This window comes from Gorilla gorilla, chromosome 5, assembly GCF_029281585.2.
Source record: "Gorilla gorilla gorilla isolate KB3781 chromosome 5, NHGRI_mGorGor1-v2.1_pri, whole genome shotgun sequence".
Taxonomy (NCBI): Eukaryota; Metazoa; Chordata; class Mammalia; order Primates; family Hominidae; genus Gorilla; species Gorilla gorilla.
The window spans coordinates 46543412-46685870 of record NC_073229.2 but is presented as its reverse complement, the minus strand read 5'-3'; the positions used below and the strand labels follow the sequence as shown (position 1 = coordinate 46685870).

At 43.2% G+C, this 142459-nt stretch overlaps 2 protein-coding genes, 3 long non-coding RNA genes, 10 other non-coding genes and 2 pseudogenes across 31 annotated transcripts; 8 read left to right on the top strand and 9 right to left on the bottom strand.

Annotated features, from left to right (window-relative positions):
* The first annotated feature begins 18382 nt into the window (after positions 1-18382).
* ZNF311 (zinc finger protein 311) lies at positions 18383-29781 on the top strand. 16 transcript variants are annotated; one of them, XM_055389851.2, is made up of 8 exons: positions 18383-18464; positions 18777-19027; positions 19878-19997; positions 20349-20430; positions 23906-23997; positions 24308-24458; positions 25082-25186; positions 27335-29781. In XM_055389851.2, exons 3-8 carry the CDS (start codon positions 19989-19991, stop codon positions 28918-28920), a joined length of 2025 nt encoding a protein of 674 aa, XP_055245826.1. In that variant the 5' UTR covers positions 18383-18464; positions 18777-19027; positions 19878-19988; the 3' UTR covers positions 28921-29781. The 16 variants fall into 16 exon arrangements, with proteins under 16 accessions (XP_055245826.1, XP_055245816.1, XP_055245820.1 ...); XM_055389841.2 differs by having other exon boundaries at positions 18389-18464; positions 19878-20072; positions 24332-24458; XM_019028725.4 differs by having other exon boundaries at positions 18403-18464; positions 24332-24458.
* A 5052-nt stretch (positions 29782-34833) lies between these two features.
* On the bottom strand, positions 34834-34915 carry TRNAL-AAG (transfer RNA leucine (anticodon AAG)). The gene has a single exon. It is a non-coding gene; the product is annotated as a tRNA-Leu (tRNA).
* A 107-nt stretch (positions 34916-35022) lies between these two features.
* LOC134758725 (uncharacterized) lies at positions 35023-38044 on the bottom strand. Its single transcript, XR_010134233.1, has 5 exons — positions 38008-38044; positions 37660-37850; positions 37364-37557; positions 36991-37193; positions 35023-35605 (listed from the first exon to the last, which is right to left on the bottom strand). It is a non-coding gene; the product is annotated as an uncharacterized lncRNA (long non-coding RNA).
* Positions 38045-41605: 3561 nt separating this feature from the next.
* TRNAE-CUC (transfer RNA glutamic acid (anticodon CUC)) lies at positions 41606-41677 on the bottom strand. The gene has a single exon. It is a non-coding gene; the product is annotated as a tRNA-Glu (tRNA).
* Positions 41678-42128: 451 nt separating this feature from the next.
* TRNAF-GAA (transfer RNA phenylalanine (anticodon GAA)) lies at positions 42129-42201 on the top strand. The gene has a single exon. It is a non-coding gene; the product is annotated as a tRNA-Phe (tRNA).
* A 353-nt stretch (positions 42202-42554) lies between these two features.
* Positions 42555-46441, bottom strand: LOC129534112 (uncharacterized). 2 transcript variants are annotated; one of them, XR_010134096.1, is made up of 3 exons: positions 46045-46441; positions 43568-43686; positions 42555-43417 (listed from the first exon to the last, which is right to left on the bottom strand). It is a non-coding gene; the product is annotated as an uncharacterized lncRNA (long non-coding RNA). The 2 variants fall into 2 exon arrangements; XR_008680538.2 differs by having other exon boundaries at positions 42555-42960; positions 43440-43686; positions 46045-46426.
* A 2305-nt stretch (positions 46442-48746) lies between these two features.
* Positions 48747-71003, top strand: LOC101152762 (keratin, type I cytoskeletal 18-like; annotated as a pseudogene).
* On the top strand, positions 70024-70096 carry TRNAM-CAU (transfer RNA methionine (anticodon CAU)). The gene has a single exon. It is a non-coding gene; the product is annotated as a tRNA-Met (tRNA).
* Positions 71004-72304: 1301 nt separating the features above from the next.
* Positions 72305-72377, bottom strand: TRNAK-UUU (transfer RNA lysine (anticodon UUU)). The gene has a single exon. It is a non-coding gene; the product is annotated as a tRNA-Lys (tRNA).
* A 6412-nt stretch (positions 72378-78789) lies between these two features.
* On the bottom strand, positions 78790-78862 carry TRNAM-CAU (transfer RNA methionine (anticodon CAU)). The gene has a single exon. It is a non-coding gene; the product is annotated as a tRNA-Met (tRNA).
* Positions 78863-78898: 36 nt separating this feature from the next.
* LOC101151311 (uncharacterized) lies at positions 78899-79800 on the bottom strand. The gene is made up of 3 exons (XR_002006365.2): positions 79725-79800; positions 79411-79556; positions 78899-79215 (listed from the first exon to the last, which is right to left on the bottom strand). It is a non-coding gene; the product is annotated as an uncharacterized lncRNA (long non-coding RNA).
* Positions 79734-79815, top strand: TRNAL-AAG (transfer RNA leucine (anticodon AAG)). The gene has a single exon. It is a non-coding gene; the product is annotated as a tRNA-Leu (tRNA).
* A 1956-nt stretch (positions 79816-81771) lies between these two features.
* Positions 81772-81843, top strand: TRNAQ-CUG (transfer RNA glutamine (anticodon CUG)). The gene has a single exon. It is a non-coding gene; the product is annotated as a tRNA-Gln (tRNA).
* A 442-nt stretch (positions 81844-82285) lies between these two features.
* Positions 82286-82390, bottom strand: TRNAL-CAA (transfer RNA leucine (anticodon CAA)). Its single transcript has 2 exons — positions 82353-82390; positions 82286-82330 (listed from the first exon to the last, which is right to left on the bottom strand). It is a non-coding gene; the product is annotated as a tRNA-Leu (tRNA).
* A 16720-nt stretch (positions 82391-99110) lies between these two features.
* TRIM27 (tripartite motif containing 27) lies at positions 99111-120467 on the top strand. The gene is made up of 8 exons (XM_019029828.3): positions 99111-100233; positions 101457-101552; positions 103209-103439; positions 111738-111760; positions 114360-114475; positions 114607-114639; positions 116182-116208; positions 118797-120467. The coding sequence occupies exons 1-8, from the start codon at positions 99814-99816 to the stop codon at positions 119390-119392; spliced, it is 1542 nt and encodes a 513-aa protein (XP_018885373.1). The 5' UTR covers positions 99111-99813; the 3' UTR covers positions 119393-120467.
* On the bottom strand, positions 107722-107821 carry LOC115935114 (uncharacterized; annotated as a pseudogene).
* A 6694-nt stretch (positions 120468-127161) lies between the features above and the next one.
* On the top strand, positions 127162-127267 carry TRNAL-CAA (transfer RNA leucine (anticodon CAA)). Its single transcript has 2 exons — positions 127162-127199; positions 127223-127267. It is a non-coding gene; the product is annotated as a tRNA-Leu (tRNA).
* The last annotated feature ends 15192 nt before the right edge of the window (positions 127268-142459 follow it).

The window sequence follows — 142459 nt, the reverse complement described above, 5'->3', positions numbered from 1 at the left end:
TGTCCTTGACTTGGGAGCTACAGAATGTCTTCTGTTGGCTGTGATGGCCTATGATCGTTATGCTGCTGTCTGTCAACCTCTTCACTACACCTTAATAATGCACCCTCAGCTTTGCCACTGCCTGGTTGAGTGGTCTTGCCAGTGCCTTAATTGTTTGCTCCTTGACTTTGAAGTTGCCAAGATATGGGCACCGGGAAGTGGATAATTTTTTCTGTGAGATGCCAGCATTGATCAAGATGGCTTGTGTCTATTCAAAAGTAATTGAGATTGTTGTCTTTGCTTTCGGAGTGGTATTTCTTTTCGTACCTCTATCACTAATTCTTATCTCATATGGAGTTATCACTCAAGCTGTAATGAGGATCAAGTCAGCAACAAGGTTGCAAAAGATCCTTAATACATGTGGCTCCCACCTCACAGTAGTAATTCTGTTTTATGGAACAATCATTTATATATACATGAAGCCACAGAATACCATATCCCAAGATGAAAGGAAGTTCTTCACTCTTTTACACAATCATCACACCCAGCCTTAACCTTCCCATCTACACTTTAAGAAACAAAGATGTAAAGAGTGTACTGAAGAGAATAATGTGGATGAAAAAATGTTCAGCAGAATCATGAATTAGATGGAAAAAAGTAGAATGTAGAGCACTAAAGAAATATTGGCATTTATCAAGAGAAGTGAAATCAATTCATTTATCCAAAGCACATTCACGCTCAAAGCTTGGTGCTCTTAAATGACAAAAGAAAATTTAGCAAGCTTATGTTTTTACTTTGCTTTACTTTGTTTTCACTTTGTTTTACTGGTAAATACATTCAAAATCTGGAAATCCTTGTGCTAGAGAATAAACGACTCCACTTCTCTGCAAATCAGCCATTTCAGAGATTGAAAATCCTCTCTGCAAGTGAAAGATTCCCCACATCTACAGTGCCCTTGCTATGTCATTTCAAAGACAGAGTAAGCCACAGCCTACATGAAGTAATTGAGTAGGAAGATGGGAGTAATAGGGCTTATGATGTCTCTACAATCCTTAAACCCTGTGGCTTCTAAATTTCCAGAGCAAGAACATCATACCTTTATTTCAAGGTTTTGATTCCTCTTTTACTTTTATTTTAGGTTTGGGGGTACATGTGAAGGTTACATAAACACGTGTCATGGGGGGTTATTATACATCTTATTGCATCACCCAGATGTTAAGCCCAGTACCTAATAGTTATCTTTTCTTTGCAGATGACTCTAAAATTGTCAGTTGTACATACCTTGGTAAACATAAAAAAATATGAGAGAGGACAGTGAAATCAGGATAAGGAAAGCATGAAGACACTGTAAACTTCATGGTGTCATAAGGACTATGGAAGAAAGACAAAAGTATAGAATGATAAAATTGTGGCCACTAAAAAAGAGTATCAATTTTCCTTTGTTAAAAATGAGTGATCCTAAATCTTGCTAGGCATTTATCACTTAAAAACCTTCTATTCAACCTTCATACCCTGCTGAAATCTTGTCTCAACTGAAAAGTATTTATAAATCTCGTCAGTCTGTGGTCTATAGTCCTTGAAAACCCTGACCATATAAGTATATGGCATTATCCCATTTTTATTTAGTTGTTTGTATGTGTGTTTGAAGAAGATGCATTGGTAAGCTTTTCAACAATATAGACCTTCTTATTCATGTGATTTTGCTGTGTCGAATCAGTTTCTGACATGAATTACATAGCCAATAAATGTCTGTAGAATGAATATGTCAATGTTTTTTATTAAATCTCCGTGAAAATGTTACCAAATCTGCAGAATATCACAAATTCTCATTGGGTGATGAATATTAGAGCAATATCTTCAGTTTATGTTAACACTGAAGATATATAAATCTAACACCTAAAATGTAATATATTTAAACATCTATGAGTTAGCAAAGGAAAAGATACAATTTTTCTTTCACATACACATTATAGAATACATACATAATATTATAGAATCTTTACAACATCCCCTAGAGGTATATATAAGTATATAATGGAAACTAGAAAATAAGAGAAATAAAAGAAATTGCTCATTATCTCATATCCCAGAAATGACTAAATTTTTAAATTAATTTTCTTTTAAAGTACTGTCATCTATGTTAAAATTTGGTTTAATAGTTTGTCTTCTTTCTCTCAATATATGCCTTCATATCAGGGATGATATCACCCCCACAGGGGCAAAATTGATTCAAGGGGAGGTAGTAAAAATCTTTGGTATTACAATGGTTGGTGGTCCTCCAAAGAGCCTCTGTACATAAGCAGTTACACAATATAACTGTGGCACTAAAATTTTGTTAGAAATGAAATAACTATAATGAAAAAGTTTGAGAAAACACTTAATTTGGTGCTTTTTCCTATTTGAAAAGATGATTAAAAGAAAGACTCCCTTAGGCCAAACTGACTGACAAGGATATGCACATCCAATACACAGAATTAGTAAACTTCTAGATTGGCAATTGAAAACTGTATTCAATAATGGTCTTCAGTTTCAGGTTAAAATGCTGGAAATTCCGTTATATTGGGGATTTTTTTTTAAGTTTGATGAAAAAATCATGCCCCAAAGAGTTTTTTTATGATAAAATTCTTGAGTTTATAGGATAGTATATAAAAAAAGAAACAACTTGCTGAAAAGTTGAAACTAGAATTGTGCCCCAAAGAATAGGAAACCAATAACTAACAGAAATTCTTGAGTTTGCCAGATAGCAGATAAGAAAATAAATAACTTGCTGAAACGCTGAAATTCCCTCCATTTGTGAGATAACAAGAGTGTCCAAAATTATTTGGAACCAACATGACCAAATGGAGTTTGCACAGAACAAGCTTGTTAATGTCACAGCCCGAATTTCCACTGCATGTTTCATACGAACTCCCTTTGCATTTGCACATGGGACCTATGAAGAGGAATGGAGATAACTGTGCATTTGAGGACTTTCTAGACCTCCCTTTTCCTTCCACCAACCACCTGCTAATCCCAGAATCCACCCGCAAACCTTTTCTAATAAAATTACTATCTTAAAGCCAGCACAGGGAGATACAGTTGAGCTAGATTCCTGTCTCCTTACTGGTCAACCTGTAATAAAGAGCTTTTCTTTTCTTAGAAATCCAGTGTCATAGTATTAGCTTCTAGCACATCCAGCAGTGAGCCCCTTTTGCCTGGTAACAATTACATAGTATAGTATCAAGAATTTGTGACTGGGCATGGTGGCTCACGCCTGTAATCCCAACACTTTGGGAGCCTGAGGTGGGAGGATCACAAGGTCAGGAGTTCAAGACCAGCCTGGCCAATATGGTGAAACCCCATCTCTACTTAAAATACAAAAAGTAAGCTGGGCGCGGTGGTGGGCACCTGTAGTCCCAGCTACTCCAGAGGCTCAGGCAGGAGAATGGCTTGAACCCAGGAGGTGGAGGTTGCAGTGAGCCGAGATTGCACCACTACACTCCAGCCTGGGCAACAGAGCAAGACTCCATCTCAAAAAAAAAAAAAAAAAAAAAAATTTGGGGAAACAATATCTCATTTATTTCTGGTTGTATTAGTTATCTGCTGCTACATGAACTTTTTTTAAAAGAAACAAACAGAACTTCTAGACATGATCAGTATAGGTTGAAAATCCCTTATCCATAATTCTGAATCTAAAATGGTCAGAAATGCAAAGGCATAAGAACGATACATTGGACTTTGGGGACTCGGGGAAAAGGGTGGGGGCTGGTGAGGGATAAAACACTACACACTGGGTACAGTGTACACTGCTCAAATGATGGGTGCACCAAAATCTCAGAAATCGCCACTAAAGAACCACCTGTCCCTCCAAAACCCTACTGAAATAAAAAAATTAAAAATTAAAATAAACAAAAATAAAATGGTCAGAAAACTAAAAGCTTTCCTTTTTTTCTTTGAGACAGGGTCTCACTATGTTACCCAAGCTGGTCTCAAACTCCTGGCCTCAAGCAATTCTCTCAAGTAGCGTATTTCTGGTGAGAGCTACCATACCCAGGTAGAAAACTAAAAGTTTTCATAACTCTGTTGGCAACAAAACCTGACCTGAACTGAGGTAGGACTATTTCTATCTATTCTTTACTTTCAGTTTTATTAGACAAGAGAGACTGTATGTTAAAAGAATAGAGTTCCTTTTAAGAAAAAATAATATGAGCTATTTGTCATTTGTCAGAAATGGCAGATATTTTTTAAAGAGGACACTCACTGTTATCACTAATTTATAAAACCATAGTTTCTTTCGAGTTGAAGATTCAAGAGCAATTAGAACATGTCTGTTTTAAAATATGGTAGTCACTAGGTGTAGCATCAAAAGAAAAACTATCAAAGAATAATAAAACTTTAAACTATTCTTTTCAACTTAAGTGGATGTGTATTTTAAACTATTTTTATCTAAGATATTAAGTTAACATTTAAAGTTGGCCACATGAAAAGATAGGTCACATTTTATGTTCTTGTGAGTCAACTGAAATACTGAAGAAAAAAAAAAAAAGTTTGTTTCCTTGCTAGTCATTGTACCTTGCTGGCTAGAAATGTTCCATGGAATGTGTGAGAGTTTGGTTCCAAAATGGCTGCATAGAAGGAAGCTGGCTTTACTTTTCCTACACAGAAAACCTAAAACAAATACACGGTGCTGAAATTATCACCAGCAATATCCCAGAACTCAAATATGAGGATGGAACAGTGCCTGTGGCAACAGAGAAGTAAAAAACTTCAAGCAGACGCTGTAAGAATCAGACTTCCAAATCCGTGACATCCCTCTCCCAAATCTACCTAGCACCAAGCATGTGGAAAACTTCCCCCACCTCACCCTCAGTTTCTACACTGGAAAAAGTGAGATTGAAGTGGATAACCAGTTTCCCCACCATCTTGGGTTCCCTGACAAGAGATCTATCCCTAAGTACCTAAAGGGAGAAATATTCCCAAAGACAACCAGAGGAAAAGTGGGGAGGTGGGACTTCCTTCCCCAACCCTAGAAACACTCTTCTTTAACTCAGCCAAAGGAGACGCCAAATCAGTGAAGCTGATCAGCAGCGCCACACCATAGGAGGTATGTTCCACAGGTTCCCTGAGCACGAAATTCTAGCCAGACTTCCCACCCTATTGGGATATCCCCCTGTAAGATCTTCTACATTTGGGTCCGGCAGTGCTCCAGTCATTTACTAGGGCCAAGGAAAACCTGGCTGCAGACTCCATGTGATATCAAAAAGAAGGCAAGACCAAGAGGGGGAAAAAAAAGTAGATGCTGTCATGCTTTCTGTACAGCCTGCCGAACCATGAGCTAAGTAAACCTCTTTTCTTTATAAATTACTCAGTCTCATGTGTTTCTGTATAGCAGTGTGAGAATAGACTAATATACATGACTTCCCCAAACATACAAAGCAAGGAACCAGTGACTTACTCTAGGCAAGACAGTGGTATGTGAGCTCTCTCACCAAGAATTCAAAATAGGAGTTTTAAAGAAACTCAGTGAACTCAAGGATAACACACAAAAGCAATTCAAAAATTTATCAGAAATTTAACAAAGAGATTAAAATAATTTTTAAAAATCAAACAAAAATCTTGGAACTGAGAAATACACTTGTCAAACTGAAAAATTTATTAGAGACTCCCGACAGCAGAACGGATCAGACAGTGGAAGGAATTAGTAAACTCAAAGACAGGCTATTTGAAAATACAGTTAGAGGAGAAAAAAGGGAAAAGAATACAAAGCAATGAAGATCACCTAAATAATATAGAAAAGTACCTCAAAAGGACAAGTCTAAGAATGATTGGTGCTCAAGAGGGAATTCAGCAAGAGCAAAAGTTAGAAAGCTTATCCAAAGAAATAACTCAAAACTTTCCAAACTTAAGAAATATATAAGTATCTAGGTACAAGATCAGAGAACATGAAACAGATTCAACCCAAATAAGACCACCCCAAGACATACAATAATCAAATTCTCAAAGGTCAAGGACAAAGAGGATTACAAAAGTTCGCTAGGCGCCACGGCTCATGCCTGTAATCCCAGCACTTTGGGAGGCCAAGGCAGGTGGATCACCTGAGGTCAGGAGTTCAAGATCAGCCTGGCCAACATGGTGAAACCCTGTCTCCACTAAAAATACAGTAATTAGTGGGGCATGGTAGTGGGTGCCTGTAATCCCAGCTGCTCAGGAGGCTGAGGCAGGAGAATCGCTTGAACCCGGGAGGCAGCGGTTGCAGTGAGTCGAGATCACGCCATTGCACTCCAGCCTGGGTGACAGTGCTAGACTCTGTCTCAAAATAATGTTAAGACATTTCAAAATATCTAAAAGATTGCTTGATATAGATATATTTAGATATAGCTAGAAAAAAATTTGAACGTTCCAAGCAAAAAGGACATTTGTTTATACATATATATACACACACACACAAATTATCCTTATCTTTGACCTTTATACGTTATATGTATCAAAATATTACATGTACCCTCAAAATACATACATTAAAAAAATAAGAAATAGAAAAAAAAAGTTCCATGAATTCTGAACACAAATGTGGCCCCCCATTGCTTGTTATTTGTCTATTCATCATCCCCCACTTGCAGTATTAAAATGTCAGTGTTTCCATTTAGGGATCCCCTTCTGCCTGAATAATCCCCAAATCTGATTCAAAAAATGAGTTAACAGTTTGCACACTCAAGAAAGCACCTGAGCCCAAGTCCACTACGGCCATGTTGTCACTGCCACAAGGTGGCGCTATTGAAAAATGGTCCACATTACTAGCACTCACCGTCCCCATTGTAATGAGAACAAACTTCGGATCTCTGCACAAGCCACAGTGGTCCTTCTAAGGAGGCAGACAGACCTCTCACCCTGCACCCACTTCTTCACAGCAGTTGCATCTCAGTGAGCCTTGAGTTCGTTCATGAGTGGCTGATCTTTGTTTTCACATCTTAAGTCTGAAAGCACCCATCTCCATCAGAGAGCCTGCCGCTCAGTTTAACTCCGGCCGAATCTGTTCGGGTGAGGTTTAAGGCCCTAATCGCTCTTCTCTCTTCCTCCTCGGGCATCCCCATCTCCGAAGCGTCGGTTTTTCTTTCGTCTATCTGCAACAAAGTGTTACTAATGACACTCCTCGCCCAGAAGACGGCGCTCCGGGTCTGCACACGCTGGTGCCTCCGGCGAGCCTGGACCCCAGGGCCACTTAAGAGTCTCGGCATTCGTTTTAGCTCTTAACAGCGGCCAACACGTCTTCCTCCTCTGCGACAGTGTGGGGAAGGGAGAACGAGGATAACCCAAGTTTGGCCAGAAAAAGCTCCCCCTCTACGTAACTTGTAAGGAGCCTCCCAGCAAGCAAGTGGCGTGTACCCGGGTCTCCGTTCCCCGGGACGCGGGATCCCGGGCGGGAGGGCCAGTCTATCCCGTTTGCCTCCACTCCTCTCGGCATACGTTGGGAGTCTTCCTTTCTGGTGTCTCCGACTTTACAGTAACTTAGAGGTGTCTCTGATGAGAATGCAGCCCTAGGTGTAGCTCTGACCACCTCAAGCACCATCCCGACCCTTCCTTGTACGTCTTCCCGCAACCTCCTGCGGAAAAGCAACCTGTCAGAAATTTGTGAGTTCTTGGCATGATTCTAGAATGAAGCTGCAGACCCTCAAGGAGTTAGTTCTAAAAAATGCTGTGTCCGGAGTTTGCTCCTTCTGATAGTCGGACGTGTTTGGAGTTTGTTCCTTCTGGTGGGTTCGTCGACTGGCTAGCTTCAGAAGTAAAACTGCAGATCTCTGCAATGAGTGTTACAGCTCTTAAGGCGGCATATCTGGACCTGTTTGTTTCTCCAGGTGGGTTCGTGGCCTGGCTGGCCTCAAGAGTGAAACTACAGACCCTCACAGTGTTACACCTAATAAAACAAAATGCAGACCCAAACAGCAAACGGCAAAAAACAAAGCCACCACAACGTGAAACAGGACAAAACAAATTACAACGGTCAACTCCGGCAGCCTGCTTTTATTCCCTTATCTGGCCCCACCCACATCCTGCTGATTGGTCCATTTTACAGAGAGCCGATTGGTCCGTTTTGACAGGGTGCTGATTGGTGCATTTACAATCCCTGAGCTAGACACAAAAGTTCTCGAAGTCCCCACTAGATTAGCTAGACACAGGCACTGATTGGTGCATTTACAAACCTTGAGCTAGGCAAAGAGTGCTGATTGGTGTATTTACAAACCTTGAGCTAGACACAGAGTGCTGACTGGTGTATTTACAATCCCTTAGATAGACATAAAGGTTCTGAACCCAAGTCCCCACCAGATTAGCTAGATACAGAGTGCTGATTGGTTTGTTTACAAACCTTGAGCTAGACACAGAGTGCTGATTGCTGTATTTACAATCCCTTAGCTAGACATAAAGGTTCTCCAAATCCCCACCAGATTAGCTAGATACAGAGTGCTAATTGGTATCTTTACAATCCCTTAGCTAGACATAAAAGTTCTCCAAGTCGCCACTAGACTCAGGAGTCCAGCTGGCTTCACCTGGTGGATCCTGCACCGGGGCCGCAGGCGGAGCTGCCCGCCCGTCCCGCGCGCCGTGCGCACACACTCGTCAGCCCTTGGGCGGTGGATGGGACGGGGAGCCGTGAAGCAGGGGGCGGCAATCGTCGGGGAGGCTCCGGCGGCGCAGGAGCCCACGGCGGGTTCTCGGGCATGGCAGGTTGCAGGTCCCAAGCCCTGCCCCGCGAGGAGGCGGCTGAAGCCCGCGAGCGCGGCGCGGGTGGGCCGGCAGCGGTGGGGGACCCAGCGCCCCCTCCGTAGCTGCTGGCCCGGGTGCTAAACCCCTCACTGCCCGGAGCGGTGGCGCCGGCCGGCCGCTCCGAGTGTGGGGCCCCCAGAACCCGCGCCCACCCGGAACTCGCGCTGGCCCGCAAGAGGGTTCCCGCCTCTTCCTCCACACCTCCCTGCAAACAGGGAGCCGGCCTCGCCAGCCCAGAGAGGGGTTCCCACAGTGCAGCGGCGGGCTGAAGGGCTCCTCGAGCGCGGCCAGAGTGGGCGCCGAGGCCGAGGAGGCGCGGAGAGCGAGCAAGGGCTGCCACCACGCTGTCACCTCTCGGCAAGGCGAGATTCCGCGCGGAGGAAAGAGGCGCGCTGTCCGGGGACGGGAGGCTGGCGGCAACCGCTACAGGGTCGTAACAAAGCAAGTCCCCAGGGGAACTGAGTGGAATTGCGTCCTTTAGCTCTCCAGAGCTCTCTAAGCTCCTTGAAGGGCCAGAGGCTGAGCCCACTCTGGGACATAATTAGTAAGCCTGACTCAGTGACATGGCCCTGCCAAAAGAAAATGTTCCCTGAAGGAATAACCTTCTCGCGCATTCTGGTGCCTAAGGAGGTGCAGCCTGAATGTGAGACTGAATTAGGACAGAACTGAAGGCCCCTTGAGCCACACTGGTATTGAGAGGGTATAAGGGACTGCAGGAAAAAGGGATGTCAGAGAGAAAGAATCCCATTTACAAAAGCGTTACCATGTAGGCAGCGTTTAGCTTTGAGTAATGAATGACTCAGTTCTATGGCTGGAAAAATACACAAAGAGGATTATTAGAAAAGTTTCTGATTATTTGGTTCATCAAAAGGACATTTCTGCCTACTTCCTAGTTATAGTATCAGTTTATGAAATTTGGGATCATAGAAGAAAGTAAAAATTCTATTAGAGAACAGACACAAGGGCTGACAGTTCTTTCTGACACCTCAGAAACTTATTCCAAAATCCTATTTGCAATCAGTTGGGTTACAGCCTCCTGAGATTCACCCTCCTGATTCTGGCCCTGAGCTAGGTTTGTCCAGAGATTAATAAGTTTGTGACCTTTCTGTCCTTCAGCCTTGGTTTAATTGGAATAGTAAGTGAGATGAGGAAATGACTAATAGAGCTCATCTTGAGTGTATGGTTTTTTAAAAAACCCATTCTTCCAGTGGGCTGGAAGGGGTAGTGGGAAACATTCAACAACATCTGCCCACACCAGGCCTGCCTCAACTTAATCCTTTCTCAACTACTCTTCCCAGGTAGAGTCATCATTAATCTGATTGGTCATGTTCTAGGACATCAACAAGGTCTTGATATCTGGTGGAAAGTTTAAGACTTTGTCTTGCTTTTCCCCTCCTCTGGGCCCAAAGAGCATGAGACAGCTAAGCTTGGATCTTCTCTGTAGACCCAGCCATGTTGCTTCCTGCTTTTTCTCAACTTATTTCCTCCATGTAGCTGGCCAGCAGTTGACACAAGCCTAAGACTTAGGACAAAGTTAAAGGCACCACTGGAGGTTAAATCTAGGCTACATGCTCCAACAGAGATCTGAAGTTCTGCAAGAGATTTGAACTTCTCCATGGGTGATTCTTTGATTATCTGAGCACTCACTTAGCTCTTTATAAATTAGTAGTTCCATTTAGTTTAACAAAGTTTTTGAGATCATGGGCTCAGGAACTAGATGACTTGGTTTCAAATCCTATCACCTACCTGCTATGTGACTTTTTCTGTGTCTCATATTCCTCATCTCTAAGATAGAAATAGTAATTTCTAAGTCATAAATTTGCTGCAAGGATGTGGTACAATGGGCCTTGCAATAAATTCTACAACATCACATAGTATGAACTAAGGAATGGGAATAAGATTTACTGGGGAAACTTAGAAAGCAAGAGTCAGGCACAAGAGGCATAGAGTTCTCAATCCTCTCATAATCCCATGGAGAGGTGAACCAGGGGCAAGAACAAGCCATTTGGCATGCAATAGGTTGGGGCTCTGGTCCTGACTCAATTATTCTATCTTGTCAAGGATAAACTTGCACACCACTTTTCAGTAAGACAACAAGCAGACTACTTGATTGCCGGGCAGTCTGGGTTTAGATGCTAGCAGAGCTGAGGAAGCATCTGAGGAAGACCAGATGCCCAACACCTGGAGACCATGCATCCTGTGGACAGTTGCAGCCCCTTCCTGTTAGAGAGTGTAAGCAGCTGGTCTCATGCAAAGCTATACGTAGGTGCAGCCCCTCTTTCCAAGAGGAACGGGAAACTCCAGTTGTAGCTAGCACATTTCCTGGGCAATCTAGAGTGAGATCCCAGGATCATTTCTGAATAGTTCTGCTTATTGCCCCATAGAATATTAAGTAAAATGTAGGACACAATATGTTTAGTACAGTATTAATAAGTGCTCAGTAAATATTAGCTATTATAGTTAGTCACATTTGGCTATCGCTCCTTTTGTTCAACTTCCTTAGGAACATGATATGAGTAGAGTGTCAGAAGTGATTGACAGGGATAAATTTAGTCATTTCTGGGTTCTTTAGCAGAAATAATAATCTAAAACCACCTCACACCTCACCCTAAACTCTTTTAACAGAGACTTATAATCACATCAACATCTACATTAGCCCACAGTTTTAAAACTCATGTGTATCTTTGTTTCCAAACCGCTTTCTAACTGGTCTCCCCAATTCCAGTTTCTCTACTATCTAGTTTGAATTTCACGGTTGTCAGTGTTTTCTTCCTGAAATATATTATCATATAATTAAAAAGTTTTGCTAATTATTATGTTGGCAAAGCTGGGGAAAAACAGGCTGCCATTTCTGTGTAATATAGAATAAGGTAGGACCAGTAGATCCCATGATCATGTGCCCTTTGTAACACATTCTTCACAGTAAAGTGAGTCCCTTGGTCTGAGATGTAAGACAAGGTTCCATGTCAGTACATCAGACATTGTGAGTCCTTGGGTAGTATTAGCAGGGGCATTGGAGACAGGGAAGGCAAAATTATACCTGGAATACATACAAATCCCTATAAGGATGAGTCTCTGCCCACTGCAAGGTATTAATAGAAAGGGTTCAAAGTGATCAATCTGCCACCAAATGGCTGCTTAATCTTCTCAAGAGATCATACCATGTTGAGGGTTCAATGTCAGTGCTAACTGTCCTTTTCTGTCTAATAAAATGAAAAGGATCCCAATCCTTACAGAACATAAAAAGAAAATATATGTGTTAGGCCGGGGTTTCCCACCCTCAACTTACCAGCTGTGACACTGTTGGCAAGTTTATTATCTTCTCCAGGCCTATCTAAAAATTGGGATAATGATAATACTTACCCCATTGGATTGTTTGAGAATTAAATGAGTTAGCACACATAAAGCATTTAAAACGACACCTGACCCAGAATAAGCGCCCTCTATTCAAATGTTTGCCAAATATATTTTTAAATGTTTAATATTAAAGGATGGCTTAAAGGAGGAGAGCAAATGGACGAGAGAAAAACAGCCGAGAAGTGGTCAAAAATAAGATGCCTCTGCTGGCGGGACCCTCTCTACCCACCTCCCCGCCCCGCCCCGCCCCACAGTTCCCGCAAAGGGGCTTCACCGCTCGGACTCCGACGCCGCCACGCAGACCTGCCCCGCGGCCTCAGCTTCCCGGCTGTGTGGCCGAAGTATAGCCCGAAGCCCTCCGGCCCCTTTCTCCCCAGGCGAGGTCGAAGGAATCACGACCCCATTCGCGGCTAGGAAACAAGAAACCGAACGCTTTTCCATTCCGCAGTCTCCATGGTAACGCGTGCTTCGCTCTTCTAGCACCCGCGGAAGACTCTTCTCTTTGGTCCAGCCCTGCAGACCCCGGGAAGCTGTGCTGTCTGAATCAGCTTGGCCAGTGTTGGACTGTTACCATTTGGGAGGAACAGATTAGCTTGAATATGAAATTTATCCTCTTCAGTATACAAAGAGAAAAACAAAGAAAATGAAAGCACGAGTCAATTAGAATTACTTGAATGTAAGCTCCACGAGGCAGAGATCTTTAACCGTTTTGTACATTCATGTTATTCCAAGCTCTTAGTACAGTTGCTTTTAGAAATATTTGTTGAAGAATGAATTGAAATGAGTCTGAACAAAATGGACGCAAAGCAGCTTTGACTGATCTATCACCATTTGACTGTTCTCAGTAGCTTTATTTTAAAAAGAACCATAAGTCACATACATTTAAATGTGCTATAACTTTTAGGATCATGAGGGCCAACAAGCATACGTTATAAGTAATGTATTCTGTATTTTCAAAAATATATTTCCAATATATGGTATTTTTCTATAATATATTTTTATCATGTTATGTTTCAATATAATGATTATGAGCAGAACCTTGAACAGAAAATTGTTCCATCTATGTAAGTAATAAGGTTAAACACAAAAGATATATTTAAAAGTTTGGGGAAGTAATAAGTACTTTTTTTACTAGATTTTATCTTTTAGAGCAGTTTTAGGTTCACAGCAAAATTGAGCTGAAAGTACAGAGATGTCCCATACTCCTTGCCTCCACACATGTGTAGCTCTCTCACTCTCAGCATCCCCAACCAGAGGGGTGAACCTACATTGACAATCACCTGGAGTCCGGACAAATGTATAGTGGCATGTATCCACCATTACATAATCATACGTAGTATTTTCACTGCCCTAAAAATCTCCTTTGTGCTCGGCCTGGTCATCCTTCTCCACTTCCAAACCCTGACAACCACTGAACTTTTTTTTCTTTGTTTAAGATGCTACATATATGATCTTTTTACTGTCTCCATAGTTTTGCCTTTTCCAGAATGTCATATAGTTGAAATCATACAGAATGTAGCCTTTTCAAATTGGCTTCTTTCACTTAATAATATGCATTTAAGTTTCCTCTATGTACCATAGTAAATACTTTTTAGATTGTTCTTTCCCATATTAGAATATAAACTTTCTACCAAAAATTACGGGAAATTACCCTTTTAGAAGGGAAAATTCCAAGAAACAATTATTTCAAAAAGATTGCCAATATTTTTTAAATGAAATATCAAAGACAAAAAAATACTTGCTAGCAAGTTCTGAGTTGAACTGAAAAACAGTCAGGTTAATTAAAAAGATTATTGGAAGGAAAATGGAAAGACCTGTCTATGGAAGTTAAAATGGATGAGCTAGAGCCACATTTTTCATGAAGGATAAATCTCAAAACTACATGTAAAGTTGAGTACAAATTACACAGTAACCCCTATAATGTATTCTTGCCAAAAATATTGAACCAAAATGAAATCAAGTATTTAGAGCTCAAAGGATATGTACAAACTGAAACTATTTGTACAAAATTTGTAAAACATGTAAATTACACTATATAATATTTGTGGCTACCCACATATGTACTAAAAATATGTGAACATGCATGGGAATAATAACATCAAAATCAAGATAGTAGTTAACCTGGGAAGGAAGGGGGAAGGAATTGGTGAGGAGTAGACATGGTGATTTAATTGTGTACATAATCTTTTATGTCTTAAGCTAGATGTTGAGTGTTCTTTATATTACTCTTTAGTATGCCTGAAATATTTGCTATTTTTTTAAAAGCCCCAGGAAATGAATTTTGTAATTTTGACAGATGGCGGAAGAGCCATAAAATTACTTAACATTATCAGGCTTTCATATCTCCATCAAGTGTCATGACCTTCAAGTTGAGAATGATAGGACAAACATTTACATAAGGAAGGTAGTAAAACAGTAACTACAAGTTTTCATGCCCAGCTTAAAGCAAACTAAAGTTCAGGAGGATTGGCCACAGGACCCCTGAAGCCCATTTTTGAGTAGTGCAACAAATGCCCAAGTCTGACAAATATCCAAATTTTCAAAAAGTAAGAAGGTGAACTGTGGAATTAACAGGGTGAAAAATTTGACATGGATCCCTGGTAAAATTCCAGTATTAATTATTTTAGGAGATATTTTATGAGCGATTGTGGTTAGCCTAGAGAAAATAATGTAAATAAATGTCTCTTAATCCAACTAGATTATTAAAGTATATGCTAACAGTCTACTGTGGAAGTATCTTTATAACAGCAAAGGGTATAGCAGTCTTTCATGAATGTATCGCACAAAAATATGTGAACTGGACATTATTACTGTTAAGTAGATTAATATTGGGAAGAAAGACTGTACCCAGTCAGCCTGGAAGGTAGATGACCACGCATAGCATCTCTCCTGTAGCTCCTTGCACAGTGCCTTTGCACAGTATTCACTAAAGTCCTTTGCAAAACTATAGACTTAGTATCCTTAGGGATCATTCTACTTAAAATGCCAATTTCCATTAGATGAGAATAAAAGTTTATAAAATTGGGGGATTGAAGAAATTATTTTTGTATAATGATTTTTATTCAGCAAGTAATATGGCCAGGCATTTTCATATACAATATATGTATATTAACCCTCTCACAGTGAATTTGTGCATAAGGGATTTGTTTTCACTATTTTACAGATGCAGCAATTAAGGCACAGAGAAATTAAGTAACTTGCTCACAGTATCATAGCTAACAAGTTGCAGAATCAGGAACAAGATCTTCTCAATATAAAGTTTCTGCACTTCCCATAATACCACTTTATTGCTACTGTGCCAAGTATTTTCTTACCTCCTTTGTCTTTGAATAAATAGAAGACCCAACTGGGCTGGAAAGGCTGCATTTATATCCAAAGTAGTCTAGGTATGAGATCCAAGAGTCTGAAATCATTAGATTCCCTTCTAATTTTATCCTCTTTTGTACAAACAAGTTTTTAATCTCTTGGGCCTCAATTTTCTCAAGTATAAAATGAAGAAAGTATACCTCATTACCATTATAGTATCTTCCAGGTTTGCAGTTATTCTCATCATGAAATTTGATGCCAGGCAATGTGTTAAGTGATTTCCACGTATTAACTAATTTATCCTTATAACAGCTCTGAAATTTAGGTATTTACACTGGACCCATTTTGCAGATAGACAAACTAGGGTGGGTCTAAGGTATGATACACACACATTGTGAGTGGGGTAGCCGGGATTTAATCTCATAATTAAGCAAATTTTATTTCATTTTGATACATTTTTAAAACAGCTAACCATGACTATTCACAAAGGTATGCAATCCTTGCCCCCGCTGAAAGCACCAGAACATCTTGGAAAAATGGCTGATTCCAGGTCTGAGGCAGGAAATGTATGACATGTGTCTGAAACATTTATCTTGCCATAAAGGAAAAAAGCAAAGACGCTTAGAGTTGGATGAAAAGGACACAGGAGATAAAATAAAGGGACTCCCACTGACCAAAGATGAAATAATTTGAACATTAAAAAGAATAACTACTGCAATTGATTGAGACTCATTGAATGTATTTTTTAAATCCATGTGTTCATACTGATATGCAAAAAGAGAAAACAAAATTTTGCATTAGTTATCAACTGATGCAGAACACTTGATGTTGTGCACAAAAAGAGAAAACAAAATTTTGCATTAGTTGCACAAAAAGATTTTACATTAGTGCACATTAGATGCACAAAAAGAGAAAACAAAATTTTGCATTAGTTATAAAACTTAGAACCAAACATCTGTTGCAGTTTCCTCCCTCAAAGCCATTCCCCAGCTTCTGAAGACCAGAAATCTGGGAGCAGCTTGGCTGGTGGTCCTGCGTATGTCATAAGGTTGCACCCAAGACATCAACCAGGGCTGCAGTCATCTGAAAGCTTGACTAAGGTAGAAAGATCCACTTCCAAACTCACTCATGTGTCTGCTGGCAGGAGGCTTCAGTTCCTCACCACCTGGGCCTCTCCTTACAACATGACATTTGGCTTTCCCAAGGGTGTGTGATCTAAGAAAGAAAAACAGACCAAAACAGAAGCCGTAGATTATTTTATAACCTAATATTAGAGATAATGTAGCATCGGCCAGGTGCGGTGGCTCATGGCTGTAATCCCAGCACTTTGGGAGGCCAAGGTGGGCAGATCACTTGAGGCCAGGAGTTTAAGACCAGTCAGCCAACATAGTGAAACTCTATCTCTACTAAAATATAAAAATTAGCTGGGCATGCTGATGCATGCCTATAGTCCCAGCTACTTGGGAAACCGAGGCAGGAGACTCACTTGAACCCGGAAGGTGGCGATTTCAGTGAGCCAAGATCGCGCCACTGCACTCCAGCCTGGGCAACAGAGCAAGACTCTGTCTCAAAAAACAAAACAAACAAACAAACAAACAAACAAAAAACATAGCATCACTTTTACCAGATCATTCAGTCACACAAACCAACCCTGGTACAATGTGGAAGGGGGCTACACAAGGATGTGAATGCTGGACAGTAGGGCCCAGCCAGCCATTTTATAGGATGGCTATCACATTTTGTAAGGTGGTTACCATTGATGGCACCTAAGGCACAACTGCTTTTTCTGAAAATTGGCAATTATGTTGAAAATTAAACAGTCTGTCTTTCCTGTACAAACTACATTTCAGGATAACCAAATAGCCCTAAATTGCTAAATTGATGAAGGAAAGTTTTTCTTTATAGAGGAGTTCTAACTAATAAATGTGAAAAAATTATTGAATTAGAAAAATTACAATTTTACAAACTCTAATGAAATGGGGTGGCTGAATCTATCAGATTAAAAGCCAGTGGGAAAGTTTACATGGAAGGATTCAGCTATCAAGTATTAAACCCACTGGTCAATCTTAGCATCAAAAACATTATATGCTTCCTGATCTGTGGCAAAAAGTACATAGCACCACCTAAGGATTCTTACCAACAAAGTTAAACCTAACTCTAATCAAACCTTTAGAGGTAACATCAAGTTTTACAGGAAGTATGAGGCTAGAGAAACTAATAAAATGGGGACACAAATAGACAAAGCCAGCATGTAGAACATTCAGGACAAATGTCCCAATTTGTTCAATTAGTTGACTATATGAGGGGCAGACGAAGAGGAGGATGGAAGGAGGAACTAGTTCAGATGTGAATTTTAAAAGAATTAAGACACATGCCCAAATTAAATACAGGGACTTTAGATCTTGAATGAAATAGAAAACAAATGTAAGAAGCATATGTATATATTTAGGGAAATATAATATGGACTTGGTATTAGATGATAACCAGGAATTATTTTGTTAAATGGGATAATGGTATTGTGATTCTGTAGGAAAATATCCTTTTTAAAATAAATGCATAATGAAGTTGAAAGTAAGATATTTGGGGTTTGCTTTAAAACGTTTCAGCAAGAAAAAATGGAGATGGATGAAACAAGTGTGGCAGAATTTTATGTATTTTTAAATGTAAATGATGGGTATATGTGGGTTAATTATACTCTTCTTTCGACTTCTGCATAGGCTTAAAATAGTCTTTACTTTTGAAAAAGACATTCAATTATTTGTCTTCTTAGTTAATATTTAAAAGTAACTTTTTCATATATTTGTCACAAAACTTCTGTCCATTCCTATCTAGAGGTTCCTCTACATGGGAAAAAAGGAGCAAAAGGGTAATATTTCTGCAACCCCTTTGCACCGGCCATAAACGCACGCAAACTCCTAGAAGGCTGAGCCGCGAGGAGGAGGGCGGAGAGTTTGAGGGAACGCCTAGACCAGAGAGTTGACGCCTTTCCTAGAAAATCACCGGAAATGATAATTGGCGGACTAGGAAGTGGAGCTTCTGTATATTTCTGTTTCTCATTTCTTGGGGAGAGTACCGGCGGGAAGGTCTGTGCCTTGGGCCGTCGTGGGTCGGAATTTGCAGCTGAGAGGAGAGGAGTCCGGTGCCGCCGTCGCCCCCCTCACCTAAATACCCGGGCCCTTGGGGTTGCAGGCAGGGGCGGGGTTTTGGGGCCAGATTTGAGGAGGGAGTCTGCTGCGGTTTCCTCCCTCGAAGCCATTCCCCAAAATGAGCTTTTCCCGCCCATTTGCCCTACCTCCTCCCAGGGGCCCGTGACCCATTTTTTTTTTTTTTTTTTTTTGAGACTGGAGTCTTGCTCTTGTCGCCTCCTGACCCATTCTTTTTATTCTTCTCTACAGCATCCATTCATATATTCATTCAGTCAGCTAATTTTTAATCCAGCACATACTATTGCAAGCGCTGTTTTAGGCGTTGAGAATACAACTGTGAACAAGACGACAAAAATTCCTGCCCTCATGGAGCCTAAAAGCCTAGATTTTAGCGAAGGTAGAACCACCGTAAACAATGTATATATTAATAAGTAACTTATGCACCATACTGGAAAATTATAAAGTGCTATAGAGGAAAAGAAGAATTCATGTAAAGCAAGGTAAGGCCCATCAGGATTGGAAGGAGGGGATAGGCTGCAATTTTAAATAAGGCACTCAGAGTAGACCTCCTTGGGAAGATGACATATAAGAAAACACTTGAAGGAGGCAAGATTATTAGCCATGGAGATCGCTTAAGGTGAAGGGAGCAGCCAATGGAAAGGCCCTAAGATGGAAGAGAAGGAAGGTCGGTATGGCTGAAGATTGAGGGAGTGGGAGAAGAGTAGAAGGTGTTGAGAATGACACATCCTGTAGACTTGTATGCCACTCTTAAGACTTCAGCTCTTATTTTGGGTGAGCAGGAGAGGAAGTTAGAAGTCACGGGCACATTCAGTAGGGCCTTGTATACCTCGGTAAGGACTTCAGGTTTTATTTTAAGTAAGGTTGAGCCACTGGAGAGTTTTCAGCAGAGCGATGAAATGATCCAACTCAAGTTGTAAACGGACTACTCAGACTGCCCTATTAAGAAAGGAGGAAGGCAAGGATTGAAGAAAGGAGACCAGTTAGAAGACTACCGCAGTAATGGAAAGGAGGGGAGATAGCAGGTGATGGTGGCTCAGACAAGGGTTGAGATTGTACAAGCCGTTGAGATTGTATTCTGGATATGTTCACATTTTCAGTTTGACTTCCTGCCTCAGGTTCTCAGTGACTCCCTATTTTTTCCTGTGGTCACATTCCTCTTTTCCCTTCGCCAAATATGCAGGGAAACAAGATGTGAGATCACAGTGGTTTAGTGTTGCTAATGAACCCCAAATCCAGGGCAGTGTTTGACACATTAAGCCAAACAGTAGCGGCACTGTGGGTCAAGAAGGGCCGTTTGGCTGGCACCACCAAAACATGTGTTCTCCAAAGGAGGCTGGCATCAACTGGAGCCACTTCACAGCTTGTTTGAGAACTGGATCTGACCAGTAGGAAGAAACCAGGACAGCAGTGGAAGACTGTTAAAGAAACCTGAGTAAAAAGATGCAGGAGGTAAGAAGAGGAGGGTCTGTGATACATCACAAGGAGGAAGAAGGAGAAGTGAGTCCAAGAAAGAAGGAAAGCAGTGTGAGTGGTGGTGTGTCTGACTCTAGATACTGTTGGAGGTGTCTCCTCCTAGATACTGTTTTTCCTGCTTGACCTGGTGATCATTAAAGCTTTGTAGTTGTAGATGCCATTTCTAGTTTTCATAAGGTATTAGGAACTGAGTCCATTATTTTCTCCCCTCTTTTGGTATTTCTGGGAGACAGTTTCTGTGGATAGACCTGTATGGTTGCTTGCATCTTCCTATGTATTTTTCTCACCTTCATAACTTTCCTGAATTCATTCTGTGTCTTGCAATAGGTTGTGCTGTTGGATGAGAGTTCAGGACCACCAAGCCAGCTGCTTTGGACCCCCCAGGATACCCAGCTCCCTCAGGAAAGCGGTGAGATACACAGGAGATTGTGGCAGGAGTCACGGCAGCTGAGAATGTAGTAAGGACACAGAGTGGGTGGAAAATGCCACACTGGGGCCCAAAAATCTGTTCATTAATGAGCATTTATAGAAAGTCTTATTTTGTTTCTATACTAGGCTTGGATCAATATCTAGAGGAACTAAATATTCAGTTTCTGTCAGTATCTTAAGTTTTGAAAAAAATCAATGTGTAAAAGATTCTACAAAGCAATTTATCAGAAAGAATCAATGCAGTCAGACATTTACTATTTGTATAACTTGAGATATATGGTAAATAGCATACATATTTGCACATATTTTACACTTATAAAACTTGTGGTATAATTCAGTAATTCCTACCCAAACATAATTTTGCCAACATGTAACATTTGAATATATACAATTTTACTTCTGCAGACCTTTCTGGAGCCCTGATACTTTTAAATGATGTATAGATATCTCCAAAATATAAAATAAAGCAGTGACAAAAGAAGAAGCAAAAGTTTTCCCATTGAAGCCTTGTGCTCTTTGGTGGCGTATGTGAGGAGGAAAAGTGGTTAAGATTTGTATAAAAGCTGATGGTAGGCCGGGTGCGGTGACTCATGCCTGTAATCCTAGCACTTTGGGAGGCCTAGGTGGGTGGATCACGTGAGGTCAGGAGTTCATGACCAGCCTGGCCGATATGGTGAAATCCCATCTCTACTAAAAATACAAAAATTAGCCAGGTGTGGTGTAATGCACCTGTAACCCCAGTTACTCAGGAGGCTGAGGCAGAAGAATCGCTTGAACCCAGGAGGTGGAGGTTGCAGTGAGCTGAGATCATGCCACTGCACTCCAGCCTGGGCAACAGAGTGAGACTCTGTCTAAAAAAAAAAAAAAAAAAAAAATTGCTGTTGGAGGCGCAACCTAGGAGATGGTATATAGCAATTCAGGAGTCATAAAATCAAACCCAGAAAGGCATAGACTTTTGGACAGAGGAGTAGGCACATTCAAAAGTAAGCTTTTTAGTATATGCTACCTGCAAAAAATAAAAATAAAATGTGTTTCTAGATATAGTGTTGAAACATCTAGAGGAGGAATCCTGAGATGTCTGCTGTACAAGGGATCATAAATGAGAATTAATAATATAGAACATAAATTTTTTATAGATTTAGAAATAAAAAATAATAGCTATTGCTAAACTCGGATGCACGAGTCTCCCAGTCTTCTTTTTCTCAAATGGTCTTGAAATCTGCTGTGGTGGATTTTCAGGGTCAGAAATTCTATAGCCACCTATCATATAATACAATACAAATGTATTAATCTTATCCCACAAGATATCTGTATACTGCTTTAACAAAAAGTTTTATGTTGTTTTTTCATGTAGCCTGTTTCCTAAATTCATTTTTAACTTAAGAGGAATAACCTTTCAATTTCTAAAGCTAAAGCTAAAAAATAAAGCTTATGAATCACTATGAGTGACAGACTTTCCCAGTTGTGAAGAAGATATGGTAAAAACCAGTAGGGAATGAGTTACATAGGGGTATGCTTTTGTCAGAGTTTCTCTAAGGGTACATTTAAGACATGTGCATTTGATTATATGTAAATTTTACCTCAAAAAAGAAGGTAAACAAATGTTGAACTTCCAGTTAATGATATACATGTTAAACTGTTTAGGGGTGAGGTGTACTGATGCTTTCAACTTACTTTGAAATGACTCAAAAAATAAGATACGTTAATGAACAGAGAGAGGAATAGATAAATGGATAAGTATGTGATAAAGCAAATATTGCAGAACGTGAATTGTGGAATGTAAGTGATTGGTATATGGATATTTACTATATAATTTTTTCAACTTTTCTATATACTTGAAAATATTCATAATAAAATAATGGTTGAAAACATCCAATTAAGAGCTTTAAGTATGTTAATGTTATAAGGAAAAGAACTGTTATGTAACATTAACAAGGCACAAACATGTGTCTGCTGTGAGTTGTGTGCCATCCAGATGAGTTCAGACTTTTTGAGACAGTTATAAAGGAACTCGGAGCTTTTAGAGTGAGACAGTGGAAAAACTGTATGGAACCACCACGATTGAGATGCAGCCTTGGTCTTGGTCAAAAGCTATAAGTAGCTGAAACTAAAGAAGAGTCTTCTTGGGCAATTTCAGTGAAAAGAAATCAGCTTGGTTCTAAATCGGTTTTTCGTAAAAATGGAATGATAGTCTTGGAGGTCTAAATCCAAAGGGTGATTCTAAAATCTTACCAATAGATTACTTTGACCCTGCTGGTGTCTTAAAAGCAGACAGCAATTATTCAGATTTGGACTTGGCGATGTGTTGATAAACTATCAAGAAAAATAAGGCACCTTAAACATTGAAGCTACAGAAAGATTGAGCTGGCCTGCAAGGAATAAAGTCAGGCTCTATTAATTAGTAATATGAACTACTTCTCAGCTGGGCGTGGTGGCTCACGCCTGTAATCCCAGCACTTTGGGAGGCCGAGGCGGGTGGATCATGATGTCAGGAGATCGAGACCATCCTGGCTAACATGGTGAAACCCCATCTCTACTAAAAATACAAAAAATTAGCCAGGCGTGGTGGTGGGCACCTGTAGTCCCAGCTACTTGGGAGGCTGAGGCAGGAGAATGGTGTGAACCCAGGAGGTAGAGCTTGCAGTGAGGCAAGATCACGCCACTGCACTCCAGCCTGGGAGACAGAGCGAGACCCTTAAGTCTGAAAAAAAAAAAAAGAAAAGAAACTACTTCTCACCCAATCATATGGATTATACCTGAACACTTGGACACTCTTTATAAAGTTTCTTTTGCATTTTAAAATGCTCTGTGTGCTATACTATATTGACATAGGGAGGATAACTCAGTACTAGGGAATTAGTAGGAAAAAGGTGCAAAATCGGGAAGAATGATTCTTCTCTAAGAGGAATAAGGAAAAAAATTTGTTACTAACTGGAGGTAGACCAGCCATTAAGTTACCTGAAAAAATAAGCTTTGGTCCTATCTCTGGATGCTTCTGTTCAACACATATGCACACACACACACACGTGCATGCACACACACACTCTTTTTCACCCTCCTTCTACCCCAAGTATTTTGGAAGAAATGACTTCAGTATTCAAATACAGGAAGAAGGTCTATTCAAAACCAGGGAGTAAGTGATTTGGGCCTTTTTACCAGATCTGTTTGGGGAGGGGGAAAGTTTATTCCAGGACAAAGACCACAGGAAAACAGTAGGTGAGACAGGAGAAGAGTGCATTTCCAAGAGCTGCCTTGGCTGCTGTGCCAGGGCCTGATGCCCAACACTGGAAGTTGAGACTAGAAAAATAATGAAGAGGAAGGATACTGTAAGGCAGTAGCCTAAAGCCCTAGGTTAGAGCTGCAGAAGCTTCTACATTTGAGGAAGAGAAGACGAATGCAGGAGATTTCATTAATACTGTGCTATATTGACTCTTGGCTTACTTATCTTCCCTCAGCTCTATTACCTGCTCCATATCCTGCCTTCACTAAAGATGGAAGCCAAGGAAACCTGCCGCAAGCAGATATCACACTAATGAGCCAGGCCCAAGTGAGCTGAGGCCCCTTTCCTCCTCCTTGAAAATACATCCAAAATATGGCCTTGTTTTCACTGCGTTCTCTGGCTGTGCAACTCCTAAATCAATGTTCTCGCTCTCATAAGGAACATTTTGTTGCATGATAAACCACTTGTGGGTTGTTTTCTCTTTCATTATTTTTTGCTATCAAAACCCCATGCTCCCTTTCATCTCATTTGTAAATACCCACCAAAAGGGAAGAGCCTTTCACTTCTATAAACCTCCTCCTTGCAAATTCCTTTCTTCTGCCTCTGTTTCCTGAGGAAACTATGGCGTTTTCTCCAGGATAGCAGGAGCATATTATTTCAGGAGTCAGTGACATTTGAGGATGTAGCTGTGAACTTCACTAACAGGGAGTGGCAGTGTCTGACCTACGCTCAAAGGCATCTCTATAAGGATGTGATGTTGGAAAATTATGGGAACATGGTATCACTTGGTAAGGACCTTCCCTACACTTAATGCTTTCTACCTTCTTTTTTTATTATTTAATTGATTTATTTATTGATGTATATAAGGTCTCATATTGAAAGAGTCCTTATTCTTTATCATCAAGATCTTGCCCAAAAATTAAGAGTTTTGAGTTGCCTCTATTACATAGCAAGATAATTTTTTGGCTAACCTAGTTGCTGTTTTCTGATTTGGAATGAGTTAAAAGGAGACGCTTAGCTTCTGTTTTCCCTGGGTTCTTGCTTCCTCAAGCCTCTCATTTTTTTATGGGGTGTTCTATATTCCGCTCCTAGTCAAGAACTGCCTTCCATGTGCCTGAAACTGATAGTCTTCCTATACCAGACTCCCACTCTCCTAAAGTAAAACAAAATAAAGTTAAAAAAACAGGAGAGCACACCCAAATGACTTTCCCAGAACTTCTCTTTCCTTCTGAGTGTGACTTTTCTGAGAAAGTCCCTAAACATGTTCTTTTACATGTTACTAGACCCCTGAAAAACCCTTTTCTCTATCTAAATTAACATTTCTTTGCTGTTTTCATATACAAACAGAAGGATCAGGGCTAAACATTAAGTTATAAGTTACTCTACACACTTATTTCTTCTCTGCAACCAGGATTTCCATTTCCTAAACCTCCTTTAATCTCTCATCTGGAGCGAGAAGTAGACCCCTGTGTGCAGGATCCACAGGACAGGGAGTCCCTAAGCTGCTCCTACCCAGGTGAGTAATAGAGAAACTTTCAGTTCCCTCTGATCTTCCATGTGGCATAATGGTTATAGAACATTCTCAGTGGTGGATCATCCAGCCGAAGGGCCCAGAAAGGAAACCCATTTAGGAAACTTAAGGAAAAGAAAATTGAAACAGTGACAAACTATTTGGGCAATTATTCTGTTATTATCTAACTGGTTCTTTGTAACCTATCTAATAGATTTTTGCAATTTGGCCCAAAAAAAAAGCTTAGAGGCTGGGCACAGTAGCTCATGCCTGTAATCCCAGCAATTTGGGAGGCCAAGATGGGCAGATCACCTGAGGTCAGGAGTTTGAGACCAGCCTGGCCAATATGGTGAAACCCCATCTCTACTAAAAATACAAAAATTAGCTGGGTGTGGTGGTGCATGCTGGGTGTGGTGGTGCATGCTGGGTGTAATCCCAGCTGCTTGGGAGGTCTGAGGCCGGAGAATCATATGAACCCAGGAGACAGAGGTTGCAGTGAGCTGAGATCACACCACTGCACTCCAACCCAGGGGACACAGTGAGACTCCACCTCAAAAAAAAAAAAATCTCAGAATATTTATTACCCTTCTGTGTATCAGTTACTGCAGTGCTCATAAATTGAGACAGGTGAGAGGCATTCTAGGCAGAAGGAATAACATGTGAGAAAGCATTGAGGAATAAAAGAATATGAACTATGAATTGTTCAGTGTGAGTAGAGCAGGGGACTTAGAATAGCTTTGGGGAGGTTCATAAGTAGTAGAAAGGGGCAAGATCATGATATGACGTCTGTTTTTTGGGAGTTTTCTTAAGGAATTTAAACTATAAAACTTGAACTTACAATAACAGCTAATATTGATTAAAGTACTTCAGTGTGGCATATGCTTTACATACATTAACTCATTTAGATAAAGCAACTGAGGCAAAGGAGAAGTGAAGTCATCCTCCCAAGTTCACACAGGTATTAAGAGTTATTAAGTGTCATACTAGGATTTGAACCCAGGCAGTCACACTCTAGAGCCAGGACTCTTGACCGTATGCTTTACTTTCTTCCTGTCTGGTTAACTATGGAGTGCCATTGAAGTATTTTAAGCTAAAAAGTGACATGATTAGACTTGATTTTCAGAGAGAATAATCTGGAAGCAGTGCAGAGGATGGATTAGAAGGGATTCAGGGTAAAGGATGTTTGAGGGATATAGCAATTAGTGAGTGAGAATGCACTGGCAGTGGAAATAAAGAGGAAGAGATAGAGTTCAGAGATAATATTAATAAGATGTATTTGGAGTCTTTGGTTGACAGCAATAGAAATTAACCCAAGCTAGCTTAAGCAGAAAAACATGAATTTATTTATTATTCAGGATGTATCATGGGACCTAAGGGCAGCTATGTGTCAGGCCCTAGAAGAGACTCAAAACCATCAGGTTTCCAACTGTATTCCCTGCTTCTTTGTGAGTCAGCTTCATTCTTCTTTCTAGGCAAATTGACCTTCTCTTCTTCTCGGACCAGATGGCAGAACATTCCCTCCTCTGTACCAAATACCATCCCACCACCGCTAGTTCTCAAATTTAAGTGCTAAAGACCGAGCTACTCTTAGAGCTGGCCTTACCTGCCATCAGATCACAATTCTAAAGTCCAGGATTAGAGAATCTGACCTGGTTTGGGTCAGGTATTGCGCAGATCTAATCTGCCCCAACCAGATGGGCTGAGTCACATAACAGAAATATGGCTCTCCAGGGCCCACCCTTGGGAGCAAAGCAGACAGTTCCTTGAAAAGGGACTGCATGAGCATTTCAGCACCTCCTCTGTAACTCTCTTCACAGGTAGAATTTGTAAAATGTTAGCTGGGTAAATACAAGGGAGACAGAGTTGAAGATTATTTTGTTTTGTGGCTTAGATAACTAGGTGTATAGAGTTTACACTCACTAAACTAGGAGACTATAGAGGAGGAGTGGGTTTTTAAGGATTTTTTATAAAGTGTGCTGAGTGTAAAATATCTCAATACTTTTCATTATTTCAGCCTGTTCTGACTTTTGGCCACAACGTTAGTAATTTTTCCAGCATGGAAAAGTTATTTACTCTTCAAACAGCTTAACATTGCTTCACCCCTGCCATCTCACTTATTTCCTTCCCTCTGACATTTGTATTTTCTTGTTTAAGTGTCAGCTGACAAGATGTGGCCTGAGAATGAAAAGGCAAGTTCACAACAAGAGATTTTTGAAAATGGAGAAGCCTACTGGATGAAATTTAACAGTCTCTTAAAAGTTGATTCCCGGGATCCTAAGGTTAGAGAAGTTTGTGTTCAGGATGTCAAATTAGAGAATCAATGGGAAACATCTATAAGGGAGAAACTGAGAGAAGAGAAAGAAGGCTCTGAGGAAGTGACCTGCAAAAAAGGAAAGAACCAGAAAGTGCTTAGTAAAAACTTGAATCCAAACTCAAAACATAGTCAATGTAATAAAGTTCTTATAGCACAGAAACTCCATGAATGTGCCAGGTGTGGCAAAAACTTCAATTGGTACTCAGATCTAATTCTCCATGAGCAAATTCATTCTGGTGAGAAACCCCATGTGTGTAATGAGTGTGGGAAAGCATTCAAGACCAGAAATCAGCTTTCTATGCACCAGATAATCCACACAGGGGAGAAACCTTTTAACTGCACCCAGTGTGGGAAGGCTTTCAACAGTAGATCAGCTCTTTGCCGACATAAAAAAACCCACGGTGGGGAGAAGCCTCACGAGTGCAGGGACTGTGGGAAGGCCTTCAAGACCAGGAACCGTCTCTGTATGCATCAGCTTATCCACACCGGGGAGAAGCCTTACGAATGTAACTGCTGTGGGAAGGCCTTCCAGTTTAAGCATTCCCTTACCATCCATGGCAGAATCCACACTGGGGAGAAGCCATATGAATGTGAGGAGTGCGGGAAGGCCTTCAGTGGGAGTTCAGACCTCACCAAACACATAAGAATCCACACTGGGGAACGACCTTATGAGTGCAGCAAGTGTGGAAGGGCCTTCAGTCGGAGCTCAGACCTAAGCAAACACAAACGAATCCATACTCGGGAGAAACACTATGGGTGTCCCCAGTGTGGAAAAGACTTCAGCATCAAGGCAGAACTCACCAAACACAGAAGGATCCACACTGAAGAGAAACGTTACAGGTGTGAGGAGTGTGGGAAAGCCTTTCGTCATAACTGTAAGCGCAGGGCTCATGAACGAGAGCACACAGGGGAGAAGCCCTATCAATGCAGGGATTGTGGGAAAACCTTCCAAGATCAGCACTGCCTTACCATCCATCAGAGAATCCACACTGGAGAGAAACCTTACAAATGTTTAGAGTGTGGGAAAGCTTTCAGTGGGAAATCAAACTTGACCAATCATCGAAGAATTCACACTGGAGAGAAGCCTCACAAATGTGAGGTATGTGGAATGGCCTTCCATCATAGTTCAGTCCTGAGGCAGCACAAAAGAATCCACACTGGTGAGAAGCCATACACCTGCAGTGAGTGTGGCACGTCCTTCCGTCAGGGCTCAGCTCTGATTGGACATAAGCGAGTTCATACTGGGGAGAAACCTTATGAATGTGAGGAATGTGGAAAAGCTTTTAGAGTGAGCTCAAATCTTACTGGACATAAGAAAAGAAAACATCAAATATGGAGAACCCATGAACTTGATGGGAGTAGGAAATCCCTCTCTCCAGTGACTGTTTCTCAGACCTCAGTAGTCAGTATTTTGACCAGTGCCTGAGTATAACGATTCTGGTGTTACTTTCTGTTTTTCCTACCTCTTAGGCTGGTTCTTCTGTCTCTTATATTAGTTATTCCTGATTTCCTGACCCTTAATTGTGAGATTCCCCAAAGACATTGTCGTTTACCTTCTTATTCAGTATTTTTTCAGTGAGCACATTTACTTCCAAGAGTTTATCAATCACTTCCTAATAATAATAAACACTTATTAGTGCTTGCTGTGTTCTAGGCACTGTTCTAAGGGATTTACACATTTAAACTTTTTAAATCCATACAACATCCCTATGAGATCAGGAATTTGAGGCACAGAAAGATTAACAAACTTGCCCAGGATCACGTAACTAGTAAATTCTGTGCTCAGGCTTTCCTAGGCAATTCCCATATGCGTGCACCACATCTTTCCGACATGAAGTTATACCTCAGTTCAGCAGAAAACAGTTTGTAATTTATAAACACAAATCATTTTTAGCAATTTTTTAAACATAAAGCTAGAATGGTACTTCTCCATATTGTATCAGGATTGCTAAGATTCAAAGTGAAAAGGGAGGCAGGGAGAGAACAGGTTTAGAAATCACAGATAAGAGTCAGGCACGGGGGTTCACGCCTGTAATCCCAGCACTTTGGGAGGCTGAGGAGGGAGGATCACGAGGTCAGGAGTTCGAGACCAGCATGGCCAATACGGTGAAACCCTGCCTCTACTAAAAATACAAAAATTAGCCAGGCATGGTGGTGCATGCCTGTAGTCCCAGCTACCCGGGAGGCGGAGGTTGCAGTGAGCCAAGATCGTGTCACTGCACTCCAGCCTGGGCAACAGAGCAAGACTCCATCTCAAAAAATAAATAAATAAATAAATAAATTACTAGTCTGACCTCCAGAAGTCTTTTGATGTTTCCTAAACACATAAAATGAATATTTTGAGAGCGTATTTGAATAAATTTTAGATTTTTACCTGGTGAAAAAGATATGTCTTGAAAATTTTGAAGGACTACTTTATGAACAGTGGGTTAATCTTGTTCTGCAACTATCCCAGAATAGAATTACGATCCACAAGTAGAAGCTACAGGACATCTGTACATTTAGGAGATACTCAACTGGAACAGATTCTGCCATAAGGTAATAAGTTTGGTAAGAATAATACTGAAGGAATTCGAAGGTCAGGTGCATAGTTGAATGATAAAACATGTTGCTTGAAACCCTAAGATATCTGTAGTTCTAATTCTGAAGAGTTACCAAACAAGAGTTAGTCTAAGTTATAATTTACATACAAAAATCACCAGGTAAAACTCACTTTTTAAATCGAATTACATTCCACGTGCAAACACAAAATTTTTACCAGAACACTGATATGACATTATTTTTACTTTACCTTCACAAAAGAAATGGAGAATGCCAATTTCATTTAAGTTTAAGAAAGATGATAAGATACTTCTTGGTAAGGATTGTAGCTTGACTACGTGTGTTTGGTATTGCTCCCCCTCAGAGCTACACTAATGCTACAGTAAAACCATTCATAATCAGGAAGAATGGCAGAAGAGACAACTACAAAATTTTGGAAACTGAAAAATGGATAAGTAATAATGACATTGAATTTGAGAAAGCCAAATTTTAGCCTGAAGGGGGCAAGTAAAGGACAAATCTGACCGGGCACAGTGGTTGACACATGTAATCCCAGCACTTTGGGTGGCCGAGATGGGCAGATCACTTGGGATCAGCAATTTGAGACCAGCCTGGCCAACATGGTGAAACCCTGTCTCTCTATTAAAAATACAAAAATTAGCTGGGCTTGGTGGTGCGTGCCTGTAGTCCCAGCTACCGGGGCGTGGGAGGGGGAAGTGGCAGTTAGCCGAGATCGCACCACTGCACTCCAGTCTGGGCAACAGAGTGAGACTCCTTTAAAAAAAAAAAAAAAATACAAATTTATTTTACATCATAATCTTCAAGCGACTCAAGAATTGGTGGCACCATGTACCCCTGGAAATGAGAATAAATAGACTAAAACGAGGAGAGTCTGTCAGAGGCTATTTAGGAAGCAAGCAGAGTCCTAGGTCCTCAAGCCCAAAGAAGACTGGAGGTTTATTTTCTGAAGAAGGTTAAACAAAGGATATGTGGGCTAGACACATGGAGGACAAAAATTCCACTTGAAAAAGGAGCATACTGAATGTCAACGCCTCCAGCCTACTTTCCTTATCTCCCAGAAAGATGAGGGTCTAGCTTTCACCTCCCAGACAAAAGACAAAGTTTTCAGTGAGAAATCCAACCAGAATAGACTTGAAGATACATCAGGAGTTTCTCAGCAAGTGGCCTAGCCAGATAACCTGTAGTGAACATCAGCAAGTCATAGTCGTGCCATCAGAGCTTCCCATAGGTTTTATAGTCCTCTTCTATTAAAAAAAATAAAATGTATTGGCCGGGCGCAGTGGCTCCCGCCTGTAATCCCAGCACTTTGGGAGGCTGAGGTGGGCAGATCATCTGAGGTCGGGAGTTCAAGACCAGCCTGACCAATATGGAGAAACCCGGTCTCTACTAAACATGCAAAAATTAGCCAGGCATGGTGGCGCTTGCCTGTAATCCCAGCTACTCAGAGTCTGAGGCAGGAGAATCGCTTGAACCCGGGAGGCAGAGGTTGCGGTGAGCCGAGATTGTGCCATTGCACTCCAGCCTGGGCAATAAGAGCGAAACTCCATCTCAAAAAAATAAATAAATAAAAAATAAAGTTTATTATAGAACATTTCAAACCCATGCAAGAGTAAAGGCAATAGAAAAATGAACTCCATGTACACATCATTCAGCTTCAACAATTATTACGTCAGGGTTAATCTTGTTTCATCTGTATCCCCACACATTCCCTCTGCTTAAGATTATTTTCAAGCAAATGACAGAAATTGTGTTTCATCCATAAGTATTTAATTGTCTATAGGAGATAATGACTGTTTAAAAAAACTAATAATATGGGCCGGGCACGGTGGCTCACACCTGTAATCCCAGCACTTTTGGGAGGCTGAGGTGGACGGATTGCCTGAGGTCAGGAGTTCAAGACCAGCCTGGCCAACATGGTGAAACCCCGCCTCTACTAAAAATACAAAAATTAGCCAGGCGTGGTGGCAGGCGCCTGTAATCCCAGCTACTCGGGAGGCTGAGGCAGGAGAATTGCTTGAACCCGGGAGGTAGAGGTTGCAGTGAGCCGAGATCTCGCCACTGCACTCCAGCCTGGGCAACAGAGCAAGACTCAGTCTCTAAATAAATAAATAAATAAATAAACTAACAAACTAATAATAGAGCCAGGGGCACGACGGCCTATGCTGTAGTCCCAGCTACTTAAGAGGCTGAAGTGGGAGGACTCCTTGAGCCCTAAAGTTTGAGGTTAGCCTGGGGAATATTGCAAGACCCCATCTCTAAAAAACAAACCAAAAATATAAGTAAACTAACACTAGTATAGTTATCACACCTAAACAAAATTATCTATTTGGCAACATCATCAAAGATTCATTCGCTGTTCAAATTTTTCTCTAATGCCACTTTTTCTTAACATTAAAAAAAAAAAAGCCAGGCACCATGGTTCACACCTGTAATCCCAGTACTTTGGGAGGCCAAGGCAAGAAGATCACCTGGGCTCAGGAGTTCAAGACCAGCCTGGGCAACATAGCAAGACCCTGTCTCTACAAAAAATTCAAAAATTAGCCAGGCATGGTGGTGCATGACTGTGGTCCCAGCTACTCGGGAGACGAGCTTGGGATGTCAAAGCTGTGGTGAGCCGTGATTGTGCCACCACACTCCAGCCTGGGCGACAGAGTGAGACACTGTCTCAGAAAAAAAAAAAAAAAAGTATTCAAATAAGGTCAATAAGGTCAATACATTGTGATTAGTTGGTATGTATCTTAAGTATTTTAATATATAAGTTCTCCCTATATCTCTTTTTTCTTGAAATTTATTTAATGATTAACTAGGTTGCTGGTGCTGTAGAGTTTCACAGTTTGGATTTTAATTATTGCACACCTTTGGTAGTATTTAACACGTTCCTGTGCCCCTGCATGTCCTAAAAATTAATAGTTAGATCTAAGGGCTTTATCAAATTCTATATTTAGATTTGATTTGGGTAAGACTACTTCATAGGTGTCAGCACAAGCCTTTTTTGTTTAACATGACTAAAGTAGTCTTCAGTAGCCTCCTTGCTTTCTGGTGAAAAGATTTTCCAGGTTCATCTAGTATATTTCCTTAGGAAGACTCTTCTTTCTAAAACTAATACAGGAAAAAATATAAGATCTGAATAGTCTGATACCAATTATTTAAATAGAACCTATAATATATATTCCCAGAAAGAAAACTCAAGGGTCAGATGTTTTCACCAGTTAATTCTACTAAACATGCAAGGGAAAATAATCCCAATGTTAAACTCATTTTATGAGGCCTGTATAACCTTAATACCAAACCATTAGGGAACGATGAGGAAAAACAAACAACACAAGGAAATTTTTTAAAAAAGAAAATTACAGGCTATTATCATTCATGAATGTAGTGAGAAAAATCTTGAGATAGTAACAAACAGAATCCAGGAATATACATTTTTTAAAAGATTACATGTCTTGAACAAGTTAAGATTATTCTAGCATGGAGAAGTTGGATTAGCATTCAAAAATCAATAAAGGTGGTCAGGCATGGTGGCTCACACCTGTAATCCCAGCACTTGGGGAGTCCCAGGTGGGAGGATCACTTAAGGTCAAGAGTTTGAGACCAGCCTGGCCAACATGGCAAAACGCCCCTCTCTACTAAAAATACAAAAATTAGCCGGACGTAGTGGCCCGCACCTGTAATCCCAGTTGGGAACAATTCTGTGACAGTCCTTCTTTCTAACATACAATTCATATTATTTTCTTTTTATTCTCTTAAATCTGGAACATCATTCAAAATCTACACATAGAAAGCTATCTCCTTTTTAGTAGAGTTTGCCCCATATTAGGGCAATAACTTATCTAATCCTTGTGAACCCCCATGAGAACCCCACTAAACTCTGAGTTCCGTGGGGCAAGGACGTTCTGTGCTGTTCCCTTCCATATCCTCTCCATACCCTCCCAAACTTTATGAAGCTGGAAAGAGGAAGAGAAGGAGATGAGGGAAGGCTTCCAAGGAGAAACAACTTCCAAGCTGAGGTCTAGAGAATGAGAGACAGACCAGAAGTATGCAGAGAGAACTGCTCCGAGGAGAGATAGGGCTCCCCCGGCAACCACAGAGATATGGGGTACTGAGAAGCCCACAGAGAAGGTACCTGACTGGGTGTGTCTGGCAGTTGTAAGGTAAGGCAAGGCACTGGCACTTTCCCTAGAGTTGTCTCTTCTCTATACCATATAACTATGGTTCCAAGTGTGAAGTGAGCACACTACAGAGAGGCTGGAGGAAGAACAGCAGCTGATTCCAAACATAAATTAATCCTTCAGGCTGCGTGTGGTGGCCCACGCCTGTAATCCCAGCACTGTGGGAGGCCGAGGAGGGAGGATCACTTGAGGCAAGGAGTTCGAGACCAGCCTGACCAACATGGCAAAACCCCGTCTCTACTAAAAATACAAAAATTAGCCAGGGCGTGGTGGCGCGCACCTGTAATCCCAGCCACTTGGGAGACTGAGGCAGGAGAATCGCTTGAACCGGGGAGGCGGAGGTTACAGTGAACCGAGATCGTGCCACCTCACTAAGTATGTGCCATTAAGGGTTTTTTTGCTTGTGTCACTCATTGCTGTATCTGAGGCGCCTGGAGTACACTGTCCTCTAAATACTGGGGGAACATTGTTCTGGGGACTGTTATCTCTGGCTCCGTGGTAAACAGAAGTCGAAGAGGAGAATGGGATTGATACGTAAGAACCATTCACGCTGAACATTTGGAAAGGGAATCTCCTAAAAACAGTCCCTAGTGAGAATGAAAAGTATTTGGCAGCGGTGGGATTCGAACCCACGCCCCCGAAGAGACTGGAGCCTTAATCCAGCGCCTTAGACCGCTCGGCCACGCTACCCTTGGCTACGAATGCGTTCTTCCGCATTTTCCCTAGTAGAGAATGTCGCCCCTTACGGCGTTTAAGGTGTGTCTTTTTTCCCATTAGGAAATGTCGCCCCCCAGGCGTTTAAGGTGTGCCTTCTCCCCATGACCTCTTCTCTGGAGCTCCCTCCAGCGCCATCAGAGAACTTCAGGCAGCTGTTCAGCCGCCACACACCCCGACCCCCGAACACGTTGCTTTCGCACTGTGAGGAGCAGTGAGGAAGGAAACCGGCGGATCCTAGACGCCCTTCCCTTGCGTCACGGATGTAAGGGGAAGCGGCCACGCGGACGGAGACCCCCAGGGGACGCTGTGGTTCGCAGGTTCGCCGTGGAAGGTGACGCCTGGCTGGAGCCCCGACGCCGCTGAGCGAGTTTCAAGTGGTTTTGGCCGACGGAACTCTACGAAAAAACGGGGCGCCGTGCGAAAGAGCGCAGTCCTTGCTGTTTATGAAGGTAAAAATTCAGAAGGTGACCCGCGGTCTCCGCAGAAATACCCGCCGGGCAAAAGGCACAAGACGGTTCAGTTTGAAACCTCAAGATTCGAATCATTTAAAAGTATAGTTGCTGCTATAGTATAATGCAATGCATTGACACAGTTGTTCGTTGCGTTTCTCTTAGTGCAGGCGACAGCGCGTCGGTCTCCTTGGCCCAAAATTTTGACTGAGTACTAAAATAAAAACGCATTGTGCAAAAAATTATGACAAGATCATAATAAAGAAAGTTAACTAGCGCTGGAGTTTCTTATTGTTTTGTCATTCATCTTCATTAAAATCACTGCTGACGGAAGTTTTTATCCAATATGCCAGTGGAAACTATGCTGTCTTAGAAATTCTTTTTTTTTTTTTTTTTGGAGATGGAGTTTCGCTCTTGGCTGGAGTCCAATATCGCGATCTCGGCTCACCGCAACCTCCGCCTCCCAGGTTCAAGCAATTCTCCCGCCTCAGCCTCCCGAGTAGCTGGGATCACAGGCATGCGCTACCAAGCCCGGCTAATTTTGTATTTTTAGTAGAGATGGGGGTTTCTCCATGTTGGTCAGGCTGGTCTGGAACTCCCGACCTCAGGTGATCCACCCGCCTCGGCCTCCCAAAGTGCTGGGATTACAGGCGTGAGCCACCGCGCCTCCCAAAGTGCTGGGATTACAGGCGTGAGCCACCGCGCCCGGCTGTCTTACAAATTCTTATACTTGAGTTGTTCATACGGAATTTACTGCATAGTGCCTGGTATTAATTTCCTGTGGTTACTGTAACAAATTATCAGAAACTGTCTAAAAACAACAGATATGTATTCTCTTACAACAGATATGTATTTCTGAAGGCCAGAAATCCACAATCAGTATGTGGGCCAAAATCAAGGTGTGGGCTGGGTCCAGCTCCCTCTAGAAACTTTAGAGTAAAATCCTATCCTGGCTTTTTCCAGCTTCTGGTGGTTGCTTGTTGACTTATACTGATTCAGTAAAAGTACCTCGTCAATACTAAAAGTTGCAATACTCTTAGCAATACATTATTTCCTAAGGAAATTACTTTAGGAAAATTACTAAGAAAAAAGATTTCCAAGAAAGCAAAAGCAACACAGTCACTCCCTTTTTTGAGACGAAGTCTCAGTCCGTCGCCCAGGCTAGAGTGCAATGGCGCCATCTCGGCTCACTGCAACCTCTGCCTCCCGGGTTCCGGGTTCAAGCGATTCTCCTGCCTCAGCCTTCCAAGTAGCTGGGACTACAGGCATCAGCCACCACGCCCAGCTAATTTTTGTATTTTTAGTAGAGACAGGGTTTCACCATATTGGCCAGGCTGGTCTCGAACTCCTGACCTTGTGATCCGCCTGCCTTGGCCTCCCAAAGTGCTGGGATTACAGGCGTGAGCCACGGCGCCCGGCCTGCACACCCGTCCCCCTGCTCTTTCTCCTGGTCTCACTTTCCTCTGTTCCTCCGTATTCCCCAAGGTAGGCGCGCCTCTTTTGTCACCTGCTGTGTCAATCTGGGCTCTTTGCCTGGTTCTCTCAGTCCCTCACAACAGCAATAGTCTCCTCTCCACTATCAAGGCTATATTCTCCTACCAGTTCTAGATCTCTGAGAGCAAGATGGCCGAACTTGAGGGAGACCACTTTTTGACAGCTTTAACCTTCAAGGACACAGAGCAAGGGTGCCCTCCTGCTAGGTGCTAATTGGTTCAATGCTTCATCAGCTGCAACTTGGTCCATCAAAGGCATCATTCCAGAGACTGATTTTCTCTCTGGTGTTTGCAATCCTGCACGGTAAACTAGGAGGGTGAAAACAAAATAGAAAAATGGCAGAAATTATTTGAAAGTGACGATATCAACCAGTGAACATCAGGAATCCATTAACCCGTTCAACAAGTATTGACTGAATGCCTACTCTGTGCCTGGGCACTGAGTATTCAGGACGAACGCTGACACCGGCGGTCCTCACCTTCACAGCTAGGAGGAAAGGCAAACTGATTAAGCAATTGCAAGTCATCATCGTGACTGAATTGGTGCTGGGTCACACAGCTCGGGATTGGAACTTAGTGTCGATCTGGAAAGGCCTGCTTGGAGAAATTCACGAATGCACTGAGGAATGGGGTGGGGGTAGGAGGTTGGAGCGAGACAAGACTGGCCAAAAGTCTGAAAAGAGAAAGACAATTTGGGTTGTAGGGGGGCCGCGGGCGGGATTGAACCCGCAACAGAACCACCCCCACAACCCTTCTCTCTCCATAGAATCCCTACCTCCCGGAGGGAAGACTGAGAATCCTGAAGGGGTCAGGAATGAGAAGGACAAAGGAGAAAGAAAAGAGTAGGAGGGCTTCTCCCACGGATCAATCGCGTAGGTGGTGGTGGTCCCTGACAGCTGCAGCTGCCTGATCACTGCTGGATCTGTGATTCTAAAATTCTGAGCAGTAAGGAGCCCAAGCGTGCACCTGAGGAAAGAGTAAGGGCACACAAAGTCAGAACAAAGTATGTATGTATTTGAGCCAGGGCCTCGCTCTGCCACGATCAGAGCTCATTGCGGCCTCGAACTTCTGGGCTCAAGAGATCCTCCGGCCTCAACCTCCGAGCAGCTGGAACTACACGTACACGTGACCGCGCCTAGTTTTTCTTTCTTTTCTTTCTCTTTCTTTTCCTTTCTCTCTCTCTCTCTTCCCCCCCCCCACCCCCCCCTTTTTGGTAGAAACGGGGGTCTCGCTTTTTTGTCCTGGCTGATCTCGAAATCCGAGGCTTCAAGCGACCCTCCCGCCTCCGCCAGAGGAAGAATGTAAACGGGACAGGAATGTGTCCCTGCTCCCCCGCCCTGGCGAGGCACTTGCTAGTATCCTCTATCCAACTGCTGGCTGAATGTGTTCTCTCTAGGAATCGAGGAGGACTGCCTTTCTCGCTGGTTCTATTTCAGTCCTGATCCCACAGCTTCAGTCCAACCGGTTTGCTTTGTTTGATAGGCTGGGCATGAGAGTGAGATTTGGAGCTATCCTCACAGATTCCTGGAAGTTGAACAGATCCCTGATGAGTCCTCTCTTTAGAACTCAACTGATTCCCCCAGGACCTACCAACTTGAGGAATTTTCTGGGAAGCACTTAGGTACCTGTACGGACTTGTCAACAACTGCCATACGTAAGAGACTCTAATTCCAGCTTTACTGTGCATGACCAGAAAGCTTGAAATTGAAATCTTGATGCCATCCCATAGTTAACCGAGATTTTCCAGGTTTATATATAGTTCAGAATTCAAAGTTCTGAAAATCTAAGAGCTTTCACAACTCTGCGCTTTTGCTTCTCCGGATCGCTTGTCCTGGAATGCTGGTTTCCATTTTGTTCCCTAATAAAAATCTTGTTCATTCTTCAAAGCCCACTTCAAATAGGGTCTTCCCCACCCCACCTCCAAATCTCCCTCTCTCTCTCTCACATACACACACCCCATTGTATTTTTCCACACTTCATTTTAGCAGGTGACTCTGTGCCCAGTAGAAAACTTACTCACTTGGCGGGGCGCGGTAGCTCACGCCTGTAATCCCAGCACTTTGGGAGGCCGAGGCGGGCGGAACACCAGGTCAGGAGATCGAGGCCATCCTGGCTAACACGGTGAAACCCCGTCTCTACTAAAAATACAAAAAATTAGCCGGGCGTGGTGGCGGGTGCCGGTAGGCCCAGCTACCTGGAGGCTGAAACAGGAGAATGGCGTGAACCCAGGATGCAGAGCTTGCAGTGAGCCGAGATGGCGCCACTGCACTCCAGCCTGGGCGACAGAGCGAGAGTCTCAAAAAAAAAAAAAAAAAAAAAAAAAAAGGAAAACTTACTCACAGTATCTGTCTCCTTCATTCCCCAAGTACGGTGAGAAGAATGATGATGATGATAATATTAATAACACGGATTTGGATAATTGGCTGACTGCTTTTGTGTATTACGTTATTGACTCATCGCAACTTTATATAGTAAATACTGTAATGCTTTTATTCCCATTTTACAGTTGAGAAAATTGGGATTTGGGGGGTGTTAAGAGGTGAGATTTCTGTCTTGGTCATTTTTCATTTTCCATAGTGACTAGTGTAGTACAAGCCTACTGGCTCTGAATATTTGCAGATTGATTCCTTGACCCTAGCTGTTGACTTTTTTTTTCTTTTTTTTTTAGTAGTCATTCACATTCTCTTTCCTCCTCTTGTCTTGATGCATATTTTGCTTTTGTTATATTTTTTCGACGTTCTCTCTGAGCTGACGAGTAAACGGTAGCAAGTCTGGTGAATAAACAGAACCTACCGTGCCAAAATTAGGGAATTTTTTTTCCTATGGACAATGAATAATAGCTCAGATGAGAAGGAAAGAAACTGGTAGCATTCGAAGAAGAGTTCCTTATCTCTAATCCAATTAGCTTTATGTGGAAAATGAAAGAAAAGAAAAGAAAAAAAGAGGCATTAATCAAGATAAGTTAACCCAGACAGTTCCTTTCACAGGGGTCCCAACCAGACTGTTTTCTGAAAGCAGAGGCATAAAAACTAATGAAGCAAGAGATTGTTGCTGCACGTAGAGGAGACAACGTGTGATAACATGAAAAGAGGGTGCTTTTCAAGAACTGATCACCAGCAGGCCTAGAGGGTTGAATTCCTATGAAACATTAGATTAAAAGGCTTCCGTATATACAGGAATTTTACAAACCATATTACTTTTATGTCTATGTCAAATTAAGATTTCTTAGTCAAATTGATCTTATGTATGTGTCAAAGTTTATTAATTCAAGGACAGAACTGACAAGATGACAAAAGAGTGTCCCATCTCAAGGAAGTTTTGGAAACTGTGAATATATGGAGCCAGGGAAGAGAAGAGAAAGTGCAATTAATTAGAAAAAGTCCTGCTTCATTTAACTGGATCATAAAAACATCACATCCTGGCTGGAAGCGGTGGCTTACGCCTGTAATCCCAGCACTTCGGGAGGCTGAGGCGGGTGCGTCACTTGAGGTCAGGAGTTCGAGACCAGCCTGGCCAAAATGGTGAAACCGCGTCTCTACTAAAAATACAAAAATTAACCTGGAGTGGTGGCACGTGCCTTTAATCCCAGCTACTCGGGAGGCCGAGACAGGAGAATTGCTTGAACCCGGGAAACGGAGGTTGCAGTGAGCTGAGATCGGGCCACTGCACTCCAGCCTGGGCGACAGAGAGAGACTCCACTTCAAAAAACAAACAAAAAATCACATACTCCATTTGTTGGTGAAATAAGATCAGGAGCACCATGATCTTTGTTTGGAAACTTGTAGAGAAGTCATACGTGCCCCAAACTCTTATCGGATATAAGAAAGAAATAATTAGCAATAGCTGCTCTTTAGACAGACCAAGAAACAAAGATTCATGCCCCGATATTGTCAGACAGGAACCAGTTAGCACAGAGTCACCAAACCTTGTCAGGAGAGAAACAAAAAGTCTGCTTTTTCTCCAGTAGCTATCGGTAAATTTACCAAATGTGCATTCAGAGATGATGCTGAATTCATTGCTTGCCTGTTTCTCAGTTTTGTGACAGCAGGTTTTAATTTCATGTTTATGACCTTCTCCTATCCTCTCTTAGGAAAAAAACATAATTTGTACCTTCATAGGGGAAAAAAGGTTGAAGCGCTGGAGAGATGAAGCAGTCCCGAAACTGCTTTGGCCCAGAATATTAAATTACTGTGTAGGTATTTCTAGGGCTATCCCCTAGCGCCCAGTTGGAGCAGCGTGAAACTTACAGAAAAATCCGAGGAAGATAGAGTAGGTGTCTAAACCACCGAGGCTCTAGCAGCTTCAGAAGCTTGAACACAGCGATCAAATCTCCCAGAAATGACTTCGCCATTTCTTCTCTGTCATCTTCATAACTGTCTTTTCAAAAGGTTATGCTAATCTCAACTAACTCCTGATGGATTGTCTCCGGAATTTCCCGCTTACTGAATCACCCAATTGAGTTAAAAATGTTAAAGCGCTTACTTAGAACAATGCCGGACACTCGGTCTACGCTAGATTAAGTATTCATTAATAAATGTTTTAAAATAATTGAAAATTACATTGCTTGTCATTTTGTACCTGGAATACTAAAACAGGAAAAGGGTTTCTATGCAGAAAATGCCTCATATGAAAATTGAAACTTAACTTATCCATAATTTGCTGTTTACTCAGAGATTTCGTTCCCGGCTGAAAGAATTTGGAGATTGAAACAGAAAAGCTGATTCCCTGACCGGGAATCGAACCCGGGCCGCGGTGATGAGAGCGCCGAATCCTAACCACTAGACCACCAGGGAAGCCAAAGTCAGTTTATTAAAACGTGTTTATGAAGCGAGAACTCAACACATACGCACACCGTTGACTTCTACTTTTCCGACGAGTTAGTGCAAGGTCATGCTCTCGTATTCACCGACCTCCTGTTTTGCACCAACCAATAAAATCTGGACGGCAGAGGGCGTGGCAATGCCATAAGAGTAATTTGGGAAGTTCGTAACTGGATGATGGAACGTGCTCTGTTTCGATGTGTGCATTCAACCGGGAATAAATTGTGGCATCAATTTGTAATTGTCTTCTTGCTTTTCTTTGCATAAAGTGGTGAGCCATTTGAAGAACAAAATAATTTTTTAATTTGTCTTTGGTTCCTTCGGAGTACCTGTCGTGGGTTTTTTTTTAAATAAATACCTAATAGTGAATTAAAAAAATAAGTAATAAATTCATTAAGATTTGTTTTTAAGTGGCGTGGGCGGAGCCGAAATAGCTCAGTTGGGAGAGCGTTAGACTGAAGATCTAAAGGTCCCTGGTTCGATCCCGGGTTTCGGCATGAGAGCGCTTGGTGTTTCTTTGTGCCCACGGCAATACAAATACTGAATTTTCCTTCTACAATACAGAAACACTCCTTAGAACCTAAAACGGGGGCACATTTTTTCTCAAATTCATAAAGGAAATCGCAAGAACACTGTGGGATACGTTTATTTCTGTAGCAGAACTCTAGGTATGGGTTTCAACATCTCACTAGATAAAAGAGGAAAAGGCAAACGTGCTGAAAGAAGTTTAATCTTGAGCAATACCAATTACATTTTATTTGCGACCTATGTTCCCTCAATAAATATTTATTAAGTGAATTGTTAGTGTTATGCGCAAGTCTAACCGAAGAGACAACCTGAACAGGCTAAGTGTGAGCAACAAGCTGTTTATTCACTCGGGTCCGAGCGGGCTGAGTCCGAAAAGGGAGTCCCACCACCGGAGGGTGGTGGGATTGCAGCTAGTTTTATAGGTTAGGAGTAAGCAGTGGAAAGATACAATAAGGGCCCGTTTATTGCGGGCAGGGGAAGAATGTCACAGGGTACATTATCATAAGGTGGGAGGGGTCACAGAGCACAGTGTCACGAAGTTGATTGATCAGTTAGGGTAGAGCATGTTACAATGGTAGAAGGTCGCAAGGTCGGCTAATCAGCTAAGACAGGAGCTGTTTTTCTTCTTTTGTGGTTTTCCTGTTGTCCCAGACTTTCTGGCTCCAGGAGACCTTCTGGATGTGTACGTGTGGGTCACAGGGGTCACAATGCCTTGATCATAGCACAGCCTGCTCCGAGGAAAAGGATAGAGAGAGGCACGGCCAGTGAACTGAAGGGAAGTTTCCTGGAAAAAGGAGCCCCCTAAGCTGTTGAAAAAGTGGCCACTTGCTAGAGGTGGGGAAAGGGAAGGGTGGCTGCTGAGCTGTGAAAGGGAGACAGCCAGCATATTCCCTCAGCCACCTTTTTCCTAACCTCCTAATTTGCTAGCTCTTGGCATATTCAACCCGTCTTCCTACTCGGAGGAATGGTCTCTCATTTCCAAGTCTACTTAATATTCCATCTGAGCTTTTGAACCCTCTACCCATTCCATTTTGCTCTATACTTGTGTCTTTCATCTCTCTCCTCCTTACGTGCCTCTCTTCAAATTACAGAATGTCTAAACCTCTATCTTTGGACAACAAAAATGGAACACATGACCTTATTATGCATTATCCTCAGACTCTTTCCTTCCACTCAACACCAAACCTGTTGAAAGAATAATGTTTACCTCATTATTTGCTCATCAGCGGAGGAGGTCTGCCTTCCAATCCCAGGAAACCATTACCATCAACTTTCCAACTTTCAAATGTCTTGGCTGTTTTTGGTCCTATACTTAATTTTGCACAGTATACCAACCTATAAACAATCCTTCCCTTATGAAGCAGTCCTCCTTGGGACTTTGGGATTTTGAAGCAGCCTCGTTGTCTGGGGTGACACCCTAGATTCATCGTCTCACAGCCACAGAGATCAAGGACCTGGACACACAAAGAGTGAGGTTAAGAGTGGAAATTTAATAGGCGAAAGAAAGAAAATATCTCTCTGCTACAGAGAGGGGTCCTGGAAAAATGGGTTGCCGAAATGCGGTGAAATGCAGGGGGTTTTACAGATGAGCTAGTGGGGAGATGGTGTCTGATCTACATAAGGCATGAAAAACCCAGATAGGGCCAGGTGTGCCAACTGCATAGGGTGTGAATCTCTGGCAGCCCTCAACCCAATCTGTTATTATGCAGGTGGGTTCTCTGCCTGAACTTCTCCATGTTGCCCATTTCTTTCTTACTGTACACATGCTAACAAAAAAGGGAAGGTGGAGCCTCACGGTGGACATGCCTTGCCCCCAGGGAGACCTTTTCTATCGGTGCAGCTGCCAGCCTTCCCCCATGCAAGTTTCCAGCTTCCTTATCCATGTCTGCAGCTCCATCTTGCAGGCTGCTCTTTGTTAGAAAAGGAATAATTTCTAGGGCTGCTTTTTGTTAGAAGAGAAGTTCTGCCGAGGACTCTTTTGCCCTATCTACCTAAGCAATTTCTTTGTATCTCCTGTATCAACTTGACTCTCCATTATTTTTCTCCATACTCTCTTGCTGTTCCCTTTCAGCTCCCTATCCCTCCAATTTTAATGACTTTGGTCTTTTTTTAAATTAAATGTTTAATTTTTAGGTAGTCGTAGATTCACATGCAGTTATAAGAAATAATATGGAGAGGTCCCATGTCCCCTTTACCTGCTTGCCCCCAATGGTAACATCTTGCAAAACTATAGTACAAAATCACAATCCAGATATTGATATTGATACTGATAAAGTCAAGATGCAAAACATTTCCATCACCACGAGGATTCCTTTTGACCCTTTTACAGCCACACCCACTTGCCTACTATTCCTGCCTCAACCTCTGGCAACTAGTAATCTGTTTTTCACTTTTATGATTTTGTCATTTCGAGAATGTTATGAAAATGGAATCATACATTATGTAACCTATTAGGATTGGCTTTTCGCACTCAGTGTAATTCTCTAGAGATTCATCTAGGTTGTTCGGCATCAATAGTTCATTCTTATTTCTCGCTCACTAGTATTCTGTGGTATGAATTTACCAGTTTGAACATTCACCTGCTGAAAGACATTTGAGTCATTTTCAGCTTTTGACTTTTACAAATAAAGCTACCATAAACATTTGTATACTGGTTTTAGTGTTAATATAAATCTTCGTTTAGCCAAGATAAATGTCCAGGAGTGCAGCTGCCGGGTGGTGTGGTACTTGCACATTTAACTTTTTAAGAAACTGCCAACCGTTTTCCAGAACAGCTACATTTCACATTCCCACCTACATGTACACAGCCTCATCAGCATTTGGTTGTTGCCACTATTTTTATTTTAGTCATTCTGATAGATGTATAGTGATATCTCATCTTGGTTGTAATTTGTATTTCCCTAGTGCTAAGGATGTTGAAAACATTTTTATGTGCTCGTTTGCCATCTGTATATCTTAAATGTCTCTTTAGGTGTTTTATCCAATCCGATAAGAATAGTTGTGTACAGGTTTTTATGTGGGAAGTTCCTGAAAAAGCTGGAAGTTCAAACCTTTTCCAAATCTCCGTCTTAGATTATGAAGTTGTCATGCCATGCAATTTGTTTTTTAAAAAAATTATTTAGTGATACTTCTGAAAGCAATGTAAGGAAGACTATTCAGGACCATCGGGATAGGCACAGGGACCATTGCAAGGAGGTTTTGCAGTGAGGGAAAGAGATCGGCCTCAGTTCTGAATATAGCATGGGCAAGTGGGAATTTATAGCCAAGGAGCAGTGTGTCCTGGTCAGTGGACAGGAAATTACCAAGAGAAAACCTCAGAGGTAAGGGGAATTCTGGCCAAACAAACCTAACAGGATTCTTGCTGAAGACAGGCCAAGGTAATCAGACATCAATCATCTGGGGGATGGTGGAGAATGAGGAGCCTGATCAGAAATGGAGGTTAAACATAGATGATATGGGGGTTCTTGCTAAACTGACTTGGCAGGGTTCTTTGCTAAAACTGGACGTTACAAGGAAGTGCACAGATGGGCCTAGCAGAAGATTCAGAAGCCTGACTAAAGTTTGGCCAAGCGAATAATCTTTGTTAAATTCTTATGCAACTGCATTTGCAAAGTGCAAAACAGACTACTGTCTTGTTATTTGGGGAAAGGAAGAGTGCAACATGGAGAAATTTCCAAGATAATAAGTCACTAACGAGTTTCTTCCGGCTCCCACTGACTGAATGAATCATCATTCCCTGAGGGGTAAAAAAAAAAAAAAAAAAGGAAGATCGAGCAAAGGGTAGCATATACCAGTCCCACCAGTGAACTCACGTGGTATGCAGAAATAATGCTGTTGATTTTTTAAAAGAAATCCCGAAAAGGGAAGTTAAAAGAGACCGGGTCTCTTCGGATGTCCCGGGCGGAACTGCAGGCGTTGCTCGCAGGCGCGGTCCCACCGTCGCCCAACACGGGGAGTTTGACCTGCTCCGTGTCCGGCCTGGGCCTGGTCCCCCCCTCCTTAGACAACCTGGTACTCCCGGGCTCCCCCGGGAGTCCCATGTTGGTGCCAGGCCCGGTGCGGACGCCCGCTCCACACAGCGCCGTAGCTCCGAACCCCCGAGCACCCACGATCCGCCGACCTCAGCCTCCCGGGGAGCTGGGATTACAGGCGCGCGCCACCGCGTCCGGCGCTTGGTTTGGTGGCACCGCGGTCTTGGAGGCTGCAACTGCCGACTGCGTGTGCTGGGAGGCGGGATCCGTGCAGCGGTTTCCTCGCCGCCCAGCCGGCTGCCGCTCCAGATTGCCAGAAGTGCCTGATAGAACTAGCTGAAGAGACCGCAGAAAGCCCTGGCAGAGAGATGAATGAGCATCCCTTACTATGTTGTCCTCGGAACCTTTACAAAAAGGTCAATTAAACAAACAGCTGTAAATTTAATAAGGGAAAGAGTGAAGGACTGTGTTGAGTGGGTTTCACAGACTTCAATATGTATATGAAATCACCTGGGAAGCTGGCTAAAATGAAGAGTTCTAACGCTGTAGGTGTAGGATGGGGTGTAGATATTCTGCATTTGTGAGAAACTCCCAGGTTAGGTCAGTGTTGCTGATCAGCAGCCCACGCTGCAAGTGACAAGGTTGTTGATGCTTTTGGACCTGAGGGTTCTACAAGTTCTTGTCACATCATTATAATATTAGAACATGAAAAGAAAAGAAAGAAAGAAAGAGAGAGAGAGAGAAAGAAAGAGAGAGAGAAAGAGAAAGGAAGAAAGAAAGAAAGGAAAGAAACAAAGAGAAAGAAAGAAAGGAAAGAAAGAAAACCACAGTTCCAGCCTCACAAGTGACTATAGACATTTTCTTTCTTGTTTTTTAGCTCTTGTCCTCACGCATACATAATTTTTTCCATGGTGGAAGCCATGACATTTGTACGATTTCATGTTGGGTGCATTTCCACCTTGTGTAAGTGGTAAATATGTACAGATAATTGTTCAATCACTCCTTCTGTCAGCCAACATTAACTGAGACCCTTTTCTGTGCCATATACAGTAGGTCTACCTGGGGAATCTGAGAGTACAAAATGCACTCCTCTAATGAGCTTATGGCCTGTTAAAGAATAGAAGACGGCCGGGCCTGGTGGCTCACGCCTGTAATCCCAGCACTTTGGGAGGCCGAGGCAGGCAGATCACGAGGTCAGGAGATGGAGACCATCCTGGCTAACATGGTGAAAACCTGTGTCTACTAAAAATACAAAAAATTAGCCGGGCGTGGTGGTGGGCACCTGTAGTCCCAGCTACTCGGGAGGCTGAAGCAGGAGAATGGTGGGAACCCGGGAAGCGGAGCTTCCAGTAAGCCGAGGTCGTGCCACTGCACTCCAGCCTGGGCGACGGAGTGAGACTCCGTCTCAAAAAAGTAAATAAATAAATAAATAAATAAATAAATAAATAAATAAATAAATTTTAAAAAAGAATAGAGACAAGTAAATCAGTGAGAGTGAAGATTTACTCCTAAGTTCTTCCATAGGTGTAAGGGCAGGGTACTGTGTACAGGATCACCAATACAGGCACCTAATCTGAACAAGAATGGTCTACTGGATGAGGTGCTACCTGAAATATGTCTTAAAGATAAGCTATAATTAGGCACATAAAGAAGGGCATGGAAAAATTTTTACCATCAAGTCCTGGCAGAAGCAAAGCTAAAAAGGTATGAATGCCTGGGAAAATTACTAGTTCCTAGTTCAAGTAGACCTGAGCAGAAAATCAAAGGTTCGTGGACCAAAGTAAAAAGATGAAGCAGTGGCTGAGGCCTGTAATCCCAGCACTTTGGGAGGCCAAGGCAGGAGGATTACCTGAGGTCAGGAGTTCAAGACCAGCCTTGGCAACTTGGTGAGACCCCCCCCCCCCCCCAACTGACACACACTAAAAATACAAAAAATTAGCCAGGTGTGGTGGCACACACCTATAATCCCAGCTACTTGAGAGGCTGAGGCATGAGAATCGCTTGAACCCTGGAGGCAGAGGTTGCAGTGAGCGGAGATTGTGCCACTGCACTTCAGCTTGGGTGACAGAGTGAGACTCCACCTGAAAAAAACAAAAAAAAAAGGATAAAGGTGAGGCTACAAAGGAAAAAATCGTTACTTTGTGTAGTATACAGTCTCCAAAAACTGACCTCAATGCAGCATATTTTTCAGTCGTTACACCCTTTTGTAGTCCATTCCCACAGTGAATCTTGGCTAACCTAACAAAATTATTTCATTGAGGTGATACTGTGCCAGTTCCAGGGCTAAGCCATGTGAAATCTTGCACCTTCTGACTTGGTTTTCTGGAATGCTAAATCTTGGGATGCTCCCTCTCAGAATCCAGTCACCATGCCATGAGAAACCCAAGCTACATGAAAAGGCCATGGCTAGGCACTGTGGGTCACAGTCTCAACTGACTGAGGTCCTAGCAACATCAACTGCCACTGCCAGTTATGTGAGTGAGCCATCTTGAACATCCCTAGCTCAATCAAGCCTTCAGAGGAATGGAGTCCTTACTGACATCATGTGGAGCAGAATCACCCAGGTAAGCCCAGTCTATTCACAGAATTGTAAGAAATAGTAAAATGGCTGGCATTTCAAGACATGTGTTAGTTTTCTATTGCTGTCATAACACATTACCACAAATGTAGTGGTTATAAAAAACATAAATTTATTATTTAGAGTTTTTTAAGACAGAAGTCTGGTATGGTCTCACTGTGCTAAAATCAAGGTATTGGCAGGCTGCATTCCTTTCTGTTGGCCCCAAGGGAGAATCTGTTTTCTGCTCATTCAGATTATTGGCAAAATTCAGTTGTTTGCAGTTGTTGGATCAAAGTCTCTGTTTTATTGCTGCCTGTAAGCTAATGGCCACTCCCAGCTTCTAAAGGCTGCTGTGTTGCTGGGCTCTTTAAAACCAGCAATGGTGGATGGCGTCCTCAGATCACACCTCCCTGAACTACTCTTCTGCTTCCTCTTTCCACTTTTAAGACTCTAATGATTAGGATCATCTCTCCATCACAAGTTCCTTAACCTTAATCACATCTCAAAGTCCCTTTGCCATGTAAGTTAACATATTTACAGTTTCCAAGGATTAGAAGGGGCATATTTTTGGGTGGAAATAGCATTATCCTGTCTATCACTCCATTTGGAATTGTCTCTTGTATATTGGTAGGAAGTAAGAACAAACTGTGAGCCGTATCTTGACAATACTAAATACTCTGAGCTTTCCCTAAAAGGCTATGGAGAGACAGAAAAGTGTTCTGAACAGAGTGGTCAGTATGACGGGTATTTTTGCAAGCTCTTTTTGCCAGTTCTGTGGAAGCAGAGCCACAGATAGCACACAGAGTGCCTTTGGGCAAATAATGCAACAGTAAGGCTGGGCGCAGTGGCTCAGGCCTCTAATCCCAGCAGTTTGGGAGGCCGAAGTCGGCGGATCACCCAAGGTCGGAAGTTCGAGACCAGCCTGGCCAACATGGTGAAACCCTGTCTCTACTAAAAATACATGGTGGCGCATGCCTGTAATCCCGGCTACTCGGGAGGCTGAGGCAGGAGAATGGCTTGAACCCAGGAGGCAGAGACAACAGTGAACCAAGATCCCACCACTGCACTCCAGCCTGGGCAACACAGTGAGACTCTGTCTCAAAAAAATAATAATAAAATAAAAAAAAAAATGCCACAGTAAGCCATTTTGGTGGATGAATTACAGAAAGACAACCCTCAGGGCTGATGAAGCATAGAAAAGGGAAAATGTCAAAAGTCCTCTCTCCAGGACTCTTGACTTAGCTCTCAGTGCTCAGGTCATATTTCAGCCCCCATTCACCTTCTCTGGAAATCTTTTTTTGTAGGGCACCAGTGGGACTCCCTGTATAGAGAAACAATGGGAGACAAGCAGGGCTAGAAGCAAATCAACCAAACTGGAGGCTGTTGCAGTAATCCAGGAAAGATACAGAAAGAGGAGAAGGAAGAGGAGGGAAAAAGTCTCATGTAAAACGGTGGTGGTAATCTTGTATTAGAATAAAGGAAACAGACTCAGAAGAACTGAAGACACGGAATTCATAAGATGTGGGAAGTACGGGGCCGGGCGCTGTGCCTCACGCCTGTATGTAATCCCAGCACTTTGGGAGGCCGAGGTGGGCAGGTCACAAGGTCGGGAGATTGAGACCATCCTGGCCTACATGCTGAAACCCCGTCCCTACTAAAAATACAAAAATTAGCTGAGCATGGTGCCTGGCACCTGTAGTCCCGGCTACTAGGGAGACTGAGATAGGAGAATAGCTTGAACCCGGGAGGCAGAGCTTGCAGTGAGCCAAGATCGGGCCACTGCACTCCAGCCTGGGCGACAGAGCGAGAGACTCCATCTCAAAAAAACAAAACAAAACAAAACAAACAAACAAAAACAACTCAGAGCTAGACAAAATTACACTCCCTTAGGCTGGGTGCAGTGGCTCACGCCTGTAATCCCAGCACTTTGGGAGGCCGAGGTGGGCGGATCACGAGGTCAGGAGATGGAGACCATCCTGGCTAATATGGTGAAACTCCGTCTCTACTAAAAATACAAAAAATTAGCCGGGCCTGGTGGCGGGCACCTGTAGTCCCAGCTACTCGGGAGGCTGAGGCAGGAGAATGGCGTGAACCCGGGAAGCGGAGCTTGCAGTGAGCCGAGATCGCGCCACTGCACTCCAGCCAGGGCAACAGAGCGAGAGACTCCGTCTAAAAAAAAAAAAAGTCATAAGATGTGGGAAGTAAAAGAGAGGAAAAGATTGAAAAGGATGCAGATGTGATGACGCCAGTCGCCTGCCATCAGAAGCAGCAAGTCTTCTCCAAGATGATACTTTTCTTCTGAAGACGTGAGATTTGAAGAAATAAGAAAACAAAAGAATAACGAACTTTGAGTCTGATGCCTTAACACAGTATTTCATTCAGATGAAGAAATGCTATTGCATGCTAGCCGGGCGCGGTGGCTCACGCCTGTAATCCCAGCACTTTGGGAGACCGAGGCGGGCGGATCACGAGGTCAGGAGATCAAGACCATCCTGGCTAACACGGTGAAACCTGGTCTCTACTAAAAGTACAAAAAATTAGCCGGGCGTGGTGGTGGGCGCCTGTAGTCCCAGCTACTTGGGAGGCTGAGGCAGGAGAACGGCGTGAACCCGGGAGGCGGAGCTTGCAGTCAGCCGAGATCGCGCCACCGCACTCCAGCCTGGGCGACAGAGCAAGACTCCGTCTCAAAAAAAAAAAAAAAAAAGAAAGAAATGCTATTGCATGCTAAAATGTTTTGAAGTTACCAGAGTCAGCAAGACTGAATTTGGAGCCCAGTGAAAAGAAGGCTACAAAGCTGATGGGGGTGCTTGATAGGAATCCTCTCATTAACATGCTCAAAAAGAATTGACTCTGTATTTAGAAATCTCACAAATTGAGGAGGAAAGAGGAAGGAGAATGAGGATAAAAGGGAAGATTTAAAAAAGGATAAGAAAATAATAGCACAAATATATATATGTACACATATATATGTGTGTGTGTGTGTATATATATATATATATATATATATATATTTTTTTTTTTTTTTTTTTTTAGACAGAGTCTTGCTCTGTTGCCCAGGCTGGAGTGCAGTGGGGCGATCTTGGCTCACTTCAACTTCTACCACCTAATTTTTGTATTTTCAGTAGAGACGGAGTCGGGGGTGGGGGGAGGGTCTCACCATGTTGGCCAGGCTGGTCTTGAACGCCTGATCTCAAGTGATCTGCCTGCCTCAGCCTCCCAAAGCGCTGGGATTACAGGTGTCAGCCACTGTGCCCAGTCTAATTTTTTGTATTTTTAGTAGAGATGGATTTTCACCGCTTCGGCCAGTCTGGTCTGGAACTCCTGACGCCGAGTGATCCACCCATCTCAGCCTCCCAAAGTGCTGGGATTACAGGCATGAGCCGTCATGCTCAACCACGAGTATATTTCGAGATAAAATCTAAGATAGTCTTTTTGTAGAAAGAAATATGCTCACTTTCCTTAATTTGAGAACTATGATTTCTTCCTGCTTTAAAAATCATGGTTTCAGTAAATGGGCCTGCATTATTCTGTCAAAAGCCAGCTTCTATGACTTCTCACCTTTTCCAGGTATATATGAAATTCGTGAGAAACAAATCTTACTCATGGTGTCTTCCTTCCCTTTCTGTATAGTGGATACACCAAAGAGCTTCCCAAACCTTGTCTAGTAAATGGGTTTCAGGTGTGCAGGGAGACGTGCATTCCCTCAGCCATTAGTCTCCCCCAGGTCCTTGACTTTTTCATTTCTAAATATCCCATTCTGTTTTTCAAACTTTTTTAGTGGAACCCATAATAAAAAATATAAGTATAGGTTACAACACAACTCTTATTTATTTGCAATGCACTGGGACATTTTGCATTCCATTCTCTTTCACTAAAATCAAAATTCTACTCATGATCCACTCAATTAACTTCATGTGCCACAAGGGTGTCACAATATACATTTTGAAAAACACACTACCCTTGACCTTGACATTAACCTAAACTGCAGGCACCAAGCCCAAGATGTAAATTTCAATCATCTCTTATACTGATTATCACCTTCTGTTTTTTCAGCTTATTTTCTTTTGCCCAGTGGAAAATTATTTAATGCATCTCCTTTCTCCTTACATCTTTACTTCCCTCTTTACACAACCTAAATTTCATGATTAATTATCAGCATTAGTACCTTACAAAACCTTTGTCTCACTCACAATCATTGGTCATGTAATCACCAGACAGGTTCTTCCTGCCCCCACCCTGCACAGACAAAATCATTTCACTGAGACTGTGGTATTGCGTTTAAGAGTTTAATTGGTCGTCAACAAAGCCTGAGTCCTGTCCTCTCGCTCTCCTCCCCGGACAGCAAGAGCTTCACCACTCGCTCCACCTTCTCCACCAACTACCGGTCCCTGGGCTCTGTCCAGGAGCCCAGCTACGGCGCCCAGCCAGTGTGCAGCGCGGCCAGCGTCTATGCAGGCGCCGGGGGCTCTGGTTCCCGGATCTCCGCGTCCCCCTCCACCAGCTTCTGGGGCGACATGGGGTCTGGAGGCCTGGCGGCAGGGATGGCTGGGGTTCTGGCAGGAATGGGAGGCATCCAGAACGAGAAGGAGACCATGCAAAGCCTGAAGGACCGCCTGGCCTCCTACCTGGACAGAGTGAGAAGCATGGAGACCAAGAACCGGAAGCTGGAGAGCAAAATCCGGGAGCACCTGGAGAAGAAGGGACGCCAGGTTGGAGACTGGACAAATTACTTCAAGACCATGGAGGACCTGGGGGCTCAGATCAAATACTGTGGACAACGCCCGCATCGTTCTGCAGATTGACAATGCCCGACTTGCTGCTGATGACTTCAGAGTCGAGTGTGAGACAGAGCTGGCCATGCACTAGTCTGTGGAGAGCGACATCCATGGGTTCCGCAAGGTCATTGATGATACCAATGTCACTCGGCTGCAGCTGGAGACAGAGATCGAGGCTCTCAAGGAGGAGCTGCTCTTCCTGAAGAAGAACCACGAAGAGGAAGTAAAAGGCCTACAAGCCCAGATTGCCATCTCTGGGTTGACCGTGGAGGTAGATGTCCCCAAATCTCAGGACCTCGCCAAGATCATGGCAGACCTCTGGGCCCAATAAGACGAGCTGTCTTGGAAGAACCGAGAGGAGCTAGACAAGCACTGGTCTCAGCAGATTGAGAGTGCACCACAGTGGTCACCACGCAGTCCATCGGTGTTGGAGCTGCTGAGATGACGCTCACGGAGCAGAGATATACAGTCCAGTCCTTGGAGATCGACCTGGACTCCATGAGAAATCTGAAGGCCAGCTTGGAGAACAGCTTGAGGGAGGTGGAGGCCCGCTATGTCCTGCAGATGGAGCAGCTCAACGGAATCCTGCTGCACCTGGAGTCAGAGCTGACACAGACCGGGGCAGACGGATAGCGCCAGGCCCAGGAGTGCGAGGCCCTGCTGAACATCAAGGTAAAGCTGGAGGCTGAGATCGCCACCTACCGCCGCCTGCTGGAAGATGGCGAGGACTTCAGCCTTCGTGATGCCCTGGACAGCAGCAACTCCATGCGAACCATCCGAAAGACCACCACCCGCCTGATAGTGAGTGGATGGCAAAGTGGTGTCTGAGACCAAGGACACCAAAGTTCTGAGACATCAAGTTGGCAAAAGCAGGTTACCCTCTGGGGTGCAGGAGGCCAATAGGAAGTTCGGAGGTCAAAAAACAAAAAAACAAAAAAACAAAAAAAAAAACCAGTTTAATTAACACAAGGCCAGCCACGTGGAAGATGGAGTTATTGCTTAAAGCAGTCTTCCTGAAGGTTTAGAAGTTAGGGTTTTTCAAGGATAGTTTGGTGGGCAGGGAACAAAGGAATGAGTGCTGCTGATTGGTTGGGGATGCAATCACAGGGGTGTGGAAAACGGTCCTCATGTGCTGAGTTCACCTCTCGTGGGGTGTTGGAGGGAGGTATAGGATCAGTTGTGTTGTGAGTCCCGAATCCAGGTGGGGTCAGTCGGTTGGTAGAATACGAAAGTCTGAAAAGCATCTTTAAGACCAATCTTAGGATCTATATAGTGATGTTATCTATAGGAACAACTGGAGAAGTCGCAGATCATGTGACCTCTGACCACATGACTCCTGAGCAGTAAGGGATTATAGAAACTATACCTACATTTTAGCAGAATTCAGGCCCCTCTCAGAATCCTAATTTTATGGTCTTTCATTTGTCTTACAAAGGCAGTTTTAGCACCCCAAACAAGGAGGGGATTAGTTTTAGGGAGGGATATTATCATCTTTGCTTCCAACTTAAACTATAAACTAAATTCCTCCAACGGTTAGCTTGGCCTACACCTAAGAATGAGTGAGGATCGTCAGCCTGTGAAGGTAGAAGCAAGATGGAGTGAGCCATGTTAGATTTCTCTCACTGTGATAATCTTTGCAAAGGCGTATCTGAATATGAATAGGTGAATGAATAGAGAATACTCCTAACTGTGCTCCTTTCTTTGTCACACTCTAAACCAAGGTTTCCTCCCCTCCATTCCACTGAAACTTCCTTGTCAAATCCCAGCAACCTCCATCTTGCTAGATCCAATGGTTAGTTTTCTTTTTCATAATTAACTAATTTATTTATTTATGTATTTTTCCATAAGTTATTGGGGAACAGGTGGCGTTTGGTTACACGAGTAAGTTCTTTAGTGGTGATTTGTGAGATTTTGGTGCACCCATCACCTGAGCAGTATACACTGCACCCTATTTGTAGTATTTTATTCCTCACTCTCCTCCCACCCTTCCCTCAAAGTCCATTGTATCATTCTTATGCCTTTGCATCCTCATAGCTTATCGGTGAGAACATAGCATGTTTCGTTTTCCATTCCTAAACTACTTCACTTAAAATAATAGTCTCCAAGGTCAGGCACGGTGGCTCACACCTGTAATCCCAGCACTTTGGGAGACCGAGGCAGGCAGATCACCTGAGGTCAGCAGTTCAAACCCAGCTTGGCCAACAAGGTGAAACCCTGTATCTACTAAAATTCAAAAATTAGCCATTCATAGTGTTAGGCGCCTGTAATTCCAGCTACTTGGGAGGCTGAGGCAGGAGAATCACTTGAACCCAGGAGGCAGAGGTTGCAGTGAGCCGAGATCATGCCACTGCACTTGAGCCTGGGGATAGAGACAGACTCCGTCTCAAAAAAAAAAAAAAAAAAAAAGAAGAAGAATAGTCTCCAATCCCATTCAGGTCGTTGCGAATGCCATTAATTCATTCCTTTTTATTGCTAATTAGTACTCCATTGTATATATATACCACAGTTTCTTTATCCACTCATTGATTGACAGGCATTTGAGTTGGCTCCACAATTTTGCAACTGTGAATTGTGCTGCTATAAACATGCATGTTCAAGTATCTTTTTTGTTTAATGACTTTTTTTCCTCTAGGTAGATACCCAGTAGTGGGATTACTGGATCAAAGGGTAGCTCTACTTTAGTTCTTTAAGGAATCTCCCCCACTGTTTTCCATAGTGGTTGTACTAGTTTACATTCCCACCAGCAGTGTAGAAGTGTTCCCTGATCACCGCATCCACACCAACATCTACTGTTTTTTGATTTTTTTGATTATGGTCATTATTGCAGGAGTAAGGTGGTATCACATTGTAGTTTTGATGTGCATTTCCCTGATCATTAATGGTGTTGAGCATTTTTTATATGTTTGCTGGCCATTTGGATATCTTCTTTTGAGAATTGTCTATTCCTGTCCTTAGCCCACTTTTTGATGGGATTGTTTGGTTTTTTCCCTCCTGATTTGTTTGAGTTCATTGTAGATTATGGATATTACTCTTTTGTCAGATGTATAGATTGTGAAGATTTTCTCCCACTCTATGAGTTGTCTGTTTACTCTGCTGACTGTCCTTTGGCTGTGAAAAAGCTCTTTAGTTTAATTAAGTCCCAACTATTTATCTTTGTTTTTATTGCATTTGTTTTTGGGTTCTTAGGCATGAAATCCTTGCCTAAGCCAATGTCTAGAAGGGTTTTTCCAATGTTATCTTCCAGAATTTTTATAGTTTCAGGTCTTAGATTTAAGTCCTTAATCCATCTTGAGTTGATTTTTGTATAAGGTGAGAGATGAGGATCCAGTTTCATTCTCCTACATGTGACTAGCCAATTATCCCAGCACATTTGTTGAAAAGAGTGTCCTTTCCCCATATTATGTTTTTGTTTGCTTTGTGGAAGATACGTTGGCTGTTAAGTATTTGGGTTTATTTCTGGGATCTCTACTGTTCCATTGGTCTATGTGCCTATTTCTATACTTGTACCATGCTGTTTTGGTGACTATGGCCTTATAGTATAGTTTGAAATCAGATAATGTGATGCCTCCAGATTTGTTCTTTTTGCTTAGTTTTGCTTTGGCTATGTGGGCTCTTTTTCCATTCCATATAAATTTTAGGATTTTTTTTTCTAATTCTGTGAAGAATGATGGTGGTATTTTGATGGGAATTGTATTGAATTTATAGATTGCTTTTGGCAGTTTGATCATTTTCACAATATTGATTCTACCCATGAGCAAGGGTTGTGTTTCCATTTGTTTGTGTTGTCTATGATTTCTTTCAGCAGTGTTTTGTAGTTTTACTTGTAGAGGTCTTTCACCTCCTTGGTTAGGTATATTTCTAAGTATTTTAATTGTTTTTGCAGCTATTGTAAACGGGGTTGAGTTCTTGATTTGATTCTCCACTTGGTTGCTGTTGCTGTATAGAAGAGCTACTGATTTGCGTACATTAATTTTATATCCAGAAACTTTACTGAATTCTTTTATCCATTCTAGGAGCTTTCTGGAGGACTCTTTAGGGTGTTCAAGGTAAACAATCATATCATCAACAAGTAGTGACAGTTTGAGTTCCTCTTTACTGATTTGGATGCCCTTCCTTTCTCTTATCTGATTGCTCTGGCTAGGACTTTCAGCACTATGTTGAAGAGGAGTGGTGACAGTGGGTATCCTTGTCTTGTTTCAGTTCTCAGAGGGAATGCTTTCAACTTTTCCCCATTCAGATTATGTTGCATGTAGGTTTGTCATAGATGGCTTTTATTACGTTGAGGTATGTCCCTTGTATCCCGATTTTGCTAAGAATTTTAATCATAAAAGGATGCTTGATATTGTTTAATGCTTTTTCTGCATCTATTGAGATGATTGTGTAATTTTTGTTTTTAACCCTGTTTATGTGGTATATCACATTTATTGCACACATACTTGTGTATGTTAAACCATCCCTGCATCCTGGTATGAAACCCACTTGATCAATGTGGATTATCTTTTTGATACGTTGTTGGATTCGGTTAGCTAGTATTTTGTTAAGGATTTGAGCATCTATGTTCATCAGGGATATTGGTCTGTAGTTTTCTTTTTTGGTTATGTCCTTTCCTGGTTTTGGTATTAGGGTGATACCGGCTTCATAGAATGAATTAGGGAGGGTTCCCTCGTCCTCTATCTTGTGGAATAGCGTCAATAGGATTGGTACCAATTCTTCTTTGAATGTCTGGTAGAATTCTGCTGTGAATCCATCTGGTACTGAACTTTTTTTGTTGATAATGTTTTTTGTTTGTTTGTTTGTCTTTTTTAGACGGAGTCTCGCTCTGTCACCCAGGCTGGAGTGCAGTGGCATGATCTCGGCTCACTGCAGCCTCGCCTCCTGGATAATTGGGATTCTCCTGCCTCAGACTCCCAGGTAATTGGGATTACAGGGGCCCACCACCACGACTGGCTAATTTTGTAGTTTTAGTAAAGACAGAGTTTCACCATATTGGCCAGGCTGGTCTCCAACTCCTGACCTCAGGTGATCCACCCTCCTTGGCCTCCCAAAGAGATTACAGGCATGGGTCACCGTGCCTGACCTGGTATTTTTTTTTTTTTTTTTTTTGAGATGGAGTCTCACTCTTGTTGCCCAAGCTGGAGTGCAATGGTGTGACCTCGGCTTACTACACCTCTGCCTCCTGGGTTCAAGCAATTATGTTGCCTCAGCCTCCCAAGTAGCTGGGATTACAGGCACCCACCACCACACCCAGCTAATTTTTTGTATTTTTAGTAGAGATGGGGTTTCCCCATGTTAGCCAGGCTGGTCTCCAACTCCTGATGTCAGGTGATCCACTCACCTCAGCTTCTCAAAGTGCTGGGATTACAGGCATGAGCCACCATGCCCAGCTTGGCCTGGTAATTTTTTAGTTACCATTTTAATCTCGCTGCTTGTTATTTGTCTGTTCAGTGTATCTGATTCTTCCTGATTTAAGCTAGGAGGGTTGAATCTTTCTAGGAATTTATCCATCTCTTCCAGGTTTTCTAGTTTATGTGTATAGAGGTATTCATAGCAGCCTTGAATGATCTTTTGTATTTCTGTGGTGTCAGCTGTAATATCTCCCATTTCATTTTTTATTGAAGTTATTTGGATTTTCTCTCTTCTTTTCTTGGTTAATCTTGCTAAAGGTCTATCAATTTTATCTTTTCAAAGAACCAGATTTTTGTTTTATTTATCTTTTGTATTTTTTTGTTTGTTTGTTTCCATTTCATTTAGTTCTGCTGTGATCTTGGTCATTTCCTTTCTTCTGCTGTGTTTGGGTTTGGTTTGTTCTTGTTTCTCCAGTTCCTTGAGATGTGACCTTAGGTTGTCAGTTTGTGTTCTTTCAGTCTTCTTGATGTAGGTGTTTAGGGCTATGAACTTTTCTCTTAGCACTGCCTTTGCTGGTTCCCAGAGGTTTTAATAGGTTGTCACTATTGTCGTTCAGTTTAAGGAATTTTTTAATTTCCATCTTGATTTCATTTTTGACCTAATGTTCATTCAGGAGCAGCTTATTTAACTTCTATGTATTTGCATGGTTTTGAAACTTCCTTTTTGGAGTTGATTTCCAGTTTTATTCCACTGTACTCTGAGAGAGTGCTTGATATAATTTGAATTTTCTTAAATTTATTGAGGCTCATTTTGTGGCCTATCATATGGTCTATCTTGGAGAAAGTTTCATGCGCTGTTGAATAGAATGTGTATTCTGCAGTTGTTGAATGGAATGTTTTGTATATATCTGTTAAGTCCATTTGTTCCAAGGTATAGTTTAAATCCATTGTTTCTTTGCTGACTTTCTGTCTTGATGACCTGTCTAGTACTGTCAGTGGAGTATTGAAGTCCCCCACTATTATTGTGTTGCCATCTATCTCATTTGTTAGGGCTATTAATTGTTTTATAAATTTGGGAGCTTCAATCATAGGTGCACACATGTTTAGGATTGTGATATTTTCTTGTTAGACAAGGCCTTTTACCATTATATAATGTCTCTCTTTGTCTTTTTTAACTGCTGTTGCTTTAAAGTTTGTTTTGTCTGATATAAGAATAGCTATGCCTGCTCAATTTTATTGTCCGTTTGAATGAAATGCCATTTTCCTCCGCTTTTTTTTTTTTCTTTTTGAGACGGAGTATTGCACTGTCGCCCAGGCTGGAGTGTAGTGGCACCATCTCGGCTCACTGCAAGCCCCGCCTCCTGGGTTCACGCCATTCTCCTGCCTCAGCCTCCTGAGTAGCTGGGACTACAGGTGCCCGCCACCACGCCCGGCTAATTTTTTGTATTTTTAGTAGAGACGGGGTCTCACCATGTTAGCCAGGATGGTCTCGATCTCCTGACCTGGTGATCCGCCCGCCTCGGCCTCCCAAAGTGCTGGGATTACAGGCGTGAGCCACCGTGCCTGGACAAGATTTAGAGAACCTTTTAGCAGTTCTTGTAGTGGTGGCTTGGTAGTGGCAAATTCTCTCAGCATTGGTTTGTCTGAAAAAGACTATCTGTCTTTCATATAAGATGCTTAGTTTTGCAGGATACAAAATTCTTGGCTGATAATTGTTTTGTTTGAGGAGGCTGAATGTTGGGCCCCAATCCCTTCTAGCTTGTAAGGTTTCTGCTGAGAAATCTGTTGTTAATCTGAAGGTTTTCCTTTATAGGTTACCTGGTGGTTTTGTCTCACAACTCTGAAGATTCTTTCCTTTGCCTTAACTTTAGATAACTTGATGACAATGTGCCTAGGCAATGATCTTTTTTGTGATGAATTTTCCAGGTGTTTTTTGTGCTTCTTGTATTTGGATGTCTAGGCCTCTAGCAAGACCAGGGAAGTTTTCCTCGATTATTCCCCCAAATACATTTTCAAAACTTTTAGATTTCTCTTTTTACTCCGGAACGCCAATTATTCTTAGGTTTGGTCACTACAAAATCCCAGACTTCTTGGAGGCTTTGTTCATATTTTCTTTTTCTTTTTTCTTTGTGTTTGTTGGATTGGTTTAATTCAAAGACCTTGCCTTCAAGCTCTGAATTTCCTTCTTCTACTTGTTCAATTCTATTGGTGAGACTTTCCAGAGCATTTTGCATTTCTATATATGTGTCCAATGTTTCCTGAAGTTTTGATTGTTTTTTATTTATGCTATCTGCTTCACTGAATATTTCTCCCTTCACTTTTTTTTTTTTCGAGATGAAGTCTCACTGTGTTGCTCAGGCTGGAGTGTAGTGACATGATCTCAGCTCACTGCAACCTCCGCCTCCCAGGTTCAAGTGATTCTCCTGCCTCAACCTCCCAAGTAGCTGGCACATTACAGGTGCACGCCACCACACCCAGGTAATTTTTGTATTTTTAGTAAAGATGGAGTTTCACCATGTTGGCCAGGCTGACCTCAAACTCCTGACCTCAAATGATCTGCCCACCTCGGCCTCCCAGGGATTACAGGTATGAACCACTGCACCTGGTCTCTCCCTTCACTTCTTGTATCATTTTTTGGATTTCCTTGTGTTGGGCTTCACCTTTCTCTGGTGCCTCCCTGATTAGCTTAGTGACTAACCTCCTGAATCCTTTTTCAGGTAAATAAGGGATTTCTTCTTGGTTTGGATCCATTACTAGTGAGCTAGTGTGATTTTTGGGGGTTGTTAAAGAGCCTTGTTTTGTCATATTACTAGAGTTGGTTTTCTGGTTCCTTCTCATTTGGGTAGGCTCTGTCAGAGGGAGGGTCTAAGGCTAAAACTGTTGTTCAGATTCTTTTGTCTCACAGGGTGTTGCCTTGATGTAGTACTCTCCCCATTTTCCTATGGATGTGGCTTCCTGAGAGTCAAGCTGTAATGATTGTTATCTCTCTTCTGGATCTAGCCACCCAGCAAGTCTACCAGGCTGTGGACTGGTACTGAGGGTTGTCTTCACAGAGTCCTGTGATGTGAACCATCTATGGGTCTCTCAGCCTTGGATACCAGCATCTGTTCCAGTGGAGGTGGCAGGGTGTGAAATGGACTCCATGAGGGTTCTTAGCTTTGGTGGTTTAATGCTCTATTTTTGTGCTGGTTGGCCTCCTGCTGGTAGGTGGCACTTTCCAGAGAACATCAACTGTGGTAGTATGGAGATGAACCAGCGGTAGGCAGGACCCTAGAACTCCCAAGGGTATATGCCCTTTGTGTTCAGTTATCAGGGTGGGTAAAGAAGGACCATCAGGTGAGGGCAGGGCTAGGCGTGTCTGAGTTCAGACTCTCCTCGGGTGGGTCTTGCTGCGGTCGCTGTGGAGGAGGGGAGGTTCCCAGGTCAATGGAGTTATGTACCTAGGAGGATTTTGGCTGCCTCTGCTGAGTCATGCAGGTTGTCAGGGAAGTGGGGGAGAGCCAGCAGTCACAGGCTTCACCCAGCTCCCATGCAATCTGACGGGCCAGTCTCACTCCCACTGTGCCTCCCCTAACAGCACCAAATCTGTTTCCAGGCAGTGGGCAAGAAGAGTTGAGAATTTGCCCCAGGTTACCCGCCTCCCAGCTGTGAAAGAAAGTAGGGTTTTAGTTCTTCCCCTACCTGTGGAGTCTGCATGCTGGATTCATGCCCTCCCCCAAGTTCTGGCCATGAGGTTTCTTGACTAGTTCAAATTGTTACAAAGCTCAGCTGGAGGTTTCCTTCTTCCTGTGCCATTTTCCCTGTGCCTCTGGCTGCCCTCCCAAAGGATCCCTGTGATGCCAGCAGGAGCGGCCTACTTGGGGACCCAGCAAGCTCACAGGGCCTGTCCAATTGCTTCCTCTACCCCCGTATTTCCCTTGGCTCTCTAAATTGACTCAGCTCCAGATAAAGTCAGAATCTTCTCCCGTAAACTAGACCTTCAGTTTCCCCAGTGGGGGTGTGTGCTAGGGGGCGGAGGATCTCCCTTTCTCACTTCCACAGTTTGGGCACTCACAGTATTTGAGGTGTCTCCCAGGTCCTACAGGAGCAATCTGCTTCCTTCAGAGGGTCCGTGGGTCCTCTTGGGTTTCCTGATTTATTCCTGAAGTCGTTCTGGAGTTAAAATTCATGATGAGGGCCTCCACACGCTGCTCCGTCCATCGAAGTCAGAGGTGCAATCTAGTCCTGTCTCCCGTCTGCCATAATGTTCCCAATGCTCTCCCAATGTTCAATTTTCAGGCTTCAATTTGCTCAGTCTCTCAATGTCATTTGGCCCAGTTGATATTCTCCCTTCATGAAAACACATTCCGACCAGGAGCAGTGGCTCACGCCTGTAATCCCAGCTCTTTGGGAGGCCGAAGCGGGTGGATCACGAGGTCAGGAGATCGAGTCCATCCTGGCTAACACGGTGAAACCCCGTCTCTACTAAAAATACAAAAAAATCAGCCGGGTGTGGTGGCAGGTGCCTGTAGTCCCAGCTACTTGGGAGGCTGAGGCAGGAGAATGGCTTAAACCCGGGAGGCGGAGCTTGCAGTGAGCCAAGATGGCTCCACTGCACTCCAGCCTGGGCGACAGAGTGAGACTCCATCTCAAAATAAATAAATAATAAAAATAAATTTTAAGAAAACACAACATGTTCCTCTTTAGACCCCTGAGGGTCTTCTTTCACAAATATTAAATCCTTTAATGTTAATGAAAGATCTGAAGTATGCCAGCCTCAAGTTTACAAGATGACCTCTTTTAATCTTTTTTCACCGCAGAAAGGAAATAACTTCCTTCAGTGTTGCTAAAATTTTATTATTCAGGCAGAAGCAGTTTCATGACACAATGAGTATCTGAAAAGGAAAAGCCATTGGCAATCATCCTGATACTTCCAATCACTTATAAACCATTATTGTCTATCACAAACCATCCATTTTTATCTGTTAAGCCAGATGTTGTCCTTGAAGCTCACTGAGACCTCTTAATTCTTTATTCTTTTCATAAATAGTGTTTCCCCAAACTGGTGAACCAGTTGCTTTTGCTGCTCAACTTTTTAGGGAGCCAACTGAGAGACATAGCCATTCCAGACCTTCCCACCCCCGCAAAAAAAAAAATCCAACAATTATATAATATATGCATGTATTACTTTAATATCAAATCTTATAAGTAGATGTTTGAAATTATATATTATTCTGTAATATTTGTTTCTCCATTGCAAAACTATTATTTAAACAAAACAATAATGGTGTGTCCCGAACTGGTAGGTTCTTGGTCTCACTGACTTAAAGAACGAAGCCACAGACCCTCGCAGTGAGAGTTACAGCTCTTAAAGTGGTGCATCTGGAGTCTGCCCCTTCTGATGTTCAGATGTGTTCGGAGTTTCTTCCTTCTGATGGGTTCGTGGTCTTGCTGGCTCAGGAGTGAAGCTGCAGACCTTCACGGTGAGTGTTCCAGCTCTTAAGGTAGCACGTATGGAGTTGTTTATTCCTCCCATTAGGTTTGTGGTCTTGCTGGGCTCAGGAATGAAGCTGCAGATCTTCGCGGTGAGTTTTACAACTCATAAACGCAGCGTGAACCCAGAGAGTGACCAATTAAAAGATTTACTGCAAAAAGCGAAAGAACAAACCTTCCACAGTGTGGAAGAGAACCCGACACGGTTGCCAATGCTGGCTCGGGCAGCCTGCTTTTATTCTCTTATCTGGCCCCATCCACATCCTGCTGATTGGTAGAGCCGAGTGGCCTGTTTTGTCAGGGCGCTGATTGGTGCGTTTACAATCTCTGAGCTAGATACAAAGGTTCTCCACCTCCCCAACAGATTAGTTAGATACAGAGTTTTGACACACAGGTTCTCCAAGGCCCCACCAGAGCAGCTAGATACAGAGTGTCGATTGGTGCACTCACAAACCTTGAGCTAAACACAGAGTGATGATTGGTGTGTTTACAAACCTTGAGCTAGATACAGAGTGCCGATTGGTGTATTTACAATCCCTGAGCTAGACATAAAGGTTCTCCACGTCCTCACCAGAGCAGCTAGATACAGAGTGTCGATTGGTGCACTCACAAACCTTGAGCTAAACACAGGGTGCTGATTGGTGTATTTACAATCCTGAGCTGCATATAAAGACTCTCCACGTCCCCACCAGACTCAGGAGCCCAGCTGGTTTCACCTAGTGGATCCCGCACCGGGGATGTAGGTGGTGTTGGCTACCAGTCCTGCGCCCTGCGCTCGCATTCCTCAGCCCTTGGGTGGTCGATGGGACTGGGCGCCATGGAGTAGGGGGTGGTGCTCGTCGGGGAGGCTCGGGCCACACAGGAGCCCATGGAGTGGGTGGGAGGCTCAGGCATGGCGGGCTGCAGGTCCCGAGCCCTGCCCCGCGGGAAGGCAGCTAAGGCCCGGCGAGAAATCGAGCACAGCACCGGTGGGCCGGCACTGCTGGGGACCCAGTACACCCTCCGCAGCCACTGGCCCGGGTGCTAAGTTCCCTATTGCCCGGGGCCAGCAGGGCTGGCTGGCTGCTCCGAGTGTGGGGCCCACCAAGCCCACGCCCACCCGGAACTCCAGCTGGCCCGCAAGCGCCGCAAGCAGCCCTGGTTCCCGCTCGTGCCTCTCCCTCCACACCTCCTTGCAAGCTGAGGGAGTGGGCTCCAGCCTTGGCCAGCCCAGAAAGGGGATCCCACAGTACAGTGAGGGGGCTGAAGGGCTCCTCAAATGCCACCAAAGTGGGAGCCCAGGCAGGGGAGGTGCCGAGAGCAAGCGAGGGCTCTGAGGACTGCCAGCATGCTGTCACCTCTCAATAGGAGTAGTTAATAATGGCAATTAGAAGTAATTTATAATAGGACTAATTACATAAATAATATGTTTGGGAAAAATATAACAATATGTTTTTAGTATTTCTATCTGTTCTCTTATGTAGTGATTTATTTTAACTTTTTAAAACTTTATTGGATATTTAAGTCTCATAGGCTATATTATTTCAACTTTAAGGCACATTAATAAAGGAAAAACAAATACAAAAACGTAAAATACAACAAGAATGTAAAAGAAGAACATAACTACAATAAAACTACTTAAGCAGATATTACCCATATTTAATAAAAAATGACATTTCTTTCTGTCCCATGAAACAATTGAGTATCTTTACCCTTTCTGTTTCTTTTTCCAATATTCTTTCTGTGACCTGTCTGCAACATTTAAGACATCTTTATTTTCTTTTATATAGTGGTAATACTGAATACAGTCAAAGGTAAAATTCACTTTGAATTGCAGCTCTGCTCTTATCAAGCCCATATTACTTAGATTCCTGGTATCATTCTAGTGTGATAAAATCACACTAAATATCCTCTCAACCAAAAGCATTTGAGCATTGAATACTCAGTATTTTACTTACTAGCAATAGCAGACTGTTGCAGCGAGCTGAGATCGCACCACAGCACTCCAGCCTGGGCAACAGAGGGAGACTCCATCTCAAAAAAATTAATAAATAAAATGAAATAAATAAATAATAAACTTGGGAAACAAAGCTTGGATTCCAAATAAATTGTATTTTTAGCAAGAGATTGATAAAGTCCTATTTAACTTGCATTCTGAAGCAGTCTTTTTTTTTAAAAAAAAGAATCTTTTCTTAGTGTATGAATCTTTATGTCACAATCTACATAACATAACATTGTTAAAATTAATGAGAGGCTATTGTTTTGGAATGAGCTCCTGCATTAGGCTCCAACAGACCAGACCAAACCAGAAGGGAGCCCTTTGTGCAGGGTGCCAAGTAATCAAACTGAAATTTAAAACAGGCCAGTTTTCCAAAAAACAGGAGATTCACAATAACCAGTAGAAAAGGGTCCAGACTACCTCAGCCAGCATGTTAAGGAAGTATCCTCTGCTTTAACCTTACAAGGACAGTCACTTTGAAATTACCAATCCACTTATTGTTCCTTGTTTGTAGTTTCTTCAACCTTTTCTACCCATAACCTCATCTCCTTGTCAGAGCACCTTCCTATTTTGTAAATGAGATGCTGCCTGATTCATGAATTGCCAATAAAAGTTGATCTGATCTTTAACCTAAGTGTTTTGAAATTTTGTTCTTCGACAACATCAAACAAATGAAAGTATAAATTTCTGTTTTACGGTAGTTCTTTTCTCCATTCTCGCTCTTAAAATATTGTCAAATTAGAGAATAGCGTTCCTCTTGTCCCACACTTTGAAAATATGATTTTACACCAAGTAAACATTTTAACATCTATCCTATGGCCAGCAATAATTATAGTCAACTTTAGACATTTCTAAGGAGGCTACCTCCTTTCGTTTCTATAAAGTGAAAATTCTTATTAAGTGTTTCTGCACATTTTGAGGAAACTAAAAAGTGACCATAAATCTCATTAAGCCATGAAAGCCTCAATATCACCAGTAAATAAATCACAATCCTTCTTAGCAGTGTTGTTTGTTTTGTTTTGTTTTGTTTGAGACGGAGTTTCGCTCTTGTTGCCCAAGCTGGAGTGCAATGGTGCGATCTCGGCTCACTGCAACCTCTGCCTCTGGGGTTCAAGCGATTCTCCTGCCTCAGCCTCCCGAGTAGCTGGGATTACAGGCATGTGCCACCACACCCCGTTGATTTTTTGTATTTTTAGTAGAAACGGGGTTTCACCATGTTAGCCAGGCTGGTCTCAAACTCCTGACCTCAGGTGATCCACCCGCTTTGGCCTCCTAAAGTGCTGGGATTACAGGCGTGAGCCATCACGCCCGGCCTCTTAGCAGTGTTGTGAACAACATGTGCAGAACATTTCACATGTAAGATCTTTTCATTTTCTTTGGTAGAAAGTTTATAGTCTGAATGGAATTTGCCAAAATTTACATTTGCACTGTCTGCCAAATATGCAGATAGATGAGCAAGATCTAACTTGTAGTTGACCAACATATCAATGATTGTTTATGCTTCAAGTGGTTTCATTAAGTCTTCATACATACCAGGAAAGATGATTCTCAACATCATGTTTCAAATCAAAGTATGTAAGAGGTAAGGGAAACTTTTTTTTTAATGGTTGAGGTGGATTTGACACATCGTTATGTTGTAGAGAGCAAGGTCGTCTGATAGAATCAGCTGTACACTGCAAGAGACCAATATGTGGTATCAGAATCTCCTCTTGTTCACCCACGAGATGCAACCTCTGAATCAGGAAATAGAGTAATTAAGGAAGCCATAAAATAATGCTTGTTCTTTTCTAATATTCTGCCCAATACCATTTTCTTTTATTTAATTTTAAGTTTTTTTAAGGTCTCCTTGTAAGCAAGCCCAATGCTATTCTCTACAGAGCGCTGGTGTCACTTTTGGGAGACAAAAACACTTTTGATTGGTTCACGAGTTCTTGCCTGTCTCATCCCAGACTTGAGAGATGCCGTCTCCCTGTGTACTTTCACATCCAAATCTGTTTTGAATATTGCGTAGTATGCTCCGTTTTGATTATTTATTCTCCAAATCCGGTTGTATGTGTCCTTCTATCTGTCATCGAAGTAACAGTCTATTTAGACTTTTTCAGTGCTATCTGGGTTATGCTGGCGTTCGCATGATAATCGTTCTCGTTTTCGTTATCTAAACTCTAAAAATCTGGCCATAATATTCACAATGCTAAAAATTAAACTAAAGCCGGGCGCGGTGGCTCAGGCCTGTAATCCCAGCACTTTGCGAGGTCGAGGCGGGCGGATCACTTGAGGTCAGGAGTTCCAGAATAGCCTGGCCAACATGGTGAAACCCCGTCTCTACTAAAGATACAAAAAATTAGCCGGGCGTGGTGGTGCAGGCTTGTAATCCCAGCTACTAGGGAGGCTGAGGCAGAGAATCGCTTGAACCCTGGAGGCAGCTGTTGCAGTGACCCAAGATCACGCCATTGCCCTCCAGCCTGGGCGACAAGAACGAAACTCCGTCTCAAAAAAAAAAAAAAATTAAACTAGCAATACAAACTAGCACTATGTAGACACAACAGTCTACAGTCAAAGACCGAGTGCTACGGTCACGGCTGAAAACGCTAACATCGCGCATTTAAGTCGCCTCACTCAGAGCGGTGCACGGTGCAAGGTTGTCACCATCAGCGGACAGGGGAAAAACGGCGACAACTACAAAAGTGGGATAACCTAAGCCCTATTATCCATTGGCAATAAAATCAGTGTTGCTTTCGGCCCTGGGGCAGGGGTGGGAACAAGGATGGGGTTGTCACTTTTTGTGTGTATATATTCTCTCCAACCTATCGCCAAAAACCGAAAGCCCGGACTTTTCACATCCCAGGTAGGGTTTTCCTGGGAAGTGGGTCTTTGAGTGCTAAACCCCAGACAATCCCCTGGCAAACAAAGACAGTGGAGAAGACAAGCTTTTCACCCCTTCCTGCTATTACTACCGCTCTCACATCCTAGCAGATGCCCAAGAGTTTGCACCAAGAGCGCCATATTCTTTACACCATGAAGTTGCATTTGTCCAAATCCCTTTGGACTTCCTCAAGACCGAGACGGAGACGTGATCGGGGAAGACTGCAGTGGGTTGAAAAGCCAGTGGGACTTAGGGAGGTTTTTTTTTAAAAACAGACGGCCTTACAAGGAGTTTGCTGTACATTAAGACGGCCTTACAAGAAGTTTGCTGTACATTAAGACGGCCTTACAAGACGTTTGAGCACATGAGATAGCGACAGGTGGAGACGCCTGTCAAAGGACATTGTTTTGTTGTTTAAGATAGTAAACGCTTCAATGCTTCCGGATGGGAAACACCGGATCACTTTTCCTGCGGGAAAGAACCGGTATGGAGGGAGAGAGAAAACAGGCCGTTTTCCTGATCTCTCCAGACAAAATGGATGGACGCCCGTGCAGGTTAACTGTCAGGTTTCTGGACAGGACGTTTTGGAAATTTTCCACCTAAGGTGAGAAGTGGGGGGTCATCAGTTCAGAATAAGAGGGGCAAAAGCAGCGGGATCAGCAGCGACTTTCTTCATCTGATTCAGGTTTTGGAAGCTGGTGAGCTTTTGAGAAGTTTCATAAGAATATTTTATTTTAGAAATTTAAAATAAAGGTAATGTAGACAAAAATGTTTAAATAAGGTAAAAATCAGTGTTGAAAACACCTGCTGAGGAGTGTTAGTCGTCTGCCTCCTTAGCGCAGTAGGCAGCGCGTCAGTCTCATAATCTGAAGGTCCTGAGTTCGAACCTCAGAGGGGGCAGCTGACGTTTTTGTTCCCAACTTCCATAAATAACCCTATTTGTTCAGTATACAATTATCTCTATAGTTTGTTATCAGACAGACGAAGTCTCAGCACTCTGTGTCCCGACGGCTTATCAAGTTCTAGTAAATCTCTTTCAGTTCTTCTTATGAGTATCATCTCTTTCCAGTGGGCTTGCTGTTTTCTCTGAGTTCTTCTGACCTCAATTCCCTCGTGGGACAGTATCCTTCTACTGGTGCAACTTAATTTGTTGAAAAAATGAATAGACAGATGAAAACCTGATATTCAATTTGTTGTGGCAGCCCTAGGAAACCAACACACCATCCCTTCTCTCACTCACCAACCTCCCATCACATCAACCTTAAGTTGTTTTATTTTCTTCATAGAATTTTTTACTATATAAAGTTTCCTTGTTCTTTTATTTTTTTAACGTTTTTATTGTCTGTTGCCCACCCATCCTCCTAGACTGTAAATTCCGTTAGAGACTGAATTTGTTTTATCCAGTTCTATATTTTCAGTGCCTAGCACAGTATCTGATAAACAAGTATTTCTCAAATCAATCACTTAATTTGCATATTAAATGTTATGGTTTTCTTTCCATGCGTCTTGTCACTATCTTACTCCACACAATCAACATCTCAAACTTAGATTACTTGCAATCATCACCCCAGCAGTTACACATACTGAAATTCATCTTGCAGGCTATACCTCTCTGGCCCAGTCCGTGCTGGAAAAAGAGAGGGCTCTCCTCCAACATGTCTGGACCTCAGGGGTCTGTATTTCAGGACAGCTCTCTTAACAGTTCATTCTGTTGCCGACTTAAGGAAGCGTTTTATACGGAACATCTTAACAATTTCGTCTGGACCCTAGGCCTCTGGTTCCAGGAGCCTGCATCTACCACAGTTAAGGAAATGCTGTTAAAGATTTGGGAGAAGCCTAAGAGCTGGGTTGTCTGGCTGTTCAGGCAGCTCTTCAGAGACTGCTTTATCCTTATTGGAGCCATCACAATTCAGAGTCTGTTCCTCTCCTTTGCAGAGTCAGACACTATTTTTATTTTATTTACTTATTTGTATTATTTATTTATTTATTTATTTATTTATTTATTTATTTATTTATTTTGAGACGGAGTCTCACTCCGTCTACCAGGATGGAGTGGAGCCGTGCGATCTCGGCTCGCTGCAACCTCTGCCTCCCTGGTTCAAGCTATTCTCCTGCCTCAGCCTCCCAAGTAGCTGGGATTATAGGCGCGCACCACCACTCTCAGCTAATTTTTGTATTTTTAGTAGAGACTGTTTCAGCATGTTGGCCCGGCTGGTCTCGAACTCCTGACCGCAGGTGATCTGCCCGCCTCGGACTCCCAGAGTGCTGGGATTACAGGCGTGAGCCACCGCGCCCCGTCAGAAATTATTTTTATGTATTTTTATTTTTATTTTTTGTGACGGAGTCTCGCTCTGTCGCCCAGGCTGGAGTGCAGTGGCACAATCTCGGCTCACTGCAACCTCTACCTCCCGGGTTCACGCCCTTCTCCAGCCTCAGCCTTCCGAGTAGCTGGGACTACAGGCGCCCGCCACCACGCCCAGCTAGTTATTTTTGTATTTTTAGTAGAGACGGGGTTTCACCGTGTTGGCCAGGATGGTCTCGATCTCCTGACCTCGTGATCCGCCCGCCTCGGCCTCCCAAAGTGCTGGGATTACAGGCGTGAGCCACCGCGCTCGGCCGGAAACTATTTTTAAATTCACCTGGAGTTTTTAAGACTTGCAGGGCGGACTCACGGTAACTAAATGCCAGAAATATGCCAAGCCAGAGTATGAACATATTATAACTTTCTTGATAATTGATCAGTATATTCCCTCCTATGTAAAATAAACTCTGCACGGGAAAGCAAGTAACAACAGAAGATTACTTTGGCACCTGTAAGCAGAGTAACAGGAATCATAAAATATTAAATACTTCGTATTCTAAGGTTGTCCTTAAATGTTAGTTTTCTTCAGAAAATCTGGGGCTATCTCACTGTAGAGGGCCCATGTATTCACCTCACTACTTTTATTTTGCATCAGAGTTACTCGCCTATTCGTGGTTTAAAATTTGGGGTTCTACAGGGCTTGGTGAATTTTTGCAGTATATGAAATCTGTCCCTATAAAACAATACTGTCTTTTTTGGCTTTTTCAAACATGATGCCAGAATCAGATACTAAAAGCCACCGCTCCCGCCCGAACAGGGACTTGAACCCTGGACCCTCAGATTAAAAGTCTGATGCTCTACCGACTGAGCTATCCGGGCGCCCTGTAAAAGAACTTCTTCCTGCACATTCTAGTGAGTAAAAAGGTGCAGAAACTTGATACCGTCCGACTTAAATCCTATCCATGTTTCGTTTCCTTATTCCCATCTATGCTTTTGCCCACTTTGAATATGGCTCACAGTTATTTTTGTCCCCAACTCATGGAAAAAATTAACTCCCATCTTTGTGTAATGTACTCCAAACAATTACTTGTAAAAGCAATGTATAACTACAGACCTAATCGCCGGGTTTGTCTTGTCTTTAGTCTTCAAAGGTTATGCTCCAGTCTTCCCTGCGACCTTAAGAACACCTGGCACACTGGCGCGGTGGCTCACGCCTGTAATCCCAGCACTTTGGGAGGCCGAGGCGGGCGATCACAAGTTCAGGAGATCAAGACCATCCTGACTCGAGTAGTGAAACCTCGTCTCTACTAAAATACAAAAAAATTAGCCGGGCGTGGTGGCGCACGCCTGTAGTCCCAGCTACTCGGGAGGCTGAGGCAAGGGAATCGCTTCAACCCGGGAGGCGAAGGTTGCAGGGAGCCGAGATCTTGCCTCTGCACTTCAACCTGGTGACAGAGTGAGACTCCAGAAAAAAAAAAAAAAATAGGTTTTGAGAACTTATTTTGAGCAAGGCTCTCAGCTTTGCCCCGGGTTTACTGCAGTGGAGAAGTACTACTGAGAGGTGACAGCGTGCTGGCAGTCCTCACAGCCCTCGCTTGCTCTGGGCGCCTCCTCTGCCTGGGCTCCTACTTTGGCGGCACTTGAGGAGCCCTTCAGCCCACCACTGCACTGTGGGAGCCCCTTTCTGGGCTGGCCAAGGCCGGAGCCCACTCCCTCAGCTTGCAGGTAGGTGGGGAGAGAGAGGCGCGAGCGGGAACCGGGGCTGCATGCGGCGCTTGCGGGCCAGCTGGAGTTCCGGGTGGGCGTGGGCTTGGCGGGCCTCGCACTCGGAGCAGCCGGCAGGCCCTGCCGGCCCCGGGCAATAAGGGACTTAGCACCCGGGCCAGCGGCTGCGGAGGGTGTACTGGATCCCCCAGCGGTGCCAGCCCACCGGCGCTGTGCTCGATTTCTCGCCGGGCCTTAGTTGCCTTCCCGCGGGGCAGGCTTCGGGACTGCAGCCTGCCATGCCTGAGCCTTCCCCCGCCTCCGTGGGTTCCTGTGCAGCCCGAGCCTCCCCGACGAGCGCCGCCCCCTGCTCCACGGCACCCAGTCCCATCGACCTCCCAAGGGATGAGGAGTGCGAGCGCATGGCGTGGGACTGGCAGGCAGCTCCACCTGCAACCCCGGTGCGGGATCCACTGGGTGAAGCCAGCTGGGCTTCTGAGTCTGGTGGGGACGTGGAGAATCTTTATGTCTAGCTCAGGGATTGTAAATACACATATCGACACTCTGTATCTAGCCCAAGGTTTGTAAACACACCAATCAGCACCCTGTGTCTACCTCAGGGTTTGTGAGTGCACCAATCGACACTGTATCTAGCTGCTCTGGTGGGGCCGTGGAGAACCTGCGTGTCGAAACTCTGTATCTAACTAATCTGGTGGGGAGGTGGAGAACCTTTGTATCTAGCTCAGGGATTGTAAATGCACCAATCAGCGCCCTGTCAAAACAGGCCACTCGGCTCTACCAATCAGCAGGATGTGGGTGGGGTCAGATAAGAGAATAAAAGCAGGCTGCCCGAGCCAGCATCCGCAATCTGCTCGGCTCTTTTTCCACGTTGTGGGGACTTTTTTTTTTTTTGCTCTTTGCAATAAATCTTGCTACTGGTTACTGTTTGGGTCCACATTGCTTTTATGAGCTGTAAGACTCACCGTGAAGATCTGCAGCTTTTTTCTTGAAGCCAGTGAGACCACCAAGCCCAGCAGAAAAAGCGAACAACTCCAGACGTGCTGTCTTAAAAGCTGTAGTACTCACCGCGAAGGTCTGCAGCTTCACTCCTGAGCCAGCGAGACCACGAACCCACCAGAAAGAAGAAACTCCTAACACATCGGAACATCAGAAGGAACAAATTCCAGACATGTCACGTTAAGAGCTGTAACACTCACCGCGAGGGTCCGTGGCTTCATTCTTGAAGTTAGTGAGACCAAGGACCCACCAATTCCGGACACACTACCTCAGCCCGTGGGTGTTCATATTTTACAAGTGAAAAGCAGCCGTTAAACGACAAATTACACTGTTGAAATAGCTACTGTAATAAGTGCTCTGGAGAAAACGTTCAGGTTACAAAATGCTGAGGAAAAACAACCAAAATCTCATGAACTAACTTTGCAAATTAAATGAGATAATGTAAGCAAACGCTTGGTGACATTTCCGTGAAAATTAGGTGTTATCACAATTATTATTGTAAAATCATTTAGAACACTGTATTTACCCATTTCGGTTGTGCCACTTTAGACAAGTCTCTTAATCTCTTGACCACTTTAATCTCACAACAGAAATCCCTCAAAGGCTAGGTCTAGCACAATGGTTGTCATGTGGTACATTTCTGATCGTGCATTTATTTATGCTACTACTGAAAAACAGATTCGAGGTTATTTACACAACTATACTATAAGATAAAGTGAAAAATGTTAATTTAAATCAAGCTAAAGGGAACATAAAGGAAGAAAAGTAAGGTGAGACAAAATAATGCACACTGTAAATCACACCCTGCCCCCTATCTTCAAGAGCATGGATTATAAAGGGAGATAACCTCTTCCAGGGGATTAGAGAAGACTTCTCCCAGGAAGTGATGTTTAAACTGAAAACTAAAGGCCTAGTTGGACAAAAATGTGATTCCAGCATTCCAGGGAGATTAAAAGAGTAGAACACTTCCAGACACCTGAGAGAAGGCCTGAGCAGCTTGTGTACAGAGAGCTCAAGAGAGTGTTGATGAAGGTGGGGTCTGAGGTGGACAGGAAGGCAGGGACAGACCAGTGACTCACAGGCTCAGAGGTTATGGCTAGTAGTGCAGAGAGCTGACTGCATCCTAGCAGCAATGTGAAGCCACTGGGAATTCTAAGCAGGAAGAAATGACATGATGAGATTACTTTTAAGAATACACTGGCTTTATGTAAAGAATGAGTCAGAGTGGAGGAAGAGGTGATGCAAAAACATAAATTAGGCCATTGTGCAGAAGAAGGCCATCGAGACATGGCAGTGGGGAGGAATGATGCAGAGAAACTGGGGAACAGCTAGAAGAAAGAAAACTTGGGCCCAGACTGCCCCTGGGAACCTGGAGGGCAGGAGGTGTCAAGATGTCTCAGCTGCTTATTTACCAAGAAAAGCTCTTTACAGGGAAAGGCAGAAATAAAGCAAAACAGGGCGAGGCCAGTGGCTCCCACCTGTAATCCCAACATTTTGGGAGGCAGAGGTGGGCAAATCAATTGTGGTCAGGAGTTCCAGACCAGCCTGGCCAACATGATGAAACCCCATCTCTACTAAAAACACAAAAATGAGCCAGGTGTGGTGGTGCATGACTGTAGTCCCAGCTACCTCAAGAGTCTGAGGCAAAATAATCACTTGAACCTGGGAGGCAGGGGTTGCAGTGAGCTGAGATCACACCACTACACTCCAGCCTGGGTGACAGAGCAAGACTCCATCTCAAAAAAAAAAAAAAAAAAAGAAAGAAAGAAAGAAAAAAGAAAAATCAGAAATAAAGCAGAGTAGGAAATGGCACCTTGTAGCTTTTGAGAGTTCTCTGGGAAGCATAGAGCATTTATTCTGCTCTTGATGAGGCAAGTGCTCCTAGTTTTAACCAGTAAGCAAGCCCTGGATGACTAAACAAAAATGAGGAGAATTTTGGGAGGAAGTGATCTCTCCAGAGACGGTCAACATGGGATAAATGAATATAGGCCGAGTAAGTACTTGACTGGGGCTTCCAAAATGTTGCCACACTGATGGCGTTCAAATCTCCTGGAGTCACTGTTAAAAACTCAGATTCAGGCCAGTTGCAGTGGCTCACACCTGTAATCCCAGCACTTCGGGAGGCCCAGGTGCATGGATCATCTGAGGTCAGGAGATCAACACCAGCCTGACCAACATGGAGAAACCCCATCTCTACCAAAAACACAAAATTAGCTGGGCGTCGTGGCACATGCCTGTAATCCCAGCTACTCCAGAGGCTGAAGCAGGAGAATCGCTTGAACCAGGAGGTAGAGGTTGCAGTGAGCCGAGATCGTGCCATTGCACTCTAGCCTGGGCAACAAGAGTGAAACTCCATCTCAAAAAAAAAAAAAAAAAAAAAAAAGATTGACAGATTCTATCTCAGACTCATGAATCAGAATATTCTCAAGGTCTGGCTGACCTCCACAACTTAACTCACTGTTGTCTTTTCTCTCCCCTATGCAGCGAATTCCCTCTCTGAACATGATCATGACCTCTGAGACCCTACATAATCTATGTGCATCCTGTAGGGTCTATGTGTATCTAACCCCCTCATCTCCTATCAAGTTCTCCCTTGTTTACTGACCTACAGCTGCACTAGTCTCCTCCTTCGTTCCTTGAACATGCCAATGGCATTCCTGCCAAGCCTTTTGTAATTACTGTTCCCTTGGCCTGAAATTCTCTTCTCCCTGATAGCCTCACAGCTCACTCACTCACTTCCTTCAAGTCTCTGTTCAGATGCCTCCTTATCAGGAAGGCCTCCTTGGTCACCCTTTATTATAAAGCAATCCCCTCCCCTTTGTTCTCCATTCTCTTGCTCTTTTTCTTCATGGCATGTATCACTACCTCACATTTTATATATCTGGTTGAATTTATTCTTTATCATTCCCCACTAAAATGTAAACTCCATGAGAGCAGAAGCTTTTTCTGTTGTGTAGAGTGCTATCCCTGCACCCCCTATGTGTCGTTCAGGGTCTAGTTAAGAAATAAGGCTGGGCACGGTGGCTCACATCTGTAATCCCAGCACTTTGGGAGGCTGAAGCGGGCAGATCACTTGAGGTCAGGAGTTCAAGACCAGCCTGGCCAACATGGTGAAACCCCGTCTCTGGTAAAAATACAAAAATTAGCTGGACGTCGTGGCGGGCGCCTGTAATTCCAGCTACCTGGGACGCTGAGGCAGGAGAATCGCTTGAACCCGGGAGGCAGAGGTTGCAGCGAGCCGAGATTGTGCCACTGCACTCCAGCCTGGGTGACAGAGCAAGACTCTGTCTCAAAAAAAAAAAAAAAAAAAAAAAAAAAAAAAAGAGGAATAAGACTAGGTATTTCAACTGGGCACACCATGGTAACTCAGAGGTGATAACTACTGGGAAGTAGCTACCACCTTGTAGGGCTGGAAGAACAAAAAGGAAGAGGTTGAGACCACTGAGGAAAGGCACCCTGGAGTGCTAAAGAGGACGCGCTGCAGCTGGACTACTACTTACTTTATGTAAGGGACAGTGAGACATTCTGGAATGCATGAAGAGAACAAATAGAGATGGGACTCAACTGCCATTGTTGGAGTGACCTGACAGGAAGAACAAAATTTAGAAAGCAGCCCCTGCTTCTCTCCTCTTGCTTTCTAGTATCTTTCTGGTTCCTCTTATTGACAGAACACAAGAGGAAGCCAATGGGCAAAGGAGTTTGGGAAATATCATTTGCAGGCGCCCAGCCCCAATGTCACAAAACAAAGTATATAAGGGTGATTTTAAAGCTGAGAGGGAATGGATTAATAGGAACACAGCTTGGAACAAAGTAGGACTCAAGAACAGGACATTAATGATCAGTCTTGCTCATTATTATTTGAGTCAGGGGCTCATCTTGACTGTAAATATCAGCCTATCTTCTTCACTTCTTGTTTCTCTTTTTACCCCTTCCTGCATCTGGTAGTTTGGATGATTTAGATCCAGTCAACAGGACTGGAAGCAAGAGAAAAGGTCCAATGCAATGAGACTGAGGGGGGAGTTTTTTGTCAGTTTTTTGTTTCCTTTCTTTTTTCATATGGAATGTTATTGGTGGCAACCTGGTGGTAAGCCATTCCAGAAGAATGGTAAAAGATAACCAAGTCAGTAATTGATAATTAGATTCTATACCTTCCGCACACCTAGTACAACCCTCCACCCACTTTTTCTTATCTCAGCACTCTAAAACTGGTAAGTTTCTTGACTCTGGTGTTTTTAAAACAAAGACAATTGCAAAGCATATCTGAAAAACATTTGAAAATGCTACCAGCTCTATCTCCAATTGGTATGCAGGGCGGGAGGGGGAGATGAGAATTTTGGAGAATTTAATTCTTAGTGAAAATCACTGTTTTGTAACTGAACATGGTTCTATTAAACAGCAATTACCCGTTCTGTTCCATCAAAGCAATGTCCTTAGATTTTTTTTTTCCCTTACCAGACATATTGTACACTTTTCTACAGAGAAAGCAGAGAAGGAACAACGTGTTGTCAACTTCCTTCGTTGTCTTACTCATTTTGGGTCAAGAAGAAGTAAAATGGCAAAACAGACGCCTTGCCCCCTCTGAGGCTCGAACTCAGGACCTTCAGATTATGAGACTGACGCGCTGCCTACTGCGCTAAGGAGGCAACTGTCGCTACCCGTTAATCAACGGCTCTACCAAGATGATTATGAGGCATATTAATAAGGTTTTACGTTCTCTGAATTACAGTGTTTCAAAATAAGGCGTAACTATGATTCAATTCACTTCTAAAACATTTTGGATGACAAAACTACCTAGTACAAGGCAGGGGCCAATTCCTAAACCAACCTCGTTCTCCCACAGACCTTCCTAAGGAAACTTTAAGGGCTGCGAAGGCAATTGAGTCTGGACTTTGCAAAAGGCCTTCCTGTACGGGGCCCTGGATTTCTCATCTCATTTCTGGGCCAGGAACGAGCAGTCTTTCCCTCTATGATTAGGGCTTTCGTAGATGTACCGCCTCTGAAACGAAGACAAGACAAATAATAATGAGTTCACTCTTTGCCTCCCTTGTGAAGTTCCGTGGAGACACTCGGTCCCCTGAAGTGGATGAAGGGCGAGGGGAGGAGGTCTCAGGATTTGTCCTCGCTTTTCTTAGAAGCAGCAGGCTCAAACCAAACGGTTGGACTTGCTTACTCCTGAAGTCGAGAGGCTTACTTCCTGGAATCCAAGCGGATGTGGAGCCCATGGCGTCCTCTGGCGCTCTCGGTCTCTTCGACCCCTTTTTACTGTGTTGATGATAAATGGGGCAGGATTCCCCTCCTGCACCACCTGCAGCATCCTGTCCAGGATCCACCTGGGAGCTGAGAGGAAGCAAAGTGTCGGGGATCGGGGGTTCTCGGGCTATGCTGAGAAGCAAGGAATGCTGAAGAAGGGGCCTGAGGGAAGGGCTTATGGTGATGTGGGAATGGGAATGAAAAGACTGGAAAGGGGCGACAGTCACTTGGGTGAAACTGAAAGCGGCGACCCACCCTGCGGTTGGTAGCGTGGCCGAGCGGTCTAAGGCGCTGGATTAAGGCTCCAGTCTCTTCGGGGGCGTGGGTTCGAATCCCACCGCTGCCAGTGTGACGTATTTTTTTCCCCCTCGTCATTCTGACCCAGTAAAGTTCCATTTTCAAGCCTTGTGTGGGCAGTTCTCACAGCTTCCTAAGTGAGACAGATTCCTCTTCTGTTTTCCTAGGGGCCACAGATAACACCCATATGTACAGTCCCACAAACAGTGCCCAAATGTTTCTCGATTTAGGGGCTCAGACATCTCGTCCCCTAGTTATTCCCTTCAGTGGCCTTCATGTGTTTTCATTCACTTTGCAAGATTTGTGAGCCAACCAAGGGCAATCCTAAGGAAAAAGTACAACCTTCTTAACTCCAGACTCAAGAATAAATAAGCCACGCACGCTCATCTGCCCTATTTTCCATTGTCTTCTCCAAGGGATAAATGTGCTAAGGCTGAAAAAACAAACGAACCAACAAAAGAAACAGTCACCAGACACTTAGAGCCTTTCCCGCTTCACCTATCCTCAGAGAGCAGTTTAAGGTCCTCAGTTGAACACAGATGAAGAGTTAGCTTTTGAGATTCTGATATCATCTTAAACAGTAAACATTTTTTTCTTTTTCTTTTCTTTTTTTTTTTTAAGAAATAAGGTGGAGGCTCATAGAATAGAAAGAAAAACACCTGTTTTAGGGAAGAAGGACTTGATCCGTTATTTACCTGGATCTGGGGTAGTTTAGACCATCTTTTAAGGCTAGGAGACTCGGGGAATAGAATGGAGAGTTTGTGTGTGCAGGGAGGTGGGTAGATGCTTAGGAGCACTTTACAGTCGCCTAGGCAGAAGTCTTCTAATTTCACTGCTTCCTTCCTCACCTTCCAAAAGATGTATCCAATACATACTAATTGAGCAGATATTTTGTAACAGGCACGTTGCTTGAAAGGATGAATGCCAGCAAATGATTCCAGGGTTCCTTAGCAATTTAGTCTTGAGAGACTAGAGAGGCACATTGAGCATAGTTGACAAATAATTAATATTAAGATTGACTAAAGTAGTAATTTATATCTGAGTATTTCTTCCAGACACGCTACGTATATATGTGGTCTATTTGTTATATGTTGTTCTCACAATTACTAGATAAATAACCATGTTATCTTAATAAAGTTAAGATTTGAAAAAATGAATGACTACATCCAGCACTATAACATCCTAGTTTGGTCATCCATACTAAAGGACACCTATATGTGGGGTCATCTGGACGCTAAGATGTCCACCTGGGAGCTGGGACCTGGAAAGGCAAAAGAAGATAGGAGGAGGAGGAGAAATAATTATTCCCTTTTGAACTTGTAAAATTTAGCCTAGCGAGTGAAGGCAAGCAAAAAAGAAGTCTAAAGTCTCCCAAAAGTCTAAGCTGGGCTGTCCCACTGAGTATTCATTCATTCATTCATTCATTCACTCATCCTTTCGTTTATGCATTCATGCAACAAGCATTGGTTGAGCTTCTACAAAGTAGCAGACCGTGGGCTATCAAAGACTACTGAGACTCAGCCCTGCACTTAAGGCATTTTGGAGGAATGCGGGAGACAGATTTTAAAAATTTAAGCCCATGGTTACAACTGAGGGGCAGTGCCAAGATACTCGGAGGTTGTTTTAGAGGCATCTGTAGGTATCGTACAATGAATAAATAAGACTGTAGAAAGTAGATAGTATATTTTTTCTTTTCTCTCTTTTCTCCCTTTCAAACCGTGAGACTAAAATTCAATTCACCTTTTCGTGGGCTGGAAACGAAAGAAAATAAAAATCTCCAGGAATAACCATATTCCCAGATCAGTATACTGCCCTGCCCCGAAGGATGGAAAGAAATCTGGGAGAAAGGCGCGGTGGAAACAGTGTGTGAGCCCTACCCCTCCCATCCCTGCATTTGGCAATCCAAAACAAAAAAACTGCCCCTGCAAAATTACTTTAAATCAATTAGTAAGTAGAAGAAAAGAGAGACCCCAGGTGGATCGAGTATCCGCTTCTTGCTAAGGAGGGTTCCATGGTGTAATGGTTAGCACTCTGGACTCTGAATCCAGCGATCCGAGTTCAAATCTCGGTGGAACCTTTCGTTTCTCTGCTTTTGCCTTGTTTCCGATAACTGGAGCGTGAACCTTGCTGCATTCAATTTCAGTTTCATCACTTTTATTTTTGATGGTTTCTGGCCGTGAGGAAAAACATGTAATCTGCGGTCCCAATAACCTATGAGCTCAGGGCCAGTATGTAATGATGGAGTCTGTATACATGTCTTTTTATTCCTACCTAGTCTAGTTTCCTCCCAGTACGCCCCTGGGTGAGTGCTCATGTGGTAAATGAATGCGCCTTTTAACGAACTGACCAAAGCGGGGCAAAACGTGATTCACTACTAAACAACGAACAAGACTGAAAAGCAAGGGGGCAGACCTCATTGAGAGTGTATCATTTTAGTTAGAATAAAAAAAGTTGAGGTAGAAAGAATGAAAACACAGAAATGGCTGAGAAAGTAGAGTAAAAGGAGAATAAGATATTTGTGTCAGAAGTGGGATTCGAACCCACGCCTCCATTGGAGACCAGAATCCTCAACACGAGGAAGCCAAGCTTGAGTCTGGCGCCTTAGACCACTCGGCCATCCTGACACTTGGGACGCTTATCATCGCAAATCAATATAATCTTCGATTGTAATGAATGTGTAACCAGCGTTAAGTCATTACTACGTTCGCGATTTAATGAAAGAAATGGAAAAGGAACAAAACGTTCTATCTAAATGGAATCAGGAACCGTGACTCAACTTGCGAGGCTCTCCTACCAATTCAGGCTAGAATTCAGCGTTTCTCGCCCCTCGCGCCCTTCTTACACTTCCCTGCACGCCCCGGGTACAGGGGCGCGAGCATCCTAACAACCCAGCCGCGACTCTGCCCTGAACAAGAAAGAACACATAGCAAGACAAGAAAAAACACATATCCATGACGAGAAAGAACACATAGCACGGGGGCTGTTCCCGAGATGCTGCTTAGCAAACTAATCAAAGAGCTCAGCAGGGAAGAAATGAGCGAGCCAATGTAGACCTGAAGCGAAGCAGGAGAGTTAGCGGAGAGTGGGGGATGAGAGCGGTTCAGGGGTCTTGAACATGAAAAACGACTGTCGATGTGAGTAACAGGAGTTGACTTGGTCAGGAGTTGAAAGAGGGTGAAGTGCAGGGGTGCAAAACCAGAGTAGCATGAAGGAAGTGTCAGCACAGAGCCGAAATCCCCAGATCTCTTCCCTCACCACATTCCCAGAACTAGTCAAACAGGCTCATCTTCCCTCCCCCTACCTGTCCCAGGAGGTTGAAGGAGTATGTCAAGGGAAACTGGGATAAAGTTTTCCAGAGATAAAGAAAGACAAATGAGATATCCAAGTCAATTTACAAGGAAAAAATAAAAATTAAAACAACGACAAACACTGGTATTTGAGGGTCTCCCAAAGAAATGGCTGGGTCTCCATAGAATCCCCAAAGACTCTGCAGTCTACAGGCTTGGAGCAGGTCCACAGAGCTTCCAGAATCAGGTGTTTAGTGCCTTACTTAAAATATGTACGACAACTAAGGATAATCAGGTGGTTGTGAAAATATTTCTACAATAAGACAAGGACGAATACAAACAGAAGGGGGCAGGAAGAACCTAAGAGGAAACAAATACAATGCAGGAAGTTGGATTTTTTAAAAATTATAATTAATCCTCGGGAAAGTAAGAGAAGATACTGCACTCATGAAACAAAAAGGAGGGGAGTTCGTAAAATTATTAATAATATTATGATGGCTGGATTTTTAAAAAATTCTTTTTTTTTTTTTCTTGAGACGGGGTTTGGCGCTTGTTGCCCAGGCTGGAGTGCAATGACGCAATCTCGGCTCACCACAACCTCTGCCTTCCAGGTTCAAGAGATTCTTCTGCCTCCAGAGTAGCTGGGATTACAGGTATGCGCCACCACGCCCGGCTAATTTTATGTTTTTAGTTAAGACAGGGTTTCTCCATGTTGGTCTGACTGGTCTCGAACTCCAAACCTCAGGTGATCCGCCCGCCTCAGCCTCCCAAAGTGCTGGGATTACAGTTGTGAGCCACTGCGCCTGGCCTAAAATTTCAAAATAAGGTTGTAGAAATCTGGAAAGTTTGGGGTGAATGATGGAAAATAGCAGAGAATTGATAAGAAAATAAAATGGTGTATAATAGAAGATATGCCAACAAACTAACAGGGATTCTAGGAAAAGAGGAGAAAGTGGAATAAAGGAGATAAAGATGTAATATAAGATTATTTTTCAGAACCAAAGACCTTAAGTCTCCAGATTTAAAAGGCCCACCAACTACCCTGCATAGTGTGTGGCAAAGCCCCACAATAAAGCTTGTCATTGTGAAATATCAGAGGAATAAAGTGAAGATCCTAAATGTTTCCAGAAGGAAAACAAAACTAAAAGATTGCACAGATAGGATTATGAATTAGAATGGCATCTTTTTTTCTCCACAGCAACACCAACACCAAAAGCTGAAAGACAATGAGGCAATGCCTTCTAAATCATTTCAATAAAGGAAAATAGTTTCCACAACTAGATTTCTGAACCCAGCCAAACTATCAATCAAATGTGAATGGACATTTTCAGAACATTATCTCCCAAGTACCTTTTCTCAGAAAGCTTCTGGAGAATTGTCCACTAACTAGGGAATTAAACTAAGAAAAAGGAAATATGAAATCCAGTGACTGGGGACCTAACACAGGAGAAAGGTAAAGGAAAAAACTCCGGGGCAACTGCTGAGCTACCAGGCTAGAAAGCAATCAGTCTACAGTGGAATAGAAGAAAGAGGGCTAAACGAGGGTTGTTTCCAATGGGGGAAAATGGAACTGACATACTGCCTCATGCATTTGACCAGAAAATAGTGTCAGAAAGCTGGCATTGAATTAGGAATAAATATTTAGAAAAGTAAGCAAAGAACAGGAGGCAATTATTAATCCCAGGAAGAACAAAATGTTGTCAAAGAAGGTAATTATGGTATACCATGGAGCTCAGCTGTGAAAAATATTACAAAGTCATAATGATGAAAACCATAAATATTAATTTAACTAAAAATTATACATATGAGGCTGGGCACGGTGGCTCATGCCTATAATCCCAGCACTTTGGGACGCCGAGGCGGGCGGATTGCCTGAGGTCAGGAGTTCGAGACCACCCTGGCCAACATGGTGAAACCCTGTCTCTATTAAAAATACAAAAAAATAGATGGGCGTGGTGGCGGACCCCTGTATTCCCAAGCTGAGGCGCGAGAATCCCTTGAACCTGTGAGGCAGAGGTTGCAGTGAGCTGAGATGGCGCCACTGCACTCCAGCCTGGGCAACAGAGTGAAACTCCATCTCGTAATAATAATAATAATAACAAATGCAAATGTATATTATCATATTCAAAAATGTATTCAATAAATATATGTTGAATTAAGAAATGTATAAGTAAATAAATATGTCCACAAGAAGAGGTTCATGAAGAGTGTAGGCATAAATATAAAGGATTCTTATGGATGTATTCTAATAATAAAATACACTATTGATTAATATATTTTCTTGAGTATTTTCTTTTTATGTCCATCAGTCTCACCTCTCTCTGCTAGGCTAAGGAAAAATTAATCTTTCCTACAAAGCTATCACTAAGACAAAGTAAAAACAGGTCAATGATAATCCCACAGAAACTTTTTAAAGCTGTTAAAACCACTTCAACATATGAGTTGCTGTAAATGTTATAATTAGTTAAAAAGAACAAGTAGGCCTCGTGTGGTGGCTCACACTTGTAATCCCAGCACTTTGGGAGGCTGAGGCGGGCGGATCACTTGAGGTCAGGAGTTTAAGACCACCCCGGCCAACATGGTGAAACTCCATCTCTACTAAAAATACAAAAAATAGGCCACGCGCGGTGGCTCATGCCTGTAATCCCAGCACTTTGGGAGGCCAAGGTGTGGGGATCACGAGGGCAAGAGAGCGAGACCATCCCGGCCAACATGGTGAAACCCTGTCTCTATTAAAAATATAAAAATCAGCTGGTCGTGGTGGCGTGGTGGCGGCTGCCCGTAGTCCCAGCTACTCAGGAGGCTGAGGAAAGAGTATTGCTTGGACCGGGGAGGTGGAGGTTGCTATGAGCCAAGATCACGCCATTGCACTCCAGCCTGGGCGACAGAGCCAGACACTGTCTTAAAAAAAAAAAAATAGCCAGACATGGTGGTGCACACCTGTAGTCCCAGCTACTCAGGAGGCTGAGGCAGGAGGTTGCAGTAAGCCGAGATCATGCCATTGCACTCCAGCCTGGACGGCAGAGGGAGACTCCGTCTAAAAAAAAAACAGAATAAGTAAATCTGGTGAACTGGTTTTCCATTAGTGCACCTATTTTCTGCTTTTTGGACATAGTGGTTAAAACGAGGTGAATAGACAGAAATGCATTTACAAATTTATGATATAACTTTTCAATAAAAGGTGCTGGAGCAATTAGGAAAAAAACTAAATCTAGACCTCACACCAAACACAAAAATGAATTCATAATGGACCATACACCTAAGTATGACAGGGAAAGTAAAACTTCTAGAAAGAGAATATGTTAATGAATGTAAGGTATGCAAAGATTTCAAAAACAGGAAAGAGTAACCAAAATAAAAAAAAAAAAAGTTAAACAGGCACCCACCTGTAGTTCCAGCTACTCAGGAGGCTTGAGGTGGGAGGATCGCTTGAGCCCAGGAAAGTGAGGTCGTAGTGCACAATGATAGCCCCTGTGAACAGTCACTGCACTCTAGCCTGGGCAACACAGCGAGAACCCATGTCTATTAAATAAATAAATAAGTGTAAAAATTTTAAAAATAAATCAATAAAGTCGACGAAATAAAATTCATCAAAACTGGAAACTTCTATTCATCAAAAAACATCATTAAGAAAATGAGAAACGGAGGCCGGGCGTGGTGGCTCACGCCTGTAATCCCAGCACTTTGGGAGGCTGAGGCAGATCACAAGGTCAAGAGATCAAGACCATCCTGGCCAACACAGTGAAACCCCGTCTCTACTAAAAATACAAAAATTAGCTGAGCGTGGTGGCGCACACCTGTAGTCCCAGCTACTCAGGAGCCTGAGGCAGGAGGATCACTTGAACCCGGGAGGCAGAGGTTGCAGTGAGTTGAGATTGTGCCACTGCCCTCCAGCCTGGCAACAGAGTGAGACTCTGTCTCCCGAAAAAAAAAAAAAGAAAATGAAAATGAAAAATGGAAGCCACAAATTGCAGGAAACATTTGCAAAATATATACCTGAGAAAGGACTCATCCTAAATATATAAAGCACTCTTGTAAATCAACAAGAAAAAGACAAATAATTTTTTTTTAATGACAAAAGACTTGATCAGGAACTTCCCTAAAGACTACATTCAAATAGTACACATATGAGGCCAGGGACAGTGGCTCACGCTGTAATGCCACCAGCACTTCAGGAAGTGGGAGGATTACTTGAGCCCAGGAGTTCGAGACCAGCCTGGGCAACATAGAAAGACTCCCCCCGCCCCACCATCTCTACAAAAAAAAAAAAAAAATTAGCCAGGCATGGTGGCGTGTGCCTGTAGTCTGAGCTATTCAGGAGGCTGAGGTAGGAGGATCCTGTGAGCCTGGGAAGTTGAGGCTGCAGTGGGTCATGATTGCATAACTGCACTCCAGCAAAAGAAAATTTGAAAATGTGCTCAGTATCATTAATTAGCAGGGAAATATAAATTAAAACCACAATGAGATACCACTACAAATCCACCTGAACAGCTAAAATATTTTAAAACACATATGCTGTACCAAGTGTTGGTGTAATATGTGCGGCAACTAGAATTCTCATGCATTGCTGCTAGAAGTGTTAATTAGCACATTCACTATGGAACATTTTTTGGCATTATCTAAAAAACTAAACATATGCCTACTAGCAATTCCACTCCTAGAAATGAGGGCATTTGTCCATGAACAGACATATACCACCAGAACGTTTAGGGCAGCTTTATTCATAACAGACAACAATTTAAAACAACCCAATAAGTGCTCATGATAGGAGTCTCTTCATATGAAGTTCAAGAACAGGCAGAATTAATCAATGCTTCTAGAAATTTGGAATAGTGATTTTTTCTAAGTAACCTCTGGGAGTGGATACTGATGGAAAGAGACATGAGACAGCCTTCCTGGATGCTGAAAATATTCTTCCTCTTGATCTGGATGGTGGCTACACACATGTAACAATTCATTAGCTTATACACTGAAGGCTTGTGCTCTTTATGTATATTTTACCTCAATAAATTAACAATAGGAAAGTTTATCATTTAATGTCAATTAAATGCTCTACAGCATAAACTCTAAAAATGTTTGATATAGTTTGGATATTTGTCCCCACTCAAATTGGATATTTGTCTCACATTGAGATGGAATCCCCAATTTGGAGGTGGGGTCTGGTGGGGCCTCCTTGCTCCATTCTCGCTAGGCGATGTGCCTGCTCCCCCTTTGTTTTCCGCCATGATTCGAAGTTTCCTAGGCCAGGTGCAGTGGCTCACACCTGTAATCCCAGCACTTTGGGAGGCCGAGGCAGGTGGATCACTTGAGGTCAGGAGTTCAAGACCAGCCTGATCAACATGGTGAAACCAGTCTCTACTAAAAATATACAAAATTGGACAAGCGCGGTGGTGCACGCCTGTAATCCTAGCTACCTGGGAAGCTGAGGCAGGAGAATCGCTTGAACCTGGGAGGTGGAAGTTGCCGTGAGCCAAGATTGTGTCACTGTACTCCAGCCTTGGCAACACAGAGAGAGACTCCACCTCAAAACAAAACAAAACAAAAAAAGAGAAATACCTGAGACTGGGTAATTTATAAGAAAAGAGTTTTAATTGGCTCATGATTCTGCAGGCTGTACAGGAAGCACAGTGGCAGCTGCTTCTGCAGAGGCCTTGGGAAACTTCCAGGTTTTTTGTTTTTTGTTTTTTGTTTTCAGACGGAGTTTCTCTCTTGTTGCCCAGGCTGGAGTGCAATAGTGCTGTCTTGGCTCACTGCAAGCTCCGCCTCCCGGGTTCAAGCAGTTCTCCTGTCTCAGCCTCCAAGTAGCTGGGATTACAGGCACACGCCACCACACACGGCTAATTTTTTAATATTTTTAGTAGAGACAGCGTTTCACTATGTTGGCCAGGCTGGTCTCAAACTCCTGACCTCAAGCGATCCACAAGCGTCAGCCTCCCAAAGTGCTGGGATTACAGGTGTGAGCCACTGCACCCGGCCCTCAGGTATTTCTTTACAGCAGTGCAGGCACAGCCTAATACAATGTTAAAAAGGGAAAAATTGTTGTGACCTGGGAAGACGGGAAAAGTTTTATGAGAGGCTGATCTGGAGGGAGTGGTCACCTGCAAGGAAAGCGGAGGAATCCGCTTATTCAAGGAGTTTAGCCCAGAAAGGGAAGAGAAATGGTTCCAGAGCTCACAAAAGCATTGAAATCTTCTTCAGGCCCAACATCTCTAGGTCCTTCAATTATTTCTCCCTTGCAGTTCGTGATGCCATTCCCACCCACTGTGTTATTCTTTCTCATAGCATCCTGTCTCTTCCATCATAGAACTTGTCACAATTAGTAACCACATATTTATTTGATTAATAACTGAATGCCACTCCTTATTCTGATTATTTCATACTGCATAACAAACTGCCCCAACAGGTAGGGCTAACTGGGATGATTTTTCTGTAACACCTGGCATTAACTGGCAACTCAGAATGTATCCATTTGGCAGTTGGGCTGCTCTTCACTGACAATCCTCATGCTTTTCTCAGGGAATGGCTGGAAGGATGGCCTCAATGAGCTCACTCCCCCTTTATGGAGTCCCGTAGTAGAGTAGGTGGACATCACTATGGACTGAGTTGTGTCCACTCTGCCCACCACATACACACAGCTCCCAACTCATGTTTTGGAATTTTAACCCCCAATATGACTATATTTGAAGATAATTTTTTTTTTTGATAGAGTTTTGCTCTGCTGCCCAGGCTGGAGTGCAGTGCCTCAATCTTGGCTCACTGCAACCTCTGCCTCCTGAGTTCAAGTGATTCTCCTGTCTCAGCCTCCTGAGTAGCTGGGATTACAGGTGTGCACCACCATGCCCAGCTGATTTTTGTATTTTTAGTGGAGACAGGCTTTTGCCATATTGGCCAGGCTGGTCTTGAACTCCCAGCCCTAAGTGATACACCTGCCTCAGCCTCCCAAATTGCTGGAATTACAGGCGTGAGCCACCGTGACTGCCTGGAGATAGGATCTTTACAGGAATGACAATTAAGGATAAATGATGTCATAAGAGTGAGGCCCTAAGCTGATAATACTAGTGTCCTTATAAGAAGAAGAAGAGACATCAGAGGTGCATGTGCACAGAGAAAAGGTCATGTGAGGACATAGTCAGAAGGCGGCTGCCTGCGAGCCAAGGAGAGAGACCTCAGGAGAAACCAACCCTGCAGACTTTGATCTTGGACTTCCAGTATCCAGAAAATAAAATGGGAGCAAATAAATTCCTGTTTTTTAAGCCATCTACTATTTTGTATGCCAGCCTGAGGAGACTAATAAAGACATATCTATGGTGTCTCAGGACTCAGAGACACAAGACAGGGGCTGTCAGCCCTCTTACAGGCCTGGCCTGGCACTGGTATAGAATCACTTCTGCCATACAGTGTTAGTCACAGTACTCATAGGCCAGCCCACCAGATTCAAGGGGCTGGAGGAGTGGGCTGCACCCTGTTTTCTGTTGTTGTTGTTGTTTGTTTGTTTGTTTTTTGAGACAGAGTTTTCTCTTGTTGCCCAGGCTGGAGTGCAATGGTGTGATCTTGGCTCACTGCAACCTCTACCTCCCAGGTTCAAGTGATTCTCCTGCCTCAGCCTCCCAAGTAACTGGGATTACAGGCATGCGCCACCATGCCCAGCTAATTTTGTATTTTTAGTAGAGGCAGGGTTTCTCCATGTTGGTTAGGCTAGTTTTGAACTCCTGACCTCAGGTGATCTGCCTGCTTCAGCTTCCCAAAGTGCTGGGATTACAGGTGCGAGCCACCGCACCCGGCCTTTTTTTTTTTAAGACAAGGATCTCACTCTGTCGCCCAGGTTGGAGTGCAGTGGCATGATCATAGCTCACTGCAGCCTCAAACTCCTGGGCTCAGGCAATCCTCCCACCTTAGCCTCCCAAGTAGTTGGAACTATAGGCATGTGCCATGATGCCCAGCTTACATATCTTGGTGATCCAATGTCATGTGCATATGAGAGGTCTCTAAGATAGTGACTATCTTGGAGACAGCTACCATCCCGGCCTCCATCCAGCCCCCAGTGGCCTGCCAGCTCCATAAGGGCAGGAATCTTGTCTAGTGTGTTTACCAGGCATGGTCTGCTCATATTCAAAATGCCTGTGTTAAAATCAAGGAAATCCTCAACCCCTTGCTGTTTGAAAGAAGGGGTCAGATTAGCTTTCCCTCCCACTGTCTTCAAAGATTTTATCCCCAGGAAATAGAATATAGCTAAATGTTGGGAAGCACATAACCAATTCAAAAATAAATTATATTTAGATGACTAATGACAATTACATTTTTCAGTGGGTCTTGATGCATAGACCAGTGAGCAGTATCTCAGTCCCCTTGCCATAGTAATTGGTTCAGGAATAGGTAGTAAAACCAAACCTAAGCCAACTGGCACATGAATTTCTCTGTCCACAGGGATTAGTCCAATCAGTAAGAGCAAAACACAGGGCTTTGCTGGCTGGGAAAGACAAGTCATTGATGCTGTGACTGCAGAAATTTTTTTAAATTTATTTTGACATAATTGTAGATTCACATACAGTTATAGGATGTAATTAAGATTCAGTGGCTGGGTGCAGTGGCTCACTCCTATAAGCCTTCCACTTTGGGAGGAAGAGGAGGGAAGATTGCTTGAGGCCAGGAGTTCAAGATCAGCCTGACCAACATGGCAAAACCCCGTCTCTACTAAAAATACAAAAATTACCTGGCCATGGTGGCACATGCCTGTAATCCCAGCTACTTGGGAGGCTGAGGCATGAGAATTGCTTGAACCCAGGAGGCGGAGGTTACAGTGAGCCAAGATCATGCCACTGCACTCCAGCCTGGGCGACAGAGAAAGACTCTGTCTCCAAAAGAATAAAATAAAATAAAAATAAAGATCCAGCATACCCTTCACTCAGTTTCTCCCAATGGTAACATCTTGCATAAATATAGTACAATATCACACCAGGAAATTATTTTTGATAAAATCCACCAATCTTACTCAGATTTCACCTTTTTTATGTACACTCATCTGTTTGTGTGTGTTTAGTTCTATACAATTTTATTGCATGTGTAAATATCACATAGGAACAACATTACAGTCAAGATACAAAACTGTTCCATTACAAGGATCCCTCAGGGTACCCTTTTATAGCCACAGACACCTCCTTCCCTTCTCTCTCCCTAATGCCTAGCAACTACTCATCTGCTCTCCATCTCTATAATTTTATCATTTCGAGAATGTTGTGGGCTGGCCACAGCGGCTCACTCCTGTAATTCCAGCACTTTGGGAAGTCGAGGCAGGTGGATCATTTGAGGTCAAGAGTTGGAGACTAGCCTGGCCAATATGGTGAAAACCTGTGTTTACTAAAAATACAAAAAAAAAAAAAAATAGCTGGGCATGGTGGTACATGCCTTAATCCTAGCTACTCCGGAGGCTGACACAGGAGAATCACTTGAACCCGGAAGGCAGAGGCTGCAGTGAGCCAAGATTGTCCGACTGCACTCCAGCCTGAGTAACACAGTGGGACTCTTTCCCAAAAATAAATAAATAAATAAATAAATAAATAAATAAATAAATAAATAAATGTTATTAATGGAATCATACAAATCACAACCTGAGGCTGACTTTTCTCACTCAGCGTAATTTCCTTGAGATCTATCCAAGTTGCTGCCTATCTCAGTAGTTCATTCATTTTTATCTCTGGGTAGTATTTCATAATATGGATGTGCCACTGTTTAACTCTTCACCATTCGAGGACATTTGAATTATTTCTAGGCTTGGCTATTACGAACAATGTTTTGTGCAGATCCTTGGGTGAACAAACATTTTTATTTCTCTGAGATAAATGCCCAGTGACATGCAAATTTGAGACTCTAAACTGCAGCAGCTGTTTGGCTACCTCATCAGAGAGATTCCACCCTGATGACCCAATATAAAGTAATAACCATCACTCTTCATCTTCCATATTCTGATTCATTCCACTTTATGGCATGTTTCATACCATGTGTTTATTGCTTGGTTTGCTTATCATCCATCTTTCCCTCTAGAAAGTAATTCCATGACACCAGCAACCTTGTCTGTTTTGTTCCACACAGTGTCCTGGAATCTAGAAGACTGGCACATAGTTGACACTCAACAAACATTTGTTGAATAAATTAACGAGTAAATAAATCTCAGACAGCTTTCCCTATTAGTAGATGATTTCTTCTTTTTCTTCTTCTCCTTCTTCCTCTTCTTCTTCTTCATCTCCTTCTTCCTCTTCTTCTTCTTCATCTCCTTCTTCCTCTTCTTCTTCTTCTTCATCTTCTTCTTCCTCCTCCTCCTCTTCCTCTTCTTCTTCCTCCTCCTCCTTCTTCTTTGTTTTTGTTTTTGGAAACTGCATAGCATTTCATTGTACACCTGCATAATATTTTCATTAACTTATCCCCTGTTGGAGCATATTGATGTTGGTCCCAGTATTTTACAAATCCAAACAATGCTGTAATGGTAATCCTTGTATAATCAAACATCTGTGTCCAGATGGGAGAGAAGCAGAGTAGAAGGTTCTAAGAGTGAGTGCATTTAAATTTTTTTAGTGATTGTCAAATTGTTTTCTTTTACTTTTTTTTTTTTTTTAATCGAGATGGAGTTTTGCTCTTGTCACCCAGGATGGAGTGCAATGGCGTGACCTCGGCTCACCGCAACATCTGCCTCCCGGGTTCAAGCTATTCTCCTGCCTCAGCCTCCTGAGTAGCTGGGATTACAGGCATGCGCCAACATGCCCAGCTAATTTTGTATTTTTAGTAGAGACAGAGTTTCTCCATGTTGGTCAGGCTGGCCTCGAACTCCTGACCTCAGGTGAGCCACCCGCCTCAGCTCCCAAAAGCGTTGGGATTACAGGCGTGAGCCACCGCTCCCAGCCCAATTGTCAAATTGCTTTCAATGGTGTTCTCCCAATTTACATTCTCACAGTGTACTGGAATTCCTCATATTCTCATCAATACTGAATACTGTCAAAGTTTTAAATCTTTGCTAATCTCATAAATTAAAATTAACATCACCTCTTTTCACATGTTTATTGACCATTTGTTCTTTTTCTCTGTACCATCTGTTCATGACCTTTGCTCATTTTTCTTCTCTCTTTTTTTGCTTTTATTTGTGCAAATATTTTGTCTCAAGGAAATTCATCCTTTGTTTAATTTGCTAAAAACATCTTTCCCCAATTTTCCTTTATCATTCAGCTGTTTAGAAAATTTTTTTTATAAGAAGACATCTAATTTTGAATTCTGTATAACCAAATTTATCCATTTGTGACTTCTGTGGGGTCATGTTTAGAAAGATCTTCCAGATGACAAGTGCCTTAAAAAAAATCAGTTTTCTTTTTCCTAGAATTTTTATGGATTAATTTTCTTAAAAAAAATTTCATTGATCAATAATATAGTTCAGTATAAGAAGTGAGATGAGATCTTTTTTCTCCCAAGTAGCTAGCCAGTTATTCCACGATCATTTATTGAATGTATAGCACCAACCTGCAATTTCTCCTGTATCTTGTACTAAATTCTTTTTTTTTTTTTTTTTTTTTTTTTTTGGAGATGGGGTCTGGCTCTGTCACCCAGGCTGGAGTGCAGTGGTGCAATCTCGGCTCACTGCAACCTCTGCCTCCTGGGATCAAGGGATCCTCCCACCTTAGCCTCCCCAGTAGCTGGGACCACAGGTGCACGCCACCACACCCAGCTAATTTTTTGTATTTTTGGTAAAGACTGGGTTTCACCATGTTGCCCAGGCTGGTCTCAAACTCCTAAACTCAAGCCGTGGCCTCCCAAAGTGCTGGGATTACCCTGCATAAGCCACCGCTCCCGGACCTTACATTAATGTTAAATTCTTATTGATATTTTGTCTTTTTCTCCATTTCCCATTCTGTCTCATCTATACGTTGGCTTCTTAAGTACTGTATTCTTCTATTTATTATGATAATTTTTTATTTTTCCAGACTAAGGTTAGTATCAGTTGGTAAAAGACAGATAAGAGAGGAGATAGAAGAAGCAGAAATACTTTAGGCCTCATCAGGTCCCACTCAGTTTGCTGCTTGGAAGAAGAATGATCCAAGGAGGGAGGGATCAACAATGTAAAATGTCACAGGTAAGTGATGACTAACTGGGCCTGTGGTGTAGGGGGAAAAGATTTACCAAGACAGTTGTAGGTAAAGAAAGGCAGATTTATTACAGAAAGTAGAAAACTATGTTGCCAGGGAGACAACAGGCAGTATCAACAGAAGAGAAGCTGACTACAAAGAAACAAAGACTTGCTAGGGATTTTATACAATGGAACTTGGACTGATTGATAACGCTAAGGTAGCAGGAAGCGTAACCCGCATTCTTCTGTCAGCCAAGGTGCTTGATAAATCGAGGCGTTTGATGGTAAGCAGGAAGTTTGTGAGTTATGTACAGGAGGGCCATGTGCCCTGGGCCATAAAAAAAGCAGACCTATAACTTGTTTGCTTTATCTCTGCTTTCCCCTGGTCCCACCAGCCTGACTCCTTTTCCCTGATTAGGACTCCACATAAAATGCCTTCGAGATGTTAAGATGAAGACTGAAAAGTGTCCCTTGGATTTGGCCAATACTAGTAAAAGTCACTCGTTCCCTTAGGGCAGGGAGGTTTAGAGGAGGCAGGAGGAAATTCATTTTAAAACGGTATATTTTATTTTATTTATTTTTTGAGACAGAGTCTCGCTCCTGTCGCCCAGGCTGGAGTGCAATAGCGCAATCTTGGCCCACTGCAACCTCTGCCTCCCAGGTTCAAGCGATTCTCCTGCCTCAGCCTCCCGAGTAGCTGAGGTTATAGGCATGCGACACCATGCGTGGATAATTTTTGTATTTTTAGTAGGGACGGGGCTTCCCATGTTGGCCAGGCTAGTCTCAAACTCCTGACCTCAGGTGATCCGCCCGCCTCAGCCTCCCAGAGTGGGTTTATACGCGTGAGCCACTGTGCCTGTCCCTAAAACAGTATATTTTAGGCCGGGCGCGGTGGCTCACGCCTGTAATCCCAGCACTTTGGGAGCCCGAGGCGGGCGGATCACGAGGTCAGGGAATTGAGACCATCCTGGCTAACACGGTGAAACCCTGTCTCTACTAAAAAAATACAAAAAATTAGCCGGGCATGGTGGCGGGTGCCTGTAGTCCCAGCTACTCAGGAGGCTGAGGCAGGAGAATGGCGTGAACCCGGGAGGCGGAGCTTGCGGTGAGCCGAGATCGCGCCACTGCACTCCAGCCTGGGCGACAGAGCGAGACTCTGTCTCAAAAAAAAAAAGGTATATTTTATTAATACTCTTTTTTTGAGACGGAGTCTCGCTCTGTCGCCCAGGCTGGAGTGCAGTGGTGCGATCTCGGCTCACCGCAACCTCCGCCTCCCAGGTTCAAGCGATTCTCCTGCGTTAGCCTCCTGAGTAGCTGGGACTACAGGTGTGCGCCACCATGCCCGGCTAATTTTTGTATTTTTAGTAGAGACGGGGTTTCACTGTGTTGGCCAGGCTGGTCATGATCTCCTGACCTCGGGATCCGCCCACCTCAGCCTCCGGAAGTGCTGGGATTACAGGCGTGAGCTACCGGGCCTATTAATAAGAATTTTATTAGGCCTTTATACTAAAGAATTTGGACAATGTCCCAGAGGCAAAAACAAACAAATAAACAACAACAACAAAAAACCCACAAAACTTTGAAGATGTCTGAGTAAGAAGCGACAGAATGAAAAGCATTTTCTTCTTTAAGAATTTTTAAGGATGATTCTATTCCTTGAGGTGGTATTTGAATCAGTGAAAAAGTACAAATAGAGAAATTAATGGGAAGGCTGCACGGTTACCGATTCTTTGAAAAATACTTGTAAACTGACACACTGGTGCAATAATATAGGTTAGGATTAGTAATAGAAATTAACATGAACAGGTAAATTAAGCAAATCAAAATTCCATGAAATCTGGATGATGAAGGGAAGACAGTAAACACTCAAGGAAGAGGGGCTGGGCATGGTGGCTTCTGCCTGTAATCCCCTCACTTTGGGTGGCTGAGATGGGAGGGTCACGATCACGTGAGCCCAGGAGTTCTTGACTAGCCTAGGCAACATAGTAAGACCCCATCTCTTAAAATTTCTTTTTTCTTACAAAATTTATTGAGAAAAAGACAGGTGTAACTTTTTAAAATTAAAAAAAAAGGAAGGGGACTGTTAGAGATTGCTAAATGTAAATATTCCCTTTCCCCCACTCCCACCTTGTTATACCCAACTCATCTATTTTTTTCTACCTTTTTAAAATTTTTTCCTTTTTTTTTCTTTTTTGAAACGGAGTCTTGCTCTGTTGCCCAGGCTGGAGTGCAGTGGCCTGATCTTGGCTCCCTGCAACCTCTGTCTCCCAGGCTCAAGTGATTCTCCAGCCTCAGTCTCCAGAGTAGTTGGGATTACAGGTGTGCACCACCATGCCCATCGAGTTTTTGTATTTTTAGTAGAGACGGGGTTTCACCATGTTGGTCAGGCTGGTCTTGAACTCCTGGGCTTAAGCGACCCGCCCGCCTCAGCCTCCCAAAGTGATGGGATTACAGGCATGAGCCACCACACCCTGCCTGTTCTACCTTTCTTTACCCCCAGGTCACCTGCCTCCAGAGATAATAAAGGGTTGGTAAGAAAAACACAATCAATTCTGAAAAACAAAGCCAAACTCAAGGCTTGCATCCCCCAAGTAAAGGAGAAGATGAAGGGCAGCTTGATTTACCTATCCATATCTCTCATATTTCTGCACTGTATTGTAATGCTTATTAGTCCTTTTTGGAGTAAATGAGAATAGACATATCCTTTAATTCTTACAAATTTCATTGTTGACCCAATCTCAAACCAAGACCAGACTGTGGTGTGGCCTGGCCCAAGTACTCTACATTTTTCTGGAAATGGGCTAAGGCTATTTGGGACTGGAATTTGAATGACTGGGTACTCAGAGTATGGTTGAGAAGGTGGATGTGGGTTTAGGGCTGGCAAGTCCACTTAATCCCTCAGACTTCTTGTCCCATGGGGAAGAGGACCAGAGTGGAACTCTCTAAAGTGATGATGTGGGCTGCTTTGCCTACGGAGTAGCCATTCTTTATTCCTTTATTTTCTTAATTATCTTACTTTCACTTTGAAAAAATAAAATAAAAATAAAGTGATGGTCTGGAAGCAGAAGCCCGCCTTGCTCAGATAGCAACACAATATTGAGAAAATCTCAAACAAAACTAGGAAACACCAAGTAAGGGATAAGAAAGCAACATAAAAATGCTGGAGGTCTACTGGATGATAAGACAATGAGTACTGTGGGACTCCAAGACCCTGGGTCACCGCAGGATTCTTAGTCTCTCTATACTTCAGAAAGGAGCAAGCAATTTTTAGTTGCTACTCAATACAACAACCCTACGTAGTGGGCATTTTAATATCATTTTAATGGATAAACAATCTTATGGTTCAAAAAGTAAAAGATGTAACGAAATCTACTTCTTACTGCGGTACAATTATCATCACCATTTCACACGAGGAGAAACTGAGGTAAATGAATGGTAAACCAACTTGCTTGGGCACAAGTGAGAGGTAGCAGAACTGGGCTTGTTATTGACACACAGAAATGTTACCATCTGATAATTAAACCTTTCTTTTTCTAAACAAAACTGCAAGTGCCTACAAATGGGGCTGTTTAATAAAAGGCCTCACTTATCAGGTGGGCTCAGTCTGTGACCCTCCTCATCTTCCAGCCTCTTGGGGAGGCCAGGTGTTTGCGCTCCCCAGCACCTATACAAAGCCAGCTTTCTTTTTTTCGTTTCTTTTTTTTTTTTTTTTTTTGAGACAGAGTCTCCCTCTGTCCCGCAGGCTGGAGTGCAGTGGCGATCTCGGGTCACTGCAACCTCCGCCTCCTGGGTTCAAGCGATTCTGCTGCCTCAGCCTCCTGAGTAGCTGAGACTACAGGCGCCTGCCACCACGCCCGGCTAATTTTTCTATTTTTAGTAGAGATGGGGTTTTACCATGTTGGCCAGGATAGTCTTGATCTCCTGACCTCGTGATCCACCTGCCTTGGCCTCCCAAATGCTGGGATTACAGGCGCGAGCCACTGCGCGCGGCCAAAGCCAGCTTTCTTTTGCAGGGGCTGAGACCTGGCACCAAGAGGAAACCCAACAAAAGACCAGGGGCCCGGGCCCGGCAGCCGCTGAAGTTTGTAGGCCCGGAGCGTGTGGCACCATCTGCTCTTGCGACCAGTGCCCCAGGATAGAGCTTCGGCGCGACGAGCCCAAAGGAGAGTGGCGGAGCCTCCTCGGCCTTTCCAAGAGGAAAACAGCTCAGGCCCCGAGGCCACGAAATCTTGTCACTCGCTGGAAGCGCGAGCCAAGCCCCGCCCCCGCGAGCCGCCTCTTCCGCTCGCGCTGGGGTGGGGTTTACGCGGCCGCCGGGATCCGCTCGGACGCGGCCACGTTGTCTTGCGCGCTTTGCCCGCCTGGCCCTGGGACTCTGACCCTCGGCTACCCTTTCCTGCCCCACTAGCGTGGCCGCGAGCCTCGGTGAGCCGGCCGTATTCCCGCTCTCGCTTAGGGGGCACAGGCGCAGAGAGCGGCCCGGCCACTCCAAGCCTTCGGTGCGCGGGCGCGTCTGGGATACGGGCCCGGGAGGCGCCGCCCTCCGTCCGCCCGGTGCCTCTCAGGAACAGCGAACCGGAGAGAGCGCCGGAGAGTTGGGCTCCGTGCAGAGCTCGGCGCCGGGGCCCATGCCCGTGCGCCCCCGCAGGCCGGCGCCATGGCCTCCGGGAGCGTGGCCGAGTGCCTGCAGCAGGAGACCACCTGCCCCGTGTGCCTGCAGTACTTCGCAGAGCCCATGATGCTCGACTGCGGCCATAACATCTGTTGCGCGTGCCTCGCCCGCTGCTGGGGCACGGCAGAGACTAACGTGTCGTGCCCGCAGTGCCGGGAGACCTTCCCGCAGAGGCACATGCGGCCCAACCGGCACCTGGCCAACGTGACCCAACTGGTAAAGCAGCTGCGCACCGAGCGGCCGTCGGGGCCCGGCGGCGAGATGGGCGTGTGCGAGAAGCACCGCGAGCCCCTGAAGCTGTACTGCGAGGAGGACCAGATGCCCATCTGCGTGGTGTGCGACCGCTCCCGCGAGCACCGCGGCCACAGCGTGCTGCCGCTCGAGGAGGCGGTGGAGGGCTTCAAGGTGAGGGCGCGGATCCGGGAGGGCGGGAGCGCGAGTCGGACAAAGGGAGGAGAGAGCCAAAGGGGCTTCCCTTTTTCCGCCTAGAAAATGGCTGAGCCGGACGTGTGGTTCACAGCCGTCATTTCCTCTCTGTCCGCTCCAGAGCCTCAGCACTCAGATTTGGAGGAAAACCTGTAGCTGGCGAGGAAGCCAGGAGTGTCCCCACCCCCACTCTCTTTTCTCTGTTTACCCCCATGTTACCTGTCTCACGGACACATTGTACACGGAGACATCCTTTTGACAGTTTAAAAGAAGTGCATAAAACCGCGTACACATCGGCAAGCTGCAGACACTCTTACTCCCATCGGCTCTCAGACAAAACGCAGTTGGACGTTAACTGACTTACGCCCATTCCTTAGTCTATAAGCATTTCCCCAGCACTTTCCTGCAATCCGTCCTGGTCTAGAAACTCAGAAAAGAACAGCTTTTCGCTGCTGGAGTAAGTCACTTAACCACTCTGAGACTCAGGAGATAACACAGTTATGAGGAATATTGTGGAATCATGTGACTCACAGAGCCCTTTGTGAACTGGCACAGCTAAACAGAAACGTGGAAACAAAGTATTACATATAAAACAGTTGTAAGGTGACCTTCAAGGAGTCCATGATACTGTGTATTTTCTGTACGTTGAGGGCTTCAGGAATGCGTACACAATTATGTCCGTGTTTAAATATGAGTACATTCATGTGCAATCACTTAACATTTATGGACCTTTCAGCTATATTATTTCACTCACTCTGGTGAGAACTCTTGAGTAGGTTGGGAAGATGGTGTTTGCCCATTTCACACATGAGGGAAATAAGTCACTTTCACAGTGTGCCTATATGGAAGAGCTACAATACAACATAGTTCTAAGCCTCCTACTCCAGTCACAGTTCCGCTAAGTCACGCAATATCCTACCAGGGACAGGTAGATGACTCATTGTTTAAGATAGACACAAATAGTCCTGAGGAGGTAGCTGAGTGGTTGAAGCCACAGGCTGCTAAGATAGACACAGATTGCCAAAGGAGTGGCTTGTTTGCCCCTGCGCCCTGAGTCTCTTGTGGGTGGCAGTGTGGCCTAAGGACAAGCGCCAACTAGAGACTTGGCATCAGGTGTGTGGACTCCATGTGTGATAAGAAGTACCATGCTGATGCTAAGGTCTACATAATTTTGAACTGCCCATCTGTTTTGGTTTTCTCAGGAGCAAATCCAGAACCAGCTCGACCATTTAAAAAGAGTGAAGGATTTAAAGAAGAGACGTCGGGCCCAGGGGGAACAGGCACGAGCTGAACTCTTGGTAAGGGTTGTTGGAATTCACAGTTGGTTCTGCTGGTGCTCTCCTCTTCTGTAGAGCTGACGTTACTTCCCTTAAACTTGTCCAGCATGTCACCCAGAACTAGTAGGTAGAGGTGGATCAACCGCGCATGGCAGTGGGAACTCACCCGGAGAGCTAAGATTCCCTTACTTTTGGGGAAAGCATGGAGAAGCCAAGTTTGGAACCCTTGGAAATCAGACCTGTCAGTTTACTTTAACCTGCTAACTGCGTAGACCAAGGTTGATCTTTGGCAAAGCTGAGATAGGTAAAATTATTGGATACAGTTAGCTTGCGTTGGTACCATTCTGCAGACAATTGCTAATAGTGGATTTGTGTAATCCCCACTGTTGCTTCTCTTTGGCTTATTCTCCTTTCTTAACAATGCCTTAATTCTGAATTTTTTACTCTGCCCTCTTCCTCCAGTCTCAAGGCCTCAACAAGTAGCTGATGTGTTAATTTATGTTAGGGGTATATAGGAATAATTTTTTTTTTTTTTTTTTTTTAAGACAGGGTCTCACTGTCACCCAGGCTGGAGTGCAATGGTGAGGTTTCGGCTCGCTGCAACCTCTGCCTCCCAGTTCAAGCGATTCTCCCACCTCAGCCTCCCAGGTAGCTGAGGCTACAGGCCCACGCCGACAGACTCAGCTAATTTTTGTATTTTTAGTAGAGATGGTGTTTCTCCGTGTTGGTTAGGCTGGTCTTGAACTCCCGACCTCAGGTGATCCGCCCACCTCAGCCTCCCAAAGTGCTGGGATTACAGACGTGAGCCACCACGCCCAGCGTGGCTGCTTGTTTAGAACAAAAGTTTATAATAGAGTCCTGTTGGTGGTGGGGGTTGGGTGAAGAACGAAGGACAGTAAATTATGGCAAACAAATGAGCACCAAGAGGGAATCGTGGGGAGAGCACCTCTCCCCCTCCTACCCAAAGCTAGAGACAGCAGTTGGTGAATACCCGTGAAGGACAGACAGCGGGTATGGATTACATATGAAGGGCCCAGGGAAATTGGGCAAGGAAACTGTTATTGGTTGTTCCATCCTCCATAGGGCACATATCTGACCCTGTCACTTTCCTGTGTGACAATCTTCCATGCTTCCCAGTTGGGATAGAGTCTTTACCCCCAGCCTCCCAGGCCAGGCATGACAAGGCCTTACCTTTTCTGGTCCCTTCCCTCAACACTCATGTGCTCCAGCCAGATAGCACCATTTGCTTTCTCTCCCCACTCTTTTGCCTGTGCCATTTCTTCTGCCTGGAAAGGCTTCCCGCTCATTGCCTATGTGGTGAACTCTTGTTCATCACATGAACATTGTGTGAAATTGCTTCTGTGAAGATGGTACCAGTTTCTTTTATTGCAGGCTGTCACCCTCTCTTTAATTACCCATCCATGACTACGTATATCACATGAACCTGACTCACTTCTATGAGTTACTTGAGAACAGGGACTATGTCTTAATAATCACTGGGGTAATTCAGTTCCTGGGCATTATATATCCAGTCAGTAAAGACTGGAAATAATGAGTTAGCACTGTGCTTGTTTTAATCCATAATGAGGTCTTGGGGTACATGGTCACAGGAGAACTATGAAGGCCCTAGAAATGAGCCGTTTTTCTCTTTACTGCCTTTCCCTGTCATCTGCATAGAGCCTAACCCAGATGGAGAGGGAGAAGATTGTTTGGGAGTTTGAGCAGCTGTATCACTCCTTAAAGGAGCATGAGTATCGCCTCCTGGCCCGCCTTGAGGAGCTAGACTTGGCCATCTACAATAGCATCAATGGTGCCATCACCCAGTTCTCTTGCAACATCTCCCACCTCAGCAGCCTGATCGCTCAGCTAGAAGAGAAGCAGCAGCAGCCCACCAGGGAGCTCCTGCAGGTAAGGCTTGCAGAGCCCTGCTAGAGCAGCACCCACTGAAAATATCGTCCCTTCTCCTTTGCCAAGTAGTATCCAGGACCCGCTGTCTTCTTTTTAACTCTGCAGGAATAGCAAGAGCTTGCCAAACTCTATATTGTGCACCTTGGAAGGAAACTGTGTAAACTAGAAGTTCTGGTTCACACAACTTGAATTAGTCAGTTGCGTTGTCTCATAGAAATGGCAAAAAGAAGACCTGGTGCTTGTGCCTACCCAGCACTGACAAGTGGTCTGATTACAGGCAAGGCTCTCAACCTTTTTGGGCCTCAGTGACCTCATTTGTTCAGTGATGAGGGGCTTAGACCACATGTCATTCAAAGACTCTCCTCACTCCAGTATCCTGTAGTTTTAATGTATTACTATAGCCACAAAACAATGAGCACTTGAGCAGGAGTGGTTAGGTTACCTGAGCAGTCCTGTGATTTAACCTTGGTAGAGCAGGTGATAAAGCTGCAGCAGACCTACCCCGGCAAGACTACAGGAAATGAGTTAATGCCTGTCTGTCGTTTTGCTCATTCAGTGCGTATTAATTATTTGCTTTGTGTCAGGCACTATTCTAGGCACTGGGATTAAGTGCCAAATAAGCTTTCCTGAATTATATTTTAGTGTGGCGATCAGACAGTTCTTATAGGTATTTGATAAAAGCCATTAAAAATGGATGATGGCGGGCCAGGTGCGGTGGCTCACACCTGTAATCCCAGCACTTTGTGGGGCCGAGGCGGGTGGATCACAAGGTCTAGGACTTCAAGACCAGCCTGGCCAAGATGGGGAAACCCCGTCTCTACTAAAAATACAAAAATTAGCCAGGTATGGCAGTGTGCCTGTAGTCCCAGCTACGCGGGAGGCTGAGGCAAGGAATTGCCCAAAACTAGGAGGAGGTGGTTGCAGTGAGCCAAGATCGCGCCACTGCACTCCAGCCTGGGCAACAGAGCGAGACTCTGTCTCAAAAAAATAAATAAATAATAAAAAATAAAAATAAAAATGGATGATGGCATAGGGCAAGGGTCAGCAAATTGTGGTCCATCCCCTGTTTTTGTATGTCCTGGGCAATAAGTGTGGTTTTTACATTTTAATTTTAATTTAATATTATTTATTTATTTTGAGATTGAGTCTTGCTCTGTTGCCCAGGCTGGAGTGCAGTGGTGCAATCTTGGCTCACTGCAACCTCCGCCTCCTGGGTTCAAGCGATTCTCCTGCCTCAACCTCCTGAGTAGCTGAGATTACAGGCGCACACCACCATGGCTGGCTCATTTTTGTGTTTTTATTAGAGACGGGGTTTCACCATGTTGGTCAGGCTGGTCTCAAACTCCTGACCTCGTGATCCGCCCTCCTCGGCCTCCCAAAGTGTTGGGATTACAGGTGTGAGCCACAGCGTCTGGCCAGTTTACATTTTTAAATGGTAAAAATCAGAAAAATGTATTTCTTTTTTTCTTTTTTTTTTTATTTTATTTTTGAGACGAAGCAAGGAGGGAGTGGACAACATAGTAATGCAGTTGAGGTCAAATAATATCAAAGCTGATACCCATTTGATTCAATAACATGACCATCATTGGTGACCTTAGGTAGAACTATCAGAATGGAATAATTGGGGCAGGAGCCACATTAGGGGGAGTTGAGTAGTGACTAGGTTAGGTGAATGGAGACTACACAAGTAGATGACTATTTCAAGTACAACTGTTAAGGGGTTGTAATAAAATACTTAGAGACGAGACAGGATTATGGAGTTTTATCCGGAGGGGTTGGTTAAAAGAAACTAGAAGTTAGACATATTTTCAAAATACATATGGAAAGGAGTGTATGTTGTAAGGTTTCTAGGTGAGGGAGAACACTGAAGCCACAAGAAACCATATACTGGCCGGGCACGGTGGCTCATGCCTGTAATCCCAGCACTTTGGGAGGCCGAGGTGGGCAGATCACCTGAGGTCGGGAGATAGAGACCAGCCTGACCAACATGGAGAAACCCCATCTCTACTAAAAATACAAAATTAGCAGGGTGTGGTGGCGCATGCTTGTAATCCCAGCTACTCGGGAGGCTGAGGCAGGAGAATCGCTTGAACCAGGGAGACGATGGTTGCAGTGAGCTGAGATTGCGCCATTGCATTCCAGCCTGGGCAACGAGCGAAACCCTGTCTCCAAAAAAAAAAAAAAAAGAAAGGAAGAAAGAAACCATGTAAACCATGTACTGATCAGCAATGTGCGGTTCCTGAGAAGGCAGGTGGAAATGAGAACTAAAGTACATATGCCAGGAATTAGTGTCAGAGAGTCTTCTGTTGTATGGGAAGAAATGATTGTTTCAGAGTATGGGAAAGACAGTTGGTTTGCGAGAACTAGTAGGAGTATTTGGTCAGTGAACATCTATTTATAGTGTAACCATTCTGCCCTGTTGTGTAACTTTCTTTTTTTTTTTTTTTTTTTTTTTTGAGACATACTCTTGCTCTGTTGCCCAGCCTGGAGTGCAGTGGTGCGATCTTGGCTCACTGCAACATCCCCCTCTCAAGTTCAAGCAATTCTCCTGCCTCAGCCTCCCAAGTAGCTGGGATTACAGGCGTGTGCCACCATGCCCAGCTAATTTTTGTATTTTTTATAGAGACGGAGTTTCACCATGTTGGCCAGGCTGGTCCTGAACTCCTGACCTCAGGTGATCCTTCTGCCTCGGCCTCCCAAAGTGCTGGGATTAGAGGTGCGAGCCACCGTGCCCAGCCCCTGTAGTGTAACTTTCTTATCAGCTTTGCTTTCTCAAATCTTGACTGCTCTGGCATGGGCACTGAGTAAGCAGATGGTCAGTCTCATCCAGGATTGGGGTTTTGCAAGATGGACTTGAGGGTTTTTTTTTCCTTAGTTTTTATTGTTGTTGTTTGAGACAGGGTCTCACTCTGAAACCCAGGCCGGAGTGCAGTGACATGATCATGGCTCACCGCAGCCTTGACCTCCCAGGCTCAGATGATCCTCCCACCTCAGCCTCCCAAGTAGCTGGGACTATAGGCGTAAACCACCATGCTTGGCTAATTTTTGTAATTTTTGTAGAGATGGAGTTTTGCCATGTTGCCTCGGCTGGTCTTGAAATCCTGGGCTCAAGCAATCCATCCGCCTCAGCCTCCCAAAGTGCTAGGATTACAGGTGTGAGCCACCACATCCAACCTTCTTCATTTTTTTAATTGTAAAATATACGTAACCTAAATTTCACCATTTTAAAGTGTAAAACTCTGGCACAAAGTAGCATTTAGTAAATCCACAGTGTTGTACAATTATCAACCACTGTCTGGATCTAAAACACTTTTACCACCTAAAAGGAAACCTCACACTATTAAGCAATCACTCCTCATTTCCTTCTACCCCTAACTCCTGGCTCTATGGATTAGTCTATTCTAGATATTAGATATAATTGAAATCATACAGTACGTAGCCTTTTTCTTCACTTAGCATAGTTTTTTTTTTTTTTTTTTTTGAGGCAGAGTTTCACTCTTGTTGCCCAGGCTGGAATGTAACGGCACGATCTCCGCTCACTGCAACCTCCGCCAGCCAGGTTCAAGCGATTCTCCTGCCTCAGCCTTCTGAGTAGTTGGTATTACAGGCATGCGCCACCACCCCTGGCTAATTTTGTATTTTTAGTAGAGACGGGGTTTCTCCATGTTGGTCAGGCTAGTCTCAAACTCCTGACTTCAGGTGATCCACCCACCTCAGCCTCCCAAAGTATTGGGATTACAGGTGTGAGCCACCACGCCCGGCCTATCACTTAGCATACTTTTTTAAAGATTCATTCATATTGTAATATGTTTCAGTACTGGCCAGGCGCGGTGGCTCACGCCTGTAATCCCAGCACTTCAGGAGGCCGAGGTGGGCAGATCACGAGGTCAGGAGTTCGAGACCAGCCTGGCCAACATGGTGAAACCCCGTCCCTACTCAAAACACAAAAATTAGCCAGGCGTGGTGGCGCATGCCTGTAATCCCAGCTACTCAGGAGGCTGAGGCAGGACAATCACTTGAACCTGGGAGGCAGAGGTTGTAGTGAGCCGAGATCACGCCATTGCACTCCAGTCTACGCAATAGAGTGAGACTCCGTCTCAAAAAATATATATATGAAAAAATATATATTTCAGTACATATATATGTTTTGGTATTTCTCTTTATGGCTGAATAACATTCCATTGTATGGATATATGTTTTGTTTATTCATCAGTCGATGGGCATTTTGGTTGTTTGCACCTTTTGGCTATTGTCAATAGTGCTGCTTTGAACATTGAACACAAAAAGTAGAAAGTGGTTCACAAATTTGTGTGTTATCCTTGTGCAGGAGCCATGCTAATCTGTGCATGGTTCCCATTTGAGGATATCTGCTGCTGAAGCAAGCACCATAATTAAGGCTTTAAAACCTTTTTTTTATTTTTTTGAGACAAAGTCTCACTCTGTTGCCCAGGCTGGAGTGCAGTGGCACAATCTCAGCTCACTGCAGCTTCCACCTCCTGAGTGAGTCTCCTGCCTCAGCCTCCCGAGTAGCTGGGATTACAGGCACACACCACCACACCTAGCTAATTTTTGTATTTTTGATAGAGATGGGGTTTCACCATGTTGGCCAGGCTGGTCTTCAACTCCTGACCTCAGGTGATCCGCCTACCTTGGCCTCCCAAAGTGCTGGCATAATAGACATGAGCTACTGCGCCTGGTCTAAAGCTTCTTTTTTTTTTTTTTTTTTTTTTTAAGAATTTTTTTTAAACAGATGGAGCATGAAACTGAAGGTGGATGATGAGGAAAGGAGAGAAAGAAAGAAGTCATGGACTCAGGGAGGAGGGGCTCCATGAATATCAAAAAGTGTTTATGTTGGAAGTCACTGGAAAAGCAGGATAAATATTACTTAATGGGGCAATACTGGAGGCATTCCCATTGAGGTCAGAAACAGGCCGGATGCCCAGTATCATTTATCTCTATTTAACACTGCATTAAAGGTTGTAACCAGTTCAATTAAATAAAATAATTATAGGTATACAAATTGGGAAAGAAGTTAACATACAGAAATCAGCAGCCTTCATATGCCAGATAGCAGCCACTGGAAGACATATTAGAAGAGAACATGCTGTTTCCTTTTGCAAAAAAAAAAAACAAGTGATAAAATATCTGGGAATAAATTTATAAGAAATATACAAAAACCTATGTGGAGAAAATTATAAAACATTCAAACATTCCTGAAAGACACAAAATAAACTTGAACAAATGAAGAGATATCACTTATTCTTTGATAAGACAGGGAAAGCAAGTTGTCCTTCACATTCATAAATGCAGTTTCTGTTTTTTTTCTGTTACTCAGATGTATTATGTAGTGAAGTCTTGGATTTCAGTGTAACCATCACCCAGGTAGTGTACGTTGTACCCATTAAGTAATCTGTTATCCCTCATCCCCCCCTCCCACCCTTGCAATTTCAATAAAAATACCAACAAGCTCTTTTTCTGGATCTAGACAAATTGACAGTCAACTTCAGATAGAAAAATAAGCACATAATAATATGCACATATAAAATAAGCACATATTATTATGTGCTTATTTTTATGGGATAGGCCGGGTGCAGTGACTCACACCTGTAATCCCAGTACTTTGGGAGGCTGAGGCAGGTGGATCACATTAGGTCAGGAGTTTGAGACCAGCCTGGCCAACATGGCAAAACCCCGTCGCTATTAAAAATAAAAAAATTAGCCAGGTGTGGTGGCACATGCCTGTAATCTCAGCTACCTGGGAGGCTGAGGCAGGAGAATCTCTTGAACCTGGAGGTGGAAGTTGCAGTGAGCTGAGTTGGCACCATTTCACTCCAGCCTGGGAGGCAGATCAAGACTCCGTCTCAAAAAAAAAAAAAAAAAAAAACTGGGATAGATCACTAGAGCCCAAGAGGTTGAGCCTGCAGTGAGCTATGATTGCACCACTGCACTCCAGCCTGGGCAACAGAGCAAGACTCTGTCTTAAAAAAAAAAAAAAAAATAGGTAGGCTACACTGTGAAAGAAGAGCTCTGAGGGAGAACTGGCCCTACTAGATACTACACCATATTTTAAAGCCCATATAATTAAAGCAGTTGGTATTAGTACAAGAAAAAAGCGCACACACATTGTAACCAGTCAAAAGATAGTATTAAAATTGAATATTTGCCACAAATATCACAAGTGATAGTTCTAATATAAAAAGACCTTTTAAGTATTGCGAGAGAAAAGACCAAAATTCTAGAGAAAAATGGGTTGAAGGCACAAATAGACAAGCTGCAAAAGACATAAATTGCTTTGTGAACATGTGAAAAAATGCTCAGCTGTACTTACAATAAGAGAAATGCAAACTAAAACCACACTAAAATACCATTTCTTACTCGTTACAATAGCAAAAATTTTCAACTTAATACACTTTTGACGAAGTGTGGGAGAGACACTCATATGCCAGTGGGCTGGTAGGAATGCAAAATCATGACCCTTTTGGAGGAGAATTTCTCAATATTTAACAAAACTGTATGTGTGTGTGTGTATGTATACACACAGTTAGAATTAACAAATAATTTTTCTAGGAAGGGTAGAGGGAGGAGAGATGAGAGATTGATTAATGGGTACAAATATACAGTTTGATAGAAGAAATAAAACCTAGTGTTTGATAGGTCAGTAGGGTGACTGTAGTTTACAAATCTATTATATATATCTATGTATATACACACACATATACATACATATATTATATATATATATATTTTTTTTTTTTTTTTTTGAGACGGAGTTTCACTCTTGTTGCCCAGGCTGGAGTACAATGGCATGATCTCAGCTTACCACAACCTCTGCCTCCTGGATTCAAGCGATTCTCCTGCCTCAGCCTCCCGAGTAGCTGGGATTACAGGCATACGCCACCATGCCCGGCTAATTTTGTATTTTTAGTAGAGACGGGGTTTCTCCATGTTGGCCAGTCTGGTCCCAACCTCAGGTGATCCGCCCGCCTGGACCTCCCAAAGTGTTGGGATTACAGGCGTGAGCCACTGCGCCTGGCCTATTTTATATTCCAAAGTGACTAGAGGAGAATAATTGCAATGCTTCTTGCATAAAGAAAAGGCAAATATTTAATGATGTGATGGATATCCCAATACACTGATTTCTTTACAAATTATGAATGTGTTAAATTATCACATGTACCCCCAAAATATATATGTCTGTTACGTATCAATAAAAAATTTTAAAAATCTAAGAATTTACTTAGAAGAAATAACTAAGTATTAAAATATATTTGAAAATACGTATGCACAAGATAACCTGCTGTAACATTTTTATAATTGCAAAATACTGGAAATAGTCTGACTTCGAAACCTACAAGATTGTTTTAGTTAATTATGCACATATACACTATGGAATACTATCCAAGTTAAAAAAAAAAAGGAAAAGAATGATACCTATGAACTGATATGGAGTGGTTTTCAGTATATATTGCTTTGTGGAAAATAAAAATGTGAAATAGAGAGTATGCTACTTTTTTTTTTTTCCTGAGACAGAGTTTCACTCTTGTTGCCCAGGCGTGAGCCACGGCGCCTGACAAGAGTATGCTACTTTTTGTGTATGAAAGAAGGGAGAGGCCACCGCTGGCTCACACTTGTAATCCCAGCACTTTGAGAGGCCGAGGTGGGTGGATCACCTGAGGTCAGGAGTTCAAGACCATCCTGGCCAACATGGCAAAATGCTGTCTGTGCTAAAAACACAAAAATTAGCTGGGCGTGATGGCAGACACCTGTAGTCCCAGCTACTCAGGAGGCTGAGGCAGGAGAATTGCTCGAACCCGGGTGGCAGAGGTTGCAGTGAGCCAAGATCGCGCCATTGCACTCCAGCCTGGGCTACACAGAGCGAGACTCCGTCTCAAAAAAAAAAAAAAAAAAAAGTATACTGGAGTTCTTTGTACTAACAGCTTTTCCGTGTATTTGAAATTATTTCATAATAAAAAGAAAGCAAGCTGGACAGGTAGGCAAGCTTGAGGTCCAGTCATAGGATGCTTAAGTTAGTAAATTTGAAATCCTGACGTCCTTGACCAGTGGATGGTGGGTACTGAAGGAGGGTATGGGAAATGCTGGTATAGCAAATAGTATGCATCCCATTTTCCTCTGCCTGCCTTTTAGCTCCTCAACACTGAGTTATGTTCCAGTGATCCTTTTCTCCCTAATTTCTCCCATGAGAGCCAGTCTGTAGTTGGTTTTTCAACAAACATCTGTGAAAGAAAACCGAAGTTATAAATGACTTCTCATGGTTATTTTTTTTCCTTTCTCTTGCAGGACATTGGGGACACATTGAGCAGGTATAGTTTTCTGTTTCCCTAGTGTTAAATCAAATATGAGAAGACTGTCTCCTTCGCATTTGTAAATCCTGAAAGGAGCCCTGAGCCTGAGGATGGACATCTTATCAAATTGACACATATCCCTGAAGAGAGTCACTAGTATACAAAGAATTAGATGAACCACAGCTCTACTCAGTAAAATTCAGGAAGTAGGGGGTTCATGTGGGAGGCTGCTGGTGGATTAGGGGTATGAGGACACTTCCATGGAGAGGGTATGGCCTTACAGGGACCTGGGCTGAATATAAGGGTAGTTTATGTCTGTTGCTTCCTATACATTTCAGAATCATTTCCCCCTTCATTATCTCTTTTTTTTTTTCTATAATGGGGGAAATAAAGCCTAAGAAAGGTGTGACTGGCCTGGATTTACATAATTACTGATGAGCCACCTGGATTCTGGCTCTTATTCTTACTCTTGCTATTTCTCTATGTTCCATCAAAAAAAAAAGTGAGGAAGAACTCCCTGGCAGCTGGAACATGATCAAAGAGGGAGAGCTTGGAGGGGGCAGTAAGCCATGGCAAAGTTGTTTTGCAGGATGGATGATGAGGCAAGTGGGATGGGCCTTGGGAAGCTCATGTTTGGTGCAAGAATGCCTTCAGGTGTGGAAACTGACTTTGAGGAAGCTGTACTGTGAAGGTGATTAAGATCCTGAATGGTGAAAACCTTCTAAAGCAAAATGCAGCTTGACTATGTGGGAGCATTTAAGGAGATTGGGGAGGTCCTTATAGATGGGGCAGTTTGGCTGGGAGGCCTGTGTTGATAGAATCATGTTGATGGAATTGAGGTTCCTGAGGGACCCTAGGATGGAGATAAGGTGGAGTTCATACCAGTCCCAGCCAGATGACCTAAGCAAATAATACTGTTACCTGATACTTTATGATGCCAGTCTAGCTCTGACCTAACATACAGAGTTAGCTGCCTCAGACACTAGCAGTTTGTGACATTAAGGATTGAATTTGGCTATGTAAGATAGGAAACCCAAAATTTTATTGGCTTAAGGCTTAAACATAATAAAAGAAATGTTCAGGTTGGGTGTGGTGGCTCACACCTGTAATCCCAGCATTTTGGGAGGCCAAGGCAGGTGGATCACCTGAGGTCAGGAGTTCGAGACCAGCCTGACCAACATGGTGAAACCCCATTTCTATTAAAAATACAAAAATTAGCTGGGCGTGGTGGCGCATGCCTGTAATCCCAGCTACTTGGGAGGTTGAGGCAGGAGAATTGCTCAAACTCTTGTGGCGGAGGTTGCAGTGAGCCGAGATCATGCCACTGCACTCCAGCCTGGGCGACAGACCTGACTCCATCTCAAAAAAAAAAAAAAAAAAGTAAGAAATGTGCAGGTAGGTAGTCTGTGGCTAGTGTGGTAACTCCAGTGATCCTCAGAGACTCAGGTTTCTTCCCATTCACTGTTCTACCATCCCTAAGGTGTGGTCCTCATATAGTCCACAATAGCTGGTAGAATGCCAACCAAGAAGAAGGAGATAAGTCACATCACATTACCTTTTTTTCTTCTTTTTTTTTTTTTTTTTTTTTTTATGTGGAGGCAGGGTCTTACCATGTTGCCCAGGCTGGTCTTGAACTCCTAGCCTCAAAGCAATTATCCCACCTTGGCCTCCAAAAGTGTTGGGATTGCAGGCATGAGCCACTGTTCCTGGTCATGTTACTTTTTTAAGTAGACTTCTCAAAACACCATGAGATACATCTTACCTCTCATAGGCCAGAACTTAGTCACAAGGTCACATCTAGCTATGAGGGACTGGGCAGCTGTGAGCCATAAAAGGCAGAAGATGGCAGAAGGGGTGTTGGATAGGCAACTGGCAGTCTTTGCTATAGACGTCCTTGCAGGGCTAGGGAATTGGGTATTGTCCCCCACAGTGCCTTTCTATCTGAACATGTCATTCTTTCCATATTTGGGAACCTGAGAATTCGGGTTAATTGCCCACCATAAATATCAAGGACTGTCATGGAATCTAGTGCTTTCTGGCAAAGTCAGCCTCATATGTAATTCAGTAAACCTTTTTGAGTACTTAATATTTGAAAAGCTGTGAGCTAGGTGCTTTGGGGGGTATGAGAATGAGTACAGTATCCTATTTTGGTCTAGAGGATCATAGCTCAGGAAGAGAAGGTGGGAAAAGCTGTAGTGGCTGATTTTAAAGGCTGTCCGTGTTCGCTAGACAGTTTAGCTTAGCCCCTGTCCTAGTTCCTGGAAAGTCATGGAATTGGGAAAAAGAATTTACTTGGGCCGGACGTGGTGGCTCACGCCTGTAATCCCAGCACTTTGGGAGGCCGAGGCGGGAGGATCATCTGAGGTCAGGAGTTCGAGACCAGCCTGACCAGTATGGAGAAACCCCATATCTACTGAAAACACAAAATTAGCTGGGTATGGTGGCGCATGCCTGTAATCCCAGCTACTCAGGAGGCTGAGGCAGGAGAATCGCTTAAACCTGGGAGGCAGAGGTTGCGGTGGGCCGAGATGGCGCCATTGCACTCCAGCCTGGGCAACGAGCGAAACTCCATCTCAAAAAAAAAAAAAAAAAATTTACTCATGTTTTTTAAATTTAGGGCTGAAAGAATCAGGATTCCTGAACCTTGGATCACACCTCCAGATTTGCAAGAGAAAATCCACATTTTTGCCCAAAAATGTCTATTCTTGACGGAGAGTCTAAAGCAGTTCACAGGTAATGTGAGGAGAGGTGTCATGAGGGGAAATGGATTTATACTGAGTATCTGCGTATTGCCTGATGAAAGGATAATTTTCCAGCCAGATAGTGGGATGCAAACTGAATATTTTCTTGTTTTCTTTTCTTAGAAAAAATGCAGTCAGATATGGAGAAAATCCAAGGTAAATTTATCTACCTACTGGGCTTTTGATGTAAAGTTGCTTGGAAAAAAGAACATCTGCACTGAAAGTGGGAAACGTGGGATAAGGGTGATACCCATTGGCCAGCCTTCCCTGATATTTTACATCTTCCCTTTGGTCTTAATTAATTTTCTCAATTAACAGCCTCTTGTTCTAATTTGAAGTCTGTTAACTGTATTTAGTCAATTCGCAATCTGCATTGATGGAGGAGAAAAATAAGCAATCCAAAAATTAATCAATCCAGAATTAATTTGATTGTTTACTTCGGAAAGAATGAACAAAAACTACCTTGGATACGTTTCACTTGAGCCAGTGTTTATCATTGTAATTTACTGAGTTCCTACTGCTTGTGGGCACAGGTGCCAGCTCGGGCTGGAGGAATCCAGCAGCACTGAGAGGCAGCACCGCCAGGGACATGGTTAGGAGCGGGCAGTCAGGAGTCAGGCTGCCTGGGTTCTGGGCCTGCCTCTACCACTTAGTAAGGATTCAACAAGTAATTTCCTCATCTGTAACAGAACAGTAGTAGTTCTTACCTCCTGAGGTATAAGAATTAAGGTTAGTTACCATTTCTAACACTTCTAGAATAGAACCTGACACATAATAAGTCCTATGTTTATGTTTATTAAATCGTTCTAGGCATTTGGAGAAGCTTTTCCAAATTAAAATTTTTCTGCTCACGAGCCACATTCAGTAAAGAGTTGGCCATATATTATTCCACCCAGGAATACTAAAATTCCTGGGCAGTCTGGTGGATTCTGAAATCCTTATATGTAGGTAAACCCTTCTCTTAATTATTAGAAATTACAACCCCCACAATCTTTGATAATTTTCTATTTTGTATATGCTGGGTTCCTATATGCATTGCATCTATTCAGATATATACTTTTTGGGGCATCTAGCAACATAGAGCTAGCAGGTACATGTCCTCTACAAGCAAGACAAATGGGGAGAAACTCCACTCAATACAGTGGGTAATACCAGAAGTGGTTAGTTCAGGCATGACTTTCCTTGATCTGGCTCTTCTTTTCTTGCCACTTAAAAGTCTTAGTGGGATAATGTGTGAAAAATTCTGTTTCAACTCTAAAGTGCCTTATAAATGAATGGTCATGTTTACCCCAGAGTGTCAGTGAGTGTCACTTGAGCCATTCAGCTCTTGTACACAGATGACTTATGCAACTCAAAAGTTACATATGACGTGGGGTTGGAACCGCGTTTCCCTCTGCAGAATCAGCTGACTCACTGGAAGGTGGAATTCTTGATCTTGGCTCAGTTTTATCCCATATTCTACCAGCCTCAGGCATGTGGTTATCCCTGTACTTAAGATTCCCAATCCCTCTCCCCTTAAAGCTTTTGGTTGGATGATAGAGCCATACATCATATGAAAAAATTAGTGCATGACTAACAACAGAGGTTCTGGGGTTTCTGGTGGAGACCACTGCTTTATGATGACTAACCAAAGCCCCCTTAGTTATGTATTTCCTGGAAACCCTCATGACTTCCATAACTTTTCTCTTATTCTTTCAGAATTAAGAGAGGCTCAGTTATACTCAGGTAGGTGATGAGAGACAAAACCATATTAGGGTAAGGAGTAAAAATCCTTGTGAACCTAACTACTATTATGAATGATTTGGAAATTGCTTAGATTTGGATTCTTTTGGTTACATGTATAAAGATGATACACAACAACCACAAAAATCCTCAGTTGTTTCTATGTGTTAGTAGTATCTTTGCCTCCTGAAATGCCTCAGAGCTGAAGCCATAGGGTAAAATCAATCTCAGGTGTTAAAGAAGGATTATAGGGTGGAAACCGCAGTTCCCCAAAAGTAGAACAGAGCTGGTACACTAGTACACTGCTCTGCCCGCCCAGCTTCAGGGTCAAACCATGGTTTGTGACAAGCAGGACTGATTGAGCTCCACAATAGTGCTCTTGAGTGCTAGAGGAAGTCTAGGAGTCTTGTGTCATCCCATCACTGTGCCTCAGAGCAAAGTTTGAAACTTCCCTTCCCCCTCACAACCACTTTCACCCTACTATAGAGCCTGGGTAAATTTAACATTGCAGAAGTACTCAAATCTAAGGTGTATTCGTCCCACAGTCACAGTCACCTTCTGTTATGAATTATCCTCTAAATGAAGAGAAGGACTTCATATACAGTGGATCTGCAGTCCTTGGTGTGCAGTGGCTCTGATCCATATTTAATTTCAACAAGTATTAAATGAGTACTTTGCTTGTATCCTACACTGCCTAACATTGTGCAGGGTATTTTAGAGGAACAGAAGAGCATAAGTCATCCTACTCTTGGGGTTTACATTGTCTGGTTGGAGGTATACCCATGACACAAGAAGAAGGTAGGCAGCTGTTGTAGACAGATTGTTGAACCAGGAACCAAGGGTTCTGGGGTTCTTGGTTACCTCTACCAGTTGCCTGTCTTTTGTGGGAGTAAAAATTTGTGGGCTTAAATTTCTGAGAGGTAATGTTTGGGACTCTTCCTCCTGAACAAGATGTGAGGAGCAAATGAGAGAATACATATCAGTATTTTTATTTATTTATTTATTATTTTAATTTTTTAAATTTTTTATTATTCATTTTAGAGGCAGGTTCTCTGTTGCCCAGGCTGGTGTGCAGTGGCATGGTGATAGCTTGCTGCAGCCTCATACTCCTGGGCTCAAGTGATCCTCCTGCCTCAGCCTCCTGAGTAGCTGGAATTACAGGCATGCACCACCATGCTTGCCTAATTTTTTTACTTTTATTTTTTGTAGAGACAGGGTCTCAAACTCCTGTATGCAAGCAATCCTCTTGCCTCAGCTTCCCAAAGTGCTGAGATTACAGGCATGAGCCACATATCCAGCCCATTATCAGTGTTTTTGAAGCAGGAAAACACTTGATGATAGCAAGATGCTGTAATACTAAATGCCAGAGGAGATGACATGGGTCATACACAGTTTTAGATTTCAGAACAGTAAGAGTGTAATGGCCTGGGCAGATTAAGAAAAACTTGGAGGATGTGTGTTTTGGACTGGACATTAGAAGAAGATGAATAGAGCTTCTATGTGCAGAGTAAAGATCTTATAGAATGGATGAAAGAGTGATTTGGGCTGGGTGTAGTGGCTCACACCTGTAGTCCTAACACTTTGGAAGGCTGAAATGGGAAGTCTGCAGTGAGCCATGATTATGCCACTGTACTACAGTCTGGGTGACAGAGTGAGACCTCATCTCAAAAAATAAAAAAAAGTAAAAAATAATTTTAAAAGAGTGATTTAAAAAGTAAGCATACTGATACAGGTTCCCAGTCCCTTACCCACAGTTCTAAAATCCCAAATCTCTGAAAGCCAAAACCTTTTTCATTATTTTGTGAGAAATTAATTATAGCATCAAAACTTGAATTTATGTGGTACTGTTTAGAGTCTTTATCCTTCATTATGTAAACATTCATGGATCTCACAGCAGATCTATTAATACTTCATTATAGAATGCTGCACCAGACCCTGCCTGTCTAAAACCTGTAATATTCTGAATTCTGTGAAACTTGGGGCCCCTGGAGTTTTCAGAATAAGGGATGATGAGCGTGTAAGAAAACCTCAATTCAGCGTATCTGCCAGGCACAGTGGCTCATGCCTGAAATCCCATTGCTTTGGGAAGTTGAGGTGGGAGGATTGCTTGAGGCCAAGAGTTCGAGACCATCCTGGGCAACATAGTAAGACCTCATCTCTACAAAAAATTTTTAAAAATTAGCCAGGGTGGTAGTGCACACCTATGGTCCCAGCTACTTGGGTGTCTTAGGCAGGAGAATCACCTGAGCCCAGGAGTTTGGGGTTACAATGAACTATGACCACACCACTGCGCTCCAGCCTAGGCAACAGAGCAAGACCCTATCTCTTAAAATCAGTTCATGACGGATATTGTGGCTTCAGATGTGAAAGAAAAGATACGGGGCTAAAATTCTGTATTTTCAGTGTATTCTGGTAACCAGCTAATCCAAGCAGTAATTTTTGAAATGTGAAGTTTAGAATATATTCTAAATAAAATACCTGCAACCTCCAGTGGGAACCTCTTATTCTTGGGGAAGTAGTAGAAAGGCGCTGGGTGTTCTAAAATAGGCTCTCCTGGCCCACGGCTGACTGTCTTCTTTGTGTCTCTTCAGTGGACGTGACTCTGGACCCAGACACGGCCTACCCCAGCCTGATCCTGTCTGATAATCTGCGGCAAGTGCGGTACAGTTACCTCCAACAGGACCTGCCTGACAACCCCGAGAGGTTCAATCTGTTTCCCTGTGTCTTGGGCTCTCCGTGCTTCATCGCTGGGAGACATTATTGGGAGGTAGAGGTGGGAGATAAAGCCAAGTGGACCATAGGTGTCTGTGAAGACTCAGTGTGCAGAAAAGGTGGAGTAACCTCAGCCCCCCAGAATGGATTCTGGGCAGTGTCTTTATGGTATGGGAAGGAATATTGGGCTCTTACCTCCCCAATGACTGCCCTACCCCTGCGGACCCCGCTCCAGCGGGTGGGGATTTTCTTGGACTATGATGCTGGTGAGGTCTCCTTCTACAACGTGACAGAGAGGTGTCACACCTTCACTTTCTCTCATGCTACCTTTTGTGGGCCTGTCCGGCCCTACTTCAGTCTGAGTTACTCGGGAGGGAAAAGTGCAGCTCCTCTGATCATCTGCCCCATGAGTGGGATAGATGGGTTTTCTGGCCATGTTGGGAATCATGGTCATTCCATGGAGACCTCCCCTTGAGGAGGTGAATTCAGGCCAAAAGGGCTGTTGGCTATAATCCTACGCCAGGCACAAGGCATCTTGTTGCCTTGCCACGTCCTGTCACAGCTGGGTATCCTTACCATGTTCCACGCCCTTGCAGTGGGAGACAGGATGTCCGTGTTCTCTACCATCCTTTTCCTTCCCGTGCAGATTGTGAAATGTAATGAGATGTATCAAGATATCCTAGAAATAAAAACCAGATGTCCACCTCCAGTGTTTCATACTTTCTGGTTTTACACATCGCTGGAGGGATAAAGAGTATGGATAATCTTTGGATTTGGAGAGCCATTCAAGATACTTCCAGCTTCTTGGCTCAGCCTGGCTTCCTCTGGTTCAGCCCCGCATAATGATTATGGCTATTTGCTGTCATTTCTGGGCTAGGGCTAGGGCTCCTTTCTAACAACCTAGACTGGAATAAGGTCCTGTCAGCATGGCTCCCTTTATCCCAGTTTTTCCATCTGGGAACAGTACCTCTGCCCCTTTTTCCCAATGTGTCATAGTTTTATTAACTCCATTAAAGAAGCCTGTATGTGTTTTGGTTAGTTGCAGTTATTTTACAATAATGGTGGGTAATGGCCCCACCTCTGTTATGAGATAATGTTCTAATCAATGTCTCTGCCTTTGTATCTTTTCTGAGGGCTTTGTCTGTTCTCTTCATTCTAATGAAAGGTGTATTCTAGTGCTGGGTGCATATCATCCAGGATAATATTCTGCCCAACTCCATCCTCTGTTACTAGATCCCTTACCAGTCACATTTGTGGACTGGTGGCCAGTCGTATACCATCCCTGGAAGGATTCTGGGACAATATTCCAGGGATTCATTGACTTCTTGGCTCCTTTTCTCCATTTCCTTTGGGGGAAGGGGGAATTGACCATTCTTAAGTGCATACTATCAAGGGGCAGCTCCATCCCCATGGCCATTGGATCATGAGACACTCTGAAGTCAGAAGGCTGGGGCAGATCACTTCAAGCAAGCCCCCATGATGGTTCTCAGTCCTGCTTCTCTGTGGGTACATGCCCCTCTGTTTAAAAATAAACTGAATATGGATGTTTACATTGTTGTTGCTTTCTGGGTGTTGGTAGGATTGGGTTCAGATGTTGGAATGCGTGTGGGGAGGAAATGGTTAATGGTGTTGCTTTCCCATATGGGTGCAAAAATCCCACTCTGGCCAATAGTTTACTTCAAACTGGAAAATAAAACCACTTTCTCAGTGCCATGTCACTACTTTCTAGTGGTGCTAAGAAAGTAGTGTTGGACATTCATAGCCTACAGTTCTTTTTTTTTTGAGGTGGAGTCTTGCTCTGTTGCCCAGTCTAGAGTGCAGTGGCACGATCTCGGCTCACTGCAACCTCTGCCTCCCAGGTTCAAGCGATTTTCCTGCCTCAGCCTCCTGAGTAGGTGGGACTACAGGCGCCTACCACCGCGCCCGGCTAATTTTTTATTTTTAGTAGAGACGGGGTTTCACCATCTTGGCCAGGCTGGTCTTGAACTCCTGACCCTTGTGATCCACCTGCCTCGGCCTCCTAAAGTGCTGGGATTACAGGCATGAGCCACCGCGCCCGGCCTGCCTACAGTTCTTATACTGGTTAATCCTGTAATTTTACTAGGAAAGTATTTTCTCAAGTCCTTTTTGTAGTATTGTGCCAGGCATTGGGGTTCCATGGCTGAGGTTCATGAGTTGGTGATATCATGTCCTAATTCTTCATTTATTCATCAGGTTTTAAGGGAAATAATAGAACCAGGGCTATAGAAAGTAGCTTCCATGAGGCTAGATTAGCTTTTGCTGAATATTCTGAGATCTAAATGTATACGGTAATATATATACAGGTACATAAATACTACTAACAAACATAGAGCAGTGCTTGGCACATCATATGAAGAGTTTTATGCACAGTAGCTTCTTTAATGCTCATGATAATTTTATCAAGTGTGTACTGTTGTCTTACTTTACAGATAAACTGCAGCAGAGAGGGTAAATGACTTATCCAAGGTACACAGCTAGGAAGCAGCAGAGCCAGGATTCAAACTGAGATGGAACACGTGACCACATCAGGTCCTGCCCCACAACATGTGTTATTGGTTATCTTCTAGTTCTTGTGGGTGGTGTGTTTATAGGTATTTATTTATATTTTTAGTTTTAAAAGCCTGCCATTTTGAATGGGATTAAATGAACTTGTGATTCTAAGTTTACTCGTCTGCAGAAAGGTAAGCAACTTTTGAGTTCACCGAGTCAGGAATTGAGTCACTAAAGACAGATATGGGGCCCACTCCGATTCCTTTGACTCTCCTCTCTTTCCTCAGAACATCTGCAATTGTTAATTATACATTATGGTTTCAATAACTTCTCCTTCCTTAATTCTTTTGCTGTTCCAGGAAGTGTGTGTTTGTGCATGCACGTATGTGCACATGCCTGTGAGTCTTCAGGTGCTCTTGTTTTTTCTGATGAAGGCCAACATGCAAAGAAGACCATCTTCCCCAAGAGCAGACAAGGCCTAGAAGAGATAGGTTCAAAGAATAAAGGGAAACTGAACATGGCCCCTACCCTCCACCATGTACAATTAAGTGAGAAGATGAGAGAATGCATGTAACAGCCTAACACTTAAAGGCACTATGAAATTAAGAGCAAATAACTATCAGATGGTAAATGAGAGCCGTTTGTTAATGCCTTTAGTTACCTGAGATGCAGACCAAAGAGTACACGTGGAAATCACGTATCTCCTCCCAGCAAAATAAAAAACAAAACTCAAAAGGTTCTTAGCATACCAATGGTGGTTGAGTTGCTTCTTCACAAATGAAAGACATTCTTTTATTCAAATAGACAATTCAACCAGTGTTGGGTGCCCCAGCTGAACTTGCTCCTGAAGAGAATACAAGAGAGCATGGCTTCTATCCTTTGAAAAGTTAATTAAGAGAGGGGGAAAATAACGTGAAAAAATGTAGAGTACAACTAAAGACGATTTGGGGAGAAGTGAAACTTGTGCTCCAGGAGACCTCATTGCAGACCACAGTAATGTAAGAGGAAGCCTAAATGCCTGGGCTATGTTTCTTGGTGCCCTTTTTCTTGAGACTAAGAGACTTGCCCACTAGCTCCGTCCTGCAGTAAATTTTGACTTAATGATATAAGCACATTACTAAATCCTGCACTTTGTTGAACCCAGAAATTCCTCCTATATGAAGTCTGTGAGAGTAATAATAAATCCCAACCAAACCAGCATTAGAGAAAGGGTCTCACTTTGTCACCAAGGCTGGAATGCAGTGGCAAGATTATTACTCACTGCAGGCTCGAACTCCTGGGCTCAAGGGATTCTTCCTCCTCAACCTCCCAAAGTGTTGGGATTACAGGCATGGGCCACCATGCCAGGCCAAACAGTACTTCCATTTGACAGTATTGCCCCATTACATTTCCTTTTTCCCTGTTGGAGAAAAGATACATTTCTTAGATCTGGCTTATCTGTTGAATTAATTTTGCATTTGAAGTTTGAAATGTAAGCAGGACATTTGAAGGTAACCTTTAGAGATACACACATCTCTACCAGATTCTTTGTTTAGAGGATGTGAAGAACTTGGATTTGTATGGGATGTGATTGCCAAACCCATTTTAGGGTTCTGATGCACAAAAAGAATGTAATAGAAAAAAGTGAGAAATACTAATTTAGAAAGATTTGAACCTACATATTTCTTTAAAAACTGGGAAGAAATATGCCAAAATACTAGCATAGATGCTTTTGATGAGACTTGGTGATTTTTTTTTTTTTCTGTATTGAATGAACTCTTCACTATGGAAACCTTTAACCATATACAAAAATGAAGAAAATACACAGCGAACCCTCCTATATCATCTCCCAACTTCAACTACCAATCTATGGTCAGTCTCATTTGAATACAGCATCATCTCAATTTCCACCCCAATCTCTGTTACTCTCACGTAATCCTGGACATACCAGAAAACCAAGTTATATGAACCTCACACAAAACAGTCAAGGGACTCATTTCAAGGTTGGAAATTAAATCCTGTTTTTTTGTTTTGTTTATTTCATTTTCATAGACCACCATTGTTAGCTTCTTTCCTTTTTAGTCCCCCTGCTTCCCTCTTTAAATAATTTGTCAGGCCTTTTAAAATTCCTCTTACAGATGTTTTCATAAAAACGTAGAATGGCCTGTGGGGAGTCTTATTGTGCAATAAATATTATTAGTAAATAGTTAAAATATTGACATATTTAATTATATTTTACCTTATTCCAAAAAGGACTTAAAGCCATTTAAAACATAAAATCATGTCTGGGCTCGGTGGCTCACACCAGCACTTTGGAAGGCTGAGGCGGGCGGATCACCTGAGGTCAGGAGTTCAAGACCAGCCTGGCCAGCACGGTGAAACCCCATCTGTACTAAAAATACAAAAATTAGCCAGGTGTGGTGTTGCATTTCTGTAATCCTAGCTACTCGGGAGGCTGAGACGGGAGAATTGCTGGAACCCAGGAGGCGGAGGTTGCAGTGAGCCAAGATTGCACCACTGCACTCCAGCCTGGGCGATAGAGCAAGACTCCATCTCAAAAAAAAACCAAAACAAACCCATAAAATCAAGACATCAGGAGTTTAACATGCCATAAAGGAAGAAAGAAAAAATATGGCACAGCCGGGCGCGGTGGCTCATGCCTGTAATCCCAGCACCTTGGGAGGCCCAGGCACGCAGATCACGAGGTCAGGAGTTCAAGACCAGCCTGGCCAACATAGTGAAAAACCCCATTTCTACTAAAAATACAAAAATCAGCTGGGCATGGTGGCACGAGTCTGTAGTCCCAGCTACTTGGGAGGCTGAGGCAGGAAAATTGCTTGAACCTGGGAGTCAGAGGTTGAAGCAAGCCGAGATCGCGCCACTGCACACCAACCCGGGTGACAGTGCGAGACTCCGTCTCATTAAAAAAAAAGATGGCACAAAAAATGACCAGGATTAGAAGTGAATCTATAGTATGAAAACTACGAGGACACTAAATGTGGGCCACAGTTGGGTTTTAAAAATTGACATGGGAACATTGTTAATTGTATAGCTTCTAGTTTCTATAAGATGGAAGTAACTAAATGTTTAAGGGACATAATGGGATTCTTGTTAATAAGAGATAGGAATTTCTGCTTGGGTTCTTGGTAAATAGAAACTGTATCCCAAGAGTTTACTTTTCATAAAATAAGTCTTACAAATCAATAAGGAAAGATGGACACCTCATAAAAATTTGGTAAGCAATTTACTGAGAAAGGAGTATAAAAATCCTTTAAACATGAATATTGGACCTCACTAATAATCAAATCAGAAAAAAAAGGGGGGGGGGGGCTATATCATTTGTTACCTATTAAAATGTGCCAGGAGTGGTGGGTCACGCCTGTAATCCCAGCACTTTGGGAGGCCGAGGCGGGCGCATCATTTGAGGTCAGGAGTTTGAGACCAGCCTGACCAACATGGTGAAACCCTGTTTCTACTAAAAATCCAAAAAAAAAATTAGCTGAGTGTGATGGCTCATGCATGTAGTTCCAGCTACTCGGGAGGCTGAGACGAGAATCACTTGAAGCTGGGACATAGGTTGCTGTGAGCTAAGATCATGCCACTGCACTCCAGCCTGGGCAACAGAGCAAAACTCCGTCAAAACAAACAAAAAAAAATGGATAAACATTGATGTAGGCCGGGCGCGGTGGCTCACGCCTGTAATCCCAGCACTTTGGGAGGCCGAGGCAGGCGGATCAAGAGTTCAGGAGTTCGAGACCAGCCTGACCAACATAGTGAAACCCCGTCTCTACTAAAAATACAAAAATTAGCCGGGCGTCGTGACGGGCGCCTATAGTCCCAGCTGCTCGGGAGGCTGAGGCAAGAGAATGGTGTGAACCCGGGAGGTGGAAGTTGCAGTGAGCACCAAGTCGTGCCACTGCACTCCACCCTGGGTGACAGAGCGAGACTCCGTCTCAAAAAAAAAAAAAAAAATTTTTGATATAATGGTTTCACTTTTAGAAATTTAAGGAAATAATCATGGATGTTTGAAAATATTTATGTAAGGATAGTTTTTACAGCATTGCTGATGAAAATAAAAAATCAGAAATAATCCAGTGTTCAAGAATACCACTTTGATATGGAATATGTGCAGGAATTAAGATTTATACAAAATATAGTACTTAGCAAGTATATATTCATAATATATTCATTTAGAAAGCAAGTTAGCAAATTATTTACTACACATGACCATTTTTGGAAAAAAATGTATGCCATATGAAAGACTAAATATATAAAAATGTTAATAGTTACCTCTGACTAGTGAGATTATGGATGATTTTAATTTTTGACATGTTTGTATGTTCTACAATTTGTGTGTACTTTGCAATTAAAAAAAATTATAGTTAGGGTAAGATTACAGTTGCCATGTTGGGAATCACTTCCTGGACAATTTCCTTCCAATCGAAAGAAAATATACAAATCTCATGTATTGGAGGGAGACTGGGGAACCAGTGTTCACTGTACTTCTCACTACTAATTTTCTCTCTATCAAAAATAGGATATGAAACCAAGGAAGTCTATGGAAATTAAGATAGAGCCTACTGAAACTCAGTTATTTCTCCATGCAGAAAAGAGACCTAACTTTGCCTTACAAAAAGGAAAAGAAAATCTTTTTATATTAACAAATACAAAAAGTAAGCTCTTAGGACAAAATCTAATTAAAATATCCAACTTTATATTTCCTCTATCTGAACCTCACAGCCCCAAATACAAGAGTTAAGACGGTTGAGTTAAAATATATTTATTGAACCTCTACCGTGTTTGCCAGGCACTGTTACCTGGACGGCAGTGGTCTACACATGTTATTTTAGCGGTGTCCCTGGCCTCTAGGGGCTCTTGTTCTAGTGGGAGGGATGATTTCTGTTTAGTTTCAGGGCTCCATTAAAATTTGTGACCTTGGGGCTTCCCGGCCTGGAGCTCAGATTGCTTGGCGAAGGCTGAGAAACAGAAAAGTGGGTCAGGCGATGTGGTGCACTCCCCTTAAAAACTGCCGCTGTGTTCCCCGACCTGGCAGTGGTCACTTGGAGCCCATTAATCGGGAACATCCGAGAGCGACAAGGAAGGCCGCGGGCGAGCGCGTCGCTCCCGGAGTTTCCCTGGACCTGGGATCGCCGATCCCTCGGCGCGGCCACCAGCCTTGCCCATGTGGTGGTCCCTGTGCAGACCTTCCCAGCCGTTCCCGGCTACCACTTTTAGAGCCCAAGACAAACTTCGACGAGTGGCAAGGCAGTGACAAATGGAACCAAAATAGAGGGGCTAAAAGGGGACCTTCCTATAGAACCGGGGTCTTTTGTTAGGGTTTTGTTTTGTTCCTCACCATCTTCCAAACAATGAAGTCCTGGGGGAGGCTAACCACAATCAAGATTTCAGTAAACATCAGACACTGGAGAGCCGACCCAGCGACCGAAGCAAAAGATCTTTCCTTCCTGAAATCTGGGCAGGCTGGGAGCAAAAAAAAAAAAAAAAAAAAAACCCGCACACGTTTTTCGAGATGGCGATAACAGTTATAAGGCCCGTAAGAGACTTGATCCAGTTTTATGCAGAAACATTTTCTAGTCCTGCGAACTCTTTTCCTTTTTCAATCCACAAGTGGCTTTCTGCCCTTCTGTTACCAAGCAACCCTGACGTCATCGCGTTTCTGCGTGCGTGCACGACACAGAATCATTGCTTGTTGATCTCTATTTTAGTGCAAAAATCAGGGTTGCTAGGCAGTGTGTCAGGATGGCCGAGTGGTCTAAGGCGCCAGACTCAAGCTAAGCTTCCTCCGCGGTGGGAATTCTGGTCTCCAATGGAGGCGTGGGTTCGAATCCCACTTCTGACACATACTTTTTTTTTCCTCTCCTTACTTTTGAGATATCCTGATCTCAGGAGTAGGCATAAACAATTACCAACGTATATTTTTAAGAATCGGCTTTTAGGTACCGGGCGCGGTGGCTCACGCCTGTAATCCTAACACTTTGGGAGGCCGAGACGGGTGGATCACGAGGTCAGGAGATCGAGACCATTCTGGCTAACACGGTGAAACCTCGTCTCTACTAAAAATACAAAAAAAAATAGCCGGGCGTGGTGGCGGGCGCCTGTAGTCCCAGCTACTCGGGAATGAGGCAGGAGAATGGCGTGAACCCGGGAGGCGGAGCGTGCAGTGAGCCAAGATCGCGCCACTGCACTCCAGCCTGGGGACAGAGCGACACTCCGTCTAAAAAAAAAAAAAAAAGAATTGGCTTTTAAATTTATCTCAAAGGGCTTGTCCAAACTAAAAACATTAAAAGCGGAAGCATCACGATATTTTTACGAAGCCGCGAGATTTGGGGCAAAAAACGCCTAATTAAAGGCAGAGATTACTAGCGATTGGTCTCTGTGCTGCAATGCGAGATAATCCTGATGTCGCGGGATTCGGAACCCAGGTAGCTTCCTGCCTCGCCGAGGGAATGGAGAGAAGGGGCTCTGGGCGGGTTCTTTTCCCGCTTCTCGACCAGGCTCACACTCTGCGTCTCAGATCCAAGCCCTCCCCTAGATATTTCCTGTAGCACTTTCCTACCAATCTCACAACCCTGTGGCTCGTGACAGTGCAGTCTCTTTAAAAATCTTACACAGGTCCTCTGCTCTCCTATTTTCAAAACTCATGTAACCAGTTCTCAAAAATGTCTTTCGTAAATTATGCACATTCACACTCGTTTTGGCATCTGATCATTACCGTTTTGTCAGTCAAAATCGAGTACCATTTTAACCATTGAATGAAATATGAAAGCTGTACGTTCCTCTCGCAAATGTAATCACCGTGAAAAATTTATTGTATTTTTTACATTTCTTTTTTCTCTGCATTCGCATATATATATAACATTTTGTTTTGTTTTGTTTTTTTTAACAGAAATGTAGTCATGCTCTGACATTTTTCACTTAATATATCTTGGGTTCTTTCCATGTGGAACACTTATTCTTTTCTTTTACAGAAGAAATATTGCTGGCCGGGTGCAGTGGCTCACGCCTGTAATCCCAGCACTTTGGGAGGCCGAGGCTGGTGGATCACCTGAGCTCAGGAGTTCGAGACCAGCCTGGCCAACATGGTGAAACCCTGTCCTCTACTAAAAATTAGTCGGGTGTGGTGGCGCACGCCTATAATCCCAGCTACTCGGGAGGCTGACGCAGGGGAATCGCTTGAACCCGGGAGGCGAAGGTTGCAGTGAGCCGACATCACGCCACTGCACTCCAACTTGGGCGAATGAGCGAGACTCTGTCTCAGAAAAAAGAAAAAGAAAAAGAAATATTGCAAATCATTGTATAGCATGGATATAACCACTTCTTTTTTTTTTAACTCAACATTTAGAATGCTTTCAATTATCGTAATTTAATGAGTGATTACTATATGCCAGGAGATGCAGCCCAGAGGATATAGCAGTAAAAATATAAAATTAAAGATAAAAAAATTTGTTTTCTGCCCTTGCGGAGCTTATATTCTAGTTAAATGACTTTGGCTCTGCCTCAGGAACACCAAATTCCAAGATTTCCTTAAAAAATTTTTTTTTCTTTCTTTTTCTTTTCAACTTATTTCCGCATTACAAGATTTCCTTATCTTTCAGGAGAAGAATGTAAATTCTAGATCTAAGCTTAGATCTAAATGTCTAATACCAGCTATTGAAGACTTGTATCTGCATAACGATATATTTCCCTGTCATTATGATCACTCATAACTGTTTATTTGATTAAGGGATTTTAATTTCAATTTTAAAATTATTTTTATTTTTTCAGCTCCTAGACAGATTAACACATTGATTATTGATTTTATCCTCATAAAATATGAGACTGGACAGAAGGAAAGAAAGCTGCTTTATCCGACAATAGAATTCTCAGGAGACATTCATCGTGGACAAAATCCAGTTGTTCCATTTGGGAAGCAACATTCTGAATTCAGATGGCTTGAACCAAATAGTTTTTTGTTTTTGAGTTGAGTTTCGCTCTTGTCACCCAGGCTGGAGTACAATGGCATGATCTCAGCTCACTGCAACCTCCACCTCCTGGGTTCAAGCGATTCTCCTGCCTCAGCCTCCCGAGTAGCTGGGACTACAAGCATGCGCCACAGCGCTCGGCTAATTTTTGTATATTTTTAGTAGAGAGAGGGTTTCACCATTTCACCTTAGGTGATCCGCCTGCCTCGGCCTCCCAAATTGCTGGGATTACAGACGTGAGCCACTGCGCCTGCCCCTGAACCAAATAGTTTTAGGTACAGTACTTCCAAACTGTCCCAGATTCCTGCCATACTTAACTGTGGGAAGGTGAGCTATGAAATGGAATTTAAAAGCTTAGGGAAATGAAACTAATTGTCATAAGATTTCTATTGTTATTATTAAATATATAAAAGTTGGCTAGGCGCGGTGCTCATGTCTGTAATCCCAGCACTTTGGGAAGCGAAAGTGAGTGGATCACCTGAGGTCAGGAGTTCGAGATCAGCCTGGCCAACATGGTGAAACCCTGTCTCTACTAAAAATACAAAAATTAGCTGGGCATGTTGGTGGGTGCCTGTAATCCCAGCTACTTGGGAGGCTGAGGCAGGAGAATCACTTGAGTCAGGGAGGCAGAGGTTGCAGTGAGCCGAGATTGCGCCATTGCACTCTAGCCTGGGTGACAAGAGTGAGACTCTATCTCAAAATAAATAAATAAATAATATATGGCATAATATAACATGTTCATGTACAGCTGCTGCCCTAATGAGGATTTTTTCAGATGAGCAGGTAAGTGTACCTTTGATGACTCTAAAAAAAATGACAGTTCCTTTTGGAGAACCACGTGAGTTGGAAAAAGGAAGATTGTATGAGGAGGAGGAGATAGCAGCTGTTTCTCCTGTTAATTTCTAGAGGAAAAAAAAGCAAGGATGCTGCCATAAATGACTTCTGAGACTGTTATATTAGATTTTAAAAGGTTAATTTTAGGCTGGGTGTAGTGGCTTATGCCTGTAATCCCACCAATTCGGTAGGCCCATGTGGGAGGATTGTTGGCATCCAGGTGTTTGAGACCAGCCTGGGCAACGTGGTGAAACGCTGTCTCTACTAAAAATACAAAAATAAATAAATAAAAATTATTTGGGCATGGTTGCACATGCCTGTAATCCCAGCTATTCGGGAGGCTGAGTCATGAGAATCGCTTGAACCCGGGAGGCAGAGGTTGCAGTGAGCTGGGATCGTCCTGCATTCCAACTTGGGCGATAGAGCATGACTCTGTCTCAAAAAAAAAAAAAAAAAAAAAAAAAAAAAAAACCAACAAACTCTTTAAGTCTAATGAGAAAAATTTTATATTTTCTCTGAAGCCTGCTACCTGGAGGTTTCATCTGCGTGATAAAAGCTTGGTCTTCACAACCCTTTATCCCATTACTTTCTGTTGATAATAACCAATTGCCAATTAGAAAATCTTTTAATCTGCCTATGACTTGGAAGCACCCCTACTTTCAGTTCTGCATTTCTAGACCAACTCAACGTATATCTTACATGTATTGATTGACGTCTCATGTCTCCTTAAAATGTATAAAGCCAAGTTGTAGCCAAAACATCTTGGGCACATGTTCTCAGGATTTCCTGAGGGCTGTGTCACAGGCCATTGTTCATTCACATTTGGCTCAGAATAAATCTCTTCAAATATTTTACAGAGTTTGACTCTTTCTGTCGACAACATTAATGCCACCCAAAAGAGAAATGTGAGCCAAAGAAGGTAAAAACTCTTATTAACACTTACTCAGATTAATCATTCCTCTTCCTATAGGGAAAAAGCAAAGGATAGTTGGGAAAAAGTGCTGAAGTATCTTCTCGATAATTCCAAGAGGCATCTGTGAGTAAAACGGGAAAGATAAAGTTCCTCTTAAAGAGTAGTTTTGTAAAACTCTGTAACTATTTTTTAACAAAAATTAAAAATTTTTTTTTTTTTGAAACAGTTTCTCCCTCTGTCATCTAGACTGGAATGCAGTAATGTGATCATGGCTCACTGCAGCCTCCACCTCCGGGGCTCAAGCGATTCTCCCACCTCAGCTTTCCCATTAGCTGGGACATGCGCCACCACTTCTGGCTAGTGTTTACATTTTGTTATAGAGATGGGGTCTCCTGGCCTCAAGTGATCCGCCGGCCTTAACCTCCCAAAGTGCTGGAATTATGCGAGCCACCGTGCCCAACCCAATAAATTTTTTAAAAACGTGTCAATATTCAGAGCAATGATCAATTGTATTCCACTGAACATAGTTCATTTGTATTTCTATGGATGAAAATCATTTGGACTATTCTCAATTTTCTATAATTTGAAGAGTTGTAAGATAATACAAAATCAATGAAAACTGCCCCTGACAAGGTACTTAGGAATCTTTTTTCCCTATTTGAAAATTATTTATACTTTTTTCTGACAGAATTCACATAAGACATTGATGCGATTATTACCTTCAAAACTGAACACATCCTTCCACTATTCAGCTAATACAATTTCATAGAATTGTTTTTTGCTGTTGTTGTTGTTTGGAGACGGAGTTTTGCTCTTGTTGCCCAGGCTAGAGTGCAATGGCATGATCTCGGCTCACCGCAACCTCTGCCTCCCCGGTTCAAGCAATTCTCCTGCCTCAGCCTCCTGAGTAGCTGGGATTATAGGCATGTGCCACCACACCCGGCTAATTTTGTATTTTTAGTAGAGATGGGGGTTTCTCCATGTTGGTCAGGCTGGTCTCAAACTCCTGACCTCAGGTGATCCGCCCGCCTCAGCCTCCCAAAGTGCTGGGATTACAGGCGTGAGCCACTGGGCCCGGCCAGAATTGAGTTTTAGAGTTGAATTTTTTAAACAAAAATTATGAGAAGCTCTTGTTTTGGATTGACCTCCTGCACTATGCCCCATTACCACAGACCAAACCAAAATAAAGTCACTCATGCTAAATGCCATAAAATGAAACTGTCGCTTTAGGGAAACAGATCCCCCAAACAGACCAGGTTTTCCCGAAAAGAGGAGATTCCAGTCAACCTGAGTCAGATTAACAAAGAAGTCCCCTCTGTTTTAACTGATAAAAATTCTTTGCTTGGCCAAACTTTAGTCAGGCTCCTGAACCTTCTTCTAGACCCATCTGTGCACTGCCTTGTAAAATCCATTTAGCAAAGAACCCTGCTAAATCAGTTTAGCAAGAACCCATCATCCTTGATATCTGATCATCCTCATATCTGATGAGGTTACTCATCCTCCACCATTGCCCAGGTGAAGTCTGATCACCCTGGCGGGTCTTCAGCAAGAAACCTGTTAGGTTGGTTTAGCCAGAATTCCGCTTATCCCTGATGTTTCCTCTTAGTAATTTTCCATCCACTGACTCCCACCCTGATCCCTGGCTATACATTTCCACTTGCCCATGCTATGTTTGGAGTAGAGCCTGTCAACAGAAAAAATTAAAGCAAATTGAGTTACAGATCTGTCTTTTATTTATGATTCATGCATTAGGTCAGCCTCCATTCTACAAAATAGAATGAAAACTCCCACTGGGCAATAGCAGAACAATGGATTTTGTAAGGTGGGAACAAGGAAACAGAACAATACAGGGGGAAAATGCTGGTTGGTTAACATCAGGTTACTTCAAGTTCCTTTTTTTGTAAGGGTTAAAGGAGAGGGGACTTTCTTGTTAACCTAATTCAGGTTGACTGGCATCTCCTGTTGTCAGGAAACATTCATCTGTTAGGGGATCTATCTGCTTCCTTAAAGTTTGATTATGTGGCATTTAGCACGAGTGATTCTATTTTGGTTTGGTCTGGTGTACTGGGGCCTAGCACAGGAGTTCAGTCCAAAACAATGGCCTCTTATAATTTTTGTTTAACAAGCCTAATCTCTCTCCACACTGCAAGACCCCATTACAGCGGTCTCTATACCTATTGCAATGGTCCTGAACACAGTCTTCCCTACTGTACTTTAGCAACAAGTATCATTGAATAATTTTTTCTTTAACATAACAAGAAAAGCAACCTGACGTTCACGAATCAGCTATCCCCCACTATTGTTCTGCTTCCTTTCCCACCTTACAAAACCTACGATTCTGCTACTGCCCAGTAGGAGCCTTCATTCTCTTTTGTATAATGGATTCATGCCTCATTCATGAATCTCAAATAAAAGCCAGTTCGATTTTTAACTGAATTTGTTGTTATTATATCTTCTGACAAATCTGTTAAAAAGTAGAGACTGTAGACATCAATCTCACTACATCTCAGCAAGCACCCTCCAACATGAACTAATTTTTTGGCCAATCAGTGTTCTTTTTTTTGTTTGAAATAGTAATGGTCATTTATTGAGAAATTCTATAACATTTACATTGTTATATACAAGTGCTTTTATGTAAGTTTTTCATGTATTCTTGTAGCAGGACGAGCCGCAGACAAGAACCCCTCAGACGCTGAGTTGTAGGAGGAAAGGGCTTTATTCAGCAGGGAGCATCAGCGGACTCATGTCTCCAAAAACCGAGCTCCCCAGGTGAGCAATTCCTGTCCCTTTTAAGGGCTTACAACTCTAAGGGGGTCCGCGTGAGAGGGTCGTGATCGATGGAGCAAGCAGTGGGTACGTGACTGGGGGCTGCATGCACCGGTAATCAGAACGAAACAGAACAGGACAGGGATTTTCACGATGCTTTTCCATACAATGTCTGAAATCTATAGATAACACCAGCAGTAAGGTAAGGGGTTGATTTTTAACTACCAGGCCCAGGGCACGGTGCTGGGCTGTCTGCCTGTGGATTCCATTTCTGCCTTTTAGTTTTTACTTCTTTCTTTGGAGGCAGAAGTTGGGCATAAGACAATATGAGGGGTGGTCTCCTCCCTTATTCTTATTTTCATTAACTTCAAGGTAATGATGACAAGAAAGAAAAGGAGAGAAAAGAGGGTGAATGAATAGGGAGGTTTGAAGTGTTCGCCTCAAAATTAATGACGGTTGTAATATTTTCTGTGAAACCTTTCTTTTTGTTTTTCCCTTTGCTTCCTCATTCTCCTCATTCTCTCTCCTCTTATAACCAGACACCTCAGTTTTAAAAATCACTCACTTTCTTTTTCTTCCTTTTTCTCCCCTCTCACCTCTCCATTCTTTCCCTCTCTAGACCCTACCCTTCGGCAATGCATGCTTATCTAATTATGCTCCAGTTTAAGAATCCCCAGAAGCTTAAACCGGGCATTTTAGCCCACAATGCAGAATCCTCCCACTTGGCAAGAGTCTTGAGCAATTATCCTCACCATCTGGCCAAAGTCAAGATAAAGCCAAGCAGGCTTCTGGACAGGCAACTATCCAAGACAGCCGTGGGAACAAGAAACACAGACCCTGCACCCTGCGCCACTCCCGCATGCCTCCCATACCAAATGTCAATTTTAAAATGGTTGGCCGGGGGTGGTGGCTCACGCCTATAATCCCAGCACTTTGGGAGGCCGAGGCGGGCGGATCACGAGGTCAGGAGACTAAGACCATCTTGGCTAACACAGTGAAACCCCGTCTCTACTAAAAATATTAAAAAATACAAAAAATTAGCCGGGTGTGGTGGTGGGCGCTTGTAGTCCCAGCTACTCGGGAGGCTGAGGTAGAAGAATCGCCTAAACCCGGGAGGTGGAGCTTGCAGTGAGCCGACATTGCCTGCTGCACTCCAGCCTGGGCAAGAGTGAGACTCTGTCTCAAAAAATAATAATAATAATAAATTAATTAATTAATTAATAAAACCCTATGGTAGGCCCGGAGTGGTGGCTCACGCCTGTAATCCCACCACTTTGGGAGGCCGAGGCAGGTGGATCACTTGAGGTCAGGAGTTCGAGACCAGCCTGGCCAACATGGTGAAACCCTGTCTCTACTAAAAACACAAAAATTAGCTGGGTGTGGTGGCAGATGCCTGTAATCCCAGCTACTCAGGAGGCTGAGGCAGGAAAATCACTTGAACCCGGGAGGTGGAGGTTGCAGTGAGCCAAGATTGCACCACTGCACTCCAGCCTGGGCAACAGAGTGAGACTCTGTCACAGGAAAAAACAAAAAACAAAAAAACAAAAACCCTATGGTAAATTTTAAATTTTAAGGTGGTACTTTAGAACACTAGTGTTCCACCTTCTCAGTTTGCTGGCTTTCGGATTAAAAGCAGCTTTTCCTCCCACCAAACCTCCCCTCTAGTATTTGGCTTTGGAGCGGTGAGCAGCAGAATCTGGGTCAGGTTATGCTTTTTTCTCTTCAGTCCCATTAACTCTGGAATCCTAGGTGCCCTCTGCACACTTGGACTCCAAAAACCACTTTCTCCAACAAGAAAACAAAGTAAACTGCAAATTATATATAATAGGAGATTTTAAATTCATTTCAAAATTCACTATGGAAGATATGGTTTCTCATCTGGAATCCATCCTGCTTGTCTGGATTTACCTTACTTCTCCCTGCATTGCTCACATTTCTGATTCTTTCACGGAACAGAGTACATTATCCTCTAAAAGCTTTCACAAAACTGATGGAATTTCCTATTTCTCGCCCCCTACCCCCACTTACTGCTTTTCAAAGTAAAATGGCATTTATCTGTAAGGCGGGATGAAGTTAATATCTGTTAAACCCCCATTTATTTCCAGAAGCTTCCAAAGTCAGCCCCACCTCCCAAGGTTACTTAGCTCTCTAATAAAACAAAAGGTGAACTCCCTGAAAGAATTCTCCTGCAGAATTCTATTATAGCGTTAGAGGAAAAAGCACTGCCACTGTGTAAAATTGTGTAGATTTGGGGTAAAAGGCCAAGGTACTTTCCAGTTTCAATTTTCTTGACTGTCCTGCTGGGCACGGTGGTTTACACCTATAATCCCAGCACTTGGGTGAGGCTGAGGAGGGAGGATCACATGAGGCGAGGAGTTCAAGACCAGCCTGGGCTTGTCTCCAACCCCTCACCCCAACCCCGCCCCCACCCCCACAAATGCTCAACTGCAGTTGAACTCAATTAAATTGCGTTTCTTTCCTTCCTTCCTTCCTTCTTTCCTTCCTTTCTTCCTTCTTTCTCTCTCTCTTTCCCTCCCTTCCTTCTCTCCTTTCTTCCATCTTTCTCTCTTTCTCTTTCTCTCTCTCTCTCTCTTTCTTTCTTGAGACAGAGTCTCGCTGTATCACCCAGGCTAAAAGTGCAATGGCACGGTCTTGGCTCACTGCAACCACTGCCTCGCAGGTTCAAAGGATTCTCCTGCCTCAGACTCCCGAGTAGCTGGGACTACAAGCGTGCACCACCACACCTGGCTAATTTTTATATATTTTAGTAGAGACAGGGTTTCACCATGTTGATGAGGCTGGTCTCGAACTCCTGACCTCGAGTGATTCGCCCACCTCAGCCTCCCAAAATGGTGATCCTGGGTTTTAAGCAGAATAGGGGACATACCACTACCCACTTATCGAATGTATTCTAAATAAGTTTTCTTATCCTAAATTTTTTTATATTCCAAAACTGGAAACTTTTATTCACAGAAGCCATGTATTATATATTATATATGTAGAATACATGGTTCATTAAGGCCAAGATAATTTCCCATTTTGTGTATATCATTACTTATACTACTCATTAAAATAATCTTCAGTGCGGAGAGATTATCTCTTTTCCTCTGCTAAAGACACAATAATCTTTCATTCAGACAAATAAGACATTACATAAGACCTACCTAGTTACATAAAAACAAAGTAACTACACTAGTACTCCTGTCTGTTAAAGGACTATCAGATAAGTCACTGCGGTTATCTGTACATAACAATGAGCAATCATCCTAATAATTACTAGTGAATGCCTTTTCTTTCTAGATAGAAGAAGCTGAAGATATAAAATCTAAATCTAAATTCGAATGTTAACTTTTGTCTCAACTGACAGAATACCGTACATTGACCAAATAAAGGATTTTATTGAATCACTAAATTTTTACCAGCTTTATTGAGATATAATTTACACACCATTCAATTCAATTCAATCACTTTTAGAATATTCAGAGTTGTGCAAACATTATCACCATCAGTGTTAGAACATTTTTATCACCTCAAGGTAAAAAAAAATACTCCTTAGCAGTCACTCCCCATCTTTCAGCCTCCCCCCAACCTGCAGGCAACCGACAATCTATTTTCTATCATTTTTTTTCTTTTCCTTCCTTCCTTCCTTCCTTCCTTCCTTCCTTCCTTCCTTCCTTCCTTCCTTCCTTCCTTTTTATACAGGGTCTCATTCTGTCATTCAGGCTGGAGTGCAGTAGCACAATCATAGCTCACTGCAGCCTTGACCACCCTGGACTCAGGCGATTCCAATATTGGAATATAAAATATTTTAGGATAAGAAAACTTATTTAGAATATGTTCAATAAGTGGGTAGTGTTATGTCCCCTATTCTGGTTAAAACCCAGGATCACCACTTTGGGAGGCTGAGGTGGGCGAATCACTTGAGCTCAGGAGTTCGAGACCAGCCTGGCCAACATGGTGAAACCCTGACTCTACCAAAAAATACAAACATTAGCCGGGTGTGGCGGTGCGCGCCTGTAGTCCCAGCTACTCCAGGGGGCGGAGGTGGGAGAATCACTTAAACCCGGGAGGTGTAAGTTGCTGTGAGCCGAGATCACACCAGTGCACTCCAGCCTGGGCAACAGAGACCTTTTGTCTAAATCAGTCAATCAATCAATCAATCAATCAATCAATCAATCCCAGGAGTGCAGTGGCGCGATCTCGGCTTTCTGCAACCTCTGCCTCCCCGGTTCAAACGATTCTCCTGCCTAAGTCTTCTGAGTAGCTGGGAGGCCCGTGCCACCACGCCCGGCTAATTTTTGTATTTTTAGTAGAGACGGGTTTTCACAATGTTGGCCAGGCCTGTCTTGAGCTCCTGACCGCAAGAGATTTGCCTGCCTTGGCCTCCAAAGGGCTGGGATTACAGGCGTGAGCCACCGTGCCCGGCCAGTCTTGTCCATTTTCTCCTTGAAGACCATCTTTCACTCTGTCACTATAGTGACTTGCATAAAACTGAAAGCTGATATTACACCCACCTTTTTTTTTTTTTTTTTTTGAGACGGATTCTCGCTCTGTCACCAGGCTGGAGTGCAGTGAGGCGATCTCGGCTCACTGCAAGCTCCGCCTCCTGGGTTCACGCCATTCTCCTGCCTCAGCCTCCTGAGTTGCTGGGACTACAGGCGCCTGCCACTACGCACGGCTAATTTTTTGTATTTTTAGTAGAGACAGGGTTTCACTGTGTTAGCCAGGATGGTCTAGATCTCCTGACCTCGTGATCCACCGGCCTCGGCCTCCCAGAGTGGTGGGATTACAGGCGTGAGCCACCGTGCCTGGCCTACACACATTCTTAGCATCTGTTAATGGTTCAATTCATTATCCTGGCAACAAGACTGTTCATGATGTAGCTTACATTTTCAGCTTTATCTCCTTTCGCCTTCATATTCAATCTGTGTTCCAGCTAGACCAAACTGTTCTCAACTGTCTAAAAGTACCATTTTAAAAGTGCCTTAATAACTTTGTATGTATATACTTTCCATCTAGAAAGGTTTTACTGCCTTCCCTTTTTCTGACTATTTGTATTTATGTTTTAAGATAGGCCAATCAACCTGTCAGCTGCAAAACTTTCTGTTTGATTCTCTCAGGCAGTTAGATGTTTCCTTCTTTGCACTCCCAAAGCTCTTATGCTTCACTCTTATAGTATTTACCACACTGCCTTGTAACTGAAGGACATCTCTAGGTTGTGGCCTTCAAGAGGGCATCTTATTCGTCTTCATACCAGGTATATAGCAAGGAACTACTATACACAAGACTTGCTACAAAGCTACTTACATGACATTTTAATAACCAAGAAAGAATTTGTAGAAATAGCAAGTAACATTTCTTAATCCTTTTCAATTTAAGATAAGCAACATGTTGGGATACTGAGATGTGACAACAATGGTAACAACAGCAACTCACCCTTAATAATGCTTACAGTGTGTCAGACACAGTTTTGTGTGCTTTCATAACCCTTTGAAGTTGCAACTGTTGTCCATGTTTTGTAGGCAAAGATACAGATGCACAAAGTTATGTGACTTGCCTAAGGTCATATAGCCAACAAGATAGGAAACACTGAAACTAGAGTTTAGTGTGAATTTGTGTGTGTTCAAATCCTTCATTTACAGCTAGATTTGCAAATCTGTTGAAGGAAAGGGAAATAGAACTTACTGCTCTTATTTAGCAGTGAAATTTAAATAATTTTTTGTTGTTTTATTTCAGAAGGTGAGTGTAGGTTTATTTATTATTTTTGAGACAAAGTCTTGCTCTGTTGCACAGGCTGGAGTGCAATAGCACAATCACTGCAGCCTTGACCTCTTGGTTCAAGCAATCCTCCCATCTCAGCCTCCTGAGTAGCTGGGACTACAGGTACACACCACCATGAGCAGCTGTTTTTTTGTTTTTTTTTTTTTTTAGAGATGGGGTCTCATGATGTTGCCTAGCTTGGTCTCAAACTCCTGGGTTCAAGTGATCCTCCTACCTCAGCCTCCCAAAATGCTGGGATTACAGGTATGAGCCACCATGCCTGGACTGAGTATAGGTTTAGAAATGTAAGCATGACTTCAGGGTTCCAAAAAGTACTGAAGAAGTAGCATCTCACTCACTGTTCCTGGGAAGATGGAAAAGTGATGATCCCTTAAATCCTGCAATTGAAAACATTTGTGACCCTGAGGGCAGGTATGAGAGGCACTAAGAAAATCCTTTGTTGGTGAGACAGAGAACATTTTCACCCCACGAAAAAGAGATCATAGAGAAGTCATGAAAACTGTACTGAACAAAATACTTATGGGAAAGAGGGGTTGTAAAAGTGATGAATGTAGACAGTTCTTCACTAAGAAATCAAATCTTATTCAACAGCAAAGGATCCACACTGAAGAGAGACCCTGTAAATACAAAGTTTGTGGCAAGCCTTCAGTGGGAACACTAGCCTCTATCTCCAAAAGATCCACACTGGGGAGAACCCTTATAAGTGTGATGAGCATAGAAGGGCCTTCACCGTGAAAGCCTGCATTATAGAAGCTGTACTTTTCACAGACCCTATGAATGTGATCAGTGTGGCAAGACTTTCATTTGGAGCTCAGATCTTAGTAAACATCAGAGGCTTCATACTGGAGGGAAATCCACAAGTGTAATATATGCAATAAGACCTTCAGAATTCTGACCATCTCAAACATCAGAGAATACATGCTGGAGAGAAACCCTACAAATATCTTATGCATGGGAAAGCTTTTAATCAGAGCCCACTCTTTCTTAAGCATCATAGAGTACACACTGAAAGAAACCTTATCACTTTAAAGAATGTGGAGAAAGCTTTAGTCACAATGGAGGTCTGTCATCTTATGAGAGACTGCACACAAGAGAGAAGCCTTATAAAAGTAAAGTATTTGGGAAAGTCTGCATTGAGAGCTCACACTTCATTAACTATCCCAACATTCATACAGGGGAAAGACTTCCTCATTGCCCTGAATATGGAAAATGCTTTACTCAAAATGAAGGTCTTATTTCCCATCAGAACCTTTTTAGACATTAAAAAGAAAACCCATACCAGAGAAAAAAGATATATACCTCTGATGAATGTGTGTAAAACTGTGTGTTTCTCTAGTAATTGACCTTTAGAGAGTAGATATAGAAGGGAAATATTTTGAATATAACAATTTTGAAATGTTTGAATGGCAGCTTCTTGCCTCACTTAACATTAGTAAATTTGTCAAGAGCATGCCCAGGAAATGGGTTGGCTAGAACTTGTTTTAGCAGAAATAAATGTGTTTTCAGTCATTATCCTCCTTAAGGAAAGGGTCAGTCTCACCCAGTGACCAGTTCTAAGTTCCCCACTCTTAGATGGGAAATGAAGAGTATTTTGTGTGAGCCTGTAGATGTTTGAAAACTTTGATATTCAGAGGGTAGGCGAAATGGTCACTCACTCCTGAGACTTCCTTTGTGAAAAACAGAGCTTTGTAATATTTGTGATTCCCTGCTCTCTCTTTCAGGAAAAGATGCTCACTATATCCAATAAGGCTTATAAAATACTGGGTATCAGTTGAAAGGTATTAAGAAATCAATTGTCGGCTGGGTGCAGTGGTTCACACCTGTAATCCCAGCATTTTGGGAGGCTGAGGCAGGAGGATCACTTGAGTCGAAGAGTTCGAGACCAGCCTGGGCAACATAGTGAGACCCTTGTCTCTACAAAAAATAAATTAGCTAGGCGTGGTGGCGCAGGCCTGTAATCCTGGCTACTTGGGAGGCTGAGGTGGGAGAATCACTTGAGCCCAGGAGGAATAGGTTGCAGTGAGCTGTGTTCATGCCACTGCACTCCAGCCTGGGCAACAGAGTGAGACCCCTCCTCAAAAAACTAAAACTAAAACTAAAATAAAAATTAAAAAAGAAATAAATTGTTTTCTTGTCTCTGTTCAAAACCTGGACCACTATGTGTAGTCCTATTCCCAGACTGTCACACAGATCTAGTGATGTTGGTACAAATTGAGAGAAAGGGAACCAGATGGTTCTTCCTCATCTTTGTATGCATGTAGCTGGCATAGTGATTGGCATTTGCATTCCATAAATGTTTATTGAAATGAGTTAAATTAAAATAAATAGAATTAAATCCTGGACTTACATAGTGTACTTGCTGAAATTCAGTTTTAAGAAGTGGCATAAAGTGAAAATAAAAGTATTTTAAACTTATGTAGAAATATTGACGAGATGGTTAAAACGGAAATCTCTGATCTTTTGAAGATGTATATGTAATTCATGAGTTGATATGTAGGAGGGCATTGCTTCCTCCCACAGCTTCAGAATCATACAGTAATAGACTGGGGGGATCATAGGCCTGACCAAGTGGGACTATTGTTAAGTTATGCTCTTAAATAAAGAAAAAAAAAGTAACATCAGTTCTTTAAGTACTTTGTTCTAACAATGTAATTATTGTGTTCTGTCTAAAACTATGATACAGTGTTAAACTTCTCAAGGTTTCCTTTGTCTACGAGCTACAGTCGAGTGTTGTTCCCCGTCTTTTTGTGACATGGCCTGTCTTCACTTACTGTGG

What these genes read in the sequence shown, in the direction of transcription:
- ZNF311 (XM_063707444.1), top strand. Translation starts at nt 19,989, where the DNA reads ATGCAGGAGGTAAGAAGAGGAGGGTCTGTGATACATCACAAGGAGGAA. An exon ending in CAAGAAAGAAGGAAAGCAGT is followed by an intron (nt 20,073 to 20,348) that starts GTGAGTGGTGGT and finishes GTCTTGCAATAG; the next exon opens with GTTGTGCTGTTGGATGAGAG. An exon ending in CCAGCTCCCTCAGGAAAGCG is followed by an intron (nt 20,431 to 23,905) that starts GTGAGATACACA and finishes ATCTTCCCTCAG; the next exon opens with CTCTATTACCTGCTCCATAT.
- TRIM27 (XM_019029828.3), top strand. Translation starts at nt 99,814, where the DNA reads ATGGCCTCCGGGAGCGTGGCCGAGTGCCTGCAGCAGGAGACCACCTGC. An exon ending in ATTGGGGACACATTGAGCAG is followed by an intron (nt 111,761 to 114,359) that starts GTATAGTTTTCT and finishes TTTTAAATTTAG; the next exon opens with GGCTGAAAGAATCAGGATTC. An exon ending in AGAGGCTCAGTTATACTCAG is followed by an intron (nt 116,209 to 118,796) that starts GTAGGTGATGAG and finishes GTGTCTCTTCAG; the next exon opens with TGGACGTGACTCTGGACCCA.